This window comes from Emys orbicularis, chromosome 6, assembly GCF_028017835.1.
Source record: "Emys orbicularis isolate rEmyOrb1 chromosome 6, rEmyOrb1.hap1, whole genome shotgun sequence".
In the NCBI taxonomy this organism is placed as follows: Eukaryota; Metazoa; Chordata; order Testudines; family Emydidae; genus Emys; species Emys orbicularis.
In genome coordinates, this window is record NC_088688.1 from 24,416,703 (window position 1) to 24,560,881 (window position 144,179).

General features: G+C 41.9%; 5 protein-coding genes across 6 annotated transcripts; 2 read left to right on the plus strand and 3 right to left on the minus strand.

The window, feature by feature from the left end:
• Positions 1-2,809: 2,809 nt before the first annotated feature.
• Positions 2,810-12,907, minus strand: RAD1 (RAD1 checkpoint DNA exonuclease). Of its 2 annotated transcripts, none has more exons than XM_065406298.1 (6): positions 12,887-12,907; positions 9,910-10,182; positions 7,952-8,060; positions 5,051-5,309; positions 4,117-4,215; positions 2,810-3,760 (listed from the first exon to the last, which is right to left on the minus strand). In XM_065406298.1, the coding sequence occupies exons 2-6, from the start codon at positions 10,102-10,104 to the stop codon at positions 3,577-3,579; spliced, it is 846 nt and encodes a 281-aa protein (XP_065262370.1). In that variant the 5' UTR covers positions 10,105-10,182; positions 12,887-12,907; the 3' UTR covers positions 2,810-3,576. The 2 variants fall into 2 exon arrangements, with proteins under 2 accessions (XP_065262370.1, XP_065262369.1); XM_065406297.1 differs by lacking the exon at positions 12,887-12,907 and adding an exon at positions 12,761-12,783.
• A 115-nt stretch (positions 12,908-13,022) lies between these two features.
• BRIX1 (biogenesis of ribosomes BRX1) lies at positions 13,023-22,257 on the plus strand. Its single transcript, XM_065406580.1, has 10 exons — positions 13,023-13,172; positions 15,448-15,559; positions 16,523-16,566; positions 19,186-19,256; positions 20,163-20,212; positions 20,307-20,380; positions 20,488-20,538; positions 20,830-20,931; positions 21,245-21,373; positions 21,809-22,257. Exons 1-10 carry the CDS (start codon positions 13,023-13,025, stop codon positions 22,070-22,072), a joined length of 1,047 nt encoding a protein of 348 aa, XP_065262652.1. The 3' UTR covers positions 22,073-22,257.
• Positions 22,258-27,772: 5,515 nt separating this feature from the next.
• On the plus strand, positions 27,773-45,088 carry DNAJC21 (DnaJ heat shock protein family (Hsp40) member C21). The gene is made up of 12 exons (XM_065406487.1): positions 27,773-27,939; positions 29,427-29,520; positions 30,225-30,348; positions 31,180-31,302; positions 35,245-35,549; positions 37,184-37,338; positions 37,737-37,824; positions 38,135-38,293; positions 39,059-39,098; positions 40,608-40,801; positions 43,260-43,335; positions 44,627-45,088. Exons 1-12 carry the CDS (start codon positions 27,843-27,845, stop codon positions 44,792-44,794), a joined length of 1,623 nt encoding a protein of 540 aa, XP_065262559.1. The 5' UTR covers positions 27,773-27,842; the 3' UTR covers positions 44,795-45,088.
• A 1,413-nt stretch (positions 45,089-46,501) lies between these two features.
• Positions 46,502-74,474, minus strand: AGXT2 (alanine--glyoxylate aminotransferase 2). Its single transcript, XM_065406687.1, has 14 exons — positions 74,309-74,474; positions 73,484-73,569; positions 71,420-71,604; positions 70,991-71,114; positions 64,631-64,725; positions 63,379-63,472; positions 60,697-60,790; positions 57,545-57,645; positions 54,998-55,090; positions 51,942-52,074; positions 51,086-51,174; positions 49,325-49,474; positions 48,912-49,010; positions 46,502-46,612 (listed from the first exon to the last, which is right to left on the minus strand). Exons 1-14 carry the CDS (start codon positions 74,472-74,474, stop codon positions 46,502-46,504), a joined length of 1,620 nt encoding a protein of 539 aa, XP_065262759.1.
• Positions 74,475-90,721: 16,247 nt separating this feature from the next.
• On the minus strand, positions 90,722-117,801 carry PRLR (prolactin receptor). The gene is made up of 12 exons (XM_065406286.1): positions 117,732-117,801; positions 116,800-116,932; positions 112,288-112,457; positions 110,078-110,244; positions 109,204-109,345; positions 107,268-107,397; positions 98,968-99,137; positions 96,634-96,803; positions 95,217-95,358; positions 94,227-94,326; positions 92,532-92,601; positions 90,722-91,744 (listed from the first exon to the last, which is right to left on the minus strand). The coding sequence occupies exons 1-12, from the start codon at positions 117,799-117,801 to the stop codon at positions 90,722-90,724; spliced, it is 2,487 nt and encodes an 828-aa protein (XP_065262358.1).
• Positions 117,802-144,179: the final 26,378 nt, after the last annotated feature.

Below are 144,179 nucleotides of genomic sequence, written 5' to 3' on the forward strand. Positions count from 1 at the left end.
TGTTCTACTGAGTATTAAAAAAATGGGCATAAGTTACAAAAGTCTTGCATGAATGACTCCCTTTGGAAAAGATATAGGAATACACGTTTACACATATTTAAAAGTATTTCTTTTGAAGACATTCCACTAGTACTTTGGTGAATGAATGCAAAATATACCCAATGGAGAAACACAGATTGGATTATTTCCCCCCCCTCCCCCCGCTATTGGTACACTGGCCTTTTTATAATCTAAAAAAACAAAACAAAACAAAAAACCCAATGTGTTAAATTTAGCCTGCTTTTAGCCCTTCAGCTAAGGTTGAATACCTTCTTTTGATGTGAAATTCCTCTTTAATGCTTTGCCTTCACTACATAATCTTAATGGTAGAATACACCTATGAAGAGTTGAGCTTGCTAGTACAATGCAGACCACAACTATGCACTCAATGTTAGACAGTGTTGTAATCAGGATTCAGAAGCCTAAGCCACTTTTGAAAATGGGTCTTAAGCACTTTTGAAAATTTGGCCCAAACACAAGTCACATTTAGCATTATGGAACTTTGTCATTAAACCCAGAATTCAGCTTGAGGCATGGGTGCATGTCTGAGCCAAGAAGGGTTGGGGCCAACATTCACTACATTCCAGTGATCTTATTAGCATAATAGCCACTAGCCAATTGTTACAAAGACCATATCCCCCTCCAAGGGTTTCCCCATGTTTGTGGAATCCTCCACTATTAATTTAGAGGAGCTGAGGTCTGTGCTCCATAGTGGCACAGAGACCTTAGCATAGGCCAGGCCCCTAGGATGCAAAGAGAACACTACATAATGCAGACAGTTCTGAATGTTAATAAAACTGTTTCATTACAAATGACTGTTTAATCATTAGTGGCTCCTAGTACTGTACAGATTGTTTTAATTTGTTTGGGTCTTCTTTCCAAGCTCACTATTGGTATAAAACAGACTGTTATACATATACAAATGAAAATAGTATATTTAGTGGCCTTTAGGCTTATGTTCAAAAGTAATGTTAAGCCACAGCTATGTCCTTGAACACACCAGGTAATTCAAATCAGAAATAAGTTAAATTTAGTAAGTCATGCGCTCTGTTTCATTACATTAGTCACTGGGACTAGATGCAAGTCATTCTTACCACCTGTTCAGCTCTTCATATTCCAAGGCATCATACACATAGTTACTGAAGTCTCCAGGTAAATATTAATCTCTCTCCTTTGTTGAAGGGAAAACTACTAGAGACAATCTAAAGGGAAAAGTAAAGTGATTTCTAATATGGTCTTAAATTAAAATTCATTTATCTGACTATGTAAGTTAAACATGAAAATGACAAAGCAATAACTAGAGACCCAACACTGCTCCAAAATCTTTTTTATGAATGTGGCAGCTGTGAAATTCAAGAGGGCTGCTTTTTTAAAAAAAACTGTATTAAAAAAATCCCACAATGTCTGATCGGATGTATCAAAAGAGAAATATCAGAGCTGCTGGAAACTCCCATTGCTCTGAATGGATAAGTAATGTATGCACTAGATGAACAGTTGTCATTAATAGCATCTTTGAGTTCTGCAATAGCCAGGTGATGTCAGTCCCTGTGTCATCTTATTATTATTAACCTTACCTCTTTCCCCACTTCTTTCCTATTCTTGTTTCAAGTTAGATTGTAAATTCTGTGGGGCAGGGACCATCTTTGTACAATTGCTACAACAATAGGGGCCTGATGGTGACTGCTGCTTTTGGGTCTTGCTAGGGTATAAAAAATTAACTATACACACAGAACTTATCTGAACAGAGAGATAGAGGTCTCCCACTGATCTTTGGGTCTCTAGCTGCAACTCTGATCTTCCTATTTTGATGTGACATCAAGCTGGTAGCATGCCTGTTGCATTATTTGCGGCGGCTGTGCCTGGTCAGATTGCAAAAGATCAGACTATTTACCACACAGACAGGGTTGATCATGTCTGGAACTGGTGGGTACATTTATGACAGATCATGTCTGAAGAGAACAAATGCAATTTCTGACTGAACTGCAGCTAATTTACTGCTGGAAACATGTTTTAATCCTGAAACTTGAATTCATGGCTTGTAAAATTGAACAGGGAAGTACTGGGGGTTCACTTGTCAATATTAACTCATTAATTCAGAAGGCAAGTACTGTACCAGCTTCCCTCAAATGAGTGGCTGTTAAGCCTTGTGCAAGAAACCATCTCTTGCACTGGTGATCTTACCAATTAGTGGCCTGGCTCTGATCCTCCCGTTTTGAAAAAGGTTGAAAAGATGGAGAAGTAATTTCAGTAAGTGGGCACAGAATGCAAGTCACTGAAAGTTTGTCTCCTTATCAATATTTTGTGTATCCACCATATCTTGAACCACTATCTCTCATTCTTCCTGATTCAGTGTGACATTGAAAGAGCGGTTAGGAATAATCAAAATCTGTCAATATTATATCACAACATTTTATTTCCAGGAAACGATTCATTCACTTTGCTATTATTTTATTAAAAAAATACAAAAGCATTTCTAAATGCAGCAAAATATTAATGTGGTACATATGTATAGGTTTGTTACCATTAAAGGCAACTCCCAATTGTGACAAGCGATAATGTTTTATTTTATAAAAATCAATAACATTCCTTGGGATTTTTTCTTCTCCAAAACAATACTCCAATACTCTTTTTCCTTAAAACTGAAATAAATAAGTGTTTTTGATCTGGAAGGCAGTGGTGAATGGATGGGGTTGGGGTAGAACACGTAAAAAAACACATTTCAATAGCAAGGGTTGTATTGGTAATTTTTTTTTTTTTTTTAATTTGAAAAGTTAAAATCAAAATGACACTGCCCAAGTACTTAAAAGTGATTTACGTTGGGTTCTATGCTAACTTACCAGTACAGCACAAGCACACTGCTGTGGAAAATGGGCATCACCAATGAAATTCCAGGGAATTCAATAGTTACAGCAGGCTTGAATCTAGCTGAGGATGAGCAAATTTACAAATTTTCTGTTGTTGAGAAGTCAGTTCCAATTTTCACTCTCCACTTGTAGTCTCACAAAAAGGTTTTTTTTTAAATCATTTGAACAACCCACTGTCTAACACAAGCCAGCACTCAGACATTCACCACCTGTAATTGCTTCATCCATGCTCAGAGCAAACCACGGCCAAAAACTGGTGGATTAACATACTGTTATTGTCACAGATTTACCGCATTGCTTGTGTTTGCAATTATTCTGACAATAGTGACAGAATACTCAAGGGGCTGTTTGGTGATCATTACAAGCTTGCAGTGGACAAGTGTGCACATCACAAAACCACCACCATCACAGCACCCTTCTCAGCCTCAGCACAGAGGCCAAGGATTAAGCTACCTTTTCACTTTTATAGATGGTCCATTCAGGTCAAGAGTGAGAAACACTCGCAAAGTAATAGGGGAGATGCTTCATTGTAGCTGCTTTTTCTGCTCCTTTCTGTGGATAAACAGGGCGTCCATTTTCTGGGCTATCAATCTGGCAACTTTCAATTTTTTTTAATTAAATATTTCATCATTCTGAATGTCCATAAATGAAAAGCACAGTCCACATCATAGAGCTATAGTTCTGATTCAGTAATATCCTCATCAGGGCAACAATAGTACTCCACAAAACAGATCTGTCCATCTTCATTCCTAATCATATACTGCAGTGAAAGGAATCCCCGATTATCTGTCCGAATAGACACTTTACAAGATAAAGCCAGTGCCTTAGTAGATGGTTTGAGCAAAGAGATCTTATACCTGCAGGTAAAGAAAAGCTATTTTAAAGTATATAAAATGTAACAATGGCTGACCCTTATTCTCAAGTAATGGACCAAAACTGACAAAACCAATTAGCAACATATCCAACCACAGTAGTAGTTTTACAGTATGGTTTAATTTTTCCCTGTTACTGCATCAACAGCATACATTTTATACTCTAATTTTTATTACTGAACTTTTTGACAGAAGTTGTTCCTCTGGTTAAGGGAAATTTTTAAATACTACTCTATGTTCTAGGGAAAGTCAGACATTTCAATAGCTGATGAAACCACTTTTTCACCTTCTTTGTAAGAATGTGTCATCAGACTACTACTGTTACTGTCCTGATCACTGACCTGTTTGTCTGGGTCTGGCTGCAATGAAATGCTTCCATCAAATCAGAGTCTTTGGGATAGTCAAGATGAGCACTTCCTGCATTGCCAAAGGTGGATAATCTAAAAGACAAAATGCACCAACTTAGCAAAGCTTTTGATATTGACATCATCAAATCTGAAAAGTGGAAACAACAAAGTGATGTTATACATTGGGACAATTCTCAAAGCATTAGATTTCAACAAGCTACCTAGTCTTCATAAGAAATGAGGTAGCACAGCCAACATTATCTGTGGCACTCCAAACTGAGTTCCCCTGATAGCAGCTGACTGTGGTTTCAAAGAAAGCTGACTTTCACTAATGAAAGACTGATCATCATATTCCAGTAGCACCTAGAGGCCACAATCTGCTGCCATACCAGAAACTGAAAGAAACCTGCTCTGCAGCACCTCGTGGAGCTGCCAGGAAAGTGGAAAACTGCTGAGTTCCCCTATGCACTGCAGCATACAACTCCTGATTTTTCAGCCCTGATCAGTCACCCCTACCAAGGCCATGCAGACCTTGGAACTTATTCTTCATAACCAAAAATACTAAATGAATGGATTAAAAAAACAGCCTGGAATTTGTTTAACAAGGTGTACAAAATACAAGATAAAAGGAGTTGTATCTGCTTATGCCAAGGCTGAAGCTGGCCCCTAACCTTAAAATGATGATATATTCTATTGCCAAAAGCATCAGGTTGAAAATTTTGGAATATTGAGAAATAAGGAACGAACAGTTGCCTGGTACCTTGTCTGAATAATTAAAGTCTTCATATGTGATGCAGCAGACCATTATAACAGAAGGCAGAATTAAACCTGTATGATGTTGAATAAGCAGCAACAATAATTCCAAACATCAAAGAGCAACTAAGTTGCTAAACATGAACCTTTGAAATGGACATGTAGTTTCTGATACCTGAAATAAGGCTTGTCTGGAGACATGGTGATCTGCAGGACCTCACTGGTCATATCTAATTCAGCAAATGCTTCTCTTAACCCTTCTGACTGCAGGATAATTTTATTAACCACATTTGTACTGCAGAAATCAAAATCTAGTGTCTCTTCAGGTTCTTCAGTGTTAATTTTACACACAGTTACCACACCTCCTTCTTCTAGAAATAGGGTCAAGGGGTAGCCATAACCACGGTAACACATTCGAAGTGCTGTTGAAGTACCTGAAATGATGATAAAATTAGCACTCTTTAAGAGCTAGATCGTGTAAGGGAGGGGGGAGGGATAGCTCAGTGGTTTGAGCATTAGCCTCAGTGGTTTGAGCATTGGCCTGCTAAACCCAGGGTTGTGAGTTCAATCCTTAAGGGGGCCATTTAGGGAACAGGGGTAAAAATCTGTCTGGGGATTGGTCCTGCTTTGAGCAAGGGGTTGGACTAGATGACCTCCTGAGGTCCCTTCCAACCCTGATATTCTATTATTCTAAGCTTTGGAGACCTGGATTCTAGCCATGCTTAAATCACAGATTAAATTGGTTTATTATGCTCAGTCTAGTCTCAGACCTTTACTGAATTCTGTCTCAATCACAAAATCATCATACAATTTCGGATGATTGACACTCTTTTCAAAAAGGCCCAGGATAGGAATAGCCAGGATATTAGAACAGGAGTACTTGTGGCACCTTAGAGACTAACATTTATTTGAGCATAAGCTTTCGTGGGCTAAAACCCACTCCGGTGAAGTGGGTTTTAGCCCACGAAAGCTTATGTTCAAATAAATTTGTTAGTCTCTAAGGTGCCACAAGTACTCCTGTTCTTTTTTTGGATACAGACTAACACGGCTGCTACTCTGAAACAGGATATTAGAGTTCATACAAATGTGCAATGGCAGAATTGTCTGAGAAAGCTTGCACTGTATCTATCTGCAATGTGTGACTCTAGTCTACCCTCATTCATAAGTAACGCCTAAGAGAACATTTCTGGAAGAACTATTTTCAAGCAGGAAGACAGTTCAACTTCTAATATGTAAAATCACAGATAAGAACTGGATGTTTGACAATGGAATATTAATAATTCACAGTTCATATAAATAGAGCAATATTTCATTTTGAAATAGCATTTGAGGGAAAAAAGGCATTTTTTAAGTGATCCACTGGAAAACTAACTACATATGAAATAAGACAGAGGCTGCCCTGAATTATTCAAACAACACAACAAGCTGTGAGGCTATACAAAATACCTTGTGGGTGTATGGTGCACCCAAGACATAAGGCGAAAAGTCAGGGGCTTTCTACTAACTGAGGAATGTGAGTAGAGGAAGGAGGATCATGTGCTTAAGGTACTGAAATTCTACTCAGGCTATCTTGGTTTAGTTCCCAGCTCTGCCACAGACTTCCTGTTGTCCAGACTTGGACAACAGTCGCTCTCTGTTTCAGTTCCCCATCTGTAAAATGGGGATAATACTTAGACATGTTGTGAAGATCAATTAATTGTTTTTGAGGTGCTCAGATGCAATAATGTAATGGAGGCCAAAGACGTACAGTAGAACCTCAGAGTTACGAACACTTTAGGAATAAAGGTTGTTCATAGCACTGAACATAACGTTATGGTTCTTTCAAAAGTTTACAACTGAACATTGACTTGATACAGCATTGAACCTTTACTATGCAGAAGACAAATGCTGCGTTCCCTTTATTATTTTAGTAATTTACATTTAACACAGTACTGTACTGTATTTGCTTTTTTCCCCATCTCTGCTGCTGCCTGATTGCGTACTTGCAGTTCCAAATGAGGTGTGTGGTTGATCAGTTTGTAACTCTGAGATTCTACCATACCTAGAAAGAGTGTAAAGTCATTATCAAGTTATACAAATGTTTTATAACAGTTTAGGGTAGCTGAAGTCTAATGGATTGATGCCAAGGCTGGGCTGCAGGGTTCCTGTCTAAAGTCTATCACTGACTCATAGGGTGAGCTTAAAACAGGTCACTTAACCTGTCTGCGTACCTAGCTTTATAATAGCTGTCTGAAAGCTACAGCGAGGAAGGACCATAAGCACCAAGCATGTGGTTGGCTTTTATTTATCAGAACCACTTGCAGCATTGATGGATTTCCTTCTACTTGCAACAATTGGCCCCTCTCTGGGCTTGTTTGTACTTAGGCTAGATCAGCACTGCTGCGATTGATGCAGCAGTGTTGATTTAGTGGGTCTAGTGAAGACCCGCTAAATCAATGACACAGCACTCTCCAGTCAACTCTGGTACTCTGCCTCTCCAAGAAGAGTAAGGGAAGTCGATGGGAGAGCATCTCCCGTCGACACAGCGCAGTGCAGACACCACGGCAAGTTGACATAAGCTACGTCGACTCCAGCTACATTATTCACATAACTGGAATAGCGTAACTTGGGTCAACTTACCACGGTAGTTATAGACAAGGCCTAGGCCTTTACATTTCCTAAATCTGTGTATAGTCACAAGATTCCTCTGCCACTTCTCTTACAAATCTTATATTTATGAACACATTTGTCTTCCAAACTCAAGACTTCTCACTGGGTAGACTTTCACGGCCCCTTTACTTATAACTCTGTTCACTGCCACCTTTTCCGTCAGTGTCTGAATTCAGTTGAGTACCTACCTTCCTGGCCACTCGAGCAATTATCACAGCATACAGTTGCAGCAACTTAAGAAGCTAGCGTATGGCCTAATCAATCAACAGTAGCTGCTCTTCAGAGGGGGGGTCTTACTATGGGAAGGTTAGGGAATCTTTCAGTGACAGGAAAGATCACTTTCATAAAGCCACTTGGGAGGTGGCTAGAAGCACAGGTTTCAGTCTGATTACTGAGGGCATCAGATCAGGACATGCACGCACAATACCTGGCAAAGAATTTGTACCAAAAATGGTCAAACAGTCTAAAAGAACAGCCAAATTGATTCGAAACATCACAGACTCTTCCTGTACAATAAATTCTTGAAAAATCCCTGCCTGTAAAAAAAAAAAAGAGAGAGAAAAAGTGTGTGTATGGAAGAAGTGCAACAACATTTGTTTCCCTTTCTGCAGTAGCAGTGACTTAATCATCTCTATAAATCCGTAATTTTCACCTTCAGAGCGCAACACGATACAAAATAAAGCCAATGAACATATAGTCAGGATCCTTTAAAAATTAGCACATAGCTTAGACAAAGGAAAACCAGATAAGTACAACATTTGAGCAGTGGCCTTTTACAGTGTAATAATAAGCGATAAATGTTGAAGTATAAAGATCTCCCCACCAAACAGCAGATGTTCAGTGTGCTGTACAACTTAAATAAAACCAAGACTTGTCATTTATTTCCAGTACACCTATTGTGATAAGTGCTTCCAAAAACAGAAGGCAGCACAATTTCTGCCCTGAGGAGTTCACAATCTAAAGATAGTCAAGTAAGCAAACAGCAGCAGGTGGAAGGGAACACATTAAATAAAACATGACTTCTTAAAATTCAAAGAAATAAAACCAAGCAAGGAGGTCAAAATATAAGACTAGAGAAAGGGGCTAATTTTCTCTCTCTGCCCCCTTCCTTCCCTTTCCTATTGTGTTCTTTTTTTATTCTCCCTCCACCTTATTTTTTGGGGGGGGAGAAATCAATGAAATATAAATGAAATGAAAAATTACTAGAGATAGCAGAAAAGGGTAACATAGGGTCAACAGTAATCATACTAAACACATGTTGAGAAAAAATGATTTACAGGGTTATTCAGAGGTGAGGAAAGATGCAATGAGATGGACATCAAAGGGAGTGAACTTAGTCCTGTAGGGCTCACCATAATAATTGCTTGATGACCTAAGACACAAACGTGAACTCCCTAAAAGATGGATGGAATCTGAATGCAGAACTCTTTGAGATCATGAAATGGAAGATGATGTATAAATACAAACTATTACTACTATTATTTGGAGAGATGATCAACAAGATATTTCAAAAGGAAAAATAATGAACTCTTTCACTGACGATGGAGAGGAAATGTTTACTGTCATGCAAGAGGGTATAACTGGAAGTAATGGGATGGCATTAGGGAAAGAGAAGTAAGGCTGAATATTAGTAAAAAGCTTCCCCAGAGTGAGCTCTGTTCAATTGTAGAACTGTCTTCCATTAGGGAAGTGGTGGGATCTTTATCATGAGTCATCTGTAAATACATCAGACAATCAGTGGCGTATATACCCATAGTGAACAATCCTACGCTGGCCTCAGAGGATGTGCTGAATGACCTACAAGGTCTTTTCCCATCTCTAACTTTAATATCCAGCAGTATTGCAGGGCACTCGCTGGGTCAGATTCTCCACATTATGCCTACGATTTTGACAATTCTTCTCTATCCCCTAAGATAAACTGCATGCATTTCTGTATTCTCTCGAACAGTCCTTCCATCACATACTTTGTTTCCATTCTTAGGTACTTCTAGTCTCTCTAATACTTCCCTGGCTCATTTAATGCGCTCATATCTCACAGTGGCTTCATACCATGTGCTTATACAAGACTCAATGCGAAAATAATGGTGATCCTCTCATATGCTATAGTAACAATAAAATAGGAGAACAATTTCCTCTCTGCTACATCAAGAATTTAACTCCAGCATTTCTGAATAGTATCAACATCTGCACTTTTGCAAGTCTAGAATTGAGATATCTAACGCCTTGGACCCACTGGTGTCATCTTTTGTTTTTTGTTTGACTGGATTATGTCCATTGGGAAAGTCACTGACAAATGCAAGAGAAAGGAAAAAAACTGCCATTTTAAACATGTGAAAGACTGATCACAGATATACTGATGGTCTTATGATGTGCTAGGCTCCTTACCTGAATAAAGGCATTTGCCTGCAGACACTTTGCATTTTCCACTGTAACCTTGATTCCATTTGTAGTTGCAAAACATGTTGCATGGTCTTTAAAATGAATGGCTTTTAGGATATTTGAAAGGTTTCTGACATTGTCGAGATTGGCGACTAAAACATACTGATCATCACCAGTTTCAGGTTGAGTGGAGAGGGGCATTATCTAGTTTGCATTCACCACTCCAGTCTTTCCTGTGACAGTATAAGTGAGGGATTAAGATGCAGTTTCAAAGAAAACCTAAAAAAAGGCAACATACTTGTGTTAATCTGAATTGCTGTGGATGAAAATTGAAAAAAAAAAAGCTTCACAAAGCTGTGATGATGTACTGGCAGCAATGCTTTGGTATAATTAAATATTTAATGAATAGATCAGGAATATATATAAAGAATCCAAAAAAAATAGTAGCTATTTCTACTCCCTGAGAGAGATGTTCAGGTCCAATACTATTAAAATAGCAAAGTAACAGGATGCACAAGTGTATTCCTATATCTGTGTACCACTGACCCCTGCTGGATAGATCATGAGACCAGTTCATTTTATATATATATATACATATACACACTATATATATTCATTGTATATATATATATATATATATATATATATATATATATATATATATATATATATATATATATACACACACACACATATACATATATACACATATACATACACACACAAATATTTCCCTCCATTTGAGCTTTAGCTCACAAAGTAGAGGCCTGTGTTTCTGAAACTGCAAGAGAAGACTGCTGATATTTCATCCTTCTATTCTCTCCTCATTCTATCCAGCTTGCAAGGAAATATATTTACATCTTTATGTTTTAAGTAGCATCTCCCTCTTTGTACAGGGTCATATTATAGGCAAAGTGCAAAACAAGCTAATACAGAAATTGTAGCCATGTCCTTTATTGATGCCTTAGGCTGGTAAATACAGATTAATATGTTTTTTCCCCCTGCTTTTTTATTACATTACAAATATTAGGACCCAACTTGCCTTGTTTTTCGGGAGGACTCTTTGGAAGACTACACACTTCACACTAGGGGGAAAGCTGAGTTACAGCTTTCCCATTCCCAGGTGTCAGCTGAAAGGGTGAAGAATGCTGAGTGTCAACTGAGATTTCAGCCTAGTGTGATGCCCCTATCCTACTCCACTTCTTCAGTCTTCCAGGAAAAAAGTCAGATCTAGTATTTCTATTGTAAACAAACAAAAATAGAAAGATGACATTACATCCATCTTCATAAAGAAATAAAGGCTACAATCATATTTTTCCTTTACAATTCTCTTTTAATAGCAGATGGGCACTACTGACATGATGAGCACATGTACAGGTGTCATACAAGCAGACCCTGTCAGGGAGATTTTCAATGACATGAAGGGCAGTTAGTTGCCCAAAACCTTTTGGTAGTGAATGGTGAAAATCTCCGCAAAGCTCCTCCTAAGGCTGAACATTACCATGAAGCAGCACAATAGTTTTAATTGAACCACTAATTTTTTCCTGCTGTTGATAAGAAAAAAAGGCTGTATTCCACTTTGTGAACAGAAATAAGTTAGTGCCATTAACACACTTTACAATCTGTTCTTCTGATTTAAATTTAACAGAAAGCCTTCCACTTCCTTTCACAAAGCTCTAGGTTACAGCAGCTGCTTCCTTTTGGCCATTATACTCATTGTTTTTTGTGCCACTGTAGTTTTTGTTTCCCAGTGTGTAGCATCGGTTTTATGCATATTCTTCCAGGGATGAGGTTGCAACATCCTCATCCATCTCCCAAATTGTCAGCAGCCTCTCAGCAGGGTGAACAGGATTCCTGGCACTCTCATCCTCATCACTGCAATGCAGGACCAATGTGAATCCTACCTCATGTTGTGTCTGATCATTAGCATTAAATCAGTTACAAGTCTGCAGAACCATTACATCCCGCACAGGTCTACTTCACACACACACACACACACACCGAAGTTTGTGCTCCATGGGCCAAACTCTTTTTCATCTTCAATACGCTTCCCAAGCACTAATATTACAGTATGCTGTGACAACAGCTAGAGCAGTGGCACCAAACCTATTTACCATTGTGTGCAGCATCTGCAGCTCTTTATGTGGGCTGCATCCACACACTAGCTATAAAAACAACGAGGAGTCCGGTGGCATATTAAAGACTAACAGATTTATTTGGGCATAAGCTTTCGTAGATAAAAAACCACTTTCCCTCTCTTGGTATTGACACCTCCTTCTCAATTATTGGGAGTGGACTACATCCACCCTGATCTAATTGGCCCTGTCAACACTGGTTCTCCACTTGTAAGGTAACTCCCTTCTCTTCATGTATAATAATGCCTGCATCTGTAACTTTCACTCCATGCATCTGAAGAAGTGGGGGTTTTACCCACGAAAGCTTATGCCCAAATAAATCTGTTAATCTTTAATATGCCACCGGACTCCTCGTTGCTTTTATAGCTACTGTGTGGATGCAGCCCACATAAAGAGCTGCAGATGCTGCACACAATGGTAAATAGGTTTGGTCTTTGTGGATACAGACTAACACGGCTACCCCCCTCCCCCCATACTTGACACTAGCTATATTACCTGACGGCCCGGAGGCTGTCACTGGGTCACAGCTCTGCGCTGATGGGCCACACGCGGCCCTCAGGTTGAGACCCAGGGAGCTAGAGGAATCAGGCCGGAGGCCCCTTTGCACTAGGCACTCAGCAGCGGACACAGACCAAGGGCCCCTGGACCCGCCCCCGCTGCAGGACCCCGGCCCGCCCTGGGGAACCAGCGGCCCAGGGACAGCGCTGAACTGGGAACCTCACCCCAGGCTCGGGTCGGGGGTCCGCCCGCTCAGCCCAGTGACGTGGCTCCGGGGACGCGCCGCGCCGCCGCCTAACACCGTCACACGCGATGCGGATCCTCTCCCCCCAGCGCGGCTAGCTGCTCACCCCGTGCTTTACGGCTGTCGTAAAACGAGATCCGCCAGAGCAGGGCAGCACGCCGGCTGCCAGGACCATAGAGTGAGGAGCGGAAGACCATGGCGAGGGAGCGCAGCTTCCGGTGAGAGGGTCACGTGTAGGCAAGATGGCGGCGGCCAAGAGGAAGCGTGGAGGTGCTGCGACCCGGCCGAGGAAACGAGCCAGAGGGGCTCCGAATGGGACCGGGCCGCCGGCCAAGCCAAGCCCGCAGGGAGAGGAGCGGGAGGAGCACAGCATCCCGGCTCCCATCTCTAAGGTAAAGAGAGAGGCTGATCCCGCTCCTGCCCGAGGCGTCTGCCCCTTTCCCTCCTCCACCCCCCCGGAGTATGTGGCTGGCCCGGACGGTCTCCGCCGGTCTCTCTATGGCGCGGAGGGTAAGAGGTCGGGGTGGCCTAGGCTGTGTCCTCCCTGTTGGTGGTAGGAGCTCTGGAATGGTCCCTCGTGTTCGCCATCCCCTCTGCGGGACGGGGAGGGCCTGCCCTGTTGGGGAAAGGCTGTCTCTCCTCAGGGGAAGCTTCCCACGGGCCGGAGATTATCCGTCTCCAGCCCCAGACCTTTTAGAGACATTGCCTCTCATTAGAGAAGCAGCTCTCTTCCCTCTGAGTTCTCAGTATTCTTGCAGGGCCGCCCCCTGCTTGGTGTGGAAGGGAGCAAATCGCTGGTTGCAGTCTCTTCACAAAAACAAGGGGTCTGGTGGCACCTTAAAGGCTAAACTTATGCCCAAATAGATCTGTTAGTCTTTAAGGTGCCACCGGACCCCTTGTTGTTTTTGTGGATACAGACTAACACGACTAATCCCTGATATTAGTCTCTCCACAGAGACATGTGCTGCCTTGATCTGTGTGGTCGCCCAAACTCCTCATATGAGTGTGCAAAGCAAGGTTATGTTTCACTGTCATGATCTGCACAGATATCTTGAATACACTAGGAACAAGGAGATACCACGTCTAAGCACCTGAAGTGCCGCCCTGAACACAGAGGTGCTCCGATCAAACTGAGGCACTGCATGGTGCTCTGGGGGTCCGTTTTTTCTGCTTCCATGAAGATGGGCCACGTTGGGTGCTGTAGTTTTGGGCAGGCTGAGGCCAGTAATCAGTCTGGAATCTCTTCCCACACTTAACTCCACGATCCAAACTCTAGCCAGTACTTGACTATTCCTAATTATTGGGTTCTTGAGCTTGTTGGTCTGAGATGGCAGTGTCCATAATAAGCAAAAATGAGCAGTTTCTCATATATTGGGGGGGGGGGGTGCCATTCTAGAGCAATAGCTTTTCACAATATTGGTCCCCCTTATTATGAACTCGTTATTTGGTGTTATGATTTTTATATGAAATGGTGAGTATTCTGGATCATATAACGCAATTGTGATATAGCAATACTAACACCCTAAAATATTATCAGAGTTAAAAACAAATAAAGCATTGTACAAGGACTTGGTAGCTAGTTTTAGTGACTATTTTATTTAGGGAGCATCCCAAATGACACGGTTCAGTAGATGTACATTTGACAGCTTTTCAGTTTTTTTAAATAACTTGCATATTGAAATTGGAAATGCTATAGTCCATAGAAGCTACCCAGGCCTTCTGTGCTGAGTTAACAGAGGATTCATTTGCAGCAGACCCTTTTATCCTGTGTTGCTTTACAACTCTCTGGCTCTCAGTTCACTTTGTAGAGAAAGCAACAGATCAGCCTTTTCTTGTGACTGAGATGACCTACTGTGCTTCTAATATTCTTGGCTTTCTGCACAGCTCAAAATGCTGCAGATCCATTTGTCAATGTCCAGGGGAGGGAGGAGTTTCACCAAAGCCCCTCAGTGTTCTGTTGCTGACTCAAAGGGAGGATTAGGATGAATTCCCTGGGGATATTGCCATTTTCTTCCTGTCAGAGACAACTATTCCTAGAGCTCATGAAAATATTTTAGAAGAAGCAGCTCTTGCCTCTGGAATGGACTGAATGGCTGGGATTTTCAAAGTGCTTTCTTGAATGAATGGCACTGCACTCCTCTCTAAGTTCTTAAGTCTTCCTTCACCTTAAAATTACACAAGATAAACACTTCTGTACTATCACTATATGCAGTTCAACTTTTATGCACTTAATGTCATTTTGCTGTATTTAGTTGCGTATTCCTGTACCATCCCTGACCCTCATGGTTATTGTTTAAATGGGAAAACAAATAGATTTCATGGCTACTTACCCCTCCTGTCTGCACCCTGATACATGAAGTTTATCACAGCCTAAGAGGGGAAATTTTATGTGAGCAGCCTCAAATATCGATAGTGTATCACTGAAAACATTGAGTTGATTAGGATTCTTTGTGTAGGAATTAAGTAGTCAAGTGTGAAAGATCAGAGTTGTCCACATAAACATTTATATCTCTGTTCCTGTTGAAAAGGCAGCACTTTGTTTTAATTGGAATCTTCTTCCAATTTTAAAAAATCTGAAATCTTAATTGATTAAATATTAACTTTGATTTTAAAAAAGTTTAAGATTAGAAACATTTTTTTCCCACCTTAACTTTGTGTTTCTTTTAGGGTAAATGGAAAAACAAAGAGCGGGTGCTTATTTTCTCTTCTAGAGGAATAAATTTCAGAACAAGACATCTAATGCAAGACTTGCGAACATTGATGCCCCACTCCAAAGCAGGTAGGGTCCTGGTATTGCTTGTGTCTAAGTTTGTCAGTGTTTTTGGCTATTCTAGTTTATTATACCACTTGCCTCCAACGGCCTGCTTTTTGAAGATGGTGCATAATTCTTATTTTATATGGCTCACTGTCTGTTGTTGACATTATTTACCCCAATTGCTGCACAGAATAAGTGTTGGATTAGAACATAAGAATGGCCGTACTGGGTCAGACCAAAGGTCCATCCAGCCCAGTATCCTGTCTACCGACAATGGCCAATGCCAGATGCCCCAGAGGGAGTGAACATAACAGGTAATGATCAAGTGATCTCTCTCCCGCCGTTCATCACCACCCTCTGACAAACAGAGGCTAGGGACACCATTCCTTACCCATCCGGGCTAATAGCCATTAATGGACTTAACCTCCATGAATTTATCGAGTTCTCTTTTATACCCTATTATAGTCCTAGCCTTCAAAACCTCCTCAGGCAAGGAGTTCCACAAGCTGACTGTGTGCTGTGTGAAGAAGAACTTCCTTTTATTTGTTTTAAACCTGTTGCCCATTAGATTGTAATTAAGATCTTTAGGAAACTAGGCCTCCATTCTGCAAACACTCAAATACATGCTTTGCTTTATGTTTCACTATTCCTTTGACTTCAGTAAAACTACTTGCATGCATAATGCTTTGTATGTGTTTCAGTATAAGCCCTATTGTGGATTGGGGCCTTAAGCTGGTATGTGCAAAAACTGTTGTTAAAAGCAACCCAAGTAATGAGTAAGAGGTGAAATAATATCAACAGTGAACATGAGTTATATGCAAACTGCTGAGAAACACAAAAACTGAGAAAATGCTTCATCTTTCTTTAGTAATAGTAGGTGAAATATTTTTAGAAAAGTGTGGGGTTTTTGTTTTTAATTGCTGGTGTCCCTTGTAATATACAAAAGCATACAAGACTGCTCAGTGGTACTTTTTTCTTTGTTTACAGACACTAAAATGGACCGTAAAGACAAGCTGTTTGTAATTAATGAGGTAATGCCATGACTAAACTAATATTTATATTTTGGCTTTTTGGAAATTGTGTGAGCAGATAGGTGATGTTGAAATGGAAGAGAATTTTGGTTTACTTCATGAAGCACAAAGAGTCTAAATCCTGCTGTTTGAATTACTTGCTAAACCACAGGAAGTAATCAGTCATTCTTCTGCATAGGAAGTAGGTTAATTCACTTTTTGAAACCAAGACTAGTAAGTAAAATATTGATGTAATTTTGCATTTGTCCTCTCTTTTGTTAGACATGATCTGATAGACATGAGAACCTGGTCCTGAAAGCACTCTGTATGCAGAACTCCTATTGAAATCAATAGAAGTTCTGTGCACAAAAGGCTTGCAGGATAGAGCCCTATGGTGGCATAGAATCATAAAATATCAGGGTTGGAAGGGACCTCAGGAGGTCATCTAGTCCAAACCCCTGCTCAAAACAGGACCAATCCCCAACTAAATCATCCCAGCCAGGGCTTTGTCAAGCCTGACCTTAAAAACCTCTAAGGAAGGAGATTCCACCAGCTCCCTAGGTAAGCCATTCCAGTGCTTCACCACCCTCCTAATAGTGGAAAAGGTTTTTCTAATATCCAACCTAAACCTCCCCCACTGCCACTTGAGACCATTACTCCTTGTTCTGTCATCTGGTACCACTGAGAACAGTCTAGATACATCCTCTTTGGAACTCCCTTTCAGGTAGTTGAAAGCAGCTATCAAATCCCCCCTCACTCTTCTCTTCTGCAGTCTAAATAACCCTCAGCCTCTCCTCATAAGTCATGTGCTCCAGTCCCCTAATCATTTTTGTTGCCCTCTGCTGGACTCTTTCCAATTTTTTCCACATCCTTGTAGTGTGGGGCCCAAAACTGGACACAGAACTCCAGATGAGGCCTCACCAATGTCAAATAGAGGGGAATGATCACATCCCTGATCTGCTGGCAATGCCCCTACTTATACAGCCCAAAAAACATTAGCCTTCTTGGCAACAAGGGCACACTGTTGACTCATATCCAGCTTCTCGTCCAGTGTAACCCCATGGTCCTTTTCTGCAGAACTGCTGCCTAGCCATTTGGTCCCTAGTCTGTAGCAGTGCATGGGATTCTTCCGTCCTAAGTGCAGGACTCTGCACTTGTCCTTGTTGAACCTCATCAGATTTCTTTTGGCCCAATCCTCTAATTTGTCTAGGCCCCTCTGTATCCTATCCCTACCCTCCAGCGTATCTACCACTCCTCCCAGTTTAGTGTCATCTGCAAACTTGCTGATGGTGCAGTCCATGTCATCCTCCAGATCATTAATGAAGATATTGAACAAAACCAGCCCCAGGACCAACCCTTGGAGCACTCCGCTTGATACCGGCTGCCAACTAGACATGGAGCCATTGACCACTACCCGTTGAGCCCGATGATCTAGCCAGCTTTCTATCCACCTTAGTCAATTCATCCAGCCCATACTTCTTTAACTTGCCAGCAAGAATACTGTGGGATATCTGTATCTTGGGTCTAAATACACCATGGTTGCAAAGATAATGAATAAAAAACATACAGGGTAAAAACAAAGAAGAAAAGGGCTGATGGAAGGAGGACAAGGTTACAAAGGTTAAAAACTTTGTGGTTGGTTTTTGTCAAGAACATTTGTAATTATAATCTTAAAATATTTAATTGGTAGTGGGGATGTGCTTTTTTGTGCAAGGCTGAAGGAGGCAATAAAGAGTACAGGTACATGTGGCATAGCTAGTGAATTGAACTAAGTGGCAGTATGGGTGGATCCATTAGTGGAAATGAACCAAAGAGGAATCAAAGCAGTTTAGACTTCCAGCAGATATTAGAGGGTGGAGGCGATAGAGACAGCAAGTGTCTGTGGCTTTTGTGTTGGAGTAAAGACTTCTGGGAGCTAGTGCCTTTGAATCATTACCCCTATGAAAGAACTGCTGTTGCTTTTTTTGTGATTTAGTCCCCTGGTGCCCTTTCTAGTTGAGGGAAGGGAGAAGAAGGGTAGGCTGGCAAGCCTTTTCTGGCCTTCTCTCCTCTACCCATGCTGGGGTGCTGCTGCTGGAATGTATTAACTTCATGGATTAAAATGATTGCTGTTCATGAACTTTTTTTTTTAAAATGAGGCATCTTATTTTGAAATAGGAAATTGACTATTGATAAAGAGAGACTTAATTTCAAAACCAAGAACCTATATAGAATAGAAGCATTTTGTTCCATCGCTCTGCAATCTGCCAATGAAAAGTGCTTTACAAAAGAAAGTGTTGTTTCCCTCATTTTACGTTGGCAAACCTGAGGCACAAATAGGTTAGAAGATCAGCCTGAAGAAAGCCACCCGGTGGGCCAGTGGCAGAGCTGAGACTAGGTGCCCTGACAGTCTAATGCCCTGTCCACTGGAGTGCTGGTCGTTGGTAGTTTTCTGGGAATAAAAATAATTTAAAAGCCTTTCAAGGTGGCTATTATTTAAAACTGACTTTTCTGCAGGCACCAGGTGTTGTTTATTAATGCAAGACCTTTGCATATTTTCACTTCAGGACAGAAATACTTGAGACAGATTTGGAAGGTTTGTGAAAAGATCCATGGAGCTTTGTTAATAGCTAATTTGCCATATGCCTTCTTTTTATATAGATTTGTGAAATAAAAAACTGCAATAAGTGCATATTTTTTGAAGCCAAAAAGAAACAGGATCTCTACATGTGGTGAGAAAATACACTATGCTTTATTAAATCTCCCTCTATAATCATAGTTGCTCGTATTGTGACTAGAACAGTGGTTCTCAAACTTTTGTACTGGTGACCCCTTTCACATAGTAAGCCTCTAAATGCGACCCCTCCCCCCCATAAATTAAAAACACTTTTAAAAATATATAACACCATTATAAATGCTGGGTGCAAAGCAGGGTTTGGGGTGGAGGCTGACAGCTCACGAACCCCCGTGTAATAACCTCACGACCCCTTGAGGGGTCCCGACCCCCAGTTTGAGAACCATTGGACTAGAACTCTATTTAAAACATCCTACAGTTTGAAGATTTACACCTTTAGTGATCAATACATTTCAAGAGTGACACTTTAAAAAAGTACAGTTAAACTTGCTCATATGGCAGCATGCACTTGCTTTCCCTCTGACTGTTTCTTACCAGAAGAAAAATGTTCCACTATTCCTTGTGGGGTTTAAGTATACTGATTTTTTTTTTTTTTTTTTTAAATAAATTTGTATTTGAATATACCTGAAGCTGCCACAGAATTTTAAGTCTTCCCTACAGGACTGCTGCAGAAGTTTAAGCCAAACTTCCCATAGAATACTTCAGGTCTTGGCAGTAGTAGCAAGAGTAAATGAGGCTGGCTTTATTTACAAAAATACTATTTAAAATTTTTATAAGCAGCAAAGTAATTGTAAATTAAATACTATTTTCTATGAAGCCTCATCATTTGAGGTCTGCTGATTATACCTTAAGCCATTTTTAATTAGAATATCTAAAATGAACTATCATTTATACACAACAAAAGCCAGTTTTAAAACTACTACAGTAAAAAGTCTGGTTGATATTTACTATAGAATTCTAAAGTATTTTTCTTGCCATTACTAATGGATGTCTTTTGTTTCAGGCTTTCAAATTCACCTCAAGGACCATCAGCCAAATTTTTAGTACAGAATAGTAAGTTGAGCTCTCAGATTACTTCTGCTGCTTTTATTTATTTGTTTTTCTTAGAAAACTGTTTAAAAACTAAAACTGTTCAAAATCATTGTAGTTCATACCCTGGCAGAACTGAAGATGACTGGAAACTGCCTTAGAGGCTCACGGCCTCTTCTGTCCTTTGATCCGGCAAGTACAGGATTTCAGATTGTTTTGACTTATAGTATCTCTGATTTTCTTTTTCTCTATACTGCTGTTGCCTTCTCTGTTCATAAAATTGTATTTTTCTCTTCTAGGTGTTTGATCAAGAGCCACACTATGCTCTGTTAAAAGAGTTGTTTATTCAGGTCAGTATGTGCCAACTTTGTTTTGGGATTTCTTGCAACTTACAAACTCTTTCTGCTAATATTTCAGGCTTAATACATATTGGAAGTTGCTTGTGTGTGTCTTGGTACTTAGACACTAATCCTGCAAAGACTTGCGCATGTGCTTGAAGTCAATGGGACGACTCACATATGGAAGTCTCTGCAGGATGAGGATGTTAAATAGTAAAACCAGATGAATGCAAAGGTAATTAAACTTTATATTTTGGACTCTTGATCATTTTAGATGAGAAATTGTTTTTGCCTTTGTTATAGATTTTTAGTACACCACAGTATCACCCCAAAAGCCAGCCATTTGTAGATCATGTATTCACGTTCTCCGTCACAGACAACAGGATCTGGTTTCGAAACTATCAGGTTAGTTGTTTCTCTTGACTTTTTAAAAATTGCACTAAATGTATGATTTCATATGAAATACAGTAAATTGAAAGGAAACCTTTAACTATTACCAGGATATGCTGACATCCACCCAACTTATACAAAAAAGTGAATTCAAAATGTTTTATAGTGGACTCAAACTACCTTTTTACATGCTTAACATAAATTAGCTGCATTAGATTTTGGGCTTGAACACCTGTGAATCCATCTGTGTAAAATGTTTAAAGAATAATGTGTATGTATAAGTCCAGCACAGGAATCTCAAATGAAGGTGTTTGCTGTTTTGTTACAGATCATGGAAGAAGATGCAGCTCTTGTAGAAATTGGACCTCGTTTTGTTTTAAATCTCATAAAGATTTTCCAGGGCAGCTTTGGAGGACCAACTCTGTATGAGAATCCACATTACCAGTCTCCAAACATGGTAATAGTCTTGCCTTTGGTTTTGTTTGCATTTAACGAATTCCTTAAGCCTTGATTGTGCAAGCTGTTCTATATGTGTGTACCCCTGCTCAGAAGAGATCAGCTTACAGGACCAGGAGCCACAATGTGGCAACACATGTAATAGGTTATAATTGTAGGGTAAAATAATCACTGGCATGTGAAATGAGCAGATTTATGAAACTAATAATGCTGAGTTGTTTGATCTCTCAATGAGAAGATGGCAGTATGCTGAGGAATTTGCCAGTTGAAGGGGGTGATCCTTTTAAAAAGATCACTTTCTAAGTGGAGAGCATTTTCTGTATTATAAAATGTTGTATGTGAACTTTTTGCAATATCACCTTGTTAGATGAGTTTTTTCCGTCTCTCCTTTGCCTTTCAGTGCAACTGCATTAACTTACTTTTCTTGTTTTGATAGCATCGGCGGATGACAAGATTGGCTGTAGCTGCTAAATTTAGAGAAAAACAGCAAGTGAAAGACCTGCAGAAACTTCGGAAAAAAGAAGAAAAGACAATTATTCCAGAAGATCCTACTGAAACTGTCTTTGAAACTCCAGCAGAGGAAAAGCCATTGGAAATAGAGTTGGTGAAACCAGAGCTAAAAGTCAATTTGAAAAAGAAAAAGAAATTATTTCAACGACAAAGGAAGAGGCAAAAAAATCTTTCCAGGGTGGGAGTGTAAAATGTTAAGTGGAAAAAAATTAAGAAAACTTCAAAAAGTCATCTGTTAGTCTTGCATACTTAGGTTTTTAGCTATATTTCAGAGCTATGTTGCATATGATCTTATATCTCATTTTTTAAAGTCAGCAGCTGCTTGCCACCAACTTTGAGTAATTGAAAAATCAGATGTGGATTTCTTCTGCTCTAGGACTCATCTCAGACTGTTTTTTAAATAAAATTTGTTGGTATTTTTGTTGTACATCTGTCTTCCAAAGAATAGATACATTAATGCCTTACAAGGCTCTTAGAGAAATTTGGGGGTTTCAAGGGGAAGGGGTTGCGGGGCAGCAGCAAGAGGTGAATAAGAAAGTCTGACCAAAATTTTCTTACAATTGAAAATTAGTCTTGTATGGGACAGTAATTTTGGTGGTTTTTTTTTTTGGGGGGGGGGGAAGGGGGAAGCACTACCTAAAGGAGTTTGGGTGGTTACCCCAGCCATAGTTCAGAAGTTTAGCTCCCCAGTCCTGTCCAGCAGTAGTCAAGATCTTAGTCTATATTATATTTATGATATACAAGTACCTTTCTCTTTAAAAGATGCAACATGCCTACAGTATTGGTTCACTTTTCTTGGCCGGTTACCCACCCTATCCCACGGTTCTTGGAGAAGAGAAAGGATTATGTGTTTTTTTTTTTTTTTTGATCACAGGATTTTTTTGTTCGCATTTTTAAAAATAGTGGATCTACAAAAGCATAAGGGGCTTGCCTCATAGAAAAGGGGGCAAACCATGTTTACTTTGTGTTGCTCTTGGTGTCCTGTACCAAGTGTGCTGCTGTTGCTCAAAGATACAACGGAACGTTGTCCTTTGTGGGTGCTGATGCTCCTTGATATTCCACCCTTCTCTATTATTCTAATTTCTAGTGTGGTAGGTTCTGTACAAACACAGAACAAAAAGACTGTCTCTGCCCCCCAAAGAACTAACACGCTGAAGAAACAATTGTCTTAGCTTGGGCCTTGTTTAAAGTTATTTCTAGCAAGAGCACAGTCAGGCCTGCAATTAGCTAACAGTGTATGCAATGCATGCACCAGAACTCAGTTCTGATAAATGAGATTCTGTAACAGAAAAATGAGCTCTTCCTGTTAAGTAAATGTTTACCTAAAAATGAAATGGGGGGGAAGGGGGTGTGCACTTTATTTTTTAGTACATTTTAAGCCCATGGGGCCAGGGACTGCCCTTTTGTTCTGTGAGTGCACAGCTCCTAGTACAATTAATAAATCACACACTTATAAGATACTTTCAGCATCTTTGGGAATTTTTTTTTCATCTAGTAGGAGCAGTGTTACAGGCTTTTAGTAGATACACATCAGGTTCTATTAGCTAGGTACCTGTATTGACTCTGCATAAAGCTTTTCATTAGGGAGAATGGTTGTGGTGAAGGAAATGGGAAAAACTACCCCTACCACTGGTAGGAAATAGGACCAAACAGGGGAATATGGAAGAGTAAAAGGTTAAATAGAGGAATGAGGAGCTGAATAGGCAAGATTTAGTTTTTCTATGTTGTAGTATGTAAAAGGATGGCTGCTTAGTGAGCACCCCCTTGTGGCCGGGGGTTGGTTTGCAAGCACTTCACTTGATTCAGGCCCCTTAAGCACTCCACACAGTCTTGTGTTTAACAGCACCTGCATCCAGAGTTGGTTTATTAAGATTCAGACAGTTCTCTGAGTTCCTAATAGCAAATGGCTCAAACATTAGAGTCCCCTAAATAAAGTCCATAATACAAAAGTCCATAGTTAGCTCTGGTTCTTTGTTTTTCCTATCCAGGCCCTTCAGTATGTCGTTATCCTCAACTCAAGGGCACAATTAACTCTTTTTTCATTAGTCCAAATTTTTTGCCATTCCTCTTTTAAATTTTTCTGTACTGGACTTCTGAATTCCTGTTTACTCAAGGGTAGTTTTATGTCAGTTTCCATTTCTTACAAGTTTTTTAGCTGCTTTGTTTGCCATTTCATTCTCTTATTTCAGTATGTGCTGGGATCCTAGCTAATGTATCTATCTGTACTAATTCTCTTAGAAATACAGTTTCATTGATTAAATTGCTTGACATACTGAGGCACCCTTTTTAAAATCACCATAAGGCCTGAGATTGAATCTGAAAAGTGACCATCGCTGCTGGACATATCTCCCAGATCTCAGTTAGTAGTAGCATAATGTCTACTAGTTTGGCTGTTGTGACAGCTACAAAATTGGATATTCTTTTAAATGTACTAATTCCAAATTTTGGTATATGCTGTCACTTCTCTTCCTGTTTTTTTTTTTTTTTTGGACCCATCTGTATATATTTGACAAAATCAACTCCACTTTTCATCTGTATACTGGTACAGTTCATTTTTAATAGCTACTGTCTTTTTTTTTACCCTTAAGTTTATAAAATAAATCCACATTTGGACATGCAACTTTTCATCCATAACTAATTTTCCATGACAAAGTTTTGATGTCATTTAGCTTTTCCTTTCAACTTCTGCATCCACATTGTAACTTTTAGAACTTCTGAGGGAGAATGCAGTCTATATATCAGCCTCCCCCAGGGAGCTCCTCCTGAGTGGCTGGAAGAGAGGGTAGGGTCCCACTCTACACAACAGGGCTCTTGATCCTGCACCCTTAAAGGAACAGTGTCCTGGGTTTTCTCCCTATCTAACTCTCCAGGGTGCAATCCAGTCCAGTGAAGGGTTGTCACCATCTGCCCTGAAACCTGGGGTGCCTCACTGTGCTTTGCTGCCGTAGCTCCCAACCTGGGCCACTCACAAACAGCTGCAGGTCACACCCTGCAACATGCCAGCATGTTCCAGTCACACTGGCTTCCATCAGCCTTGGTCACCACTTGCAGGGTGACTCCAACACACTCCCAGTCTAAAATTTTCCTCCAAAATGTGTGTTCTGCACTGTCCAGTCCTTTCTTGGACAGATCAGATATTTTAGGTCCATTTGCTCCATAAGGAACAATATCCAACAGTTTGCTACTTTAAATGGAGTTACCCAAACAATTCAATTTGAATGCAACACCAGATTAGTTTTGATTAAAGAATAAAACAAGTTTATTTAACTACAAAGAGAGAGAATTTAAGGGAGTTTAAGTTTTATAAGGCGTTAAAGTGAGAAACGGTTACAAAAGAAAAATAAATAAAACTCAGGTGCTAAAACTTAACAAGCTAGACTTGGTTCAAGGTAAAATCTTTACCACATATTCCAAACAACAGGGCTGACCAAACTCCAGGTCAGGCTACCTCCCAAAGTCATATGGCTGTTTATGGGTTTTGTTTGTTTGTCTTATTTGATGAAATGAGATAGGGAGAGAATACCTTGCGGTGTTTTTTGCTCATCACTTTTATAATCCAGTCACCTTTGAAATGCATCTTCCTGAGGATCATCACTAGATAAAGTTAATTCCCACTGTGAGGTTGTAGTCTTGTGGTGAAAGAGGTTCCATGCTGTTTGCTAAAGTATAGATTGATCTGTTTCAGCTCCCCTTCTTTGCCAAATTCTGGCCACTGGACAGGTGATTGCCCATCAACTTTGATGATACCTGACTAGAGGCATCAGCCTTTCCTATGTCTTTGAGAAACAGGTTTATCCACTCCTCAGGCTTGTCTGATCGCCTTACGTCAGTCATAACTTCATCTTATATTCATAACTTTATATATAATGTTGCTATTTAGATTCCACCATGACACTGTTGACCAGTGAGTTATTCATTTTCAAATGATACCTCACAAAGCATACTTTGTACAAAGATTATAATAGTATGTAGGGTGTAATTATACGGTGCATTTGATCACACCCACTCATTCCCTGGTAGCACATCTCTCTTCTGCTACCAGGCCATTTCCTGACCCTTTGTTCAGTTCAGCTCCTGGGAACAGGGTCTTGTGCCCCCCTCCACTCTTAAAGGGATAGTATGTCCCATTACATGGAGGTTGCTTGGCACTAGCCAGTGACTGCTAAACCAGTGCAAATAAAGAATCTTATAAAATAATGAATTCAATCACAGGACTGTGGGTTGTACAGGATGGGCTTGTTCTATTAGTGGAAAAATTGTTTGGAGGTGCTAAGCAACCAAAAACCAAGACATGGCAAATCTTTGAGCTAGTATTTTTAGGCAAGTGAGTAAATTTGCAGTCTGTTTGGCTGCTGCTGTCCAGTGATGCCTGGAGAATATTATGATGAGAATGCCTAACTGTAAGTAGACCTTGTCTATACTACAATCGTGAGTTTTATAATGATTGCTAAACTTGGTTATGGCTCAACTTTGTTACAAAAGAACTAAATTAACTGCATCCTTGCAGATGTAGTATAGCTCTATCTATACAAACTAGGCCACACTGTGATTCAGCCTGGTTAAGCTGTAGCGAAGTTCAATTTCAGTTGTTTACATAGTGTAGATAGGTCACAGATGTTGGAATGGAGGATTATGCCTCTCAGGTTAGTCTCATTACTTGTGACTGTACTGTTCAACAGTAACCAAAGACAGCTGCTCTCTTTAAAATCAGGTTATGCACACATGATAGTTAGGATGATTATATGTATACTTCTACCTTCCAGAGATTCATGTCAGGATGACAAAACTCTGGCACTGCAGATACAGATGAATAACCTGCTGGAGACTGAGTGACTGCTGAGGTGGTTGCGTGGGTACCGTGGAAAAGGCTGGATGCTAGAAGTGCAGTGGGAACTTGTCTCCCAATACTGGATCAGCAGGTGTTCTTAAAACCTCATTATTACAGAAGTATATTTATTCTCTCTCCTGTCTGGCAGACAATTGAGCTAACCCCTTCCTCTACACTGTTAGTTTTCTGATACCATTCTTTAAGAAAAAGGACTACAGAGCCTATTTAGTGCTGAGTATCTTTAACAGTGGCGGGCCAGTACCAGCTACCCCCAAAGAAGGTGAAAACAGACCTGCAATAGGCAATTAGGGAACACCCAGTCCATAGAAGAAGTTAATTAGAGGTGGGTGCCTGTCCTACAGCTTGGGGCTGTTTGTCACTTCCATACACATTTTGTTTTTAACCTTTTACTAATATAATGTAAGTATTTTCCCCAGCCTTTAGCTAACACAGGTGCTGTGTGTTAACAGTCTGTGCCTAAGAACTTCAAGAAGTGTCTTAAGTTAATTTTATACATATAAAAAGAAACAAAATGCCCAACACTGGTTACAAAACAGAGACAAGTCCCACCTGATTGCTTTGTGATCTCACCTCAGGGAACATGGACCCACCTCTTCTAAAGCAGCCAGGAGGATCCCACTGCCAGGCTAGGGTGACCAGATAGCAAATGTGAAAATCCAGCAGGGTGTGTGTATGTGTAAAAGGCACCTATATAAGACAAAGCCTCAAATATCAGGACTGTCCCTATAAAATCAGGACAGCTGGACTCCCTATGCCAGTGCTTAATCTCTATTAGCCAACTGCCAGGGAACTTTCTCACCCCCAACATTCCACCCTACCAAAAGACTTCCACCGGCCAAGAACCTTGGCCCTCCTAACATTCTATCCCACCAAGGGACTCCCACCCACCACGTCACATTCCGCCCCTTGTGGCCCCGCCCCTCGCCCATCTGGCCCCGCCTCCTGGGCAGCTCTCCTGGCCCCGCCTCCCCGGCCGGCAGGGGGAGGTGGCCTAGTCTCTTTATGGCCTGTGCGCGCCTTCCGGCCCCTCCCTGTGCGCTGCCGGCGGCGAGACCGGCTGGCGTCCCCCTCGCGCGGAGCCGGGCCGGCTCCTCGGGTTCCGCGCGCCGCGATGAAGTGTCACTACGAGGTGCTGGGGCTGGCGCGCGACGCCTCTGACGAGGAGCTGAAGCGGGCGTACCGGAGACTGGCGCTGCGCTGGCACCCAGGTACGCCGGGCTCGGGGCCCCGCGCCGCCCGTGGCCTGCTCCTCCATGCTGGGCTGCCCCTTTCCCCGCGCCGGGCCCGGCGTCCGCCCGCCCTGCGGGGACTGTCCCGGGCCGGCCCGCACCATCGGGGGGGGATACGGCCGCGCCAGCATTCCCCGCTCGGAAAGGGCCCTGCGCGTCCCGTCGGCCAGGCCAGGCGGGCCCATGCCAAGGGCAGGTGGGCAGCGGGCGGAGCCGCGAGGGGCTCTAGGGACTCTGCGGGGCCAGACCCTGCCCCCCGGCCTGGTTCCCGTGTCCCACTGGCTGAGCCCGGGGCTCCCATCGCCTGGCCGGGCCGGTGAAGCTGCCCCCTCCCCCCTTGAGGCATCGCTCAGGTATGTGGGTTCGGGGCGGGGCGCCCGGCGGGGTGAGACCATCTCACGGGTATTTCTCCTGGCTCATCTGCCAGCCTCGTTTCCCGTCCTCTTTGAAGAGCAGCAGGAAGTGTGCGGGCAGGGAGGACAGGGGCTTCTCAGGGCCCTTCCCCTTCATCTCTGCTTTAGAGGGCCAGCCTCACCCTGAAAGTCTCCCTAGCTTGGTACCTAGCGGGCGTACAAGTAACATCACAGAGGTTAAGGCAGGAAGGGACCCTCAGATCTAGTCTGATCTCCTGTATATCCTGGGCCACCACCATACACCTGCACACCAACCCCAGCAACCGAAATTAAACCACAGTAATACAGCCCCCAGGAGACTAAACTGTTATGTGCCACAGGCAGAGAATTAGAGGTACCGAGGTGTGCCAGTGTCCAAGGCCTCTGCAATGGCAGGGAATTGATTAAGTGAGATACATCTAGATGATATTGGCAAGCATCCCATGCTGCAGAGGAAGGCAAAACCTCCTCAAGGTCATTGCCAGTCTGACCTGTGGAGCAATTCCTTCCAGACCACACGTAGGATGACTTTTCAAAATGTCTTTTGTATTTTTCCTGTTTGCTTTGTGCGCTCAGTGTCACTTTATGTATAGTCAGTTTCCCTTGTTTGCAACCTGGAACAGGGAAGAGTACACTTTCTTTTTAAATAGGAAAACTTTATTCTAAAACCACAAAAGTTGTCAAGAAGACATTGCACCTGTCTCTGAATCTGAAACTATTTTGTAATTCTTATTGAAATGGACATTGTTCCTTTAACTGTTTCTTTACATGCAGCAGTATCACTTTAAGTTATACTTAAAGTAAATATTAATTCTCCAGACTTGTTTTTAATATGCCTGTTAATGTGGCAGAGTGATGGTGGAAGGCGAAACATTAATGAAAGATGAAGCTGGATCAGCAGTCGTATTTTAGTCAGTTGTGGTATACCGAATGCATCCAATAAGGGCCTTGAGTTGTCCTTCTGAATTGACTTTTTTCTTCATTTGTCTGATTTCCTAAATAATTACTTTGTGACATGAGCCCCAGCTGTTGCTATGATCTTTATGGTTTAAATTGTAATGACTTCTATTGCAGACAAAAATCTAGAAAATGCTGATGAAGCAGCAGAACAGTTCAAATTAATCCAAGCAGCATATGATGTACTGAGTGATCCTCAAGAAAGAGCTTGGTAAGTAATATTTGTCTGCCAGTGGAGCAGAAAAAACAATCTAACAAAGGGCTTGATTCTGCATTCGTGTCTTAGGCAGGACTCCCATTGAAATCATTTGTGATTTCCTTATGTTGGTAGTCTGGATTGAGACTTTAGCGGTTAACAGCCAGTTAAGAGGTTTCTCCCACCAGTAACAATGTATACAACTGTTAGGCCCTGAGGTTACAGCTACAGAACACATTAGTCGTATTCTTGTAACAAAGAACACTTGGAATCACCTTTTAAAAATTGTGTTCCTGGATCGATTTGTTGTGTGTTAAATAGTTTTTCTTCTGGTTCTCTCTCAAGTGTGTCTCCCAGGTTTATAGTTGCATGCACCTTTTTTTCCTCCTTGGATAACAGTGAGCTGCTTACTTCATATGTTTAGCTACTTTCTCAGGAAGCACTGTTTTCACTTTTCCATGTACTGAAAGAACGAATGGCACACACCAGCATAAAAGTGGGGAGGGCCTGGAGAATGTGTTTAGAGATCTGTAGAACCTGTAATTCACATTCTTGGAATCGTCAAGAAACATTTTATTCAAACAAGTTAGATAACTTTATCCCAAAAGAATTACAGTAATAGGTATTCCATGAACAACTGGAAGGTCCCACACTACCTTGGGTTTTCATCTCAGTGATTGTCTTAAGTTATATGTGTTCTTGATGCTGTTTTCTGCTAGGTATGATAACCACAGGGAAGCTCTGCTGAAAGGAGGGGTTGATGGAGAGTATCAAGATGATAGTTTGGATCTGCTGCGCTACTTCACTGTTAACTGTTACTCTGGATATGGTGATGATGAAGAGGTAATGAACTGACTCTCTACTGAGTCAAGTTAAAACTTCTTTAAAAAAAAAAAAAAGGCAATGGAAGTAAATTGGTGCATTAATACACAATTCTTAAAATTACCGAACATAAGTAGAAAAATGTTTACGGTAAACTTTAAAAAAGGGGGTGGGGAAGGAAAACATACATTGGATATTTAGTCAGTTTTAAATGTCCCCTTAATCGATACTGCTGTACAATTGTATAGCAACACTTTACAAGTAATACATCCCCAGGCACTTCGCTTTCACTGTGCAATCCTATTATGCTGAAATGTTTCACAAGTTGGAATGCTTTAGGATATAAAAAGCGGCATTATGCCAGTGCTCTGGGGTATGCACTTGTTGTCATTTAACTTCCAGGTGGAGTTTAAGGTGTTGATGTTGATCTAAAAAGTCCCAAATGGTTTGGAATATGCCTGCCTGAGAGATTGCCCATCTCTCTCTGATACTGCCATAGCTGCAGTGAGCTGGAACACCCTTAACTTGTAATAATGGAGCTGCTGGTAGGCAGTTCTTGTCTTTGGAATTCTCTCCTGCCTTAGTCCAACACAGCTGCCTGGGTCACAATGGGTTTTTTTGTATTAGTTGATTGTTTTTGTTTGGTTGGGTTTTTTTTGTTTTTTTAAATTAAAAATTGGAAGGGCTCCTAGAGCCTGGCATAATCACTTAATTTTGGTATACAAAGTCTTTATTTTGACTTAAAACTGTTACTGTAGAATTTAAATAATCTTTCTCTAAAGTTGATCATTTTAATTCTTTAGTTGCATAGGCATACAATTAATTTCTCAGTAACAATGGTGTATATTTCAGGGGTTCTTTGCAGTCTATCGTCAAGTTTTTGAAAATATTGCAAAGGAAGAGATGGAATATATATCTCAGGAAGATATTGAAGAATTCCCTATTTTTGGATACTCTCAGAGTGATTATGATAAGGTAAGATACATAACGTTTGGAAGTCTAAATAACTATTTTTTACACCATAATATCACTAGGAATTGGGGCTTAATCCACCTCCCTTTGAAATCAGAGGAAAGGCTCCCATTGACATTATTGAGAGTTGAATCTGGCCCAATGTGTACATAAAGCCTTCCCTGCCCAACCAAAAGCTCTTATTTAATGCCTTGTGTATACTTAAACCTTTCGCTGCTTTACCTACACCGACATAGTTAAAGTGTCAAAACCCCTAGTGTAGATGCAGCAAAGAGTCCGGTGGCACCTTATAGACTAACAGACGTATTGGAGCATGAGCTTTCATGGGTGAATACCCACTTCGTCAGATGCATGTAGTGGAAATTTCCAGAGGCAGGTATAAATATGCAAGCAAGAGTGAGTCAGGCTAGAGATAACTAGGTTAGCTCAATCAGGGAGGATGAGGCCCTCTTCTAGCAGTTGAGGTGTGAACACCAACGGAGGAGAAACTACTTTTGTAGTTGGCTAGCCATTCACAGTCTTTGTATGCAGTTATTCCAGTATAAAAGTGCTTATATCAGTATAGTTTATTCCAGTTCAGTGAAGCAAAATAGAATACACTGGTATAAAGCTCCTTATACTGGCATATTTATGTTGCCTAAAAAAAAAATCTCACCCATTACTAGCTTAGTTATGCCGTAACATTTAAAGTGTAGACCAGGCCTAAGAAATAAAAGGATAGATTTAATCCTTGATGTCTGATTGAAACCAGCCTTGCTGATGTTCTGTAGTGCTATGTATTACAGCAAGGAATACCTGAAGACGTAACTATTTATTAAGAGACTGTATTTGTGTTATATAATTTTTCCGTTTTATTAAACCACAATTACAAAAGTAAAACTTGCTCACTGCATAACACAAAATACGCGAGATAGTGGATAACCAACAATTGTGACTGCTGCTGAAATCTCTCCCGCCATCTAAGGCTTTTCATGGTGATGCCCCCACTTTATACTTCCATGATACCATCTATACTCCCAGCTGTTCTGTCATTTCTTACTTCCTCTCCCAAAGGCTGATCCTTTCATTCTGCCATGCCAACTAACAACTAAAAAATCTCCCTTTGTAAAATTCTTCCCAGAACCTACTAGCATGTTTATGCTGCCTTCAACCAGTAAGCTGGCAATCAGCTCCCTGTATAAGCACTTAAGAGCATCGGCACTAAATATATATTCTAGTCTGTTCCTTCTTGCGCTTACCTCTTCGTAATACTTCCTCCTAACATTTAAATTATATTATTCTTTTAATCAGTTGTGAGTAATTTGTACATATCAGATGGAAAACTAGTATGAAAACAGGGACAAAATATTCCAGTGAAATGTGATTTGCAGTAACACTATTTTCACTGTGTATATATTAATGTATCTTCTAGCCTGTTGAGACAAGTACTCTAAATTTCCCAAGATAATCAAAGTCCTAACACAGACTGTTAGAGAAAATTGTTTATGAAAGTCTGTAGAAGTTGGAGAAAATAGCCTGTTACAAACTGGACTGTGATAAGTTGTTTTCAAGGCTGCAAGTAAAATCATGGGTTGGCATAATGAGCTAAAAATTGTAGAAATGGGAGGAAATGTTTATGGGTGACTCACCAAAATGTTTTGATGGAATGAGGTTGACACACCATTTTTGACCTTGTTTATCTGGGGTCACTGAGTGGAAGCTGTGGGAGCCATGGATTAAAGCAAACAATTTTTAACATTGACAATGCCACCATTTCCTGGGACCCTGAGATCCACCATGACATTGTTGGGCCTTCATCATCCTGATCCTGGAAGGCATTCTGACCAGACTGGGCCAGAAAGATGGAACCAGATTATAGCTTTCAGCAGCCTTGGTTAAAGCTGGTGTGAACCTGGAGTGTGAACCTTGGGTTCCTGTTGTTACCCCCTTCCTCTGTCACTGTCCTTCTCCACCTTATTTCTCCTCTTTCCTATCTATCTCTACCTTCTGTTTTCTGAGAGTTGGACTTAGCTGGCCAGGACTGCACCTTTCTCAATACTTCTGTGAACCTGTGGCTGGAGAGGCCACCTAAAAGCAATGTCTTCAACAGCCCAAAGCTGGTATGAGTTTGGTAGGTCTCAGAGTGGCTAATAAGACCATGTGCTAGGTCTGTGTTTCTCCACCAGCAAGGTTGCAAGTGAAAATCAGCACCAGAGACCAGCTATATTTTTTATATTTGCTATTCTTTTCTCTTCCCATGTGCGCCTTTTGTCTTAAAGGAGGAAACCGCATTGGTCTTACAAAAGCAGCAGCAACAATTCAAAACCATTTAAACTAACTTCTTCTTGCTACCTCCAGAAAGGGCAGTGAATACCATCTAAGACTGTCAAGTGGGGCTTTTCCCTATAAATAGCTCTATAGAGGCAAAAGGAATATGGGATATTGCCATAATAAAAGGCTTAGTAATTTTCATTTCAAATGCTTAAACTGTCAGGTTTTTTTGCATCTCCTTAATAAATGGTTAAAAAGACTTTTTTTAATGGCAGTTGTTACAGTGGGAGTTGCTAGCAATATCTTGACAGGAAAACCTACATGATGCTTAACTGGTTGTTAATGTAACAGTGAAGAGGGGTTTCACTACCATCTTATCCCTTGTTGGGCCAAAGCTCTACCCCCTTACTGATGCCACAGGCCAATGGCAGCTTTTTTTAATTAACTTAGTGTGAACTTGGAACTTGGCTTCAGTAAAATTTTAAATCTTTTTCCACATAGTAAGAAATACCTTGGATTTCTACAAGGCATTGGATTTACAACCACATGACATCTTGATTTAAAAATTTGCATATGGAACTAACAGCATACGTTAGATGTATTAAAAATTGGCTCACTGACAGATCTCAAGATGTAGTTGTTAGTGGGCAGACCTCAATGAGTGATGCAGTTTTCTAGCAGAGTCCCTCAAGGATTGGTTCTTGGTCCAGTGCTATTCAATATTTTTATCAACAATTTAGATGTTAAATCTTTGCTGGTTACATTTGCAGATGACACAGATTGGTCGGGTAATAAGTAGTGATGAGGATTGATGACTGTTATGGAGTCATCTGAATCACCCAGTTAAATGGTCACAATCAAACAAAATACATATTAATACAGCTAAATGCAAGATAACACACCAAGGAACAAGAGTGCAGTTTACGCCAACAGAGTGGGAAACCATCTTGGACAGCAGTCACTCAGAAATGCTGAGGCTAAAAGGGCTAGTGTGATCCTTGGATATATAAAAAGGGGAATACTGTATTAAGCAGAAATAGGGAAGTAATCTTGCTTTTCTACACAGTAGTGGTGGTAAGGCCGGTACTAGGATACTATGTCCAGTGTTGGTGTCTGTGTTTCAAGAATGTGTAAATACCAGAGAGAGTTCAAAAGAGAACCACAAAAATGATCCAGGGTTTGGAGAAAAGGGTGGGGGGGAGAGAGGAGCCTTACAATGTGAAGCTTAAGGAACTCAATCTGTTTAGCTTATTGAAAAGAAGGTGAGAGGTGACTTGATCACTGTGTATAGGTATTTACACACAGAAAAGATATGTGATTAGTGGCGGCTTTTCAATAGGCATAACAAGATCCAGTGGCTGGAAGTTCAAGTTAAGCAAATTCGATCTTGAACTTAGATGCAATTTTCTACCAGCGAGGGTAATTAAACAATGGAACAGTTTACCCTGAGAGGTGGTGGATTCAGCACCGCATGGAGTCTTTAAAATGAGATTAGATATCCATCTAAAAGACATGCTTTAATCCATCTCCTGGGAAAAATTCTATGGGTTGAGTATACAAGAAGTCAAATGAGATGAGTGTAAGGGTCCCTTCTGGCTTTGGAGTTTGTATATCTATGAAAATCTAAATAGTCTTTGGTAGCTTTTTTTCAATATGATGTCTTACAACTTTTGCCAATTCCCGTTTTTTCAACAGGTAGTCCATCCTTTTTATGCTTACTGGCAGAGTTTCTGTACTCAAAAGAACTTTGCTTGGAAAGAGGAGTATGACACACGGCAGGCATCAAACCGTTGGGAGAAACGCGCTATGGAGAAAGAGAACAAGAAAACTAGAGACAAAGCAAGAAAGGAGAGGAATGAGCTGGTTCGTCAGCTAGTGGCTTTTATTCGTAAAAGAGATAAGAGAGTACAGGCACACAGAAAACTCATAGAAGAACAGAATGCAGAAAAAGCTAGGAAAGCAGAGGAGCTCCGGAGACAGCAAAAACTCAAACAAGCTAAGTATGTAAATATTGAAGGAAGCGTTTTTGGAACTGAGAAATAATCATGGGAGATTCATATTGGGTCATATTTTTACCACCTGCAGCTTACATTGTTTTAAAGAATAAATGTTGGCATTTCGAACTTTTGTCCTTAAGTCTGAGATTTGAAGACTGAGCTGCTCATGGCAGAGACAATCCTCCTTGTACCCAACACCTTGTGGGTAGTAAAGAAATATGAAATAAGTTTTAATAATCAGTATTTTTATTGTTGTCAAAGTCTTCAATGCCACATAATCCACAAAACAAAGGTGGCAGCAGGTTGGCAGAAGAATGTTGAGTATAAGTGAAGTGGGGTGGGAGTTCCTTTACTTTTTAAGGGGATCTGTCATTCCTTTATCACAGAGTATCACAGTTGAGGGACATTTTGTATCCGGAATGGCATTGGTGATTAAAAGCCTTTTTTCCATCGGTTTGATTAATGTTTGCAACCATTTTGCTTAGATTTGGACCTTGGCTGTGTAACTTGTACCTTTTCAGTAATCTAGTCTAGAATTCAGTGTGCTTTGCATGGGTCTATACTTTAAGACCACTTAAAAGCTACATTTGCCCAACTGCTTGGTAGTGTTGTTTTATGACAAATTTACTAACTACCTTACCATCATGCCAAGAATATCGCACGATATAAACTTCATACCCCAATTTGTTTCTTAAACTTTGGGAACACTTTAGAACGTGATAAATTTTTGCTGAGGAAACAATGTACAGGACTGATTAACGGTTGATTAACTTGAGAGGAAAGGTGCTTCTCATTTGGTAATAATCATATACCTCTGAAGGTGAGGAGTTTATTAGCCCATGACAATTCCTATCAACTCAGAATATCTGCACGTTAACTAAAATTTTTGATATTCATTTTAAATGAAAGGAACAAACTTGCATAAAACGATGAGCTGTTAAACTCAGACTGCTAAAAGGTAAACTTGGGGGGGGGGGGGGGGGGAAACAAGCCTTTTTGCTCTTCCTTCCCCACTCTCATCACTTTTGTCTTTCGCTCCCCACAGGTCAGAAAGAAATACTCTCCCTGGGCTAAGTGCAATATATTTTGTTTATATTTCAAGAGTGAATTAGGAGCAGGGCACTGGGATTCTCTCACTGTAAACACAAAATATATTCTTGGCACAAAAGCCTTGCCGATCTGGAAAGAGGCAGAGAAAGGAGCTTAAATATTTAATCACTCTTCTTTCCAGCAAATCCATAGGCCCACTTTCCTTGTTTCTGGATGTTTTTAGTAGAGTGGATTTTTTTTTTCCCACTGAAGGTAATGAAGCCCAAGTGATGGTTTTGCTGCGGGCAAAGAGCTTGAAAATTGAGTTCAGAAGGCAATTGGAGCGAAGATCTGAATAACTGAAGTACAACTGTTGAGGAGTAATTGTACAGTAGTTATGTAAATCAGACACTCACAACCTATCTGTTCAGTTTTCCAGTCCCTGCAAAGAAACTAGTTACTGGCGTGTGTTGGATTTGGTTGAGACAAGACAGCTTGGGGGTTTCGTTCTTTTTAAATAAGTGAACGTGACCAAATAATGACCCTTAAATAAAACAGTTACCACTAAATTCTCTGAAATATAAAAAGTTGTTGTATTCTGCTTAAAGGCTTGGGGAGCAATATAAAGAGCAGAGCTGGATAGCTATGTCTGATCTAGAGAGAGAATTGCAGCAGATGGAAGCACAGTATGAAAAGGAATTTGGAGATGGATCTGATGATGATGAGGAAAGAGAGGAACAGGAGCCAAGAGAAGGAATAGATGGTAAGGGTCTGTTAATGTATTTTTGACTTGATACCTATAAAAAGACCTTGCAGTTGCTCCATATTTGTATGTACATAATCATATAGTTGTATTCAAATCCTCAAGGCTTAAGTCCAGATTCCCTGCTGGCATATGCCACTCACTTCAGTTGTGCTATTTAAGGAAAAAGTTTAGTCCCATAGTGTTCTGTTCTCCTTTCGAACATTTATCTTCATGTTAGTAATGGATGCTTATTTGTGGTTGTGCAGGGAAGGAACAGATTATTTAGGGAGAGAGTTCTTATCACTCTGCACACTAAAGGGCTTGAATGGGCATTGTTGAAAGCATGCTATCTCTCTTTAATTACTCAGTAGCTCCTAAGAATCACTCAGCTAATTTCCTTCCCCTTCCCTTTTCAGATAAACTGAGTGATGAAGCTGAAGGCATTGAATTTTATGATGACTTGTACTGCCCTGCTTGTGACAAATCCTTAAAGACCGAGAAAGCGTAAGTTTTGTTTCTTTGAAAAGCTTGGAGACTTTCAGATTCACCTAGGTTATCTGGACGCCCAGTACCCATTAAAGTTAATCCAATGTAATGGCATTTGGACATCCACATGCCCTATGTGGCTTTGAAAGGCTTAACCCTTTTCATTCAAGTAGGTATTTTTTGTAGTAGAATTTCCTACTATGAACACTGAAAGGCATTAACCATTGTCATTGATCAGAGACCTTTTATATGTAAATGAAATAAAATGTGCTTAGAGTAACAATTGCTCATGATTCATAGTCTAGTAATTATCTACTGCTCTTCATAGAATGAAGAACCATGAAAAGTCAAAGAAGCACCGAGAGATGGTAGCGCTGTTACGGCAACAGCTGGAGGTGGAGGAGGAGGAATTTTCTGTATCTACGGATGACAAAAATGAAGTGAATACCAGAGAAGATGAAGAAATGGAAGAAACACCCAAACAGAAGTACCTTAAAAATAGATGGTTTACACTTACTATAGCATTTGTTATAGTTCGGCTACGTAATAGTGGTCTTTATGAGGCTCTGAAAAAGAGTCCTGGGATAGGCATATGATCACATCAGGACTCATTTAATTGTACTGCACAAGTTGTTAAAATATCTCTTTGCATCAATGTCCCAACACAAAAAGTAGATTTTTAATGATATCAGTGGAATGGACTGTTGTAGGATAATGGTCTCCCACTCCTTATCTTCTGGCTTTATAGAAAAATAAATGCCAAGGCAAAGCAAAGATGTTAATATTTTAAAGCAGGAGACCTTGTTACAGGCCAAGTGTTTATTGTGTAGGTACAGCATTGTTTGTCAGGCACTGAGACTAGCCTAGAAAACTTGTTTGCTTCAGTTAATTGGAAGCTAGTTTATGCAAGATGCAGCATATTTTTAAAAGCTGTACTATGCTTATGATTAAGCTGGTTTCTGAATGTCCAGTCATTAAGGATCAGGGTTTTTTATTCAGTTTGAGCAAGAAATCTACAGAGACGTCACTAAATACCATAAATAGCGCACAAAACAGGTAACTGTTTTCACTTCAGGAGTCTGACAGTGTTGTTTTTTTCTAGCCATGACTTCCTGTTGCATTTGTGATACAAGTGAGATCAGAACTATTATCATTTAAAATGTAGCATAGAATTATTGGTTTTTAACCTTTCTAAAATATAATATTGGCAATCTAAAAATTTATTCAACTCTTCACTTTTACCTTTTTACAGACTCTCCAAGAAGAAGAAAAAGAAACATAAAACGATGACGGTATGGAGTTTATACAAAATCTTTGTGGCTCTATTGAAAATCTAAGGAAACTATGTAAGACTTGGTTAGCTATTTCTGTGGTCTTCTGATCTAGCTTTCCAGTAGCATCAAAAAATTGAGGGAATTAGGAATTCTAGAGACTGGAAAAAGCTGCTAAATTTATTACATCTAATCGACTGGTGTATTTCTCCAAAGACACTCTGACTCCATATCTGTTTTAACACAGGTACTTGTATAACCCCCATTATTGTAGTATCAGAGCATTTCACAATCTTCGGTGCATTTATCCTCACAACACCCACGTGAGCTAGGGCAGTGCTATTAGCCCCATTTGACAGACAGCCTCTCTGTGCTGCGGTTTTCGAAGTGGCTTGCCCATGGTTACATAGTAAGTCTGTGGCAGTGCAGGGAACTGAACTCAAATCTCGTAAATTCTAGTGTAATGCCCTAACTACCGGACCATCCTTTCTCTCAGCTAGAACAGGTTGCTGGCTTCCATTCAGGAAACTGTTGTATGCATGTTGCTCAGAAAACTATCACTCGACTCTGACAATATGGCCAACTATTGTCCAATATATAATCTTCTATTTTTGTTTAAGATTGAGAGAGGCAGTTCTGAGTGCCAGAGGTATAGCCAGAGGTGATTTGCTGCTAATCCACTGGCCCCAGGAGAAGCATAATACTGTGCACTAACCTTGCCAACAGCACTCAGTAATCCACAAAATTCAATAATCTGTACTGGGCCTTTCCCACATCCATGCAAATTAGTGATGTTCTCTTGTAGCTTTAGTTTACTTGCAATCTTGGTAAGCCTCTTTTGTCTGAGTTTACTAAAGTAACTAATGTACTGATTCTCCTTCTCTCATCTCCCAGCACCTCACTTCCACCCAACACAATTCTAATTGTTACCCTTTCAGTGTTGCTTAGAAGGTTGAGAAAATACATTATCTAGTTGCCTCAGATCTCCTTGACCCTTGTCAATCTGGGTAAGAGTTGCAGAGTTTTGGCTGAAATTTTCCTGAGGCAAACACCTGGCATGGAAAATTTCAGCCCGAACGCTTAAGTTTGGCAGTCATAAGCAACTGAAAACAAGGTCTTTTAATGGGAAGTGTTGGGCAGCTTTAATAATGGACCTCATAGAATCATCTAATACAAAATTACAAAAAAAAATGTTCGATGTTTCGATGTATAGATCATTCCATCCTCCCTTCTTTATGCCTTAACGGCTATGTGCTATGGGTTCTTGCAAAGTCTGAGCTGTGACTCTTAGACCTTTGATAAAGACTCTTTGGCTCTCTTCTCTTCAATCTTGATTCTTTCTCAAAATGCTACAGCCAAAACTTCAGTTCTCTTCACCTCACTGCGTCGCTCACAAAACATCAGTGTAAAAATAGACAAGCTAGATTTTTGTTGAGGCAAATTGTTTAATTGTTAAATCTGCAATTACTGTACACACAGTTGCCAACTAATTATCTGAGAGCGATAAATACACATTTTTTCTTTGGATAGACGTATGAAGACTCTTTCAACAACAAAACTACAGATGACGCTACAGTTGAACAAAAAGAAGCTGACAGTGCAGACCGGGAGGACAGCATAACAGAAGAATTGGAAAATGTTGGCCAAAGAAATACTGCTTCTGAAAAAACAAGTGCTGCAGAAACTGTAGATGAAGTTACTGAACCAAAAAGTGAAGCAAAAAGGTAACAGCATCACTTTGTGATGACTTGTAATATATGGCTTACTTTGTTGCATTCTTTAGTTTAATAGTCCATGTTTTAAAGGCCTGAATTTTCTCTCACCAGTGTAAACTGAAAGCTACTCCACTGAAATTGAGTTATGTCAGAGTAAAACTGGTATAAGTTAGAATTGGTTCCTAAATTGGCAGTGGCTTTAGATTGCAAATAAATACCCCACACTTAATAAACAACCAGTATCCAGACAAACCATCTTGTTAGCAAATATGCTAATCTTGTAAATAAGTTATTTGTTTTGCTGTTAATTGGATTTTATAATGTCTTACAGGGGAAACTGGCGGGGCACAAATGGGAGTTAGGCACTTAACTCATGTTTGTGCCTTTAAAAACCTCATTCTGTTAACTGTGTAGCAACTTGATGAGTGGTTCTGGGCATTAATTATAAAGATATTCTTCATAGTTATCCAAAGAGTCACCACAATTGGGCAGTAGTTCTCAGCCTTTCCAGACTACTCTACCCCTTTCAGGAATCTGATTTGGCTTGCATACCCCAAGTTTCACCTCACTTAAAAACTACTTGCTTACAAAATCGGATCTAAAAATACAAGAGAGTCACAGCACACAGTTTCTGAAAAATTGCTTACTTTCTCATTTTTACCATGTGATTATAAAATAGATTGAATTATAAATATTGTACTTACATTTCAGTGTATAATGAGGATAAACAAGTCATTGTATGTAATTTTAGTTTGTACTGACTTTGCTAGTGCTTTTTATGTAGTCTGTGGTAAAAGTAGGCAACTATCTAGGTGACTTGATGTATCCCTGAAAGACCTCTGCATACCCCCATGGTTGAGAACCACTGCAATTGGGTATAGGCAGCAATTTTGTTTATACTAAAGTACTCATTTTTGTAAAATTAGAACTCTGTTTACAGTCTTAGTTTTTGGCTAGAGCAAGTGGAACAAAAGTTTAAAATGTTTAAAAAACAAGCTGAGTGGAAAAAAATGTACAAATCATACATTTATGCATTTCAATTTAAGTGAAATATTCCATCAATAGTAACTATTTAACATAAGAATGGCCATATGGGGTTAGACTAATGGTCCATCTGTCTCCGTATCTTGTCTTCCGACAGTGGCCAGTGCCAGAGGGAATCAATGGAATAGGGCAATTATTGAGTTATCCATCTCCTGTTGTCCAGTACCAGCTTCTGGCAGTCAGAGGCTTAGGGATACCCAGGGTAGCTACAAGGACATACGGAGCCGAGTAGGGAGCCTGCCAGCCCTGCCAACCCTCCCCAGCACCAGCAGGGGTCCTGGGCTATGCGCCACTACCTGCTTTCTCCCTGTCAGCATCAATGGGGGTCCTGGGCTGCTGCCCACCTCCCACACAGCACCTCTGAGGGTCCCCAGCATCTACAACACTCCCGGGCCACCCCCCCACCCCCCCGCACCTGCAACTCCCCTGGACCACTCGCCCCAGAGCACCCGCAGCCCCCCAGCCCAAGTTTTAGTCAGGGGTATATAGTACAAGTCCTCAGCAGGTCACGGACCGTGAATTTTTGTTTACTGCCTGTGACCTGTCCATGACTTTTACTAAAAATACCCATGACTAAAATATAGCCTTAGTTATTTACTAAGCATTGTGGAATCCTTACCTCCCTTACTCTCCAGCTTTAAGGAAGTGAAGTGAATGAGACAACTGCTGCTTCACCTTCCTTACATTTTCAGTACACAGCAAAGATACGTATATTCACTTGTATAGTGCTTCCCTTCCCAGTAAACCTGTAAGGCCCTGTGCATGCACTTTTTTGTGAAAGCTCATGTTTGGCCCAAACCAAAACACACACAAAGGCATGTCTCCTCTGCGCAGGCCACTTCCAGGTCTAACTCCAGCTGTTTCAGCACTTTAACTGTTTAGATTTCTTTTAATGCTAACAGATTTGTAAAGTTCATTTTATTTCCCCCACTTGTTCTCAAACAGTTGAACCTATTTTGCTCAGACCTTGTGCCTGTGAATACAATAAAATTCACTTTTGGACAAATGCCAAGCCTGGAATATATATTTGTCCTACAGGCAAGTTTCAGAACATTACAATGGTCTGAAATGGGTTAGAATGGAGAACAGTGTGCACTTTTCACTTCCATTAGAAGTGAAGGTGGGAGGGAACCCTCCAAGTAGTGAATCACACACAAAAGGTTATTTATTAAGCAGAAATTAATGGTGACCAAAAAACTGAACTTAGGAAAGTGCCTTAAACGCTAGTTTGTGCAAAATATTTAAAAAAAAAAAAAAAAAAAAAAAGTTTAAATATCAGCCCATTTAGGTCCCAGTCCAGTACCATGAGATTTAAAAACCTTAGTAATTTAAAACTATCAGTCCTGCTGAATGTGTTCATAGAAAAACTTGGTTCAGTGTGATGACAGGTAATCTGAGATCTTAAACACTCTTGTCTTTTCAGCATCCCTAAGCCTAAAGGAAAGAGAACCAAGGATACAAAAAAATCTGTAAAGGTAACTTCAGAGCTTCAAGATAAGGTATGTGGAAAGTATTTAAAACTACAGATTCTCGATGGCTGGTAAACAGTATAATGTCCAAAAAACAAACGACTTTTGGTCTAGTAGTTTTCCAGCTCCTGACACTCTTCTCCTGTTCTCGAAAGCTCTTTTGCCTGTGTTTTTCATGTATTTGTCCATAAGACACTTTCTGTTCATGCATGTTTACCAAAATCTAAGAAGAGTGGAAACAAATTCTTTTCTTTGGAGGAAAACCATTTCTCTTTAAAGCTAAATATTTCAGCTTAATCTAGGATAGTCTTCTACATACATCGATCTTGGACTTCTAGATCCATCTAACCTTAAATCTGTCTTCTGGCCTCTATATGGAAAAAATGAGCTGTTGTCACGATATGTTTGTATGGTGCGTAGAGCAATGGGGACTCCCAGCCTAGTTACCTGTGTTAGGTACTAATGCAATTTAGTTTAAAACTAATGGCCTGGCTATCTCCTTAAACATATGTAGGCCATTACTGTGAAACTGTTTCAGTAGCATCTAGAGGCCTCAGCCGGGGTGGAGCCCCATTGTGTTACGCAACGTACAAATATAGTGACAAATCAGTTTTATAGATTATTTATTATTATACACATGCTGGTGGATGTAGATCTGGATTTTTTTTTAAATCTGTAAGTAGATCTGGAAGGATTAGATTTAACTTGGTAACTGCTTATAATCCTCTTCTCCCCAAAACAGTTTCTGTCCTTAATAGAAATTTACAGACAAGAGTTAGATAGACATGTTGATAGTTTAAAAAAAAAAAAAAGTGCCATCAGTCATATTCCTTCTCACACATGTTAATTTTCTGAAATGCCTACAGTCACTCAGCTTTAAACAAACATATTAGTCTTTTCTGCTAGTATGAAAATATTTAACAAGAAAAAAATTGGGAATATAATATGTTGAAATTTGCTTTAAAAGATGAGCCCAGGAAAAAACTAATATCATAGTTTTGCTTTAAGGGATGCTGTTTCAAATCTTAGTGTTTCTTGCAGATCTGTAGTTCATTTAGGAGCTTATTTGGCACTTAATAAGGAGTGCTGAATAGAGCTTATTTGCCATAGAACACTTTTCAAATGTTCAAAAAGAGTTGGTCACATTTTCCTGAATGAATCATTCATGCTTATTATCCATTTCAGAGGTTAGTTGTTTGTTAAAAATAAATGTTAACTGTTCAATACGCACTCTTCCTTAGCCAGTAAAACAATAAAATACGGTTATATTGTTTCCATAGTATCTACTAACATGAAGCAATGTATTTTTTTCTCTCACCAGAATGAAGATATTCCTATCCACTGTATAACTTGCAATTGTGAATTTCAGTCCCGGAATAAACTGTTTGAACACTTAAAGGCCACAGGCCATGCAAAAGCAATGCAAGCACCAGCTGTAAATGGTGCTGGGAATAGCAGAAGCAAAAAAGAGAAACGTAAAAACAGATAGGACTTCGCGCTTGTTTTGAACTGTCAGTTTTTGGATGCATATCTGAAGAAAACACTCAAAACCAAAGGACAGCAATCCAACAATCTAAATTAAATTGGGAAGCAGTTCTTGGGCCTGCAACAGTTCAGTGTGGCAAAACATTTTTATCTTGTACAAAAAATTTGTTTAATTTTTTACCAACAACTAAATTTCATCTGGTCATTCCAGGGGCTTTAAAGTCTTGAAAAAAAAACAAATATTCTTAAAGCTGGTCGTCCTAGATACCCAGTGGGACTTGTACGAATGAAAGTGTACAGGGGGAGAAAATAAATTATTTTAACACGTTGTTCTTTTTATTTTACAGAGCTCCTCTACTATGAGTTAGGATGGACAGGAGTCTGTGTCTGTCTGACCATCTGTCCATGGTAGACCACCATAACAACACCAAAAACTTATGTCTTAGATTTCTGCGTTTCTCTACTGTTCCCTACGGGACCCCAGTTCCTATCTAGGATGTGACGCAAATTAAAGCCCCACAACTATAAAACTATTTGTAGGATAAGGGTTAATCTATCCCTAAACTTGGCATACACAGCCAAAATGTAAAGAATAAAATACACAACGGCAGTGTGTGATACCTTTTATTGGACCAAGAAATTAGCTCTCATTTGTAAACTGAATTGACAATAATTAGTTGTAATTTATACTTAACAGCTGAATTGTTTAATCCTGTCTTTACCCTGAACAGGGAAAAAAGGTTATCTAACATCCATGAGCTCTCTACTGATGACAGGAGAGGAACATAGCACCTTGTGTCAGCAGCCTGGGATGGTATTGAGTGAAGAGGGAGAGCTGCTACCAGTCAAAGGAGAAAAGATCACTGTTGAGGGTGGGCAGGAGACTGGATTAGAACCCACCGATGAATGATTATACCCTACTTTTTTTAATAAGTATCTTCCTCTATAACTACTAAACAAAATCCATCCTCATGTTACAGGCTACGCATACAACTTTCCTTCGCTGGGGCCCTGCTTGAAGAGCTTTCACCAACCGCTCTGCCCTGGAGGAATTTCACTCCTTCCCCTCACTTCCTATGATGAGTGTAATAGTAGCATAGTTTTCCACTAAGTGTTTTTCAGGAGCGAAGTATTGTTTGTCCTGTGATGCGGTCTCCAGTGTTGGTTAGGAAGTGCACTAGCTACTAAGCAAATGTCACTGGAGCAAGATTACACAGAGCACTCCCTCTGTCACTGTAGAAACTACATCCAGAATTTCAGCTATTAAGAGCAAACCAGCCAGGCATAAAGAAAGGAAGAACTAACCCTGATATGATATAATTGTAAAGGCAGTAGTATTCAGCATGCCCTTTCATGTAGTGCGAGCCTTAGTACACCAGCCAATCTCACTTGCTGGTGTGACATGCAGGAAACCTAGTCTCAGACTAGGTAGATGGCACTGCCTAATTTAAAAACATGTTTGATTTGTGTTAATAGGTATTGTTTTCTTAACATTACACTAAGACTGATTTCTTGCAGGTATAGCAAACTGAGTCAAGGTAATCTTTCACATTTAAATTCTTAAGAGTTACATGTTTAGGAAAATTAGATCAATCTTATCTTCATACTATAAATTTTTTGCCAGCTGTAGTTGTAGCAAGATTTTAGGCCTTGGACGGTGAGTCTCAACTGTTACCAAACATCCTCTGTAAGGAGACAGATTATTCAGACACTAATTTGCAGCTGTTCTTTCCAAATGTCTCATTAGTGCAGCATGAAATACTTCCACTGCAAAGGCTGCATCTTGTTTAGTAATGCACATTGGAGGTTTAACTCTAAATGTCTGAGGAGAGAAAAGAGAGGTTTTTTTTAAACTGGAGGCAGAGACCAATTGATGTGCAATGACACTAATACCATCACAGCATTTTTAAAGGTTAGTAATCCTGGAAAAAGTAAGATACCAAACTAGTTGTAACAATGGTAATACCAGCCTAGCCTAAGTGCTGTGAGTTAAACCTGCCTTCGTAGAGCGCAGTAGGGAAAGTGCTGCAGTCTGTCCACACTGACAGCTGCTTGCGCACTGGCATGGCCACGTTTGCGGCACTTCCAGCGGCAGTGGAAGCAGTGCATTATGGGCAGCTATCTGAGCATGTAAGTGACTGCAATGTGCTTTTCAAATGGGAGTGGGGTGGAGTGTGACAGGAAGTGTGTTGTGTGTATGTGGGGGGAGAGTGAGTGGGGTTTTGGGGGGCTGAGAGCATGTCAGCATGCTGTCTTGTAAGTTCAGACAGCAGCAGCCCCTGCCTCTCTCTCTCTCACAGCATTCCACACTAAGGGCTTGCATGCTGGCTGTCAGAAATGGAGCTTTGAAAGGGTATTTCCACATTCCTACAGGAGTTCAAAACAATGACAAGAGTGGCCACTTGACTTAAAGAGATTATGGGATGTTTCCGGAGGCCAATCAGAGCGCAGTAACGCAACACCTCATTCACACTGATGCCCGGGCGTTGTAGCCAAGGCACAGCAAATGTTATTCCTCCCGTCGAGGTGGAGTACCAGCAGCGCTGTAGCCGCGGAGTCAGAGAGCTCTACGTGCCTTGCCAGTGTGGACGGGGAGTGAGCTAGGGTGCCCGGGGCTCCTTTATCGTGCTGTAACTCGCAAGTGTAGCCAAGCCCTAAGAGTGGCAAACTACTCCCATGCAAGAACCACACCCACACTAGCAGATGCTAGGCACGTGGTTGAGCATTTCTACATTGTGATTTAAGAAACCTCAATACTACAACTGGGCAGAAGAATTAAATAAATGGAGGGAGCCCTAACTAGTCATCCTGAGATGTGTTGCTGCAGGAGTCAAGTGTGGAAAAATAGATTAACTAGCAGAAGGAACAGCCAGTAGGTAGAAGGGGGAAAACAGTGCTATTTTCTATACTACGTGAATCTATTTTAGTAAGATGTGATTTAAATAGTGCACTTCAATCACACACACTTTTCATCGGCAAACATTTCTGCATGGTTCTATTCTGCAATGTAGTTTTAACATATGTTCCCTTACTTAATTTGGGTTTCCAACTGTTTGAATCCACCGAACTAAATCATTCCTATTTGAATTCCACTGACTTTTATGTAAACCCTCCTGGTGCCTATCACCTGTTACAATTGGGGCTGAGTTTTGACTTAAAATATTATTTACTTCCATGCTCTCCAAACATTAAACTACACATCCTAGGGCAAACTGTCTAAATCTATCATTAATATGCATACCTGGTCTGATTTTTTGAGAAGTTGAACACTTACAACTCCTGCTGTCTGCAGGTGCTCTGTCCACACACAATCAGGCTGAAATATTACTAGACCTTCAACAGGTGCAAATCTGTTCTTATCAGTTGATTGTGCAATGCAAGGATTAATTTGAGGTGGAGTATGCACATCAGCAAGTCTCCAGTGACCCCTTTCCCTACTGTAACTTATTCCCAAGGAAACTGGCTGATCTGAGGGAGCCTGGTTAAGTCCTCTGCCTGTCTATCCTGACTGAACACTGACAGCAGTAAGCTAATAAACCCTACCATTACCTTGGAGGAGGCAAATGCCAGCAATCCTTTGCTGCCTGTTAACTTATTGCACTTGAAGTGAAATAAGATCTCTCACACAATTTACTGGGTACAATATTTAATAACTCTGTGGGTCATGCCCCCATATTGATGGATTCACAAGGAAGAGATGTTCTGTCTTCTTCCCAGCTGGGTAGAATTTTATCAGCTCTCCTGATTGTATGCTGTGCCAATAAAACTGAACAACAGGCTAGAATTGATAGCCGTAGGCATTGCTGTTTTAGAGAGTATCTAAATACTAGAGATAGGGAATTCAGAACCGGCTGCTAGATGCATCAGAAATTACTATTGAGGGTCACATTTCTTGTCTGAAAGGTAGGAATCTTAACAGCAGTAAATAACATTTATACTGAATACACTATAATTGAGAGGATTAAGACAAAGCTGCTTGATCTGCTATATTCAGAAGTTAGTAAACAAGACTCACTTTTTTTTTATAATTCTTAAATGAAAAGTAATTTTTAGAAGTCAAATCCACTGCGATTTAGTCAGGACAAAAGATACATAAAAGAAGTCCACATCAGTTACTGTACCTGATTATAAATTCCACCCCTGCCAATCAATACTCCCATGTCTTTGCAATCTTCCCAGATCGGACTCATCTCTTCATCTGGAAGAGGTTGACGACTGTCCTGTGGAAGGCGGGGTAGGGGAGGGAAGAGAGAGAGACTTTTTTTTGGCTAGATGTTTAAATTATGGAAAAAGCAACAAGTGTTCCATTGCCACCACCCTCCTTGGAGAAAGATAATGATTGTCCTGCCTTTTAAGATGGGACTACTCAGAGTTTCTGATGTATTAAGCACTTTGAACGTTCTAAATTTTAGCCAGTGGAGAGTTCTGACTCCTTATTTTCAGAGAAGTAGCTGTCAGTCGGCATACAGTCATTTCACAGGAAGCTTGAATCTTAATACTGGGGTAAATAGAAGGGCATGTGCCATTTACCAACCTTATTCTTCACCATTTCTATCCCAATCATAAGGCCTTTGCCACGGACATCTCCAATGATCTCAAACTTCTCTCTCAGTTTAGCAAACTCCAATAGCATGTAAGCCCCCACTTCTTCGCTGTTCTTTTGTAGACCGTCTTCTGCAATAGCCTGGTTAAAAATGATGTACAAAGACCAATGTTGTGGGAAAGAATCAAATACAGAACTTGGCTAATCTGCACACCTATAACCGGCCTGCAATCTCATTACCCCTCAGCAAAGATTTACAACAGGCTTGTATTATTAAGCCTGTCTTAAATTTGACCTCTTCAAGTATAATAGGAAATGCTGTAAAAAAACTAAGCTACACTTGTCAAATTAACCAACATAGCTTATGTCATATTCTTTTTTTTAATGTTTACCCACCAATTAATAATTGATCTCCAGGTTCTAGGGTATATTTGAGGTTTGACTGTGCATATAAAGCTGACCATCGTAATCCGTTTAAAAATCTTTGCCAGGTTCAGTTTAGCCCTCTTTCCCTTGCCCTAGCAGTGCCAAGCTACGTGAGGTGCCTATAATTTGGCAGTAAGCCTATTACTCCTTGTAAAGCTTTCTGGGAAACACCTGAGTACATTACTAAGCTATATTTAGCAAAGCATTCACTTTAAAATGCAGTAACTTAATTTGATTTATTTCTAGCAGCCCCCAGCTCCTGGCACACAGTCTAATATCTTGACTGTGCACCAGGAGCTGGGGGCTGCTGGAAATAAAAACAAAAAGATACTACTGTATTTAATCACTGACCAATACGAACCTGCTTTTACACTGAATTGCAAAAATGAACAGAACAATATATTTTGCAATTTGAGAGTCTAAAACTGCCACATTGTCTTAATTTAATCCTGTTCAGATTTTGAGGATTGTGGATAAAACAGAACCTGGATTTGAACTACTCTGGTAACAGTTATATTAAACAAAAAATATGAGGTGTTGGATCTCCTAGGTTTTTTAATTACTATGCTGACTGTGATAGTAGAGAGTGGTGCAGAGGACCAACAGCCTATTCTGTTGGAACAAGGCCAGTAAATCAGGGTGTAATAAGGGAGCCAGATGTTCAGAACCTGGCAATACAGTTTTAAAATGAGGTTTAAGGAAGGATATTTACATGTGACCAAGTGAATGTGGCTGTTTGTTACACACTAAATTACCTCAGATCAATAGGGGCATGTGTGCAGCTCATGCTTTTCAAGGTGTTGCATGAGGATTTAAATTGACTTTTTTTTTTTTTTTTTTTTTTAAGTGGAAGCTCTGAGGGTTAAAATACATTTTAAGTGTGTACCTCAGAATAAGTGCTTTTGCTAGTTTAGAGGATTTCTATAAAGGAAAAATGATGAGAACTCCATGGGACAGAACTACTTAGAATTATGAGAGCTACGTAAGTAAATTCCATTTATACTTCTATTGACAAACAGGAAGCAAAGAATGTAAGCAAGGAAAGAAAATGATGAAGCTGTCAATCACAGTATTATCCCTAGAGTAATTTAATCCTCCTATTCCTGCTACAAGTTGAAATCAGTTATAGAAATGGGAATAGCCAGGCAATTTATTTTTTCTACAAGTGCATATTGCCCATGAATTAATAAAAATAAAAGTTTGTCTCATTTTCTGTATGTATTAGAAGTTCCACCATTGGAAAGGGAAGTAGCATGAAGCTGCCTCTTCCATAACGCATAGCAAACAATAGTGTAAGACATTATGAACATATCACTTTCTTCTTACATCAAGAACTGCAGATCCAACTACACAGGCCATAGGGTTTCCTCCAAATGTGTTAAAATGAAGGTTCTGAGCCAATGAATTTGCAATCTCTAAAAGAAAAAGAATACTCATTGATTTCCTGCCTCACAATTACCTGAAGTCTGGTGATAGTACTTATCAGTTTTAGCTTCACATTTAATAATACTATGCATCATTCTCTGTTTTACTGCAGGCAAAAGGAGAAGAAAACGGTATATTCTTGGTAACCGATTTAGGGCAAAGTTCCAGAAAATATATGATCTGTGTAGCAGATGCTAAAAGGAAGGTGAATGGATTTTTATAGATGAACATTTAAGTTTCCAACAGAGCTAGTGAATTATCCACTACAGCAATGAATAAATCCATTATTTCTCTGAGACATTAAATCCACTGAATCGTTACTATTAACTAGTCAACAATTCTAGAGTTGTCCAGAATGCTTCCTTAGTATTAAAGGTATGTCTAATGGGTAGGGCAGTGAACTCAATCAGGATTTCTGAGTTCTGTCAGTTCTGCCAACGACTCGTTTGGGCTAGATGCTGATCTCAGTTACCCCAGTATAACTCCATTGATTTTAATAGTTTTACTTTAGATTTGAACTGGTGTAATGAGGAGCACAATCTGAGTTTGATAAAAAAATTACAATCAATGCCTCAGTATTTTGTACGTGTGCAATGGGGATCATACTTACCAACCCCATAAGTCTGTTCTGAGACTAAATATATTAATATTTCTAAGGTAATCTGGTTGGACAAAAGGCTCTATGGAAACTAAGTTATTCTACAATATATTTATTATTCACCTCAACTTCATGCTTTAAAATAACAAATATTTATACCTGGTGTGGTTACGACAGCTGCCATTGGAAAGCCATTACCAATTCCTTTTGCCATAGTAACAATGTCAGGGACTACACCATGTGTTTGAAATCCCCAGAAATGGCTGCCAGTTCGTCCAAACCCTGTCTGGACCTTTCAAAAGAAAATCCAAAATTGTTTAAGTTGTTTCTTGGTTTCATATTTTGTATTTTATCTGTGCCTTTCTGTTACCAATTTGCACTTGTAGACTCTAAATGCCAACTTTATTCTAGCAGGATCCTCATTCAACTCATCCTCACACATTTTCTTTCCTATGCTAAATAGTGACTGTAGTACAAGACAGGTTCCACTATTGATTTTGTTGACAGCTCATCTTTATAGAGACACTGTACACTTGATACAAATGAAAAGTGGCATTGTATACATCCTAAGACTATCTCCCGTTATTACACAATTTAAATCTAGTATTGTTACTCAAAACATAATTGAGTTAATATAATGAACTCCATTAGAGAAACTATACTGTGATGAACCTGCTAAGCAAGAGACTACAATTCCCATCAGTCCCTCACCACTGCACATCCCCTTCCTCCTGGCCAGGTAGGAGAATGTATCCTCATCCAGGAAATGCCCAGGCAGGAGACTACATTCCCTATTATACCTTCTTTTCCCTTGGCCAGGCAGGAGAAAGGACCCTGTTCAGGAAGTGACTGGGCATTTTCAGGGAGCAGAAACTGCTATGGTAAGCCAGATACAGGGAAGAACCCCCAGGAATTGTATACAGAGCCCTGTGAGGAACAAGCTGAGACTGCCACATGTTACAACTGGTACTCCTGGGGGAATTCTGTGCCAAAAATTCCGCATATTTTATTTGTCAAAATAACACATTATAATCACACCAGTTTCAATTATTTTTGGTCATTGATTTCAAAGTACCTGTCAGCAAGTATGTCTGTAACAATACAGACAACAAAAAAGATTCAGGAAATGGTTTTTTTTGACAAATAGATTCCTTACTAGGCATATTAATACAGAACTCTGAGTAACAATTCATTTAAACTACAATAATGAACCATATTTTCTGCACCCTCAGAAGCGGTGCAAAGGCTGGGGGGAGCCAGGGGTAACGGAGGAGCTGAGGGAGAGGGAAGTAAATTGTTGGGAAGGAGCCTGGGTGTGAACTTGTGAGGGTTGTTGGGTATGGGTGGGAAAAGTATGGAACAAGTTTTTTGGGGGGGTTGGGATGGAGTGTTAGGGAGCTTCCCCCGTGCAGACCCTGGCTGACCCCCAGCCTCTCCCATTCAGTCAGGCACATCTGCCTTGTCCCCATGTGTCCCTCCACCCCCATTCAGACACCCCATCCCCCAGTGTCTGTGCCCCACTCAGCCACCCCTTCCCCCGTAGCTCTGCTGTTCTTGTGCCACAGTGCCCTCTGGTGGGCAAAAGGCAGAACTGCAGCAACATTTTGGCAGAAGCCTTTTCTGTGCAAAAAAATTAAAATATGCACATCTCATTAATTATGCACACATGCAGTAGCGCAGAATTCCCCCAAAAGTTAACTGGGTCTGTGTGGGACTGATGGGGAAGCGACAGGGCAGGGAGCCAGTGCAAAGTGACCCTAATGAGAGACTCACCACTAAGTGATCCTGTCCTTGAAATCTGTAAATTCATCTTTGCTTGAATACAAACCAGACTGGAAAGGCCACCCCAGGTACTCAAACTGAAAAGCCCTAACTCAGTTGGCTGCCCCAGGGACCCAAACAAGAACTGCTATTGCTCATTTTGAACTGCAACGGTTTAAGCCTCCGTGCCTAGGATATTCGCTAACTTCCCCATTCCTGCCAGCCCTGATAAAATACCCTTTCACTTAGCCATGTGTCTGAGTAGTTACTGGGACCCACCAGGATTAGCACCTACAAGGCCTAGTTGCTGAAGCATCTAACAGAGCTTGCTTCTGAGTTATGATACACCTGGCACATTACTGGTACCTTAATGGTTTGGTGTACTCCAGCACTGACCAGCTATAAAAATTACAATACTAAGAAAGTGGTTTTTTACAATGAGAGAGTTAACACCTTTTCTCCTAGTAAACATGGCCAGAGGGACTGGGAAGCTGTCAGTTCCACTAAAGTCAATGGGAATTGCATCTGTGTAGCACTTTTCAGAATCTCCAGTTTCAAGCTGTAATAATTCTACCACCCCTAACACCTCTAGCATCCATCATAGTCACTTAAACTGCTTCCCTAACAGAGTTAGTTAGTAGTAATTCAGATTGTCTTAACCAAGCAAATTAGATTTAAAATGTGTAACTGCCAGGGCCGGCTCCAGCTTTTTTGCTGCCCCAAGCGGCGAAGCAAAAAAAAGAAAAGAAAAAAAGATAAAGCCACGATCGGCGATACTTTGGCGGCAGCTCTACCGCGCCGCTTCATTCTTCGGTGGCAATTCGGCGGCGGAGCCTTCCCTCTGAGATGGACTGAGAGACCTGCCGCCGAATTGCCACCGAAGACCTGGACGTGCCACCCCTCTCCATTGGCCGCCCCAAGCACCTGCTTCCTTCGCTGGTGCCTGGAGCTGGCCCAGGTAACTGCAGAAGAGTTGCAGCAGGCTCCCCTCTAAAGTTACAGAGGTACTTGCCTTGTCTACACTACAATTTCACAATTTGATTAAAGATTAAAATTTTACAAATGTAAAAACTGTTTTCCTAATGCAGACATAGCCTCTCTGGATCAGGCCTCAAATGAGTAATGGTAAGAGTTAAAGAAAAAAATTTCTGCTGATGTAAACAGGTCAATGGAGCTCTACCCATTTACACAACCAGCGAGTGGGACCCTAAGAATTTGCAACATAAACTGTCAACTGAGTACTATTTGTGTTAATTTAATGCACATGAAAGTGAAGGATTAATAACTTCTGCTACTAGCTTTGTCTAGCAAAGGCTCTTGTGCTGGAATGCCGCACTTTGTTCCCCTCTTAGGCTATTTCCAGGTCTATCTTTTGCCTTCATGCAATTGCTGGATTTTGTAGTGGCCTGGCAGAAATATCTCAATCCCCAAGAAATGTATTTCTGGATACTCACTTCATCTGCAATACAGACGCCTCCTCTTTCACGCACTAGCTGAAAAGCTTCCTTTAGAAATCTTTTAGGATACTGAATGGCTCCATTAACACCCTGTCAGAAATGCACAAATATATTGTCTTCAGCACAAACGCTACAACACAAACAGGGGCAAGCCTCAGGGTGATCAGACAGTGAGAAATCTAGGCAGAACTTTAATTCACTAGATGACTTAATGACCAAAGTCCCTTTTGTGGTAGATCTGTTTAGCCGCATTGCTAAATGGGCAGAAAGTGGATCTCTTTTTAACTTGAATTCCCACTTTGTATCAATATTACATGGGCTATAAGAATAAAACAATATGAAGAGTTAGGAGACAGTGAAGAGTAAAAGATAAAACATGATGTCAGCTTTCTCTCTTTAATGCAACGTTTCCCAAACGGTGGGTCGCAACCCACCTGTTGGCTGCAGGAAGGTTCTAGGTGGGTCACAGGCCCAATGTGAAGAGGAGTTGGGGGGGGGGAGGGGAGATGAGCCCATCCCTATTCACTGCACAGCAGCAGCTTCTGTTCTGTGGGGCTGGGCCCAGTTCCCCGCTCTGGCTGTTGCAACCTAGTAGATGGGCTAAACCTGAGTGGTGCTGCGACCCCATCTGCAAGTCCTGTAGGTCCCGTCTCATTTCCCCTCACCTCTCCAATCTGGACCCTGATTGGGTCACAAAGAGAGGCAAAGTAACAGAGGGGTAGCCGTGTTAGTCTGAATCTGTAAAAAGCAACTTGCATCTGATGAAGTGGGCGTTCACCCACGAAAGCTTATGCTCCAATACTTCTGTTAGTCTTAAAGGTGCCACAGGACCCTCTGTTGCTTTTTAAAGAGAGGCAAAAAAAGTTTTGGAACCACTTGTCTAATGAACCAACACCAAATATGCTTCAGAGAATTATACTCTATATGGCGACAATATCTGGAAAGTTGTATCACTTGTAGGCATGTTATTACCAGAACAGGACAAACTGGCGAGAGTTCAAAGACCAACAGCAAACATGAACGGAGAGCTGGAGAAAATGATTAGGAGAAGACTAAAATAAATATATACACTTAGGCTAAACTGCCAAAGATGGAGGGATAACATAATAATCCGGGAGTATATAAAGGCTGCAAAACCCCAGTGGATGGAGAGAAATTAGGGGAATACGTAGGTATAATGGGATGAAACTAAGCAAGGGAAAATTTAGTCCTAATATCAGGACAAAATTCCCTTCAGTGAAACTGTTATACTCTAAAGTATATTCCCAGTGGAACAGATTGAAACCTCAGCACTAGGAAATTTAAAATTAGACTAGGTATAACACCAGAAAACATACTGTAGGGCATAACCTTGGTTTTCGAGCAAGATGGACTTGATGGCGTAACAGGCCTTTCACTTCCCTAACTTAGACTAATATCTTAAATAATGGACTATGAGGTTCATGTCATAGGGGAATGCCTAGAGCCTGTATGAATTAAATGAAACTTAACTACAGCTGCACTGCCAAAAGAGACAGAGATGAGGAGAGTCAGAAGTTAAGTGCGAGGGAGTCAGAAACTACAAAGAAAAGCAGAGGGGGAGAGAGAATTCTGTGGATTTGTTAGATAAACTCGGCATAGTGCGATTTGAAGATAAAAGTAATTCCTAAAATTAATTCTCTCTGTTATAACAATTAGGCATTTTAAAGGATAATTTACTGTACACTCACTGGGTATCTGTAACTTACAGGGTTACTTTAATACTTTTAACAGACTACTTCTACAGAACCAGTATACTGCAGAAGGGAAAACAACATGTAATTAGGAATGAAGTATTATAAATTAAGTTACAGCCTGCACATTTGTATAATTTATTAGCATTTCAATATCCTGAGAATGCAAACAAGACCTTAAAGAATAATAGTTTACAATAGAGCTCTGTACACTTTTTAATCTATCAACTGATAGCATCTATGCTATTGCTAAACACAAACCGGATAGGCAACAGTGGTTAAAATTACCTGTTTTGCTTGAGCCTGCCATATTTTATTAAATACTTGTATATTCATTAGAAATAATTTGCTAAATATTTAAAATCAATCTATGAAAGGGACATTAAGGCTTGTAAGACTAAAATTTGATTTACCAGTTTTGTTTTGTAGGAATATTGTGCAGCTCAAGTTGCCCACTGGTCTGTTATTGAGTAGACAGGATATGGAAAATATAAGAATCCTGTTCTCAGATATCAAGGGGGGAAAAAAACAAAAAACAAAAACAATACAAAGAATGAAATCCTGGCTTCACTGAAGTCAGAGGCAAAACTCCCATTTTACTTCAATGGGGCCAGGATTTCTCCAAGATGTCTGATTGACAAGTCACCCTCCTGGAAAAAAATTAAGATTTAAGTAATGTTGCAGCCCTTCCTTTTGAATGATCAAAGTGATTCGGAGAAGATTAAAATTGCTATTGTTACAGGGAAGTTACATTTAGGGCTTGTCAAACTTGTAAAAAACCCATTCAGGTTTTAGCTCTTTGTGGTTTACTTTACTATTACAAGTCACTTACTTGAATTGGCTCAGCGATAAACCCAGCTATTGCCTTTGGCACACAAGTACTCAGAGTGTCTTTGAACTGTTCAATGTACTGGTCGTTTGCTTCACAACAGCCTGTGTTGAGGAAATACTGATAAGACTAATGTACTGAAAATAATATAAAGTTAGATTAATAATGTGAAATAGCAATGTTTTAACATATGTAAATAAGAACATCTCTTTAGTGTTTTAACGTATGTAATAAGAACTATAATGTTCCCAGATTAGCATTACCAAAGGAAATTAATCATTTTGTTTCCCCACATATGTTCTGTGGCAGCAAGTCAGTCTTTTTTCTTAGTTTTCCTAGGTCACAGAAGTTACAAAAGAACCTCAGTCTGACTGTATGGCATCTTTCTCCCCTCCTACAAAAAAACCCCAAGCCACTAAGCTTTTTTAAACCATTTATTCTCTAAAAAGTTCCACAGAATCATAGCGTGCCAATAGGAAGTTGCAGCATATGAGGTTTGCCCCATCCTTCAGACCAGTGCTATAGATGCAAGGCGGGGGGCAGTTATTAGAAGAACTGAACATCAGCCCAAGGAATGAACGAGCAGTTTGCCTGAATAAGAAAACCTAACTGGTTTCAAAACTCAGCTTGAGACAATTATGGAGGGGATAGTATGATAAGATTGTCTACAGTGGCACATGGCCCACCTGTGAATGCTAGACACGGGACACTAGATGGGGAGGACTCTGAGTTACTACAGAGGAGTCTTTCCCAGCTGTCTGGTTGGTGGGTCTCACCCACATGCTCAGGGGCTAACTGAGCACAATATTTGGGGTCAGAAAGGAATTTCCCCCCAGATCAGATTGGCAGAGACACTGGGGGGCGGGGGGGGAGAGGCTCGCCTTCCTGTGCAGTATGGGGCACAGGTCACTTGCTTGTTTGAACTAGTGTAAATGGTTAATTCTCTGTAACCTGAAGTCTTTAAATCATGATTTGAGGACTTCAGTAACTCAGCTAGAGGTTATCGGTCTATTACTGGAGCGGGTGGGTGAAGTTCTGTAGCCTGAAATGTGCAGGAGGACAGACTAGATCAGGGGTCTCAAACTCCCGGCTCTCGGGCCATCTGCGGCCTGTGAGCCTCCCCAATGTGGCCTGCGGGGCTCCAGCAGTTTTGGGGCCGGGTCTCTCCCTTGGCCCCACCTGTCACCCCCAGGCGCCCCCACTCAGGGGTCTGCCTGCTTGCTCCAGTGGCTGCCAGCCCCATCCTTCGGGTAAGGGGTGGGGTGGGGCTGTGCCTCCACGCGCTGTCCCCGCCCCGAGTGCCTCTGCGGCCAATGGGATGCTGCAGGGGCGGTGCCTGGGGGCAGAAACACACGGAGGCCCCCCGCCCCGCTTTGGAGCCCCAGGTAAGCGCCTCACCCCCGACCCCCTCCCAGAGCCTGCACCCCCTTCCCACACACCCCCTCCCACCCCCAAACTCCCTTCCAGAGCCTGCACTCTGTCCCCACACCTCCCCAGCCTCCAAACTCCCTCCCAGAGCCTGCACCCGATCGCCACATTCCCTCCCGCCCCCAAACTCCCTCCCAGAGCCTGCACCCCCTTCCCACACCTCTGCAGCCCCCAAACTCCCTCCTAGAGCCTGCACCCCATCCCCACACCTCCTCAGCCCCCAAACGCTATCCCAGAGCCTGCACCCCAGACTCCCTCCCCCACCCAAACTCCCTCCCAAAACCCAACCTCTCACCCCTTCTGCACCCAAACTCCCTCCCAGAGCCTGCACCCCGATCCCCTACCCCAGAGCTCCTCCCTCACCCAAACTCTGTCCCAGAGCCTTAGGCAGGTGAGGGGCGGAGTTTTGTGGGGGAGCGGGTTCTGGGCAGCATGAGTGACATTGGCCCGCTCGGAGGATTTGAGAACTGGCACTGGCCCTAAGGTAAATTGAGTTTGAGACTAGATAATCCCTGGACTAGATAATCACAATGGCCCCTTCTGGCCTTAAAGTCTATGATATGATAAATATAAGACTAAGTACATCTTGGTCCAGCATGATTTCTAATGAAAAGGCAGATAGGAATATTATGGAAAATATGACTGTATGTGACTGGGCATCACTATGTACTGTAACAGAACACAAACCAGATGTCTTCAAGTAGTTGCAAGCTACTCCTTTTATTCACCATCAGCGACAAAGAAAGATGGCAAGAGACTGCTTTGTTGTTTATTTAGGGAAAAGTGAGTAAACAATGTTTATTGCACCTAGAAGAAAAACAATTTATTTTCTAATCGTCACTTGTAAAAGAACAGTGGAGCTTTCACATCAACTTGTGGAACTCCTTGCCTGAGGAGGTTGTGAAGGCTAGGACTATAACAGCATTTAAAAGAGAACTGGATAAATTCATGGAGGTTAAGTCCATTAATGGTTATTAGCCAGGATGGGTAAGGAATGGTGTCCCTAGCCTCTGTTTGTCAGAGGGTGGAGATGGATGGCAGGAGAGAGTTCACTTGATCATTACCTGTTAGATTCACTCCCTCTGGGGCATCTGGCATTGGCCACTGTCGGTAGACAGGATACTGGGCTAGATGGACCTTTGATCTGACCCAGTACGGCCGTTCTTATGTTCACATGGACTGGACACACTGTGCAGCATCCATAATGCCTTGTTCCATGCAAGACTTTTGCCACCCAATGTTCCAGAGTTTTTGATTTATAGTTTACGTTGATCACGTCCCTTCAAGATCAAAGATGGACAGCTACCAAAACTTTACCCAGGAGAGCAGAAAACACATTTGTTAGTATCCCTAATCTCCTGGCAACTCTAAATATTTCAGAGCAGCAGGCTACTGATTATGAGAATTGAACTTGACTCAGTCATTAGGGGCTCAATTCAGGATTTTCAAAGGATTCTACAGGAGTTAGATGCCCAGCTCCCACATATTTCTGAAAGGGAGTTGAGGATCCAATTCCTTTAAGCCCCTTTGAAAAAAATCACAGCCGAGAGGCCATATTGATGAAGACTTGCTTGCCAAAATTACAATCACCAAACTTCTCAGTAAACGGTAATATTCGTAGTAGTGTGCATTTTTAGTAGTGTATATTTGTCTATGTTGTTAAACATCCAGTTGCCTTCTCCTTTTCTTTTGCACCTACCAATGGACATTTTTTGCCACAATCTAACCTTGAGAACAGCTGCATTTCCGAATAGTTTGCACCAGAGAATCTCGGCAATGGCTTCCTCCCCAAGGACCATGAAAAACATCTGGTAACATTGTCTGCAAAGCACAACAAACAGCTGTAATTTTGCCAGTGTGAGGAATGTAAGTACTGATCAACAGAATTTTTTTTTATTTACACTGATCATTCGAAAGTCATTAAACACTTATTCCAATATTGTTGTTTTGTTTAAATAGAGCTTGTGATAAAGAGAACTTAAAAATCCGAAAACAACTTGTGAAAAAAATAAATAAGGACCATTTGCCCCCCCTCACAGATTTGAGGCCTCATGCAGAAAGTGAGGGAGAAGGCCAGAAATTAAAGTTTCTGAAGTTAGAAACATTCTGTCCTCAAGTGACTATTTTTGGGGGTATTCACTCACGGCTGACCTGTTTATTTTTTAGTTATGTTAGTTAATTATTGTTACCCAAGATTCACTACAGTTTTGTCCAAAATGGCCAGTTTAATTCCAAGCATCCCTAGAAAAAGAGCAGTAAAGTCAGAGAATTATAGGGCTGGAAGGGACCCTAAGAGATCATCTAGTCTAGCCCCATGCGCTGAGGCAGGACCAAGTATAACGCAACCATCCCTGACAGGTTTTTGTCTAACCTGTTCTTAAAAATCACCAAGGATGGGGATTCCACAATCTTGCTTGGAAGGCTGTTCCAGAGCTTAACTATCCTTATGGTCTGAAGCTTTTCCTAGTATCTAACCTGAATCTCCCTGGTGCAGATTAAATGGATTAATTCTTGTCCTACCTTCAGTGGACATGCAGAACAATTGATCCCAGTCCTCATTACAAACAGCCCTTAACATATTTGAAAACTTATCAAATACCCCCCTCAGTCGTCTTTGCTTAAGACTAAATATGACCAGGTTCTTTAACCCTTTCTCTTAGGTCAGGTTTTCTAAACCTTTTATCATTTTTATTGCTCTCCTCTGGACTCTCCCCAATTTGTCCACATCTTTCTTAAAGTGTGGCACCCAAAACTGGACACAACACTCCAGCGGAGGCCTCATCAGTGATGAGCAGAGCAGAGTGGGACAATCACCTCCAGTGTCTTACATCTGACACTCCTGTTAATACACCCCAGAAAGATATTAGCCTTTTTTGCAACTGCATCACATTGTTGACTTATATTCAATTTGTGATCCACTATAACCCCCAGATCCTTCTCAGCGGTACTAATGCCTAGCCACATATATTCCCCATTTTCCTATTTGTGCATTTGATTTTTCCTTCCCAACTGTAGTACTTTGCACTTGTTTTTATTGAATTTCATCTTGTTGATTTCACTAATTTCTCCAATTCATCAAGGTCATTTTAAATTCTAATGCTGTCCTCCGAAGTACTTGCAACCCCTCCCAGCCTAGTGTCATCTGTGAAGTTTATAAGCATATTCACTCCATTATCCAAGTCATTAGTGAAAATATTGACTAGTACCAGACTCAGGATAGACTCCTGGCAGGACATCATTTGATGTGTCCTAGACATCTGACAATGAACCACTGATAACTACTCCGAGTACTGTTTTTCATCCAGTTATCCACCTTAGAGGGACGCAGTGAAGTCTAGGGGACTCATGATAGTGGGCTGGAAGCCAGGAACTTAGGCCTGGTCCACACTAACCCCCCACTTCGAACTAAGGTACGCAAATTCAGCTACGTTAATAACGTAGCTGAATTTGAAGTACCTTAGTTCGAACTTACCGTGGGTCCAGACGCGGCAGGCAGGCTCCCCCGTCGATGCCGCGTACTCCTCTCGCCAAGCTGGAGTACTGGCGTCGACGGCGAGCACTTCCGGGATCGATCCGGGATCGATTTATCGCGTCTAGACAAGACGCGATAAATTGATCCCAGAAGATCGATTGCTTACGGCCGGACCAGGAAGTAAGTGTAGACCTGCCCTTATACACTCTAATCCTGACTCTGCCAATGACTATGTGACAATGGGCAAGTCATTTAATAAATTCTATGGGCCAGATTCTCAGCTGCACTCAAAGAAGGCTGGATGCATCGAAGAGCCAGGGGGAAGGAGCACATCACAAAGGAGCCCTTTGGGGGCCAGTTCTGTGGCTGGTCTGATTCCTGGCATAGATTACAGTAGCCAACACCAGCTGCCACAGCCTCTAGAAACCATTCCCGCAGCCATGGGTCACCAAGCTGTAGAGCTACCATGCACACCCCTTTCCCCAGACACAACCCCTATGGTGGGGACTCTGAGGGGGTGTTGTAGGAGTCACTATGTATTTCCAAAATATTTTCAGTCCAAAAGGGAATCCCCTATGGGCCATCTTTAAGCAGCTTTGCAACAGCAAACCAGGACAAACCTGCCCTAACAGACCTAAGAATAGGACCTGAAGGGCAATACACCATTGCTCTGCATCTTGTGCAGCATTTATACCAGTACAAAGCGAGAGCCAAATGGGTATAAAACACTATCATTCTCATTGCTAACATTCTTCATTTACTCTGTGTGGATACACAAGGGTGCAGTGAAATGGTGAATTAGGCTGTATATATACTACTTATCAACCTCAGAGGGCTACAGGGAGGCTTGAAGATGTAAAGCATTACATGAATGCTGTAATATTCAGACAAACAGAAGACTTGTTATTCAGCAGATATTACAAAAAGCAAACCTCACTGTTTGGCAGCCAAACCCATTGGCGACACCATTCTTATAAGAGCCAATGGACGTCAAGCCCAGTGCGTATGGACTGGCTCCGTGGTATCCTCCTCTGTGTGAACAGAACAAAGCACACAAACAACATTCATTTTCTTCTGATTACACTAGCTGCAAAAGTTTTTAGGAGGAAACAATATCAGTATTCACAGAAGGCTGGTTTCTGATGCGTATGTGGAAGACAGCAAATCATTGGAAAACATGGGTGCATCCAGTAAGGGATGCCTCTGCCCTATATGCTACTCTGTTTTGAGTGCCTACCAGCTGGGAGTTTTCATTGCAATTTAAAGCACACTTAAAAAATAATACAGGTCTGTCGCATCTTACGCGCATTTAACATGCGCGATTTCAGCTTTACGCTGTCGGCAAAACAAAAAACAAAACAAAAACAAAACAAAAAGAGAGAAAAATAACAATTTTAATACTGTACCTGTAGTGCGGGTGATTCCGCCCGCCATTACACTCAATGTAATTTTACTATATGCGATTTTCGCTTTACGCGCTGACTGCGGAACGTAACCCCAGTGTAAGATGCGACAGACCTGTACGTGAATTTAGTGCTCATGAAGGTGAAGGGCTAAGAACACTGGTTGGAGCCAACGGCAAGATTCCTCATGCAGGTCTGCCAGAATATCTGAATCCTACATGACAAACACCCCTGCTGTTTTAATCTTGGGCTCCTCTTCTCTGAAGTTGTTACTGCCACTCATGAGAAACCGGGTAGTGGTTTGGGGTTAGTTTAATAAGCAATTCAGAATTCATTCATGGGAATTAGTATATCAGGTGGATTTCAGAATCCTGTGCTCAGCAGGATGGCTGCAAGACTACCAGTTTGTTAAGGTCTGTCTTTCTAACTATTTTTAAAGGTGTCTATTACCAAGATGTCTGAGCAGAATGGACATGGTTTATAATACTAAAAAAAAAAAAAAAAAAAAAATTACACACACCTTACTTAAGGATTAAAAACAGAAGTTATAGGTCGTAGGTAAATGCATGATTTGTAAATGGAGTATTTCTAACACAAGCAGACTTGCTGAATCTTAGCTCCCAATGACTACTGTTGTTTTACTCTATTCTGGCAGACAAATGAATTTTTAGGATGTGTCTGTGGCAGAATCTGGTTAACAAGGTCTCAGCCTCTTTTTCATACAATATACAGCTATACAGATTGATTATGAAAAGGGAGTTTCATAAAGCACCCTAATATAATTACCTGAAACAGATGAGGTCAAAGTTACGAGTATAAACCCTTGCCATGAACATAGCCAAATCATTGGCTTCTGACCCACTGTTAGTCAGGTAAACCACCTAAGGAAGAATAAATAGCACAATTGTAATCTCATTATACTGAACATTTACTTTGTTTCACAATGGCAAATCTAACTAAATGTAGCTCTTTAAAGAACCAATTTTCCTGCAATTTCCCTTCAAAGAGTTTGAAATATTGAATGCATCTGTTTATTCAGTACAAGACAGATTTATTTTCATATAAAGTATCACTCAGCACTTGGAATGATATCCTGTCACTGACAAGAGGAACTCCAAACTGAAATAAACTTAGTGATGCTCATGTGCTGTCTACGAGGGCCAATGGCAGGATGTCCCATTACACTGCTCTACAGCCAAAATGCTTCTGAAATAAATGTAGTCAAACTTTACTAATTCTGGGTCACTGAGAACGAAAATGATGCTTAAAATTGTTGATTGGCTCTAGTTTTCAAGATATGCTATTGGGTCAGTATATACGACCCTTGACTTGGGAATGGCGGAGGATAAGTGAGTTATAAAGGGCAGGGCCTGCTCTAGGATTTTTGCCGCCCCAAGCAAAAACAATTTTGGCTCCCCCCCCCCGTTTTTTTCTTACCCCACCCCCGGCCCCGCCTCAACTCCGCCCCTTCCCCAAATCCCCAGCCCTGCCTCCTCCCCCCAGGCTCTCAAGCCTAGGAGGAAGGGAGGGAGAGGGAGAAGCAGCGCGCGCGCCGCGGCCACTCAGGGTCTCCCCCTCCCTCCCAGGCTCTCAAACCTGGGAGGGAGGGGGAGCAGCGGCGCGTGAATCAGCTGTTTCGCGCGCCATGGCGCGCGACCGGCAGCAGCGGAGGTGAGCTAGGGCGGCCGGGGCACATTTTTAGGGGCGGCATTCTGGCACCGGCCATGCCGCCCCTAAAAATGTGCCGCCCCAAGCACCAGCTTGTTTTGCTGGTGTCTAGAGCCGGCCCTGATAAAGGGAAGGGATCTCAATTTAAACCAGAAATGACTAAAATACATCTTTGACTGGATCTATGAATAAATCTATGACTGGGTTTGGACAGTACTTGCTTTTTAGGCAAAACAATGAATGATGCAATCTGAAGCTGGTATTGCATCATACATGATATGAATTGCATCATGTTATTCCTAGAAGTCATGGATGATGCAATCATAACGAAGCTTACATCACTCTGCTGAACAAATTGCCCTATATCAGCTCTAGAAATCATACAGTGTCGTGCTCTCTTATTTGTCAGTGTTTGATTTTGCAAAGGGACACATTTCTGTTTAGGCAAAGTGAGCAGAGATGCCTCGTACTTGTGTGAACAGTGCAGATAACTTCTGCTATGTTTGTGGTGAAGTGACTTTTGCATCACAAAAGCGCAGTATAACCACTATGGTTAAGAAAGCCTATCACCTTTATTTTGGCTGCAAAATTGGAGATCAGGACAAGAGGTGGGCCCCACACATATGCTGCAACACTTGTGCAACAAATCTTTGCCAGTGGTTGAACAGGAAAAGGAAATCTATGCCTTTTGCAGTGCCAATGATTTGGAGAGAGCCAACATATCATACCAGCAATTGTTACTTCTGCATGGTGCCTCCAGTTGGGAAAGGTGTGTCAAAGAAGAAAAAGTGGACTGTGCATTATCCAAACATTCCATCAGCTATACGCCCAGTACCCCACGGAGAAGGACTGCCGGTTCCTGATGCACCAGAATCATTCTCACTTGAGTCAGATGCGGAAGAGGAAGAGGATGAAACTTCTGGTCCTGAACCATCAATGTCACAGGACCCACATTTTCTCCCATCCTCCTCCTCTGAAGCACACCTCATAACACAAGGTGAACTGAATGACCTTGTCAGGGATTTGGAACTACCCAAGAGTAAGGCAGAGCTGTTGGGCTCCAGACTACAGCAGTGGAATCTCCTGGCAGGTGATGTTAGGGTTTCCATGTTCCGTGACCGTCAAAAGGATCTTGTCCCATTCTTCTTCATGGAAGGTGATTTTGTAGCCTGCAACAACATCGATGGTGTGATGGCAGCCCTCAACATCGTTCATGATCCAGATGAGTGGAGACTGTTCATTGATTCATCGAAGACGAGTCTTAAAGCTGTTTTACTGCATATTGGCAATGTTTTGCCATCAATTCCAGTTGGTCATGCAGTCCATATGAAGGAAACCTATGACAACATGAAACAACTTTTGAGGTGCATAAACTATGACCAACATCAGTGGCAGCTTTGTGGCGATTTGAAGGTTGTTGCTCTCTTGCTTGGTCTGCAGACTGGATACACAAAGTACTGCTGTTTTCTCTGCGAATGGGATAGTCGTGCAAGAGATTCCTACTACATCAAGAAAGACTGGCCACTCCGACAGTCATTGGAGCCTGGGAGGAAAAGTGTTCAGCATCCACCACTTGTTGAATCAAGGAAGATTTTGTTACCACCCTTACACATCAAGCTGGGTCTGATGAAGAACTTTGTCAAGGCCATTGACAAAACACAAGCAGCTTTCAAGTACCTCCGTGGAAAATTGCCAAGGTTAAGTGAAGCTAAGATAAAGGAAGGTGTCTTTGTTGGTCCTCAGATTCGTGAACTTCTTCGAGATGATGCATTTGACCATGCACTGCGTGGCAAGGAAAAGACAGCATGGAAAGCCTTCCAGTTAGTGGCAATCAATTTTCTCGGAAACAACAAGGCAGACAACTACAGGTTGTTGGTGGAAAACCTCCTCAAGGCATACAAAAGCCTTGGTTGCAACATGTCGCTAAAGATACATTTTTTGCACTCTCATCTAGATTTTTTTCCACCGAACTGCGGAGCAGTGAGCGACGAGCACGGCGAGCGATTTCACCAGGACATTGCAACAATGGAGAAACGCTATCAGGGCAAATGGAGCCCATCAATGCTTGCAGACTATTGCTGGACAGTGACAAGAGATGCTCCATTTAATGAATACAAGAGACAAGCCAAGAAGCGCCGAGTAGACACTGAATAGGACTAAACTATGTACAGAATAGTTTTTTGCCTTTTGTTTCATAATAAATTTTATTTATATAACCCTTTTGCTGATTTTTAAAGTATTACATAAACAGGACAGGTGAAATATTATCATGTAAAGCAACCATAAACACATGAAAAGACCTAGGTTTACAATTTATGATTAAAACTCTACTATCTACACAATATACATAGACATAAAATGTAAAAACTTAAATATCTTAGAAACAGTAGCCAATCAGTTGTTTTAATTGTCATATTTGAATTCAGCACATCAAAATACATAATAAATAGCACATTTTATCTCTGAAGCAGACGACTTCTCAAAAATTGTAGACCAGTGTTATAGGTTATGTCTATACTGGAGTTGGAAGGTGTAATTTCCAGGTCGAGGAGACACCTGCACTAGCTCTGATTGAGCAAGAATGCTAAAATAAGAGGTGCAGCCATGGTGTCACAAGGGGCTAGCCATCCAGAGTACAATCCCACCCGAAACCCTAGGCACGTATTCAGGTAGCTTGTGCATACTATGCTTTCAACCAGCAGTTTAAAGTAGTGTCAGGGACTACTGCTAATGAGTAAGGCTACAATTATGTCATGGAGGTCATGGAAGTCACGGCATCCATGGCTTTCAGAGACTTCTGTGACATTTTCTGCTTCAGTCCCAGGGGCTGCAGGACTGGAGTTAGCAGCCACCGGGACCCTGGCAGGGTTCCGATAGCAGCAGTGACAGGTGACAGCATCCTCAGGGGGCCTCCTGCAAGGTTCCAGCCACAGGCGACAGACTCCTGAGGGGGCCCTCCTCAGGCTTCCAGCGACGGGCCACAGCCTCACGCGCGAGGGGTGGGGTTGGGGACAGGGCCGGCTCTAACTTTTTTGCGGCCGCAGGCAAAAAAGAAGAGCACCATCCCGCCGTAACCCCCCCCCCCCCCCCCAGCGCCGCGCTGTCAACCCTCCCCCCCCAGCGCCGGGCCGGGCAAACCCCCGCTCGCTCCCCCCCCCCGAGCGCCATGCCGGGCTGCCCAACCCCCCCCCCGAGCGCCGCGCCACCCAACCCCCCGGGCCGCTCAACCCCCTCCCAGCGCCGCGCTGGGCCCCCCAAACTCCCGGAGCGCCGGGCCTCTCACCCCCCCCCCCCCGAGCGCCGCATCGCCCAAATCCCCAAGCGTCGCGCTGGGCCGCCCAAACCCCCGAAGTGCTGGGCCGCCCAAACCCCCCCTCAGCACCAGGCCGGGCCGCCGAAGCCCCCCCCCAGCGCCGCACCGCCGAAACACTCCCCGCGCTGCCCAGCCGAAACAAAAACAAAAAAACCCCCTCGAGCGCCGCTCCACCAAACAACAAAAACACCGCGAGCGCCCCCCGCCACCCCAACATTGGCTGCCCCTTCTAAGGTGCCGCCCCAAGCACATGCTGGTGTCTTTGATTCAACGATGCAGCACGTGCTGGTGCCTGGAGCCGGCCCTGGGTGGGTAACACCTCGGGCTAGCAGCTGGGGGTGTCCCATTTTCTCTTTGGGTGGCGGGGGAAAGCATGGCTTGTAGCAGCAAAAGTCACAGACAGGTTGCGGCTTCCGTGAATTTTTGTTTATTGCCCATGACCTGTCCATGACTTTAACTAAAAATAACCATGACAAAATCTTAGCCTTACTAATGAGGCCATGTCTACACTACTGGCTAAATCGGCACCACTGCAGTCGATGCAGCGGTGTTGATTTAGCGGGTCTGGTGAAGACACGCTAAGTCGATGGCAGAGTGCTCTCCTGTTGACGTCTGTACTCCACCTCCCAGAGAGGTGGAATGTTGAAGGGAGAGCATCTCCCGTCAACATAGCGTGTTGTAGACACCAATGTAAATTAATTTAAGTTACGTTGACTTCAGTTACATAACTTACATAACTGAACTAGTGTAATTTAGATTGATTTACAGCATTAGTGTAGACCAGCCGTGAGTCGTGTCATAGATTCTAGGACTGGAAGGGACCTCGAGAAGTCATCGAGTCCAGTCCCCTGCCCTCATGGCAGGACCAAATACTGTCTAGACCATCCCGGATAGACATTTATCTAACCTACTCTTAAATATCTCCAGAGATGGAGATTCCACAACCTCCCTAGGCAGTTTATTCCAGTGTTTAACCACCCTGACAATTAGGAACTTTTTCTTAATGTCCAACCTAAACCTCCCTTGCTGCAGTTTAAGCCCATTGCTTCTTGTTCTATCCTTAGAGGCTAAGGTGAACAAGTTTTCTCCCTCCTCCTTATGACACCCTTTTAGATACCTGAAAACTGCTATCATGTCCCCTCTCAGTCTTCTCTTTTCCAAACTAAACAAACCCAATTCTTTCAGCCTTCCTTCATAGGTCATGTTCTCAAGACCTTTAATCATTCTTGTTGCTCTTCTCTGGACCCTCTCCAATGTCTCCACATCTTTCTTGAAATGCGGTGCCCAGAACTGGACACAATACTCCAGTTGAGGCCTAACCAGCGCAGAGTAGAGCGGAAGAATGGCTTCTCGTGTCTTGCTCACAACACACCTGTTAATACATCCCAGAATCATGTTTGCTTTTTTTGCAACAGCATCACACTGTTGACTCATATTTAGCTTGTGGTCCACTATAACCCCTAGATCCCTTTCTGCCGTACTCCTAGACAGTCTCTTCCCATTCTGTATGTGTGAAACTGATTGTTCCTTCTTAAGTGGAGCACTTTGCATTTGTCTTTGTTAAACTTCATCCTGTTTACCTCAGACCATTTCTCCAATTTGTCGAGATCATTTTGAAATATGACCCTATCTTCCAAAGCAGTTGCAATCCCTCCCAGTTTGGTATCATCTGCCAGGGACTACTGCTACTGAGTCCCCCAGCTATCTTGTGTTTTACAATCAGTTTATATGTACTACATAAACAAACTGGATTAAAAAATGTTTCCTCTCCCAAAGTCTCCTTTCCATGTAAAACTTAAGTGCTAATTGTAACAATAGCATGCAAAACATTTTTCAACTTATGAGTGATTTTTAAATTGACAGTGCCCCTTTAAGAGGAAATTTGAAGAGAAAGTGACTCAGACAGTAGGGATCCAAGCAGTAGGGCAACAGTTTAGGGTTTTATTCATGTGTGGCTCTGAGCTCACTGTAAAGATCAGCATTGTCCTGAGAACTGTAATTTTTTTCTCTTTACCTGAAGCTTTGTACTCCCTTTGGGGTTTTTAAATAAGGATATGAGTTTGATATCACAATACTTTGTCTCCAAATATCGTAGCACTCTCCATTATCTATTGAAATAAAATTATTTTAATTAACAGGCATCCATCCTGCTGGGATTTAGGTACCTTAAGTGGATCAGGGAGAAGTGCTGTTAGTTTTTCCACATATTCCTGGATTGATGGATGCACGTAGACGTTGGTTGTATGCCACAGACGACCAAGCTGTTTTTGGGCAGCTGCAGTTACCTTCCTGTGTGCAGTAAGAAAGACTAATTTAATCCAACATACATACAATTTTTTTCTGACTCTGCTATTAATTCTTAAAATTCTGGCATTTTCCTGACTACCGGATGAACAAATGAATGAATAAAGAAAAAGAGGAATGAGCTAATTTGCCAAAAGATCACTGCAGCTGGTTTGAATCTAAGAATCTGATCCCAGATACACCAAAACACAGCGTGCCATATTCTGCCTTGGGATATATGGGGCCACAAACAAAAAAGCAAAAGTATATTTCTATATTAGTCAGTGTAACTCATACAATAACATACTTACGGGTGACAGTGACCAACACTGACAGTAACAATTCCAGCAAAGAGATCAAGGTACCTTCGTCCCTCATAATCAAACAGCCACTGCATATGTCCCTGATGTAGCAGCAGTGGTTTCTTGTAGTACATTTTCAGTGATGGAGACAGATTCTGTTTGCGGATCTTCAGCATACGCTCATAGGAATAGGACTGTAGGAGGGAAGAAATCATTTCTGCCCCCATTACTAAAGGTATCTACAGATTCATCATATCAACACAACATAATTTGTTCACATTGGAATCCAAGTTAACTAAATAACTACAATTTTAAAATAAATACTAACCTACAATTAGGCTATATAAACCTCTGAAATCTCATAATTTAAACGAGAGTGCTATATTGCACTGATCTCTTATGAAAGATTATGAAATCCACAACCTATTACAAATTAAGCAGATTTAACATGGGCATGTGACTTGCTCATGTGACCCCAAACTCCATCTTGTTACCTGTAATTTTCCTCAAACGAGAACAATAGGTTTCTTTCCACATGGTAGAAATTATAAATGGCCCTGGAAACATCTCCATGTTGCTTCTTACCTGCTCTAACCTCTGGACTATGAACTTTTACTAATGGGAGCATTCTAACCAAGGAATTGAGGACCTTCCAAATCATTTGGAAGCAACCAGAAACTTGACTTAAGCCAGCAGTTTATTCCATCACTGCGATAAGCCTGATCCAAGAACTTTGCAATGAATGTATGTATTTGATTCCTTTAACCAATTTTAACTCTCACCTTTCTTTGTTTTTATAAATAAGCCTTTAGATGCTAAAGGATTGGCAACAGTGTAATTATTGAGTAAGATTCTGAGTTATATATTGACTTGGTATGTGGCTGGTCCTTTGGGATCAGAATAACTTTGTGTGATGAAATTGGTTTTAAATAACCACTCATCATTAAGTCTAGTGTCGGGTGTTAAAACCAGGACTAAAAGAACAGGAGTACTTGTGGCACCTTAGAGACTAACAAATTTATTAGAGCATAAGCTTTCGCGGGCTACAACCCACTTCTTCGGATGTAGCCCACGAAAGCTTATGCTCTAATAAATTTGTTAGTCTCTAAGGTGCCACAAGTACTCCTGTTCTTTTTGCGGATACAGACTAACACGGCTGCTACTCTAAAACCAGGACTAGACTACCTAAGGAGACTGCTTTTCTGACTTCTTGTTAGCCAGTGTGGTGAAACAGAAGTTTACTTTTGTTTCTGGTCTGGTATATCTTATGGGAGAATAACCACCAGCTTTTGGTGTTTCTGCCCTATTTCTCAGCAGCTTCTCCTGAATTTGGTACTCTCAGTTGTGATCCAATGAGGCAGGGTGACAACAGGATACAGAGCTATCTTGGCAACTGATCCACAACCACAGAATCACAGAAGATATCTGGACCATCATAAATCTTGTCACCATCAGATGAAAATGTAAACACATTTCTGTAACCGTAAATTGGCACAGTAACAGAACACCTACTCAACAGTGTTTAATTCATGATATCGAAGTCATACATTTATCTTTCATGTGATTGTTGCTTGAAAATACACCTTTTTAACTGATCGGATACTTATTAGTTCCTTGCTGGACACAGGCCATGGGGCATTAGACAGCAAATAAGAGTAGTTCCTTAAAAATCAAACATTTCCCCTTCCCTCTCTACCCCTATTGCACTCCCCCAAAAAACTAACTTGGCATACATTTTGGTGGAGGGGTTAAAACATTTTATAGAACTCCTCAAATTAGGTATTAAAAATCAGTGAGAGGGAAACAAATAATAGAAAAATGGTTCATTGCTACCTTTCCTTGGGTTAAGATTGTTCTTCTACTGTATTCTAATCAGCACCACAGAGGCCCTGTTTAACTCTGATCTCCAAAGGATCTCAGAGAAGGATAAAAGCCATGATCTAAACTTCTGATGCCACTGAAGAATATTCATAATAAGCTAGTGAACAGAACAATTACGGCATACAGCAGAATGGTGATCTTAGCAATGAGATCTAGTCTAGACCCAAGTACAGTGCCCTGTGCATGACTTACCTCATATTCTTCAGGTGAAAAGTCACAAGGAGGCATTTTTGCTTGCATGGAGAAAGAGCTTTTCAATTCCTGCTGTGTAAGTGTATCTAATAAAATACAGTGGATTAGGAGGATTATCACAACATCTCAAAGCACACATCTGAAACAAACTTTCTTTGAAAATTTGTTTTTGCAACAATATAAGTGAGGACCAAGGTAGTTATATTTCCTCCAAGAGATTTCATTCAAGGAGAAAATGCATTAAACATTTGTGTTTTTTGTAAAGCTGAAATATAGATTTACTAAACTTATATGTTTCCCCTTAGTATTTATCTTCTAAAACACGTAACTCCTCCAGACAGTCACGTCTTGCACCCCAGGAACGTCTTTTGGCACATTTCAGGCCAGCGGATTCCTTAGCCACTCCTGAAACAGACAGAGCCCCTCCGGACTGACTGCGGGCTCACGCAGATTGGGTTCACACACGGATAGCTCCTGAACCCGCAGACCCAGCCCAGCGTGGTTGCCCCCGTGTGAATGTGGAGCCCACGCACCGGAGAGCGGACTGCGGCCCAGGGCTGTGAACCGGCTGCACGCTGGGGGTCTCTTGCCACGCTCAGCTCTGCGGCTGCCGGAGGCGGCCCCGGACGGGGTTTGTGAGGGGCAGAGCCCGCCCCAGCGCCCCGCTCGCTCAGGCAGGAGCAGCCCGGCCCAGGGGCGCAGCGGCTCCCCGCTAGGCGCCGGGCCGGGGCAGGCAGGGCGGCCGCACTACCCCGGCCGGGTGGGGGCGGATTGGGGCCAGGGCTAGTTGCTCCCAACGCCCACCCTGGGGGCGCCCCCCCTTACCGCTCCCGGGGTGTCGCCTCCTGCCCCCGGCCCAGAGCGGGCCGAACCGCCCGAGCGCCCTGGCCATGCTCGGGGTAGTGAACTTTGCTGTGGGAAGGGATGGGATGGGCCGTGGCCGAGCCCACCAATGCGGGGAGCGGAGGCGCCTGCTTAATTTCCGACCCATCTTCACTCACTCCGCCCCTGCCCACCTCCCTCTCTGCCTGCCTCTTGCACTTTTATCCCCAATGGCCTCATTTCCTAGCTCCTCTGTCCCCACCACCAGCCCGTTTCCTCCACCTACCTGGCCCTCTGCCCTCGCCCCCACTTCATAGATCTTCAACCCACCTCCTGCCCCTCTGTCTCACCCATCTGCTCCCTGCCTCCTTTCCTTTCCCCACCCCACTGCCCACTCCTTCACTCCTCTTGTCTTCCCCATTACAATCTCTCTGAACCCGCTCCCACACCACTCCATCCCTCTCCCCTCACTGCCCACTGTTAGAGGGCTTTCCCTCAACCCTCCCGCTTCCCTGGTTCCTGTCACGCAGACAGCAAGCAGCAAAAGACCAGCAATCCGAAGCACAGATAATGCAATGTTTATTGGGGTTAGTTTCCAAGCAAGCATATTTCAAAGCCCTTCACACCAGTCGAGCTTATCTCTATACGCCAATAGAGTCTGTTCCCCAAGGTCCCCCTTCCCAGCTCCGAGGCCGCAGAGCGTTCACCCCGCGTCCCCCTTCCCAGCTCCGACGCCGCAGAGCCTTTACCCCGCATCCCCCTTCCCAGCTCCGAGGCCGCAGAGCGTTCACCCCGCGTCCCCCTTCCCAGCTCCGACGCCGCAGAGCCTTTACCCCGCGTCCCCCTTCCCAGCTCCGAGGCCGCAGAGCCTTTACCCCGCGTCCCCCTTCCCAGCTCAGAGGCCGCAGAGCCTTTACCCCGCGTCCCCCTTCCCAGCTCCGAGGCCGCAGAGCCTTTACCCCGCGTCCCCCTTCCCAGCTCCGACGCCGCAGAGCATTTAACCTCGCGTGCCCCTTCCCAGCTCTGACGCCGCAGAGCATTTAACCTTGCGTCCCCCTTCCCAGCTTTGAGGCCGCAGAGCCTTGCCTGTGTCCCTGTTTCCTATTTCCTGTTCCCATTTCTCCCCCCTCCCCTTAGCAAACATGATTCCAATTTCCCCCTCTTCCTGTTTGACCCCAGTTTATATAGTAATATTCTCAGCTATACGTTAACCAATCATTTTACTGAAATTTAACTAACCAATCCTAACATATTGTAACACAATTCTCTAACCAATTATATCCCACTACCCTAATTAATTTACACCTAGCAAAATTAATTATACAGCAGACAGAAACAATTAGAGAACCAGACAGATTAACAATAGAAAAGTGGGGGCCATAAAGATAAAACATACAGAAATGAGGGTTTCACAACCACAACCATTGATAGTGATTTCTTGCCAGACAGGATGTAACCATCTTAAGATCTGTTTCTTTATCTGGTGGTGATAGGAAGACGATCCTGTCCTGATACTGCCCAACAGCCCAATACCACCTTATTTCAATGTGACTGGTTTGGAATGTGAGGATGTGACCATACACTTCCCACCTTATGGCTGCCCCTGCTGCTTAGCCAAAGGCCTTAGCCTAAGAACAAGACCTCAGACTATCCTAGTGAGAGACGGCCCATACACAGGCAGACTGTGATTTTGATTCTTTGTTTTATACCTCTATAACTAGCTAAGTGATAAAAATACACCTGAGTTCTTAAAGTATAGGCCTTTACAGGCAGGCCTGAATATCTGTATTCTAACACCCACTCCATGGTCCCTGCCCTCGTCTCCCCAGCCATGGGTGCCAGGTTTGTATAATTTTTGGTGGTACCCAGAATGGTAGTACAGACCGGGGCAACCACCCCATGCCCCGTGCTTCAGGGGGATGCAGGGTCCAGGACGGCCTGGGGGAAAGAGGTGGGGTGGGGGCATGGGGGAAGGAGTGGAGTGGGAGTGTGGGTGGGGGCGGAGCAGAGGTGGGCAGAGAGGGGCGGGCTGGGGCCAAATTGCTTGCTGCTGCCAGTGCCAGGCCCCCCATTAGCTCCCCAGGCTGCCCTGGACCCCATGTCCCCCTGAAGCGCAGGGCCCCCCATAGCACGGGGCCCCCCAAAGCGTGGGGCCTGGGGTGGTTGCCCCAGTCCATCCTATGGACGGGACAGCTATGAAAATATAGGCACAAACATTGGTGGAGCCGGGCCTATGTTCCTGAATATTGGTGGAGCACGGGCACCACGGGCCCATATAACTCGCCGTCTATGTCCCCTGCCCCTTCTAGAGGTCGGCAAACTACTCACAACAATGTTCAGAAATGCTCCCAGCACTCCGGTAAGATATGGTGCCCGGTTTGGGGTGAGCATTCTGCCCTACAGTGGTAATTTCCAGTCAAAGTTGGTTCCACAGTGAAAACATGTAGAGACCACACACATCTTTGCAGCAGAAGTACTGTTTTTGCAAAATAGGCCAAGTGTATGAAAATAGACAAAAGGAAATAAAGGGAGATGTTACAAAGTGCAGCAGGCAGCCCCAACCCATTCCCACTAATCTCCCTCCTGTATTCTAACTTTTCCAAAATATGTGCAGGTCAGGCCTCCCTCTTCTGTTCCCTCCCTGAGCTGGGGAATGACTTGTGGAGGGGATTGAAGAACAGGGCTGGGTGGCATTAATAACCTAGTTGGGTTAGTAAGCCAGTGTTGCCAATTTTCATGATTTTTGGCGCTTTTCTTTAAGCCCCCGCTCTCTGAATCATGTGATTACATGAGAATCTCACCTCTCATGTTTTTAAAAGCATGCTTCTAGCCCTTGTCACAGAGAAAAGCTTAAAATGCAAACCTTAAAGGCTTGAAAGCCACAAGGCAAATAAAAACAACAAGGAGTCCGGTGGCACCTTAAAGACTAACAGATTTATTTGGGCATAAGCTTTCATGGGCAAAAAACCTCACTTCTTCAGATGCATGGAGTGAAAGTTACAGATGCAGGCATTATATAATGATACGTGTCATAAATATAAAGGGAAGGGTAACCACCTTCTGTATACAGTACTATAAAATGCCTCCTGGCCAGAGGCACAAAATCCTTTTACATGTAAAGGGTTAAGAAGCTCAGGTAACCTAGCTGGCACCTGACCAAAAGGACCAATAAGGGGACAAGATACTTTCAAATCTGGGGAGGGGAAAAAGGCTTTGTTTTGTCTGGCTGTTCTGTGTGCTTGCTGGAGACAGATCAAGAAAGCAAGCTATCCAACTCCATTAGTAAGTACTAGCGAAGAAAGGTATTAGATTACTTTTATTTTGGCTTGTGATTTTCCTTGTCTAGAGGGAGGTTTATCCCTGGATTTGTAACTTTAAGGTTTTTCCTAGAGGGGAGATCCTCCATGTTCTTGAGTCTTTTGTTATTCTGTAAAGAACTTACCATCCCAATTTTACAGAGGTAATTCTTTTACCTTTTCTTTAATTAAAATTCTTCTTTTAAGAACCTGATTGATTTTTTATCGTTTTAAGATCCAAGGGTTTGGGTCTGTGTTCACCTGTACCAAACTGTGAGGATATTATTCTCAAGCCTCCCCAGGAAAGGGGATGTAGGGGCTTGGGGGATTATTCTCAAGCCTGCCCAGGAAAAGGGGTGTAGGGGCTTGGGGGGATATTTGGGGAAGGTAGGGCTCCAAGTGGCCCTCCCTAAATGTTTGTTTAAATCACTTGGTGGTGGCAGTATTACTTAATCCAAGGAATAGGGGAGTTTTTAACCTAAGCTGGTAGAAATAAGTTTAGGGGGTCTTTCATGCGGGTCCCCACATCTGTACCCCAGAGTTCAGAGTGGGGAGGGAACCCTGACAACATGAAGAGAAGAGAGTACCTCACAAGTGGAGAACCAGTGTGGAGAACTACACTGGTTCTCCACTTATGAGGTACTCCCTTCTCTTCATGTGCCATTATATAATGCCTGCATCTGTAACATTCACTCCATGCATCTGAAGAAGTGAGGTTTTTTACCCACGAAAGCTTATGCCCAAATAAATCTGTTAGTCTTTAAGGTGCCACCTGACTCCTTGTTGTTTTTGTGGATACAGACTAACACGGCTACACTTTACTTGACACCAAGGCAAATAAAGACTCCCAAATGTATAACTTTGTAAAATTTGAACAACAGTCTCATGATTTTTGCGTGGCCCTGACTCATGATTTTTTTGAATGTTTCTGTTGGGTAATACTGGGTACACCTGTATAAATAACAGAATGCTACGAGCTGCAGCACTGTTTGCACAAATGTTGAAAGGAATTATCCCTTAAAGTAGGGCACAATCTTACAAGCTGTTGAGTGCTTCTGGCTAAGAGAAGGAGCTGAAGGCATACAGGACCTCACAGGATTGGGTTTGGCATACTAAATTTTAACATATTTTAGTGAAAAAAAACCCTTATTATACTCTTTGATTAGACAAAGATTTGACTGGACAGTCTAGTTAGTGCAGATAGGCTAGCTTTTGTGAAGGAAAAGCTCTCTTTTTTTTCAACTCAGACAAATGTACAAGCTGCTTGGTTTTTAATGTTTCTCAGAAGGATCTGTTGCAGTGCAACCACTACTCCCCATGTACTCCCATATCCACTTCACACAGACAAGATCTTAGCATAATACAGCTGAATGGTTTTTTTTTAAAGTTACCTGAACACAATATACATTATGTATTTAATGCTGTGAAGTGTTTTGTAGTGCATAATTTTTTTGAAAGAAGCTATTCACACTACAGTTGTATTACACAACCCTTTATTCCAAGAATTCTAACAACAATAGAAACAACCATACACAAATTAAAGCAAGAAATACTTTTATCCTGTAATCATGTACTGGGTTAAAAAAAATCATAGATTTTAACATAGCAAAACATGAATAAGTGTAGCTCTTTGTTCCCAGTGTTTTAGTATTGATCTTTACTTTCATTTGGTTGTAAATTGCTCAAACCCGACACAGCATAGAATCATAGGCTACGTCTACACTACAGGGGGGGATCGATTTCAGATACGCAAATTCAGCTACGGGAATAGCGTAGCTGAATTCGACGTATCTGATCCGACTTACCCCGCTGTGAGGACAGCGGCAAATTGACCGCCGCGGCTCCCCCGTCGACGGCGCTTACTCCTACCTGGGCTGGTGGAGTACGTGTGTCGATTCGGGGATCGATTATCGTGTCCCGACGAGACGCGATAAATTGATCCCCGAGAGATCGATTTCTACCTGCTGATCCGGGCGGTTAGTGAAGACAAGCCCATAGACTTGTATGACTGGAAGGGACCACAAGAGGTCATCTAGTCCAGTCCCCTGCTCTCATGGCAGGACTAAGTATTATCTAGACCATCCCTGACAGGTGTTTATCTATATGTCACTCTGACCCTGACAGTTATTTTCTGACCAAACTTGTTTTGGCCAAGAACATTTGGGGTCACCATGATTAAGTACAAGGGGACTTTTGTTTGTTATAAAATACAGGTTAGTTTTATATATATCTGAAATAGCTACAAAGTGTATCCCAAAACATTTGACAGTGACAGGAAAAAAGTTTTACAGAATTGGGTTCAGTGATTTGTATGTAACACCTTGTGGTGATGGAGCAGAAAAAAATGAGGACACTGTAAAGAAAAGAAAGATGACATCTTTACAAACAGTAAGGTGGAAGATACTTTCAAGCCTATTTAGTTATAGTAAGGGAGACTGGACAGGGATAATAATAGGGAGCAGAATCTTTAAGGTCAAATTCTGGTCCTCACTGCTCCCTGGTTGGCTTGTGGGGGAGGCAGGGGTGGGAATACCAGCACAATCTTTTGCATAGGTGTGTGTAGAAGCTAGTTATGGCAGGAGCATGGTATCTGAGAAGTGGAGAGTGAGTGCATAGAAGGGGGGAAGGGGAGATACACACTAAAATACTGTATATGGAATAAGCAACAGAGGGTCCTGTGGCACCTCTAAGACTAATAGAAGTATTGGAGCATAAGCTTTCGTGGGTGAATGCCCACTTCATCAGACGCAACCCTGCTCTATAGTGATCAGGAGTCATAGAGTTGCTTGGAGGACAGGTTCCCTGTTCCTCTGTGCAGCCGTTCATATATCTTTATGTTAGCTGCTTGTTATGAATGTGGGATTTACTCTATACTCAAGACTGCAGTGACTCCTAAATGGATCCAGCATGGGGTAGGCAGGAGAAAAGGAGATCGGAATGGATTCTTCAGCCTTATAACATTGTATTTGTCTTGTAAAAAGAAGGATACTGGAGGGAATTGTTAAGGGGACTCCCTCCCTCGCTCTGAACACCAGGGATGATCTTCCAGTCAATGTGCTGATAACTTGGAGATGTCAGTCAGGAGATTGTCTTTGGGTGACAAGGTCCCATTTAGTTATTTCCCCAGTATCATGATCAGTGGAACTGGAATCAGAGATCCTATGTTCCCTGGAGGTATTTTTATTGACAGGACACCAGTGGAACAGGAAACCCAGGAGTTATGCTGGAAGGGAAGCAATTCAGCCACCAGGACAGAGTAGTGCATAGGTTTAATAAAGTTCCACTTGTTCAACTTAACTTGCATTCAGCTTCACTCTTTGAGAACAAAATTGAAAGGCCCCTGCCCATGCCATGGGCATGTTGGAGAGGAGCTGTGCACATGCAATGCCTGCTCCAATGTTACGGTCCAACACTGCATTGCCGTATACTGTAGGGCAACTGGCATGGCTGTAGTCTGTGACAACCCCAGGAAGAGGGGAAAGTGGCATACGTGTTATCTGTCTGCCTCTGAAAAAATGTGCTTTGTCCTCAGGATGTGTGAATACCTCTGTAGCTATGGGGGCTGGCCAGGCCACAGAGCACCTGTGGGCTCACTCTGTCTAGTCTATCTAGTATTTCTATTACACTTATTGTTTTGGTGTTGTGCTGAGAGCTGTCCAAATTGAATGCTGCTGGAACCAGTATTTGATCCTTCTGTTATAACCAGAGACTGTGTAGTCTCATGTTGCAAAGTTAAGAAATGCTACTTTTGTTAAGGCTGTGTTTTTGTGTGACTCTTCCTCTTTGCCACTCCTCCTTTCTGTTGGGCCAATGTAGCAGTACACCAAAGTAGAAGAAGCGAGGCTGGATTCTCATTTTCCCAGCTACTTTTACACGGCTCCAGGCTCTTCTTTGCAGTGATGAACTTGGACACCTATAGAAGTAGCTGGATTAAAGGAGGAGGAGCCAACACAATGTGATCAGCCAGCTCTTCCCAGACCACCAACAAATGTTCCACTGACTACCAATGGTAGATTGACCACAGTTTGGGAACCTCTGCTCTAGACCATGTTGCTTCCCTACATTCTATCTAATTTATGATACTTTTTTTTTGTTCAAACTGGATTCACCATAGAATATTCTAAATGTTTTGGAGTATGGTTTTCATAGTATGAGGCCTGATATTGTGCTGATTTTGCACAAAACCCACCATTTATCATATTGGGTTTTGGCTGTGTAGCATTGCATGACTGGGCCCTTGATTTGCAGGGTGTACCAGTAGTAAAAAAAAGCCTTGAATTTTTGGAAAGGACAAAATGTATAATTTTTTCTTCTCTTTTGTTATTCAGCTCATGTTGGGATTCCTAAAAGAAGAGTAAAAAATCCTCTCCAAAAAACCCCCAAAGCCAACACCTTCTATTTGAAATCTCTAAATCATTTGAGGAAAGCTAGATGATTGCACCTGTAAATTTTGCTAAAAAGCATTTACACTGAAAAAAGATTGAAAAGTCCATCATAAAGCGATAGACTTTAGTAACAATATTGATCACAAGTGAAATTACTGGCAGATGTTATTAAAACTAACATTTTAAATTTTAATAACTTAATTAGAACAAACTTATTGTTACCTTCAAAACACTGTCTACCAAATACACTTATAAATAATGAAGGATTCCTGAGCACGTATTTTTATACCAGAGGTGTCCAATCAATGTACATTCTGTACATTACATTATTTTATTTGTGTACTATATCCTTTAATTTAAAAATATTTGGATCCATTTAATAAAAATAAGTTTTCTGTGCTTCAAAAAATATTATAGTGACAAAATGACTTGGATATGCAAAATGGAATGCAGAATCTAAAGAATATTTCTAAAGAAAAATGGCTAGCTTACATTTACTGCAAGCTTGTAGTGGGTTGTCTTACACAAATGGATGAGTAGAGTTCTGCTTTAAGCATAGGGATATCCCTTTTTTCTTCTGTGTGTGCATGTTATTCAGAATATGCAATTTAATTCATAAATATGTTTCTTAAAGAGACCTGTTGATGTGACGCATCAATCAGGAATTGGGCAAGAAAATGTCCAGATATTCTGCAGCCTCCTTCTGTCCTGCACCCAAACAATGGCATGTGAGAAGCTTGAGAAAATAGACATTTTTAGCTACCATAAAGTTTATTAGTTACTTTTTATGGACAGTATTTATTCACACTGGCATTCACAGTATTGCTACATTTTAAACATGGTCTCAAAACTAAATCTATGAAGTACCAAGTAGGAAGTTTCAGAATCCCAAATACACGTCATTGAGTATCTCTGAGGCCTTGTCTACACTAAAGGGAAAAGTCGATCTAAGCTACGCAATTTGAGTTACGTGAATAGCGTAACTCAAATAGACGTAGTTTAGATCTACTTACCGCGGAGTCCACATTATGCAATGCTGATGGGAGAGCAAGCCCCTTACTTTTCTCGAACCGGTGGAGTACAGGAGTCGACGGGAGAGCGATCAGCAGTTGATTTAGCGGGTCTTCACTAGACCCGCTAAATCGACCGCCGGAAGCTCTGCTAAATCGACTGCCTATGCATTGATCGCCGCAGCGTCGATCCTCTGGTAAGTGTAGACAAGCCCTGAGCAATGTAACTCATATATGGGATGGATGTGGCTGTTAACCACAACAAAAAATGGCATTTGTAGTCATGCTGGAAAGACTGTTTTCCAAGATGGAAAATGAGCAGCAATAGCAAGAATGTCAATCTGGGTATATCTGACCCTAAGAGGGGTGATTTTCCTTTCCCTTTGGAGTGAAGGAGAATGAATTAGTAGCCAAAGCACCATAACATCATCATTAAGAATATGGCCCAATATCATTCTACTCTGTGCATGTTTACTAATTCTAGTAAAGGGTGGATGCATCCATGTGGGGCTTTACAAAAGGGTCAGACTGTTCCCAGACATGTGTTATCTTCTGTGATCCATATGGGATATTTTCTAGAAATGATTTCTACAAGGATTTCCAGCATCCTGTAAAAATCAGTCAATGCCACTGGTCTTCCTGGTTTAGCTTAGGGAATTCACTACTATAGGATACTTGCCTGGAAGTTTCTGAGAGCCCTTGATTCCTATTGACTTCAGTGAGAGTTGGGGGTTCTCAGGATCGGGAAGGCCTCAGAGCAGCAGCATCCATCAATAAAGAAGGCCCATTTAAATAAAGACCTAGTCTCTGAGAAAGGAGAAAGTGAAAGGCTAGTAGCATCACAGGTAGTTATCTGGGCTTTCACCCTGGAGGGAAAAAAAAGGAAGAAGGGGAGAAAACAGTCTTTCCCTTCTCCCTTGCCATCTTCAACATGCAACAATGCAGTGAATATTGTAAGCCTAGCTTTTAGCATATCATTGTTTCCATTAGGCCCCACCACAAGTTTGGGTATAGGAATTTTTATAGGAATGACTCTGCTGAATGGGAATAAAATTGTATTTCCGTCACATATCTCTCAACTCTGAAAATTTACCTGCAAGATGAAGCTTTTCTGCTTCAGAAGATACCTGATTTGTATATTGTCACAGGCAAAAATCAAATGATTCCTATAAATTTCAATGGCCTGTTTAGTGGAATCATCAGTCTTTCACTGCTTGAGGCTGAGAAGATGCCACATACTTTGACTGATAAAAAGGAAGATAACTTAAGAGAAACAGGAATGTTAGAGTTAAAATAGTGTGTGTGGTTTAAATGATGCAAATGAGTAAAGTACAAAAATTGGCCCACTATATTTCCCTTGCATTTTTCTTATTCAGAACATAGGAACTCCCAGACTGGATAAAACCAGTGGTCCAGCGCTTCCCATATCCTGTTTCTGACAGTGGCCAGTGTCAGATGCTTCAGGGGAAAGTGCAAGAAACCCCAGAGAGGATAATTATGAAATAACCAACCCAGAGGGAAAGTTTCCTCATAAATCTGACTGGTTATTGTTATACTAGGCACTGAAACATGAGGGCTTCAATCCCATATATATTTTTATACTATCTAATGTAGCTGTGGATATTCTCATTATCCATAGCAATGTCTAATCCCTTCTCTTCCCTTTTCTTTGTCACTTTTTATTTTATTTTATTTTATTTTATGTTTTGGTGTCTCTTTTCCAGTGAGATTTTGTCAGTTTTCTAACATCTAATTTCTTAATAATGTTTAATAATCCCCTCTTTTCATTATTCCTGTTCCATTCTTTCTTTCCCTGTATTTCTCCTCCTTCCACAATGTTGTCTTTCAAACTCTTTTAGTAGTGTTCCCTCTTCTCATTCTTCCCTTGTCCTCTTCTGCCTCCATTTTTCACCTCTCATCCACTTTCCAACCTTTCCTGAGTCACTCTCACCATTATCCTACTCATTCACTCTCTCTCTCTCATGGGTATGTCTGTGCTGGAGCAGGAAGTTGTAATTTCCAGCTCGAGGAGACATACCTGTGCTAGCCTTGATGGAGCTACACTAAAAATAGCATAGCTGTCACAGCACGAATGACAGCAGGGACTAGCCACCCTGAGGATGCACCCATCCAAGACGGTAGGTACGTACTCAGGCAGCTAGCCCCTCCTGCCTAATTTGAGCAGAGTAGTGCAGGAATGCCTCCTTGAGCTGAACTTTACATCTCTATCTCGAAGTGTAGACATACCCCCTCTCTAGTATATCCTACCCTTTCAGTCATCCACTCATGCACTTCCTCATCACCCAGCACTCATTGTATCTGCACTCTTCTCTCATTCTACTCATTTGCAACAACTCTTATGCATCACTTATTTCTAACCCCTACCCATCATTTATTCATTGCATCCTGCAGATACCTGGCCTAGAGAAAAAGGAGGGAAGAGATGCAGCTGTTGATACCACAAGAGTCTTGAGACTCTTGGGAGCCACAGCAGCAGGAATTTCTACCTCAATCTAGGAAATACAGTCCCTCTTTCTCACCTCCATAGGTATGGGAGTCAGAAGGGAGCCAAGGACCTTGCTTTTTAATCGGTGGTGTTGGTGGAGGAGATGCGAGTTTACAGTTGGGAAAGGGGTAGCTAATCTCCATTACCACAGAGTGAGGAAAGGGCTGAAGAGGTTCAACCTAGCAGCAGCTTAAATACCAACGTGTGTCTGAGCACAGCAAACACTATGACAAATGCTCAGTTCAATTTGGCTGACCTAGAACCTGAATACCTATAGCCACTCAGCTCACTCACCCTTGATGAGCTGGGCACCAGTAAGGGAGCAGCAGTGACTAGCTAACTGGCCACACAGCCCAGGAAAGAGACTGACACGCCAGGAACATGGCAGATGCCCAACACACCAGTCTGGGCCTGACAATGAACTGAAAAGACATGTAATTTTTCACACAAAAATATCCCACCTCACTATGCATCTATAATAACCCATTTTAATGTTCTAATGCAACACAAATGGTTCCTCCATGACAGGCTGTCATACAACAAAAGCAATTGTAACATACGATTTTTTTGTGTATTTGCTATAATAATTATTTCCAATTTGACACTTCAAGTAAAATGCTTCTGTTTGCCTTTTTAAAGGGAGGGAAAAAAACAGAGGTAGTGATTCCTTTGAAAATATGGAGCCGAATAACATGATGTGCTTGATTTCAATATGACTTTATGGCTTTAGAAAGGACACATGTTATCCATTAACTGGCCCAGGTTACTTTGGTTTCCCTGTATAACTCTTTCAAGTTGTTTAAAGTTAATGAAAAATGACTGAGCACATTAGCTGGCTTCATAATGTGAACTCCACATGCACAGTGCTTTAGAGGTCAGAAAGTAAAAGCTGAATATTCACTTTTAATTAACTGCTGTTACTGTACTTTAAATATTTGAATAATATTTTAGAGCTACAGTGCATTTGTAGTTCAAGCGATCTAGACTGACATACATCAAAACATTTACATAGCATTCACTGCTTCAACACAAATCCATTATGATTACAGGTTTGTTATTCAGTTTTGTTCTATAGACACATACTTTCCCATATTAGTACTGTATATGGACAGATATGTACATTTGTATGTAATATGACTGCAAAGGATTATTTCATCATAAAGAGCACTCTTCAGAGATCATGTTTCATGTGACAGGTAGTTTTGGGACCACATGTCCTAAATTCACTAAAGCACATAGACAACTACTTAAAAGCACCAAACATTACACAGAAAATAAGGGTATCATACATCAAATATGTGTCTGCTAAAACAAAAACAGCCTAATTAGAAAATTTAAACGTATGAGACGTCATCTTTTTCAATACTGAAGGAAAGTATATCTTTTATTTATAAAACTGTTTTTAACCCGAAGGGGAGGTAGTTAATTTTAAAAAAATTTAAAAGTAATTTAGTGTATTTTAAAAAACAAATTAGCATTTTCCAGTGGAGGCTTTATGCTTACATTTTAGAGCTTATACTTTATTTAAAAAGTAATGCACTATTGATCTAACATATTCACAAACCTGACATAGAAAAAGTGTGGAGCCTATTTGAACATCTTTCCCAAGTGAGAGATTTGAATAGCAAAGCAACTGCTGGAGGGCTATTTACTGGGAAGAATTCTGGTAGGTAATGTCCCTGGACTTGCTTTAGGCTGCATTGCAACCCTTCCACAGGTGCTCTGCCAACTGATGCATGGAATAGCAGTTATGGTCCTTCTGCTCCCTTTGGGTTTGGGCCATTGGGTCTGTTTATCTGTATATTAGATCTCCCACAGAGAGAGAGATTGGGCTCCTTGTTTGCATGACAACAAATATTTTAGACCAAATGTTCAAAGGGGCCTCCATTTTATGTGTGTAGAAACCCGTATTTGCAGGCAAAAATGCCCATTTTCTCCTCATGGCAATTTGGAGTTTGCATGTGTTGAGTTTCTGAAAATACGTCTCTTAATGCCTTATCATCTGATGTTCTTCAAATTAATAGTGGGATGTTGGCACTAGAATGGACCTATCCCAGAAAATCATAATGATCCAGATTCGCTGGTCCAGCCAGGCAATGCTCAGTACAGAAACAGAGGTGAGCAGGCAAAGGTAGTATAAAATCCTGATCCTTGGGATATGGACTGACTGAACCCCTAATGAAATGTCGAGATGGCTAAAGATTGCTCTAAGTTGTGACTGCTTGCCTCTGTCCTAAGAAGTCATTGTATCCGGACACATCACTTTTTCCCTGCCTGTACTCCCTATGCTATCTAACTGTATGTAACTCCAAAGATTTCCCCTACGCAAGGGGAATCTATAGGTGGCTGAGTAACCTGCCTTTTTACTATGAGACACGTAGGGCCTAGAGTGAGCCTGAAAATCTGGCCCTAATATACTTAATAATAATTTTTTTTGGCTTAGGTATGACTATCAGTAATAACAAAAGGAGTGTGTCTGATCTGAACTGACTGTACCAGTCCACAGTTAGGAAACTGAAGTCCCAATGAAGAACTTTCAAACAGAGAGACAGATAGGGTCACTGTGTATTAACTCAGTGTGCACCCCCCAATTTTTTTTTCCTTTTGATAACTAGATAATTTCACTGCAATAATCATGGCATTCCCTATACAATGCCCAGAAAATACTGCAAACACTGCACTAAAGTTATCTAGTTATCCAGAATAAAGTAAAATATTTTAAGGGTGATCACTGTGTAGACAGATAGACAAACAGACAGACACACACACACAGAGTGTATTTTATATCTACATAATATAGTGTTCTTTTAAAAATTAATGCCTCTCCAAAGTCTTACTGTGTCAAAGTTAAGCGGATAGGTGAACAGAGAGGGGCTTTCCTCTGGCCTGAAGGTAGTATGTGTGGGCCCTACTAGATGGGCCCTTCTGTATGTTGGCTAAGCAGCTGGCTCGGTGCACAAGGCCAAAAAGGTGACTACTGGAAAACTCCAGAGCTGTTGAGGGGAAGGGGTGGGATAGGGAAGGTGAGTGCATGTCCTGTAAATATATTTCCCATCACTTGCACAACACAATGCTCTATCCTCAGCCTGACCCTCTTCCCCATGCCACTGGGCCACTATACCTATGGATGTTACTCAGCTAAGTATATTCTGTACTTAGCCCAATTGCAATGGAGACAAATAAATCATTATTTGACTGTATTTTCCTTTAGAAAATTAAGGTTTTCTTTGGGTGGGGGGTAGGGCCAGAAAAGGAGTGCCATTATTTCCAGTTGTCATTTTGGGGTGATTGGGGTGCTTCCTGCCAGCCTCAGTTACTAGCAATGGCAGAAGGCTCTATTGGTCCATTTTCATTATGGAGGAACTGCCCCAGATCAAATGTGTGACCCCCTCCTCCTTCTTAATTTTAGCAGAGTAGAGGCTCTTTGACATCAGGGGTCATGGCTCTTCATCCTATTGAGCTTGGACAGGGAGACATCGATTTTGGCAAACATAACTTCTTTAAAATGTCCTCCCTGGCTCAGGGAAAAGTCTATCTTTTACGATGTAGGGGGATGTCATTCCATCACAGATTGACTTTACACAGTTACTTCTATGAAACAGTCCACAGGCCAGCAGGGAGACAGCAATTTAGGGAGGGACAAAGCCCCCCAAACCTAGCATTCCACTTAGTTTTACAGGAATAGTTGATAAAATAAATGGACTACATAATTCTCAATTCATTGTATTACATCTACAGTCTATTAGAAATATAAATTCAAAAGTTACTTCATATCCTTCATTATTCTACAGGTCTCCTTTAGTTATTTTGGTGTTTCACTATTGAAATGATAGCTTCACTTCTTATCACCTCTTCCTGCATCAGCAGAAAAAATCAGTGAAGTTGCCAGGTAGGTAAATAGTTCTGGGAAGTTAGAAAATATTTTATTTTTACTTTAGAAAAATAGTCTTCAAAAATACATTGTTGAACTCATGGGCTTTTACTAAAGTAGATTTTTATATTATGTACAATAAGGCAGTCTATCAAATAGTGTTCTTTTCTTTCAATAAAAGTGAACATTGTTCAGTTCTATTTGGCTAAGAGATGGGTGGGATGTAGTTTATTCATCATATTGAAAGGAAGCAGGAAAATATGTTGAGAATGATTTACTACTTTGCTACAATTACTTTAATATATTATTTTTTATATATGAAATCGTCAACATCCAAAAAACTAACTTTTTTTTTTTAGGATTGAGAAAAATATATAATAGAAAAACCTATACCAGTGTTTAGAATTCATTAAGAAAAAATACACTGTATGCCATAGTAGTTCATCAGCAGTATACATGGTCTAAGAACTGTATGAACAATCATGGGTAAGACTACGATTTTGTCATGGAGGTTGCGGAAGTCACGGAATCCTGGACTTCCAGAGACCTCTATGACTTCAGCCCACAGCGGCTGGGAGTTGCAGGGTCCCTCTGCCCCCCAACGGTGGTGAGGGTACCCCGCAGCTTGGGGCCCCTGGGAGTTCTGATCCGCCGCAGGCAGTGGGGCCCCGGGAGCTCTGAGCTGCCCAGCCACGTGGATGGTGTCGGGACTCCACAGCTCCCCATTTTGTCACGGATATTTTTAGTAAAAGCCATGGACAGGTCACGGGCTTCTGTGAATTTTTCTTTATTGTCCAGGACCTGTCCATGACTTTTACTAAAAATATCCGTGACAAAATCTTAGCCTTAATCATGGTATACTGACCAACCTCCCCCAATTTTGTATCTTTGTTGAACCTGCAATATTTGGCTAGTTTTCATCAAATAATAGAAGAAATGCAAAGTTCAACAATTTGTTTACATTGTAGTTTTCCATGGCACATAATATCCACTTCCTTGTCCTTTCTTCCTAAATTGAAAATCTATTTTAATGATCTGAGGTTTATTTATTCTATTACATCAACCTACAAATCCCTTTTTTCTCTTTATTATAGACCCTTTCCAAGAAACCATGTCACATACTTTTGTTTTACTGTATATAACTATTAACAAAAGTAAATCTATAAATCACAATTAGAAAATGAAATAATTTGTTCTGCAATCAGCTAGTAGAAAACATAGAAAGGTGTGAGCTACAACTGAGCTTTAGTAGTGTAATTCTATGTAATCCACATACTAGAACATTCCATTTTAATTGCATTTAATTTACTCTGTAGTGTTACCTGAAGAAGGATAATCGAACTTTCAGTTAATTAAAGGAGCACATAAAGGAAGTTGGATCCAGGTAATCTAATCCACCAGTGTCTATTTTGCACTCACTTGGAGTTGTAAAACAATAGCTCATATTTTTCTCTGTTTGACTCTGTTGAAGGTTCTGAACAGATTCCTTTGGAGGTTCTTGAAACATAGGTGTGGTCTGAACTCTTGAAACTGGTATTATTACTAGAATGCTGTTGTCCACAACTCTTGAGACCTTTGCATATTCCTTGCTGGTTCCAGGGACAGTACAGTTTTCAGTTTTGCCACCATTTTCTTTCTGTTTCGGCAATACAGCTAACGCCCCGTCTTGGTTGACTTTGTGAATTTCTACATAATCCATTAGTTTAGCAGACAAAAAAGGTGACTTCTCATTGGGCAGCAATTGCATTCTGTCTTGGTCAGCTTTGGAATGCGAGCTCTCCACTTCTCCTTGCTTGTCCAGTTTTTCCTCACTGATAGTTTCAGTGGGTTTAGAATATTGTGACTGTTGATTTTCTTCATTTCCCCCCAAAATTGATGTAACATTCACATTCATGGTGCCAAGGGCTATCTTACAAACATCCGTAATGTTGTGGTAGGAGCATTTAGGAGTCTGATTGTTAGATAGCTGAGCTCCAGGCCACGTAGATAACTTTGTACTACCAATGCTAAAATAAGGTATTTTCCCTTTTAGGTCTGTGCTCTGAATTTCGCAGCTGCTTTTTCTTGCATTATTTTCTGAAATTTCACTGATATCTGGTGTTTGAAATGCTGATGGAGGGATTCTGGGCTCTCTGCTCCTGTCAGAGAGTAGGAAAGGGCTGTCACAGCTCCCTCTCCCTGAGTCGCTGTCTGTTTCCTTGTGTGTTGACTTCATATTTTTACTGGGATGACCTTTTTCATGACTTGGCATTAGTTGCTGATCCTCACTGTCATCTACCTCCAGAAATTCTACCAGTAGGTCCTCACAGTCTGATGTTGGAGGGAAGTCTTGGCAACCCAGAGCGCTCAAAAACTCGTCGGACCTCCCTGTCTGAGGGGATAACAACAATATACATTACAATCATATTTGTGGCTAACTGTAAGATTTATCTGTTGTTAGTATTTCTCTCCCACCCTGACTGAGACCGCAGTGATTAGTCTACGCCTATAACATGGAAAACGTGCTTGAATGCTGCAGTTGCTGTAATGTGTGCAGTTATACGGGTAAGGCTACACTAAACCTAACCTTGTTTTGGTGCAAAACATAGTGGGAGTCTACAAGCACCCATGTGAACCCCTTGTTCAGGGGCCAGATAGTCCCAAAACTTGTGCTTACGGCACACCAGGACCAGGGGAATCTAGTGATGACAATGGTACTAGGCAGCCAATGGGGTGGGGAGGGACAGGATGATGGAAGACTATGGCCCAGGCACCTCTTCTCCTCTGGACAGCAGAGCGTTGTGGGGAGCACATACTTTATCCTATTAAAAAAAGAGTTGACAAGAGTCACTCAGGCTTTAAGTGGCCCTGGTGCACCAGGAGGCATTATGATAGCTTCAGATACAATGCCTCTGAGAGTAACTGCTGGTACAAAACCCCTCTTCAAATACACTCTTCCCCCCCCAGTGAAGGCACTAGCTTAAAGGCATGTCCTGTCCATATTATCAACCTGGCCATTTTACTTATTCTTCAAACAAATTCAAGCTATAAAGTACCTAGGTAGGGTAAAGGCTTGTTCCAGTATTAAATGCAAATGCCATCCTTGTTGCGTTCATTATTACAAAAGCTTGGCAAAGTATGTAGCACGGAATTCCACTATATTCTTTAGTAATACCCACCTCTAGCAGATGTGTATCGAGTCCCTTTATCTTGGGCCCGGGGACTGGTGGTAAGATGCAGGCTACCATACTGAAAAAAACAAAGGCAGAGAACATAAGAAGTGAAGGCACAGACCCTATTGCCCCAATTGGTAGCCCATTTCGATACCAGTTCAGTTCAAACATTTCTAATGTATTTGATACCTTTCTTATTAGACCCAAGCCCACTGTGTGACGCCTTCCCAGGACAGTGTCAGCCAGGTATAGCTCAGTAAACATTTTTAAGTGCCTTACATATCTATACAGGAAAGGGAATAGTGCAAATACTGTGGTGAAGTTAATTACGGTACTTATAAACTGTAAGTGATATACATTGTCAGAATCACTTATTTCTATTATTACTAATATTTGGAATAGTACAGCACCTAACATCATTTTGGTGCTGAAATGCATCTATCTCAAGTGTGGAACACAGCAGCTGCAAACACCGTACAGCAACACTACACAACATTTTGGTGATGAAACTGAAGAAAAATGCACTATTCAACTGAAACTGAATGGAGTAATTAACATTCACTCTCATTGTAATCAGTGATTTTGGCAGAAGTCTTAAACTTCAAATAGTACGTCCAGGCCTCAGGCTAGTGTGCTTTTTCAATTGCTAAACTGTTCCTGTTCACAGGAGAATATTCTGAGGGCTTGTCTACACTTACAGCACAACTGTAGCACTTAGTGAAGACACACTACCTATGCTGATGAGAGAGCTTCTCCCATTGGTGTAGGTACTCCACCTGCCCGAGAGGCATTAGCTATGTCGACAGGCGAAGCCCTCCCAGTAACATAGCGCTGTCTACACCAGGAGTTCGGTCAGTATAACTGCCACACTTTGAGTGACATAGTTAAAGCGACATGCGTTTTTAGTGTAGACCAGGGCTCAGGCTCTAATGGCTAGCTAGTGTCTGAGCGGGTGGGAGGACATGGAGGGGGGCACAAGGAGCTTTCCCCCATGCAAGAGCCTGTCACAATCACAATTGCAATCTCTGTCTGTAGTTGGGGGAGCTCAAGGAATGCTTCCTTCAAACGCCCCCATAGTGCCCCAAAGGGAACAGGGAGGGATAGAAGGAGACAACCGCCAGGCACTTGCCCAAAGTTTATCACAGCACAACTCCCCCTGGGACAATGTGGTTCTGCAAAGCCCCGGCACAGGCACTGATAGGCACAATTGGTTCTAAATATCTATTCAAACAAAAAAGACTCCATGGTGAAAACAAACAACCAAACAACAAAAAAAGCGCCACCATTTCACTATGTCTCACTAGAAAAATAATATAAGTTACGCAGATCGCTTTGCTGCAGCACCTAACCAGCCAACACTATTTCCAGCACTGGGCACTTCACACTACTATGGTACCATGCGAAAAATAAACTAAAAGCCACAACAGAAGGCATACAGAAGTAGGAATACTCCATAACACGTTTGCCAAATGAACTAGGAAAAACTAAACAGGAAGCTCAAGGCTAGATTCTCAGTCAATGTAAATAGGCATAGCTCCAGTGACGTTAAATTTACTTCAGTTCAGGATCTAATCATTTCTTGATAAACTTCTAATAGACCATAAAAACAATGAAAAATTAAAACAAATATTAAAAGCTTATTTTTAAAGGTAATTAACTAAATCCTTTAGATTTAATACAAACAGTAAGGCAGTGACTTACCTAAAGCCTTTCAAAGCCATCATCCAGATAATGATTAAGCAAATGACAGATGATAATACAGCCACAAAGATCCAGACAATCACATCCTTCAACTCTATGTCTAGAAAATACAAGCAGGAATGCTTTAATTGCATACAGTGTAGCAGCTAAAAAGCGGGTGATAAAAATGTTGCAAATGGCACCTATCTTTAAAATGGGCCTAACCCCCAAACTCAGTTTTGTGGCTCGAGACCATCTCTAGTACATACTGATCTACTGCATCATATTAGTGCTTGATATTTAGGTGTTCTTCACCTGATGGCACAGCACAGGAAATAAAATGCCTAGGAGAAAAACCCTATCAGAGTAAAAAGTACACGAGGAGGGTAAATTTTGCCACAGCCAGATACACCAACACAGGACAGAAAAGCAAGGGCAGCATCTATGCCATGCATAAATCTATTTTTGTGAATAATTTAGCCATTTCATTGTCAAGTCCTGTATAATATAATTAATGAAATTATAGGGAGAGGGCAACTACTGGATGGCTTTGAGAATTTCTAATAGTACACGAAGCCTTATTCCTTTAGGCCAGTTCAAATACATCCCCTGTAGGCAGTGACTAAGAACTATTACCATCTGATGTTAATGGCTGTTTGGTGTCTTAGACAGTAATCTCAGTGCAGTTCGCAATGGACAAGTATCCACACATCAAAATCACTATATTAAAAGGCACTAAACAGCACCCTTGCTGGCAGATTCAGTGGAGTGGCCAATGCTTAAATGGGTAAGGAGAATGAACCACCTTCTTACTCAGAAGTAATCAAGGCTGAGGCAAATTGAGAACATGGTGTAGGGAAGCTGCCATTTCTGCTACCTTAGCAATGTTTTATCTGTCCTGTGGGTAATACAGGATTTCAGTCTTCAGGTCTGCTAGCGGGGCAGCTAACTAACGTACTAAATTCACTTCCATTTAAAAATAATTAATAAAAGGAGGATCAAATAACTCACCACTGGGGATTTGAATATAACTTTCTGAGCTCCATTCACTCCATTCTCCATGGTCCGGTTTGCAGTGTACCTGTGCAAGGTATTTCTTTCCTGGATTTAAACTAAACAACTTGTATTGTGTTTGTTGTCCAACAAAAATTGTCTGAAGAATAAAGAACACAAAACCCATAAAAATTGAGAACATAATAACGGCCAGACTGGGTCAGACCAATGGTCCATCTAGCCAATATCCTGTCTTCCAACAGTGGCCAATGCCAGGTGCTTCAGAGGAAATGCACATAACAAGGCAATTATTGAACAATTCATCCCCTGTCATCCAGTCCCAGTATTTGGTAGTCAGAGGTTTAGGGACATCCAGAGCATGGGGTTTCATCCCTGAGGCATTTTGCTATAAAAATTTTAGGCTATTTAGAAAGTTGACAAAGTAATGGGAGTGTAAAATGAACAGTACTGAAACTAGATAGCAACATAAGAATTTGCAATATGGGAACTGAATAATGGTCTATCTATTATATAGCCATTCTCAGTTTTCTAATATAATGCTGTGAGAAAGAATTTTAGCTCTAGTGCAATGTTTAAGTGAAACTATTGTGAAAACACACCAGGACTGGATCTCCCTTTTTCCCAAGTTTTATTTATTTTGGTTTATGAATGCGAAAAACAAGGAAGGATCCAGCAGATGATGAAGGTGATGGGGAAGCGGACGTCCTTTAGTGATGCGAGGTACTCAGTTAAAAAAAAATCATTCTGAATCGTTAATTTTGAAAATGTTAAACTTGAAAGGGTTTAGAGGATATTGAAAAGAGCAGCACAAGCCAACAGAGAGAGACAGCATTTTGGAGGAGCAATAGCTGACGGAGCACCAAAGATGGAACTCTGAGCGGAGCTCAAGTGAGTAGTGAAGGCAGAAGAAAGAGTTGTGAGCTTGGAACCCAAAGAAAATGTCCCCAGTTTTAAGGACAGGGAGAGGTAAAGGCTTGTGCATACATTGTCATTATATAGCCTGCCAATAGAATCTAATGATTATTTGCATGGATGGAAATAGTTTCAGATAATTTTACCACCGATTGTTACTGAGCTTTCTGTTAGCAATTTTATGTCTGTGGTTTAGAATAGATTACCATGGTGAACAACAACAATCAAACCCATATCTAGAACATGGTTAAACTAGGACTGACAATTTAAAGAGTATGGTAATACTACAGTTAATATACAGTCAAATATTTTTGCCACTGGTTACCACACAGAGGTATCTGAGATACCACTTTATTTTTTTCTCTAGGTGTGGGAAAATACTGTGATCTCTCATACAGCACTGTAGGGCAACTTTTGGTAATGCTGAATTTTTGATGGTGTCTGGTGTGTTACATTCATGGATATAATATAATTGAAAAGAGACCAACTAGCAAAATCTTACCTCCCATTCGTCCCCTTCTTCAGGTTTTAGTCGCAACTTATATTCAAGAGTAAGCCACCCAGATTTGACATCAGCCAGTGGAGGTGGATGCCATTTCAACAACAGATACGGTTTTCCATCTACTTGTTTTTTTACTTCTAGAGATAGGTTCACAGGAGGGTCTGGCTGAACTGTAAAAAGGGATAAAGGGTTTAAATCACCTTCGCTTTGCACCTTGGGAAGTCATTTACACTTCTGCAGAGTGGGTGTAAAATGCTATCAATTGGTGTAAGAAAAGTGAGTAGAGAATTCTAAATTGGTAGTGTTTTATATTCATCTGCTACATGCAACTGTCAAATTTTTTATATAACTCTTTCTGGTATTGTGAGAAAGGAGATTAATAATCTTTTGGAAATGCATGGTAGCACAAATTCGAAGCAATCAGAGTAGTTTATACATTGAGTTCATTTTGAGATTTGTAATATTATGAACTGATAACAATTAAAACTGAAAATTATTTTTTGCTGCATTATTGTTTGCTGTGTTACTGTTACCTCTCTCCCTCATAACCCTGAAGAGACAACATAGCTAGTGGGAGTACAATATAGTAAAAATCTATTGTCATGAAAGTCAGCAGATATATCTCTGAATGCACAAAAGTAGCAGATTTAAGTGATTAAGTAGGTAACATTTTACATAGTCACATCTCTCATAAAATTCAGAAAAAACAAGACCACAGTCTCCATGTGCATATGTAGTATTTAAAAATAATACATGAGTTGTTGGCCAGTGTCAACATTAAGGCATGTCTACACTAGAAAGAACTGAATCCAGATTCCAGCAAAAATCAGCAGCATTGCAGCTGCAGCATTTCAAACTGCTAGTGTAGACAGATTCAGGCATTTTTACCAATATGCCACAAAAACCTGCACTGAGTAAGTATTCATGACATGGTGGTAAAAATACCGTAGCCATGTCTACAGTAGTAGTACTTACACGCTTTCTAGCACCCAGGCAGCTACACCACTGCTGGCAAACTGGTACTAAATTTTTCTAGTATAGATGTACTCTTAAACACTCTTTCCCATGAAATAAACTGAATACTTGCCCAGAGTTACTTCTCTCAGCAAAAGCCGGAGAAGAGAATGATCCTCACACCATGACCCAAAGAGCAACTGACTCAGGCTCTATTGGACCTGATGGGAAAACAAATTCCAGAGTAGAGGACACTCTCTATTGATAACACCATACCCCCAGACATTCAAATCTAGGGACTGTTAGTGGGAGTATCAACTTGACCTCAGCTTCTGTAGTGGCAGAATTGAAATGGTGTTTCCCAGGGTTGTATTTGGTACATGTACGTGTGATATATGGTATGTGCGTTGACACGCAAATAATATCAAATGCCATTTCTGTCCTGTTTTCCACTTCTGGGGCATTCAGGAAATATAGCAGGTAACAGAAAATTAAAAATGGTCAAAGACTTGCATGGAATGTAACCACACAACTAGAGCTATCTGAATAACCAATTTTCTGTTCAATTACCAAATGAAAAATTGGAAAAAAAAGAGTTGTTATGGGTCAACTCAAAATGAAAATGGTTTGAATTTTTTGGTGAAATGAAATGTTGAAAAAAGTTTTGTTTCGGGTTGACCAAAATGTTTTAATCAACCCAAAACTAAATGTTTTATTTCAATGTTGAGGTTTTAAAAAAATATTTAATTTTTTTTCAAAATAAAATTGAGGGAAATTCAGAAATGTAACATCTTTCAGAAACTAAAAGTCAAAACATTTCATTTTGGAAATGCTGAAACAAACAATTTTGATATATCCAAGCTTTTTTTAAATATTTTTTCCAACCAAAACAATTTGCAGAAATTGACCTGAATTTGCAAATTGTTTTGGTCAACCCAAATCTGCATTTTTGGGTGAAAAATGGGAAAAAAAGGAATCTCCATCCTTAGAGGTTTTTAAGGCCCGGCTTGACAAAGCCCTGGCTAGGATGATTTAGTTAGAGTTGGTCCTGTTTTGAGCAGGGGGTTGGACAAGATGACCTCCTGAGGTCTCTTCCAACCCTAATCTTCTATGGTTCTATCAAAAAAGGTTTAGTATGAAAAAGTCATCCAGCTCTTAAAATAACATCGATTAAAATCAGTGCAATTTTAAAAATTTGTTATTTCTGCACACTGGAAGGAGGCCATATGCATTTGTCAGCAGTTTTACCTTAGATGCCACATTGCATGGGTATATATTTTTTACACATTAACTGGGTCCTGAACACTGGATCTGAAAGCCCATGCACTTTGGATCAGTTTGCCTCTGGCTCCACTGTTTAAAAAAGTCTTAATGTCTTACCTATGTAAGTCACATCCACATATTGAGGTTCAGAGATGTTACTTCCCATCTTATTGGTTGCCTTTATGGTGATATTATAGATTGCCCAGAGTGAGGTGTGCTTTTTATCAAAGTAACAGGAATTGGGGCCTGCAGTTCTGTAATCTGGACATTCATTGATTGATTTGTCTCTGAAATTAAAGAAACGTAGTGATCAGGAAATATACAGAATAAAGCACATGAATTTTACTACTATCAGTACTACTTACTTAGGACTGGATATCACCCACTCATGCTCTGGGGAACAGGAAGAAGGCATAAAATGCTGATCCAGCTCAGGGGAGCAATAAGGCAGGATTCATCCCCAGTGTTCAAAAATGTGCAGTAGGCCCTAGATACTGAGATGATCTGCACACCATGGCCCCCAAAGAGTGTGTTCTATCAGCTGTGTGTGGGAGTGTTCAGCTGGGTAAACACTGCAGGGGGTTAGCTGGTTTTCTTTCAGAACAGCAGCAAAGTGAGTCCCACTGCATGCCACCTGCCTCTGCCAAGTGCCAGGTACTAGGTGGCCTTGGAAAAATCTTTTAACAAGCCTACTAAATACTAAATAATTCAAACATTCATTTCCCCCCCAAATTCATTTTATATCTCTGATATACCTTCAACATCTGTTTTGTGCATCTCTCCCCCATACCCAAAACCTATTATGTGTCTTTCACCCTCTGCCCCTCAAAAATCCAGTTTGTGCCTCTCTTTATTTCCCCAGTAATATATTTATTACTATTCCCAGACTGAGGGTATGTCCACACTAGAGCTGGAAGGTGTAAATTCCAGCTCCAGGAGATGTACCTGTGGCTAGCTAGTGTGACAGATTTATGTTACCAATCTGCCTGAGGCGTTAGGTGATTAGCCTGAGGCCGCAGGATTGTTAGGGGAGGAGATGAAGGAGCACACCAAGTGACTAAATTTTAAAGCTTTATTAATAAAATAACAGCGGTGAGTGACGGGTTTACCTCCATGTTACTTAGAAGAAGGAAAAAAGTGTTAGTGCCCGAGCCCTAACCCATTTTTATACTTACACACGCACAACCCAAGGCTGGCCAAGCCTGGGTGTAATGGAAGAAGAAGAGGGGGAAGGGTAGATGAGAGTTTTGTTTTGTGCACAGGCCGTTTAGGGTTTGCTGTTAATTTTTAATTTGCTTTAGCTTTTAGGAAGGTTTTAAGTTTGGGCTTTTTTGGGGGGCATTTTGTTTAGGGACCTTTGTTTCCCGTGCTTTTTGTACCAGTTTAAACCGGCCTTTTGTGGCTTTTTAAGCTTTTTTAAAACACACCAGCTTTAAGGACGCGAAACTGTTGGTTTTTTTTTTTTTTGCTGGCCTTTACTGTTTTACTAGTTTTTGCAGCCCCTGCAGTTTTGTTTAGCTGAATTTTTTTTTTTTTTTTTATGGCTGGTTGGGGTTGGAATTTAGGCCCCCGTTTTTTTTGGCAGGCAGCCGAGAGTTGGTTGTGTGCCATGGCCTTGGGCTGGAGATAGAGTTTTATTTTTGGAGCTAGCTGGAGCATCGAGTTAACCTATTCCCTTCTTCCTTCCTTCCTTTATGGCCTTTTGTAACCTGCAAAGGAACCTCTCACTCCACACTCACACCTTTCCCTTTCCGAAATACCTTGCAATACCTGCAACAGCGTTAGCAACATACAATGCTGATTTGCCTCCCCAGGGGACCCCCTGAGGGAGGGGGCCATTGGGTTGTGACAGTCCCCCCCTTGGCCCCTAATCAACATTTTGTTCTGAGGGATCACCACTTAGGTTTTTACCCTTTCTCTGACACGGTGGCTAGGGTTACCGTTGGCCTTTTACATAAACAGCAATATAGCACAAATAAAATTGTTAGGGTGGCAACAATTGCATGCACTAGCCAGTAGTGGCTTTTGGCTTTATTAGAAACATAGCATAACACTTTTTTTTGTTGGCATAGATGCCCCATTTGGATGGCTGTGGCAAAGGCAGCTTTTTTTAGATTAAAAAAAGTGCTGTAACACTGTAAAGGAGGAGGCATTTGTCTGGAACGTGGTTAGTTGTTTTTGGGTGTGCATTAACGGCAGGAAAACATTGGGTGTGATTTATGAAAAATTAAACACAACATAGTTAGAAACATTAACAATACTTTGAATAACAGCGGGCCAATGCACTAAAAATGTTTGCGTTTTAGATTGTAACAGCAAGTTGAGAGGCACTTTGGGCTTGGTGTTTTTTTAAACACACGCTGAGGTATTGGTAAACAGATGTGCCTTAGTGGGGGCATATTTTGATGCCTTTCCTTTTTAGCAGCTGTGTTGACCCACCTTGTAAAAGTGGCTTGGCATTGCCCTTGTTTTACACATTATTTGAGGGGGTTTTATAGGTTATAGCTGCCAGGTGTTGCCCTTTGCAATTTATATGTGCTGATAGTTGGGGGCTGTAGTTAGCACATACAGCTTAGCCGTGTTATTGGGCGGAGCCACCTTTTACACATTGCGATGGACTACGGTTTTAGAGGCAGCCTTTTTAAAGGCCTGGTTGGATTTTTATACTGGGGCCCACCCTTTTTTTATGGGGCCAACGGCCGTGAAGAAGCAGGCTATGCCTGTGCACTTTTAATTAGTGAGTTTTTAGGAGTAGCGAAAAGGCTATTGTTTTGGGGGAATTTTTGAGTGGGAATGGATTTTTTTGGGCCAGGCTTTATGGAGCAAATTTTTTTGGATGCTATGAATTTACTGGGTTAAATATTGTTGGATTTGGGAGCACACAGAATTTTAAGCTAGTTGGTTTTTGGCCTTAATTATGGTTTTAATTAATTTTTGCAAGGTGTTTTGCATGTGGAGGGCCAATTTGGCACTATGTTTGAGGGTGGAGGTGGCCACTGTAAGGTGGGTAAGATTTGCACTTGTGACCAGCCCCATGACCTTTTAAAATTGTTTTAACCGCTTGTTTTTTATGGCCCGCTGCTGAATATTTTAAATATTGACTGCCGAATTAGCCCCATTCCACAAGGAGCTTACTAGGGTTTGCCTTTTTTGGGGGGACAATATTTGGGTAAGGAGGGCAAGTTGGAGGGTGACCCCCCCCCCCGGTACAATTGGGAAGGAAGGCTGGGACTTGGAAGCGTTTTAGAGGCAAATAAATGTTTAAAGCTTTTAAAGTGGCATTATGGAGGATTTACCGTTGAGTGGCTGCCTTTTATTTGGTGGCTGGTAAAATTTGCCACCACTGCTGGTGGGGGTGTGGGGGTGAGGAGAGACGTGGAGGTGCTTTTTTAGTACCATTTTTTGCAGACTGGGGGCTAAGCGGAGGAGGATTATATTGCAATGAAGGATTTTGCAGGCCTGAAGCAGCAAGAACGGTTTTACCACTTTTGTTTGGGATGTTTTGGGGCTTTTGCTATTACTCCAGGTTTTGTTAACAAAGCCAAAGGGAAAGAAAAGGGACAACATAAATGCACCTATTTGGGGAAATTGAGGCACATGTGAAAACCATTTAAATTATTAGTTATTTTGTTACATCCCTTTTTAATTTTTGTTGTGGATGTTGTTTGCCTGGTTTAGGAGGTTACAACAACAATATTGCGTTTAGGGATTAGGGATTGCTATTACTTGTTAAAGGGTTTTTTATTTTGCTTTAGGCCATAATAGGAGGAACAGGGTTTGTTTTTATTGGATTTAGGGTTTGGGGTAGCCAGAAGGATTTTATGTGCAATATGGGGAGTGGGCTAACTTTTTATATTTTTGCTTTTAGAGCCTGTTGGTGTGCAATTTTGATAACAATTTTTTTAATTAAAAGGTTTGGCCTTACTATGCTAGAAACATACTGCATTTATTTGTACTGATAAGTATTAAACAGTGATTTTTTTTTGCTTTAGCAAGTGTATTAAAATCTTAGTGTTTTTTAGTATTACCCAAAACATTTTGTGTTTTAAGGTGGACAAAGCAAGTATTTGCCTTTTAGTACATTTTATGTGAAATAGCAGTATGATTTTTTATTTTTATTTGTTTTTGTATTAGGCTGTTTTGTAGCTGGGACAGGGAGCTTAATTTATTTTTAATTATCTTTAGGTTTATAGTATTTATAATTTTTGCTTTAAAACCAATTTTTTTTAATATGGTGTGTGCTACCTGAGGATGTTTTTTGCAGCATTTGATACACAACAGTGCTAGCAACAAGACAAACAACACAAGACAAAACATAGAACACAAAATACAATTTTTATTATGACAGTAGATTTATGGTATTTTGGGTTGCTTTTTAGCTGGTATTAGCTTTTTTTGGGTTTTTTTGAAAGACCAAAAAAAAAAAAAAAAACCCCAAAAAACCCAACCGTATTTTTACCCCTTTGGGGGTGTCAGATTATTGCTTAAAATATATATATATTTTTACAAATACCCTTGCTGATTGCAGGCATTACAGAGGAATTACCCGCTTATTTCTTTGTGTTTGTTTTATAGGCAGGCCAGGTTTTAATGGCTTTTACCTTCATTAGTTAGGTAATTTGCATTAATACAGACACTTTTTGGCTTGCTTTTGGATTTAAAGCCATTAGCAGCTTAGAGACTTTGTTTTAAAAGGGACACAATTAACTTTTACCAGAGTTCTGATTACTTTTAACTTTTTAATTTTTGCTTTTAAAACATTTGAAAAAGAAAACACAACCTATTGTGGCTTTTTTTGGAGCCCTAATAGGATTTTAATTAAGTAGTATGGTATGTTTTTGCATTTTTTAACCCCTTTTATAATATACATTGCACATGTTTTGGGGAAAATGCATTTTTTATAATTTAATTTTTAGAACATTAGGCATATTAATTTTTATATAAGGTGTAATTGGTTTTTTTTTGTGCTTACAGAAATTTTATGTACCTTTAGCAAAGTGACAGTTTGATTACACAGAGCTACTTTAAGGCTTAGTGTGGGGCACTGTTTTTTTTTTGTTTTTGTTTACTACAGCTTTTATTTGCCATTTTGTTACCAAAAAAAAAAAAATTTAGATTTTTATTTTTATTTTTTTTGGCTTTGACTGCCCTGCTGCAGCCATGACTTTGGTTTTTATTTAAAAACATTTTAAATGTTCAGAGGGGTAGCCGTGTTAGTCTGGATCTGTAAAAAGCGACAAAGATACGTCTATTAGTCTATAAGGTGCCACAGGACTGTTCGTCATTTTAAATTTTGTAAAGCATTAAGTTAACCCCTTAAGGGTTAAATGTTAAATACCAAAGCCAAACAACACTTTAGTTATTTGTGTTTGGCCAAAACCATTTTTTGGTTTTGCAACTTTGAATGAAAGATTTAAATGGATTTTAGTGGTATTATTTAAAAACAAAACCAATTTATTTTATTTTTTAAACACCCCTTGCACTGCTTTAATTTTTATATAGCTGTACAGAGATTACATGTATATACATTTGGGGGCAGTTAAGTTTTAATAGACACCCCTTAAGTTTTTTTTAGCAAATTTGACTAAATTGTTTATACATTAGTGATTTAAATTAGATTGTTTTTTTGCCTGGCTTATTTATAGAATTTTTTTTGGAAAAGGACCCATTTTTTTTTAGAATGGGTGCAAAGAAACCAAAAAAAAATTTTTGAACATTTTTACAATCTTTAATTGTTTAGGTTTTTTTTAGCATTTATAGAGTTAACTTTTTTAATTTTTTTTTAAAATTACTTACTTATTTTTTAACACGATACCTTTATTAACTTAGATTTTTCTATTTTAAGTAGTGTTTTGGGGATTTGAAATTTTGATGCCTGTATTTACTGCTTTTTTTTACTTTTGCCACTATGCCCTTAGGGCTTTTAACCCGTTTTTGACTATTTTTTATTGGTTGCCTGCCTGCTTGTTTAGGCCCGATTTTGCTTTTTTTGCTGATTTTTTTTTTTATGGGCACAGGCTTTGTTTTATTTCCAATTTAGCAAGGAGGGCGGGCTTTTTAACTAGCCCCCACCTCTTTTGGTTTTTTTTTTTTTAAACAATATTACTTACAAGGGTTACCCGAGTTATTTTTCGTGAGGCTTGCCACCTGGACAGAAAGCACGGCCAATTGGCGTTTTAATTGTTTATTTATTTTTTATGGCAGACACACTGCCGTTGCGGCGTATGCTGAGCACAAATGGTTAAATTTTTGAAGATTTTTTGAAGGACCCGTACTTGCTTAGCCAGTGCTTTTAGGCGGTGCATTTTGCTTTTTTTGCCTGGAAGTTTTGTTTTAAGACCCTGCAACTTGTTTTGGGCATGGGCTTGGGTTGCTGCCTGGTTAGTAATTTGCGCTTTTAATTGATTAATTTTTACTAGTTGTTGGGTGCACACTGATTTTTTTTTTAACCTTTTTTTTTTGTTTTGACAATGTTTGATATCACATGGCTGCTGCAGTTTATATTAATTTTACAGCTGCCCCTAGGTTTTTACCCTTTTGCTTTTTATACTTGGCATACAGGCTTAATAAATTCTGCCAAGAATGCACACTTTTTTGAAGCTTTGTGTCGGAACCCCAGGGATTGTATTTTACCTTGGTGAGAGCCCTCTCCAGCCGGGATTGGTCCTCACCCCTGTGTGAAAGAGGCAACTGAGGTTTTGTTGCCCCTTTTGTAGCTCGGGCATTAGGACCACCAACCTTTTGTGACACCAGCAGGCCGGGCAGCGGGACTTTCGTGTTCGCGCTGCCTATTGCCCGTGCGTTCAGCCCTGACCCCACCGTGAATGCCGCCGTTGTCCACGACTGCGGGACACCCAAGTCCGCAGTTGAACCCTTTTGTTTTTTAAGCATGTTGTTACAACTTGTTGGTATTGCTTTTACAATTTTTTTACTTACTTAAGATTTTATGCTGCCCAAGCGGGCACCAGGGCTTACAATGTTACCCCACTGGGCCAGAGGGAGGGACGCTAAGTCTTTTTTTGTTACCACCGAGGGTTTATACACCCCATGCAAAAACCCCTCCCAGGGGCAAAGCGAGAAACCCTACGTTTTTTTTTATGTGCAGTTATGCTACGGTTGAGGATATATGCACCGAGGATTTTACCGGCGTGGAGAGAGGATTGCTAAGCTTTTTTTTATTGCCATTGGGTTGTAACACTAGTGTGCTAAAAATAGAAGTGTAGACACAGCAGCGCAAGCAGTGGGAGGAGCTAGCTGCCCCACATACGTACTTAAAGTATTGATGGGATCATACTTGGGGCAACTAGCTCCTCCTACCATTCGTGCCACCATGGATGCACTTCTATTTTTAGTGCGCTAGCTCGATCAGAGCTAGCATGAGTATGTCTCCTTAAGTTGGAATTTACCCCTTCCAGCTCTAGTGTAGACATACCCTAATTAGGGGTGGGGGAGGAGGTCCGTGACTGCAGGAAGTGTGTTCGTTTCCCAGCTCCCTCTAAGAAGCAGGAAGATGAGCATGTGGGCTCCACGCTTTGTCTCTCACTGTTTGACCTGGTGTCTGCACACTTCCTGAATGAGCCTGCTCTCAGCAGACAGCTACACACTCCAACATTAAGTTAGCTCATTGCTCAAGCATGAGCAATGCTGGGACAAGCCAAAAGTAGCTCGCTCCTCAGAACTAAACAAACATATTGAATAACTTTTTATTCATAAATTTTTGAAGATTGACTCTGGTGCCAGACACTTGTATCTCTGGATTGCCCTTACCATGATCATATTTTGTGTCGCTCTACCCTACCATTGTCTATAGATCTCTGTGCGAAAGGCTCGATATAAAGATGGTAATTTTAAAAACAGGTAATTTTGGGTGGCCTTGTGTCTCAGGAGCCCCTTCGCCAAAGGACCCCAAATTTGTACCACAAACTGTAGCCCGGGCCTTATAGTGGCATAGCAGTTTTCAAGGCAATCTGGCGAAGACTGTCAGAATATCCCAGACAGACAAGGTGGATGAGGTAATATCTTTTATTGGACCAATTTCTATTGGTGAGAGAGACAAGCTTTTGAGCGTACACAGAGCTCTTCTTGTCTCTCTCACCAACAGAAGTTGGTCCAATAAAAGATATTACATCACCCACCTTGTCTCGCTAATATTCTGGGACCAACATGGCTACAACAACACTGCATAGAATATTTCAGTGCATTTTGAAAGAGTGGCTTTAAACAGAAACCCTGCTGCAATCTCAATTATGAAGTTGCTACTGCTGCTTCCTAATACAATTAATTTTTACAAAAATCTTAAATTACTTTTTACTCTCCAGATAATTAACTACAATTTAAGAACAAATGAGAACTCAGGTTCTGTAAACGTACATAAGATAAAATAATAAGCCACAGAATAACTATCCACAGCTTCTTACCCCTCCTTGCTGTAGAGCAGAGTGTAGTTGGTAGGAAGTCCTCCATCTGAGCCGGGCTTCCACCAGCAAGTAAAAGTTTCCTTTTCTGGAGAACGACACCTCAGTAGCTCAGGCTTTCCAGGGGGCTGCCCTGTAGAAATGCATAAATTATTTAGTTAATAAACTTAACTGTTATACAGTACACTGAATAATATCAATCCTGAATTTATAAATTATTGAGAGGTACCCAGGGCCGGCTCCAGCATTTCTGCCGCCCCAAGCAAAAAAAAAAAAAAAAAAGCCGCGATCGCGATCTCGGCGGCAATTGGGGAAAAAAAAAAAGCCGCGATCGGCGGCGGCAGTTCAGCGGCAGGTCCTTCGCTCCTAGACGCAGTGAGGGACCTGCCGCCCCCGAATTGCCGCAGGTGCCGCCCCTCTCCCTTGGCTGCCCCAAGCACCTGCTTGTTAAGCTGGTGCCTGGAGCCGGCCCTGGAGGTACAGGACAGTCAGACTTAGGTATATTTACTGTACAAGAAAAAACATGTTTTCACTTCTACATCAGTAGAGAAGGAAGGAAGGTCCAGTGGTTAGCGCACTAGACTAGGCCTTGGGAAATCTGGGTTGATGTCTGTGTGGTGCAGGGACATGGTGTGTGACTTTGGGCAAGTCACTTAGTCAATCTGTGCTTCAGTTCCTTGTACGTAAAAATGGGGATAACAGCACTGCCCTCCCTCGCAGGGATGTTGTAAGGATAAATACATTAAAGTTTGTGAGGGGCTCAGATACTGTGGTAATGGGGAACATCTGAGTTCCTAAGGTACATACACTCTAGATATGTTTGTCTATCTTCAGATTATTCTATATAAACCACTTTAAAAAAGGACACTTTAGTTCTCTACTCATCATCCCAAAACTCTGTTAAGAAAAACAAAAAACAAATCAGCAAAAGAAGTCTAGCTGATTAAGCTGCATTTTCCTTCCAAGTGTTTGCCCATGTGTGTCTTCTCGCCAGTGTTGTCCTTTCTCTCCTGCAGCCCCAGACCAGGCTGAGTTGCCTTTAAGGGATAAGAAAAAGGAAGCACTTATGTGTTCCTTGCTTAGTGACCTCATACATGGTACTTAGAGACCTAAGCTACTTGTCTGATCACAGCCAAAGAAGATTTATTGTGACCTGTTTGGTGTCTCACTGATGTTATTAGAGACTCAAACAAAAAACTTACAGCAGGACAAAGGTTAACACATCAAGTAGCATGATGCTGATTGAAACACTGCACTAAGTAAGGCTGTTGTGATTGTGCACGTGAGGTGAATAATGGTCTCAAGCTATTGAGAATCTTTGTTTTTCAATTCTTGAGATTGGGACCTTTAATTTTCAATGCTCCAAAGTGCCTAAAAGTCAGTTCTGAAAATAGGACTTACTTAGGCTCCTTAGTCACATGTGAAAATTTTAATCATTGCCAACACGTTCCATGTCAAGACATGAAAAATATAATTAATAAAACAGCAGAGGTGACTAGCAGCAACAACATGGCTAAGGAGTTTGGTAACAAGATCTGAGGTCTATCATATTTAGGCCACCAACAAAAACCCACACCAGGTTGGTAAAAAATTACCATATTATGGTGAATGCAGTTTCGTGCCCTGTCTGAAATGAGCTGATGATTTCAGTCCAGTTCCCAGTTAACAAATGGCCAAAGCCTGCCATCACAATGTCATTAAATAGCACCTGTAGTTGTCAGTCTCAACAATGAGGCCAAGGACTAATGGACCAGGAAGACTGAACAACCGTGTCATACCTGGATATTATCAGGGTTGCACTGCTGCTCTCTCTTGTACTGTACATTTCCTGTGTATAGAGGACATTAGTATTCAGGGCTGCTACATGGGAACATTTCACAAACACTGGAATCACCGAAATTTTAAAAGGAAATTAACAGAAGGATTGTCAGCCACTCACCATTGGGGATCTGAATGTAACTTTCTGAGCTCCATTCACTCCATTCTCCATGGTCTAGCATGCAGTGAACCTGTACAATGTATTTCAATCCAGGATGTAATTTAAACGCCTTATAATGTGCTTGCTGTCCAACAAAAATAGTCTGGAGAGGAATCAAAAATATAGAAACCATAAGGAACTGGGGCATTTTTCTATACAAATCATGAAGTGAAATCCTGGTTTCATTAAGTCAATGTGAGTTTTGCCATTGACTTCAGTGGGAGCGGGATTTCACCCACAGACTTTAAAGAATGGGCACTACAAAGAAGTAAGAGTGAAATCCTGACCCATGGAAGTCAATGGCAAATCTCCCTTCAATGAGACCAAGATTTCTTCAGGAGTCTAGAACATATGGCTTATTTTGGATTTCTGAGGACCAGTTTAGTTTTCACTCATTCCAATATTAGCAACTCCACTTCAGATGTCAGAGCAAGAGAAATATAGCCCTGCTGCTCACTGAGCCAGCTTTTCACCAAATCTGACTCCATGATGTAAGGAACATATGAAGTGTGATATTTTCCCTAGTATCTCTGAGATAGACACGTTCAGGATAGCCACTGCAAGGAAAATCTACTGTACTCTCAGTCTTGTAGTCAGTTTCTCTCTCTTGTATGTAGTTCTTAGGACAACAATGTACATATCTGGAATTCTTACTTTCTCTCCCTCCAAACCACAGAAATACTCTCCTCTTTTTAATGGTCATATTTGGATAGCCTTACTTGATTACCCTGACCCTGGTCAGACACCACAGTGTATATAATATCAAGATATAAAGTTCAGATATATGAACTAGAGAAAAGAGAACATTCACTATGAAAGTTTGCCATTTCCTTACCTCCCACTCTTCCCTTTCTTCAGACTTTAGGCGTAATTCATAATGAAGTATAAGCCAACCAGATCTGACATCAACCAATGGAGGTGGAGACCACTTTGCCCAAAGATACAATATCCCAGCTGACTGTATTACTTGCAGAGACAGGTTTATAGGAGGATCTGGCTGAACTGTACAAATGAAAGATCAAAAACTGAAATCACCAAAGAAGCCTCCTATTATCGTCTAGTATTTTAACTTATTTGCTTCAGGAAGCATCCATTTACATTAAATAAGAAAAGCCAATCAAAAAGACAACAGGGGTTTGGAATAGTCCAGTAGCTCTCTGGCTTCCTTTCTCTCTTTTTGAGTATGTTTGAACTGGCTGTTGACTTGCCACAGTATTGCTCATGTTCCTCTTACACTTTCTGCTGAATCTGTCAGGCAACAGAAACGTATACTTGCATAAAACTATACATGTTTTCATAGAATGAAACCGTCTGGCCTGATAATAGACTGAGTATCTTTATATCAATATAATATGTACATTCGGTAACACACTGAAAGCAGGATGATGTTAGGAGTGTGGGTCGGAGCCCCTACCGCTTTGAATGTAATATTTAAGGTATGAGTGTAAAATAAACTAAAGAGCAGGGCTCGCAATTCTCTAATATGGGTCTAATTCAAAATACTGTACTAGTAACACTTCCGACGGGGCTTAAGGAGCCACCAGGAACCTCTGTACCTAGAAAAGTAAGGTCTGTCCCTCGCTAGTATGTTTCAGAAGAAGGTGCCTAGGGTTACCTCATGGCAGCAGTGGGCAATAATTCCTGTGTTGTGAAAGAGACATTGATCTTTGAGACTTTGAGCCAGGACATGTGACTGGGACTAAAAAAAAAAAATTCAGCTCTCTTGCAAATCATACCTTTAATACAGTAACTAACAGAAACATTTACCCCACAGAGACATAGTACTAGTTATGAAACACAAGTCAGGAAGAACATGATTTAGCTTTCAAAATTCTGACTGAGTTTTCGGGGCTAGCAGCTAGAAAAATATCTTTACATTTGTAAATGGAGCAAAATTTGATCAGAAGACACTGAGATAAAATAACCTAGTCTGATATATTTAGAATCTGAATTGTTATGGAATTGCATTAACTGTCAGCAAACCATTGGGAAAACATGAGCTAATTTTAATTAAACCTGGTGCCAATTTATCAGTCAAAATTAATACGATTTATTTATTTATAAATAATACACACATCATATGGTTTTCAGACACATACATATTTAAAATGAATGCACATGATCTGCTGATCAATGCCATTCTTACAAGGCTCCCTCACCATCAAATTAAGACGTTTCACAATCAGCAGTTTCAGGCTAAAGTTTCAGAAACAAGATGGCATAGTTCGGAACTTTAAGTGTTAAGTACTACATTTAAGAAGGAAAAATCAAATGCAGAAAATGGGGAATAACTAGCTAAGCAGCTGTACTTCAGAAAAGGATCTGGCGGTTATAGTGGATTGCACACTGAATATGAGCCAACAGTGTGATGCAGTTGCGAAAAAGACAAATCGCATTTTCTGGTGTGTATTAACAGAAGTGTCGTATGTAAGTCATGGGAGGAAATTGTGCCATTCTACTCAGCGCTGGTGGGGCTTCAGCTGGAGTACTCTGTCCAATTTTGGGCACCACACTTTAAGAAGGCTATGAACACACTGGAGAGAGTCCAGAGAAGAGCAACAAAATTGATAAGAGCTTTAGAAAAACATGTCCTATGAGGAAAAGTTGAAAGCAATGGGCACTTTTAGTCTAGTGACAAGAAGGTTTAAGTGGGACATGATAGCAATCTTCAAATATGTAAAAGATTGTGATAAAGAAGACGGCTCTGTGTGTCCACCGAGGGTAGGACAAGAAGTAATTGGCTTAGTTTGACGCAAGGGAAATTTAGGATGGATGTTAGGAACATTTTTTTCTAAGGATCGTTGAGAACTTGAACAGATTACCAAGGAGGTTGTGGAATCCCCATTTTTGGAGGTTTTTAAGAACAGGCTAGACAAACATCTGTCGGGATGGTCTATGTATACTTGGCCTTGCCTCAGCACAGAAAGATGGATTAGATGACCTCTCAAGATCCCTTCCAACCCTACCTTTCTATGATTTCTCTGATTCTATGATTCCCAGCTCCTGCCTATCTCCACTTTATTTTCTGTTTCCCCCCCCTCTTACCTATGGAAGTCACGTCCACATAATGAGGGTTAGAGATGTTACTTCCCACCTCATTAGTTGCCTTTACAGAAATGTTATAAGATGTCCAGAGATTGGTGTGCTTTTTGTCAAAGTAACAGGAATTGGGACCTGCAGTTCTGTAATCTGGACATTCATAAATTTGTTCTTTTCTGAAATTAAAAAATGAAAAATGATCAGTCATCAGGAAATTAAGTAAAGCATCTGATTTACTAATAGTGGCCACAGTTCAGCAAAACACTTTAACAGACACTTAACTTTAAGCATGTATGCACTCCTGTCACAGCACAGCACTTAAGTACATGCTCAAGTCCCATTAATTTAACTACTTTGCTGAACTGGAGCTATCTTTACTAGAACTATGCAGGGCTAGAACTTGTCCTCTGTTCTTTTAGAACTAGTAATTATATAGGTCATAACTAAATGTATGCTATTAAAATGGAGGAGGAGATGGTTTGCCTGACATGGAGCCATAAAACAGAATATTATAGAGGACACCAAAACACTTCTAAAATGTTTAAGAACAAGAAGTTAGAGGCAAATCAAAGACAGTCACTTGGTTTAAAGCAGAGGTGAAAGTAAGCCGGTCCGGTCTGGCGTACCAGCAAGAGCCAGTACGCCGTGCCAGACCGGACTGGCTTCCCCAGGCTCGCGATTTAAAGGGCCCGGGGCTCCCTGAAGTGGCCGGATCCCAGGGCCCTTTAAATTGCCTCCCAAGCCCCACTGCTGGAGCCCCGGGGTAGTGACATCGGCAATTTAAAGGGCCCGGAGCTCTGCTGCGGTAGCGGTGGCCAGAGCCCTGGGCCCTTTAAATCACCCCTGAGCCCCGGGGCTCCCAGCCGCCTCTGCAGCTGGTAGCTCGGGGGTGATTTAAAGGCCCTGCCTCTTCCGGTTGAGGCCACGCCCCTTCTGGTTGAGGCCACGCCCCTGCTCAGGACTCCGGCATACCGGTAAATCCTTTAACTTACTTTCACCCCTGGTTTGAAGACAGCATGTTGTCAAATATTTTCTTTACATATTTCCACCTGAAAGTCTAATTACTTAGCATTATGATAGAGGAGAATTTTTTATTACTTTAATCAGGTCAGTTCTGCCTGCAGACAAGAAGATGCCTTGTCTAATTTTTAATGTTATAATCTCATTAAAATAAAAAATTATCAGTTCATTATACCTAACTCTCCTATTTCTTATAGGTGCTTTTGGCAATTGCATTATTTTGCATTCATTTAGTGCTAGATTGTGTGACTGACATACAGACTGGTACAAGAGGCCATAGAAAGCTGCACCAATGTCTAGAGGAACACTGGTTGAGATGATGACCCAGGAGGCAAATCTCTCCCATAGCTGTGCCATGGGGCATATTGGTTCCCCTGGTGTGCTGCCTTGCTCCATGGACCAATGATGGGAAGGAGCAGGGCTATGGCCCTGTAACCTCCCCACCCCTATCCAGTTGGGAACCAGTTCCTGCTGCTCACAGGGAAGGATTGAGATCTGCCCTCACGCAGTAGCTGGGAAGGGTTCTTGTGTTCCCCATGGTCTTACATAAGCACAGATCAGTGTTGGGCCCTTAGTCAGTATATAATCAAAAGTGTCTGAGAGATGTGTGTAAAAGCAAAAAAGAGCATGACCTTCATTCCATATTATAAGAGTGAATTTTAGTGCTTGTGAAAGTGGTGCAGGATTGAGAGCCCCAGAGAATGAAGCCCACTTTTTATGTACAGATCAGGTACAACACGGGGAACAGCAGTGAAAGCAATTACTCTCACTACTCTGTCAAACTGCCTCTATGGTCTCTCTGCAAAGACTACCAATATGTCTACCATTCAGTGACAACTGAGATGGTGGTTTCTGTGACACAGTCACTTGCCCATTACTATTATTACTGGTCAATCTCATTCCCCCACCTGTACAAGTAATTTAGGATCTTCACACAAGTATGTCCAAAGAAAGAACCCTTAAATGGAGACCTGACAGACAGCATGAATATACTGAGCCACTGAAGCGAAATGTAAATGACAGAAATGTGAATTTAGAACACATTCTCTTTATGTAAACTAACTTCAGATTCTGTCTTTATTAATCAGAAAAGATTCTGCTTTCAGTGAAGTTACCAACATCAGTAGTGACTTGGGAGTGACTACAGCTCCTCTTGCACATAGGGAACATGCATTTGCACATCTCGTGCTTTTATTTTCACAAGCACAGATGTCTAATTCATGCTTAAAATAAACCTCACTTTTACATAGTTCTTAAATAATATCTGTTACAACCTAGACCAGTTCTGCTTTTGGAATGGACAACACTGTCTGCGTGACCGGATCCAACCCATTGAATCCCATGTGGTGCTAAGTTCTCTGGGTAGTGACTGGACACTGTTCCTAACTCTGGGTCTCAGGTGCATTCCCTGATGCAGACCCCATGTCTGACACCCTTCTTGGACAGTAGGACCCTGCAGTCCAGCTGCCTAGAACCTGGAACTGGTGCCTGAGCCCCCCCAGTTATTTAGACATGTTCCCCTCAGAGACCACCTGGCTGTGGGAGCTCTGGTTTCAAGTTCGCCCTCTCAGGGACAATGTCAGTGCTTATTTTGTGCCAGGGCTTGCCACATCAGTTATGAAAGTACAAAAAATTCCTTGAGCCCTGGCACCTAGTTGCTTGAGCCTCAGCACCTCTTTCATTGCAAATTAAGCACTGGACAATGTGGCAGTAAAGCAAAGGAATTCTTACACATGCACACACAGATCTATGGAAAACAAACTTCTCATTTCATCCCCTTTTGTGAGTCCCTGGGTTTGGTCCAAGTCCTTTAGTGAAGGCACTCCCACTGGCTGTGTCTTCTGTTCCTGGCAGTGAAATTACTCCCTTTGCTTAGAGAAACACCCTTTTAAAAAACAGATTCTGTCTCTCTTTGGTCAGGTGGACTAACTACAGCTCTCCCAGCCATGTGCGTAGACCAGGGGAATGTCAGCCCTCTCCCCACAGACAGATTTATGTGTAGAGAGTTCATTCAAAGTCAATGACACAGCTGAAGCAACCTCATTGTTTCTCCAGGGTAGAGCTATTTAATGTTGATGGGTTTGTAACAGCTTTCCAAATACAGGTTCCCCACTAATTGTCAATTTCCAGCTACCAAAAGGAACACTCAAAGCCATACTAAAGATTACATTCAAAACAGAGTTTGAAATACAAGTATTCATAAAACAAAAATGAAATCCACAAATCGACATGGACATATTCCCCTTGTAGTGAGGCGACCTGGCTCCCAGACGCCCCAGAGAGGGACGAGCCCCTCTGGTTGCCAAAGTGGGCGGAGCCACTGGAGCCTGCGCCCGCCCCCCAAAGGTCAAAGCGCAGAACCGGAAGTATAAAAGCCGCATCCCAGGGCTCAGAAGCTGCCTGGCCGCCGGAGAAGCCAGATGCTGGGGAGACTCCTGCAGCCTGTGACCGACCCGAGGACTGGCCATACCAGTCAAGGCCTGATGGCAACCAGACCCCAGAGAAGCTGTTAACCCTACTGGAGAGAAGTGACCCAGAGGAGCTGCCAAGCCTACCGCTCGCCGAGTACTCTGAGGAGCCCATGGTCCTTGATTCCCTGGAGGACACCGACCAGATGCAGGTACTGCTAGAGGGGGAGGTAGGAAGTAGCCCGGGGGCAGCCGACCCTAGTCTGGCTGCGGCACACCCAGAGCCCATGTCAGTGTATTGTGGCCAGGATCCCCACTGACACAGCAGCAGGCTGCCTGCTGCTGTTAGGGCCCTGGGCTGGGACGCAGTGGAGTGGGTGGGCCTGCGTCCCCCCTGCCACCCCACTTACGGGTGGCAGTCTCCCCCTTGCCCCAGATGCTCAGAACCAAGAGTCTGGGTTTTTGATTCCTGAACTAATTGCTCAGCCCCTGCCTGAGGGCCTGAGCTCCAGATTGTGTGTTGCCCCACCCTGACCCAGGGCCTGGGCTTATTCCTGAACTAGTTGCTCAGCCCCTGCCTGAGGGCCTGAGCTCCTGTTTGTTTGCTGCCCCGCCCTGACCCAGGGCCTGATACTGAACTATTTTGCTCAGCCCCTGCCTGAGGGCCTGAGCTCCAGCTTGTGTGTTGCCCCGCCCTGACCCAGGGACTGGGCTTATTCCTGAACTAGTTGCTCAGCCCCTGCCTGAGGGCCTGAGCTCCAGATTGTGTGTTGCCCCGCCCTGACCCAGGGCCTGGGGCCTGATATTGAACTATTTGCTCAGCCCCTGCCTGAGGGCCTGAGCCCTTGACTATTTCCTGTCTCACCCGGCTAGTTCCCTGACTCAGCAGACCTCAGTAGTGAGGCAGCCTGGCTCCCAGCTGCCCCAGAGAGGGGTGACCCTAACAAAACCCCTCTACACCCCTATTCTGTCACAACACCTTCGTCATCTGATAATTACCTGCAATTTAAAGACAAGTGAGAGTTTGGGGTCTGTAAATATATATGAAGCAAAGTAATAATCTACAGAATAATTATCCACAGCTTCTCACCCTTCCTTGTTGTAGAGCAGACTGTAGTTGGTAGGAAGTCCTCCATCTGAGCCAGGCTTCCACCAGCAAGTAAAGGTTTCCATTTCTGGAGAACGACACTTCAAAACCTCAGGCTTTCCAGGAGGTGATTGCTCTGGGGAAGTGCAGAAATCAGCCTAGTTAATAAGCTTTACAAATATCATACATTACACATTTAGGTAGTACTGACGGTGAGGTGTAAGGAGATGATCGATTCCATGGATTGGATACAGTACACAGTGTAAAGGCAAACCTGAATGTGTGAATTACTACTACATAGAATCCAATAGTATTTAAAAACAAGTCTTTTTAAAATAAAGAACACATTGGTCAATAATCTCTAAGAAAAAAGTGTATTCAAATTTGCATACATGTGCCTTCTCCTTCTAAGCTTATTTATTACTTTAGTAAAGTTCCAGGCCACTTTTTCATTAATGTTGTTATTCACATTTTCATGGTGACAAGTCCTAAGAAGAATGAAGGGGAAGGGACAGGTGTCTGTCAATACTATCTCTAAGGGTATGTCCACTCAGCAACTAGACTCCTTGGGCTCTAGGACTCTGCAAGGTGGGAGGGTCCCAGAGCTCAGGCTCCACCCCGAGCCTGGAAGTCTACACAGCAATGTGAAACAGCCGCACAGCCCGAGCCCCATGAACCCAAAGCAGCTGGCATGGGCCAACCACAGGTTTTTCTTTGCTGTATAGACATCCCTAAGTTATCACTTACTGACCCTAAAACTTTCACAAGAGTAAATCAAGCCATTTTCAAAATCTCTGTACAGGAGTTCTTAAGAGAATTGATCATTTGAAGTTGTATAGGTTCCAATGAGGATCAGGATAGCCAGGATTTATCGTCAGAATTTTCTAAACAAACTGCTTTCGGGAAAATAATGTGCTGTATAGTTTTCTACTTACCATTCAAACACTCTATGTTCAGAAAAAGCAGCAAAATAAATCTAACTGATGATGCCAAGTTTTGCTTCATGTTGTTTACCTACTCCTCCTCCAGTGGGGAAAGTAGGATCAGAGGATAGCTGAAAAATATGACAATGTGCAACATTTAATAATCGTATTTGGCATGTGTGTGTATCATTATGTGTTCAAAACACTTTGCAAACTTGAACTAATTAATCCTCACCACACCTCTGTAATCCAATAAGAGTTATAGTCCCTAATTTTCCAGATAGGGAAGATGAATCACAGAAAGGCTAAGTATCCTACTCAAGGTCATTCAGCCAATCGTTAGCAGCACCACAATTAGAATTCACAGCATGGTCTATTCTTGTGATTTGATCGTGTGTCTGATATTTGGTGCCTTTTTAAAGCTCCAGCTCTCAGATTCATGCAATTACATGTGAATCTCCGCTTCACTTGAAAAGTAATTAAGTTGTGGTTGCAGAGAACAGCTTGAGAACATGACCCAACTGAACCCTAAAGGCTCAAAAACTGGAAGGCAAATAAAAAAACCCCATCATTATTTTTTTTTAAAACTCGCATGACTTTTGAGCCAATCTCATGATTCTGAGGGGACTAACTCATGATTATTGAGCTGTTGGGTTTGGCAATACTGAATTCAGTTGTCCCTCAGTTGCCATCCACCAAATGATGCTGCCATGTCAGTGCGTGTAACTCACTCTTTCTGTTGCATTCAATTTTGCATCTAAATGACAAAGCAAGACTGACGTTTCACTCCATATTCTTTATTAAAATATGCTTATGATATGAATGACATAACTGAGATGTACTTTACACAAGATGGGTCTTGTAAGATATCATTGGAAAGGTTATAATTTACTGAATGTGATTATCCAATTTGTATGCCTGTATCATTTCTGTATCTGAAGTTAGGAATATTGACTATGTATCTGTATTTCAACTATGCTACCACTGCTAACACTTCAGGTACAACAATGGAAAAGCCAGACAGGACTGATGACCCATCAGCAAGGACAAGGTACTGTGAAAAGGCTTGGCCTTCCTGCGGACCCTCCATACTGCCACTAACTCATGGACACTGTGATACTACAGAGTCAGGTGGTCTTGGCACCTGATACTGAACATTACCTGGGATTTTTTGTAATTTTCCACTGGAACGGAAGTGGGGGGTCAAGTTTGGGAAACAAAGGATTCCCACCTTATATAAATCCTATTTAAGGGTGGGGAGGAAGGCAAATGGGACTCCTCTTCTCCATGGCCTGTCTGCCCAAGAAGAAAGACTGCTAAAGCCACCTGAAGGGAAGGCAAGGGGGGGGGGGGGGGAGTCCAGACTGAGACAGGGGTCCAGTCTGAAAAGGAAAATAACTGGAACTCTGAACCACAGAAACTTTGCAACCTGCCTAAAATAACATTTAGGGTGAGAATTTACATTTTGTAACCTGTTTCTTAAGTATATCAAGCTTAGCTTGCGTATTTTGCTTTATTTGGTCAGTAATCTGCTTTGTTCTGTCAGTTATATCTTATATTCACTTAAAATTCACCTTTTGTAGTTAATAAACTTATTGCTTGTTTATAATATAACCCAGTTTATGTAATTTCTAACTGGGGGGGGAGAGGCAAGAAGTTGTGCAGATCTCCCTCCACATTGAGGGAGGGGGAGAATTTCATAAAACCTTTGGGTTTGTCCCCTTTAAAGGAAGTGGGCACCAGAGTGTTGGGGAGAGCCCCTAAGGTTGAATCTTTCCAGAGCAGATCTCTGTCTCTCTGTGCAGCTGGATGTGGCCCTGCCTGTGTGCTTGGCTGGAAGAGGCTTGTGAGCCTAGCCCAGCAAGGCCAGGTAAAGGGAACCCAGGCTGGCAGAATCGGCTGATTGAGCAGGGGAGGCTCAGTTAAACCCCAGCATAGCAGGTGACACCCCAAAGGGCCCAAGCCCCTCACAAAGACAAAAGAAACAATGGAAAATATAATACAGCTTCATGGTTAACTTACCAGATGCAAATGATAGATGGGGGCTGATTCTCCTCTTGTTTACACCAGTGTATATGAGGAGCAACCTCACTAAAATCAGCAGAATTACACTGGTATAAGTAGGAGGACAACCAGCCTCATAGCTCTGAAGGAATAGTTCCTATTTGTGAAGTGCATTCATACCACTACGTAGCCTCAAAACGCAGGTTACAGTGCACATAGATTGGGAATCACTGGTACTGTTAAATCTACTTGCTTAAACTGTAACTTTCATGAGGAAAAGAGAAAGAGGAACCTCAACTAAACCTCCTGTTCCTCCTGATATAATTGGCTCATAACATGAGATGTTGCTTGGAGTAGGATTTCCAGGCTCCACCTGCTGGCCGACTGTACCCCCAACTATCATCCAAAGGGAGATCGGCGATGTCTCCTCAGCCTCACCTCCCCACTTCTGCTGAGTAGATCTGGAAGGAAATTGGGCTCTCATGACCCCCATCCATGTCTCACAACAAAGGAGATGATTTGGCTTGTTGTTTGCACAGGAAATATACTTGTTGTTTAACAGATTATTCCATTTCTACTATGTAATTACTTTCCATATCAAGAAACACGTTACAAATTACAGATACGTAAATCCTCTTAAATGCATATTTAAATTAAAAATCAGTTATATCCATAATGACTTTAGCATGTGTTTACTAGCAACGCATACTATGTACTGCCCCAAAGCAAATTTTCGTCTACATTTTCAGAAAATGTTTTAGCTGCCGCCTGTGAATTTGCATGCCCAGTTTCATGCACACAACCAAATGAGCCTGCAAAATTGGGTGCATGCTGGTTTTAGTCACATAAACAGTATTTGTACACAAAAACTTATCAGCTGGGCACTAAGTTTACATATAAACACAAGTTTTGTGCATGCAGAATGGATGTATGCCCAATTCTTTGGCTGCAATCAGTTGCAGGCACATATTTTGGTATACAATTTTGGAATCAGCTGAAAACTTGCTCTAACATAATGCAGAACATCAGCTTCCTGGGAAAAGGCAATAGGTTTAGTAAACACGTTAAAAATAACAAACTATAAAAAATAACTATAACATTTATATAATACCCCAAAATATTAACATGATACCTAAACCTAGTTAGAGGACATCACAATTAATTAATTAATATAACACTTTCTATCTGAGAATCACACTATGCTAAGAACATAAGAATGGCCATATTGGGTCAGACCAATAGTCCATTTAGCCCAGAATCCTGTCTTCGGACAGTGGCCAATGCAGATGCTTCAGAGGGAATGAACAGAACATGGCAATCATTGAGTGCTCCATTCCCTGTCATCCCGCCCCAGCATCTGGCAGTCAGAGGCCTAGGGAAACCCAGAGCCTGGGGTTGCATCCCTGACCACATAGGCACAGACTTTTATTTTTCCCCAGGAGTGCCCCACCCTCGCTCGGCCCCGAGGCCCTGCCCCCACTCCACCCCTTCCCCCAAGGCGCCACCTTCGCTCTGCCTCTTCCCGCCCTTGCTCTGCCCCTCCCCTGAGGCCCCCCTCACTCTGCCCCCCCCAAGGCCCTGACCTCGCTCTGCCTCTTCCTGCCCACACTCCGGCCCCTGCCCACCGGCCGCTCGCTGGTCTCCACCTTTCCCCAAGCCCCTCTCAAGCTGCCAAACAAACCTTTTCAAATTCAAATATATCTTTTTTGAGATGGTTGACCAGAACTGCACACAGTATTCAAGGTGTGGGTGTATCATGGATTGTGGCATTGTGATATTTATTTATCCCTTTCCTAATTGTTCCTAACATTCTGTTAGCTTGTTTGACTGCTGCTGCACATAGAACAGATGTTTTCAGAAAACTATCCACGATGATTCCAAAATCTTTTTCTTGAAGGTGAACAGATAATTTAGACCCCACCATTTTGTATGCATAATTGGGGTTATGTTTTCCAATGTGCATTACTTTGCACTTATCAGCACTGCATTTCATCTGCCATTCTGTTGCCTAGTCACACAGTTTTGTGAGATCCCCTTATATCTTTTCATAGTCTACTTTGGATTTTACTATCTTGAGTAATTTTATATCATCTGCAGTCTTCACTTCACTGTTTACCCCTTCTTCCAGATCATTTATGATAAGTTGAACAGCACTGGTCCCAGTACAGATCTTTGGGGGACCCCACTATTTACCTCTCTCCATTCTGAAAACTGACCATTTATTCCTCCCTTTGTTTCCTGTCTTTTAACCAGTTACTGATCCATGAGAGGACCTTCCCTCTTATACCATGACTACCTACTTTGCTTAAGAGCCTTTGGTGATGGACCTTGTCAAACGCTTTCTGAAAGTCCAAGTACACTATATCCACTGGATCACCCTTGTCCACCTGTTTGTTTACTCTGTCAAAGAATCCTAATAGATTGGTGAGGCATGATTTCCTTTTACAAAAACTGTGATTCTTCTCCAACAATCTGTGTTGATTTATATGTCTAATAATTCTGTTCTTTATTATAGTTTCTACGAATTTGCCTCATGCTGAAGTTAGGTTTACCAACCTGTAATTGCCAGAATCGCGTCTGGAGCCTTTTTTAGAAAGCAGTGTTACATTAGCTATCCTGTAGTAGTCATCTGGTGCAGAGGCTGATTTAAGTGATAGGTTACATACCACCATTAATAGTGCTGCAGTTTCATGTCTGAGTTCCTTCAGAACACTTGGGTGAATACCATCTGGTCCTGGTGACTTATTATTGTTTAAAATTTCAATTTGTTCCAAAACCTCTTCTATCAACAGCTCAATCTGAGAAGGTTCCTCAGATATATCACTAAAAAAAGATTGTCTCAGGTGTGGGAATCTCTCTGTACAGTGAAGACCAATGCAAATAATTCATTTAGTTTCTCCACAATGGCCTCGTCTTTGCTGAGTGTTCCTTTAGCACTTCGATCATCCAGTGGCTCCAATCACTGTTTGGCTGATGTTCTTAAAATGTTTCTTGCTGTTAGTTTTTGTGTCTTTTGCTAGTTGCTCTTCACATTCTTTTTTGGCCTGCCTAATTATACTTTTACACATGACTTGCCAGAGTTTATGCTCCTTTTTATTTTCCTCAGTAGATTTGCTTTGCAAACAAGTTAATGTTGGCTCACAATTCCCTTTTGTGCAGGTGGTTCTACCACCATTTTGCTGTTTCTCTCTCCCCTGTTGTGTGAAAAACGGGCAAACAGTAGGTGAGGCTGACTATAGTGAAGCAGAGAGACTAGTCAAGGAAGTGCTGTCAAAAACAACAGCTACAAACATAGGTGCTGACTTTTGGTTTTGCCAGAGGGTGCCCTGCCTCCATACTGGCCCTGCCCCCACTCTGCCCCTGGGGCCCTGCCCCCCTCCACCTCTTCCTGTCCTTGCTCCGCCCCTTCCCAGAGACCTGCTCCCCTGAGTGCCTACCACCTGCTGCTTCTTTCTGCCCCCTCTGCCTGAAAGGCAGTGAGGTGGGAGGAGGGGGCACAGAGGAGTGAATGGCAGGGCAGCCCCGCTCAACAGCTAGCTGGTGGCTGAACAGCTGATTGATTGCCAGCCCCAGGGCTGCCAGAGCAGCAGTCCTGGCCAGCCCTCTGGGTGCGAGCACCCCCTATTTTTTCTCGGTAGGTGTTTGAGCCCCTGAGCACCCACGGAGTCGGCGTCTATGGCTACAAATCAGCTAAACTTGAAATCCACTTGAAAACACGCTTCCATTTGAAATATTTTTACTTACCTTTGTTACAGTAAAACCTAAGGTTGATACAACTAAGAACCTTTTCCCTGATCATACTGAGGAATAGTCTCTTCACAGTTTATGAAGCCAGGATGAGCAATATATATAAATATCCATGATATGCTATAAACCTGGGGTTATCCTGCCTTCACACCCCTGTAACAGGGTTGCCACTCACCACTAGTGCGCCTCCTTGTGTCTAGGTCTGGGAAAGTAGCTCACGCTGCATCTGTGCCCCCATCTACTGGACTACATGCTCTGCAATAATTTCTCTTCTGGTAACTTGACCCTCTAACCAGGTCACCATTTAGTGTCCACCCCAGGGTTACTAGTACAACAGGACCTCTATCCAAATGCCATCTCCAAACGGTGTTCAACTCCAACTCAGGCGTCAATATATTGGTGTCAACATACCAGTGGCTGGCAGGGGAACCCGGGCACACCTGCTACACTGGGTTCCAGCCCAGGAATCCTATAACCAGCAACCAAAGTATGCTCAGTCCCTGTCCCTGTATCTGTTTCCCTGGATTCCTTCCTACCCGACCTCTCCATCTTCTCTTGCCTGCTTCTGGGTTTACCGCTGGAGCTTATTCTACTCCCCATGACTACAGACTCCTTCCCCAGCAAGCCCTTTCTTTCTTTTTTCTTTTCTTTTTATGGTGAAGCAGATTTACCTGAATAGTCTATAGCTACCACCAACTATAATTCCTCAATACTTAGCAATTCATATTCTCTTGCTCTGCCCTGTGTCTTTCAGGTAGTGTAACAACACCTTTTTAATAATGCTCCATTTCCCCGATGTCTGTACTAAATAACAATGTAATGTTTGTTACCTTAAGATGTTTGAATTCCACAGAAAGCTTTTCCCTTTCTTTATCTAAGCCCTTACATGTCCATAAAAGGTTACCAATTGTTTCTTTCACCTTACAGAGTGCACATAGTCTATCTTTGTGTCTATATGTTTGAAAAAGATTTTTGTCGAAGCCACAAACATGAGTTAATACTTTAAACAAAATTACTTCATTTTTCCTATCCAGGCCCTTAAGTATGTCATTATCCTCAAATCTAGTGCATAGTTCAAAAAAATCTTCTTCCTCTTTTTCATTAATGCAAATTTTTTGCCATTTCTCTTTTAAATTTTTCTGTGCTAGGCTTTTGAATTCCCGTTTACTCAAGAGTATTTCTATGTCAATTAGGGTTGCTGACAGTCCCTTATTACAAGAGACGTCCCTTTTTTTTCATCTCTATACAACAAGATCAGAAATTGCTGAGTGTTGCAAAAAATCATCAAGAAATACCCCTGGTGAATGTAGGTGAGTACTGCTTAGTATTATTCATACTAATGATGATATTATTTTTATTAATAATATTGGGAGGAAGGATGGGGTGGAGGTGCTAAGAAAACAGAAGTGCAATGTTGGCAACCCTAATGTCAAGCCTTCCATTTCTTACAGCTTTTTTATGTACTTTGTCTGGCATTTAGTTCCCTGTTATCCCAATATGCTCTGGGATCCAAGCTAATGCTACAAATATCCCTATCTGTACTAATTCTGTTATTAGAAATATATTGTCATTGATTAAATCACATATCCATACGAAGACACCCCTTTTTAATCATCATAAGGCCTGAGATTGAATTCGAAAAAATGATCGCAGCTGCTGGGCATATATCTCAGATCCAATTTAATACTAGCATTATTTCTACTAGTTTGGCTGTCATGACAACTATATAATCAGATATTCTTTTCTATGTACTGTTTGTCAATGTTTGTATACAGTATACTATCTCCACTCTTCCTGTTTTTAATTTTTTTGGACCTTTCTGTATATATTTGACAAAATCAACACTACTTTTCATCTGTATGCTGGTACACTTCATTTTTACCTTTACGTTTATAAAATTTCCATTTCCATCCATAACTAATTTTCCCATGACTAAAAGTTTTGACTTTGTTAAGCTTTTCCTCGTCTTTCAGCTCCTGCACCCACACTTTAACTTGAATGGCATGTAAAGTTCTAACACCGTGTGCTATAGTTCACCTCAAATTCCCAACAATCCTCTTATATTTGTTTGGTGCTTTGATCATTGCATTTCCCATTAACTTGGACCAGAAAGTTAGGTTCATTCACAGTGTAACTGGCATTTCACCAGACGCTATCTGTAGCACGCATAGAGGTATTGTAATAAATGCACCGCACGCAATTCATAGTGCCTGGGCTTGTATTAAATTTACTTTTTTAAGTTCTGATTTTGATGCTGGCCAAAAAGCTTGGCAGCCATAACCAATAATTGGTCTGATTAAGGCTCTGTATACCATCAGTAGTGTTTTCTAATCCGCACTCCAATTAGTCCCAGCAGGACTTTTAAGCAGATTAACCCTTCCTGTACTTTTATCTTTAACAATAGTTTAAATGATCTTTCCAAAGTAATTTAGTATCACTTATTACCCATAAGAATTTGAACCTTTTAATTATATCTATTTGTTCTCCAGACACAGTTTACATTCCTTTGTAACTTTCCTTTTTGTAAGGATCAATCCTTTGGTTTTAGCAATGGAGAACTTGAAACCCCATGCATTTCCCTAGTCAGAGGTCTCTCCTAATGCTTTGTTGCTTCTCTTTTCTACCACCTCAATATTCCTGCTCCTAACCCATAGATTAAAATCATCTGTGAATAGAGTGACACCTACCCCAGCACTTATTTCTTTTTGGGAGATCATTTATCATAATATTTAATAAGGTTGGGCTGATAAACTTCCCTGCGTTGTACCATTTTTAAGATTATATATATTTGACATAAATTTCCCAACTCCGACCTGCGTGGCCCCTCAACTCAAAAATTCTCTAATCCACCCCTGTATTTCCCCCCTTATGCCTAATGCAATTACTTTGTACAATAAGCCTCCCACCATACCATGTCATACTCCTTTTCAATATCTAGAAAAGCATAGCTATCGTGAGACCCTTGTGCCTCATACTTTTTTGTATTTCAGTTTCTAATTTAACAATGTGAGTGATGGTGCATCTTCCTCTCCTAAAACCACTCTGCACCTTATCGTTTTCCAAATAGACAACCAGTCCTTCACTTACAATTCTCTCCATAATTTTGCCCAGACAGGACATAAGGGCAATTGGGTCTATAGGCATCCACTTCTGTGGATAGTTTGCCTGGCTTTCATATTTGAATTACTACTGGGTGCTTCTACCCAACCAGTATCACTCCCTTTCCCCCATAGTGTTGTATAATTCCAAGAGAACCCTCAAACTGCTGTCAAAGAGATATTTACACATTATGGGGATGTATTCTCATTCATCTCAATAGCGTTCTCAAATTGCCACATACAAAACCATTAATTTAGTATAATATCTTCATGTTTACCCCAGCTGCATAATAGATCACAACTCTCTTCAATGAATTGTCCTTTAATTTGGTGGAAATATGCACTTTGATTTTCATTACGCACCGATCAGAAAGTTTCTGCTAAAACTTCTGCTTTCTCATTATCAGAACTTCTAACTGTCATCAGTTCCAATAAAACCTGGGATGTAGCTACTCTTAGGGCACGTCTTCACTACCCACCCGGATCGGCGGGTAGAAATCGATCTCTCGGGGATCGATTTATCACGTCTCATCTAGACGTGATAAATCGATCCCCGAATCGACGCGTGTACTCCACCTCGTCAGGAGGAGTAAGCGGCGTCGACAGGGCTGGTGCTACCATTTAGGCCAACTAGGCGGTTGCCTAAAGCGCCAAGATTTGGGGGCGCCAAAAAGCGGCGCCCCCAATTTTTTTTTTACAGTGGCCGCTGCGCTGGGAGGGAGAGGGAGTCTGAGCCGCCGGCCGGCAGCACACGGGTTCCCCTGGGTCAGCGCACCGCTGGCAGCCCAGGGGAACCCCTGGGTCAGAGCTGCCGCACGGATCCCCGGGCCGGGGGGTGGGGAGCTGCTGCGGGGGGGTGCCTCAGGGCCGGGGGGGAGCTGCCGCACAGCTCCCCAGGCTGGGGGGGGGGGAGCTGCCGCGGGGGGGGCGCCTCAGGGTGGAGGGGGGCGGGGAGCTGCCGCAGGGCTGGGGGGGGCAGGGCGCAAGTTGGAAGTTTCGCCTAGGGCGCAAACTTCCTTGCGCCGGCCCTGGGCGTCGATGGGGGAGCCGCGGCGGTCGATTTGCCGCCGTCCTCACAGTGGGGTAAGTCGAATAGGATACATCGACTTCAGCCACGCTATTCGCGTAGCTGAAGTTTGCGTATCTTACATCGACACCCCCCCCAGTGTAGACCAGCCCTTAGTCTCAATTCCATTCATTCTTCTAATTTGCCTGTGTATTTCTGATGTCTTGGTATCTTTATTCATCCAACCGCAGTACTTCCTCCAACTCTCTTTGATTTTTTTATTTTTTGTGTGCTATTGCCTTACTTCTTTTATACTTCATTAGGTCTTCACTATTCATTGTATTTTTCACTTTTTATAGGCTTTGTTCCCTTCTTTAACTGTCATTTTGCACTCTTCATTCCACCATCGAAGTGAGTTTTTATTTTTGGGGTACTTCAATATCCTAGCTATGGATACAATAGTTGCTGCTATTAATTCCTTTATTACATTATCATTGAAATTCTCTCTGTCAGCACTTACACAATGATTATTCACAAAGTCAGCACATTCACTTGCAAATAGCTCCCAATTAGCTTTCTTAAAATTCCAGGTGGGTAATTTCCCATGACCTTCAACCTTACTTTGCCCTTGAAAGTAATAAGTATAGGGAAATGATCATTCCCCATTTGCATTTACTTGCAATATCTTACTTACAGGTCTAACCAGGAAAAACTACCATCAGCTGCATTAAATCTGGTTGGGGTACCATCATTTAAAACCACTAGATTGTTTTCATCAACAAACTTTTCTAAGCATGCACCATTTTTATCAGTTTTCTTACTTCCCTGCAATTTATGATGACTATTTAAGTCACTGCATATAATACATGGTCTTTTAGCATTCCTCACTTTTTCTTATAGCTCTTAACTTTCTAATTTCCCATGCGGGTTATAGATACTATAAATCTTTAAAGAAATACTTCTCTTCTTCATTGGGATCTAGGCTTGCTTCTTCGTTCTCTACTGCTGTGTAGTTTAATCTTTCCCTAAAGAAAGTACAAACACCTCCTCCTCTTCCTAGTTTTCAGTCTTGCCTAAAGGCAATATCCCTGGAATTTTAAAAGCAAGCTTTTCAACTCACCATGTTTTCTGGATTCCTATCATATTTGATTTAGTTTTCATTTCCAGGATATTTTCTTTCAGTCCTTGAGCATGTGCTATCAGACTGTGTGCAGTCCAACAAAAGATTGAGATCCCCATGCTAGTCATATTTCACCATTAACCTCATTCAAAATTCCATGAATATGGTCCATTGACAGATTGCTAACATACAAGTATTTTTCCACTGCCCTTGCTATAATTCATTGTTTTCTCATTTTTTCAATTTGTGACGTACAATTTATCATGTCTATCATAAATGTAATATACCTTTATTTGTTCATTATGAGTATATAATTGCTTATTCTTTCTGCAGTGTTTATCATATTCTTTATAGAATGAGTCTGTGCCTACAGTTCCCCTTTTCATGTGCTGATTGCCTCTTCCTTCTCCTCTTGATTTGAGAGTCTCCTCAAAGCTTTCACATTAGATATGTTATTAACCATTTTTGTCTTCTGTCTCTTTAGCTTTTCTTGCCACAATACACCCTCTCTATGCTGGACTGCGATTACCATCACAGTTACGACATTTGACCTCTGTCCCTTCTATACAATTTTCAGAGGAATGCTCGCTCCCACATATCATTTTCCCTTTACAAACAGTTGCTACAGCTCCACATCACTGGCACTTATAACACCTTAGGGCAGGAGGCGGCAACCTTTCAGAAGTGGTGTGCCGAGTCTTCATTTATTCACTCTAATTTAAGGTTTTGCATTTTAAAATTTTTATAAGGTCTCTTTCTATAAGTCTATAATAAATAACTAAACTATTGTTGTTTGTAAAGTAAATAAGGTTTTAAAAATGTTTAAGAAGCTTCATTTAAAATTAAATTAAAATGCAGAGCCCCCCGGACCAGTAGCCAGGCCCTGGGCAGTGTGAGTGCCACTGAAAATCAGCTCGCGTGCTGCCTTTGGCACATGTGCCATAGGTTGCCTACCCCTGCCTTAGGGGAAGGAATATGTGCTAACTACTGATGCTAAACAATCTGTTCCAGCTTGCATTTAGCTGTGACACTCAAAGTGCTTTTTTCAGACCAGAAGAAGAGCTCTGTGTGGCTCAAAAGCTCGTCTTTCTTACCAACAGAAGTTGGTCCAATAAAATATATTCCCTCACCCACCTTGTCTCCCTAATATCCTGGGACTGACACGACTACAACTACATTGCATACATTTGACTTTCCCCAGCATTTTAGTTTTTAGCAGTTTATCAGCTTGCTCTTTGTTTTTACAGTCGACTGAAAGATCACCAACTCACAGCCTCCTGGCTCTTACAATATCCCCTATGTTGTTTTTTTAAAAATCCAGTCAGATACTTTCACAGAGTTAATATCACATAGTCTTATTTCTTTGGCTAGGGATCTTACAATTATACATTTTGGTTTATTTTTTTCCTCAGCTTTACCTTTTTGCTGATATCATCATAATCTACTCTTTTCTCTCTCCCTAACCCCCCATTTGGTATCCATTCTCCCTCACTAATAGACTCTTCTTCAGTTTTCAGAGTGAATTCATTTGGGGTCAGAAAATCCTCCATCTACCTCTAGCCCTATCATACACCCCATTTGTACTGGTGTCCTGGACTGGTGGAAATCTCTTCCTTATAGACATCTATACAGCTGATTCTCTTGCGTTATTTAAATGTACAGTTAACAGGGCACATTTTTAAAGAAAGATGGGAATCCATGTGCACTCACATTTGTGGGGTCAGTTACCACTGCAAGGACACCAGGAAATTACACGTACAAGTTGGCAGTTAGGTATCTAACTAACAATTTGCACATGGAATTACTCTAGTTTTGTGGAACTGGAATAACCATGTGTGCAGGTGCTAGTGCACCTGGACCTGTGCCACTAGACCTCTACCTTCAAAACATTTGTCACCAAATGTTTTCGCCAAATTATTTTTATAGTTAATTTTTGGACAATACCTTGATTCTATATATTGTTTCTCCCACAACTGACAACTCTTTGCCTCTTACATCCCTGGCATAACTAAGCAGGGCTGCTCAGAATCTGGCCCTAAAAAAAAACTTTCAAAGAAAAAAAAAAAAAAAAAGGTAGAACAAGACGCAGGTTCTGCTTCATAGTTCAGTCATTCCACATTTCATAGCTTCCCAACCCCATCCTCCCATTTATTTGGATGCTGCCAATTGTTTATCTTGACATCTCCAAAATTTCCATCTCTTCTGCCAAAATCCCTCTCTCAGACTTTGATTAGTGCAGCCTCCACCACTGGCATGCCTCAACAGTTACCTCAACCCCCCCCCCCCTTAATCCCTCAAATGTGTGGTGCAAAACTCATCTGCCTTTCCCAATATACTAAGATCAAATTCAGCCCTTCCTTAAATCCCTTCACTGGCTCACTATTACCTCATTCATCAAATTCAACACTCCTTGTTTTTACCTTCCAGGCCCCTTACAGCTTAGAACCCTCTTCCCTCAGTTCTCATCTCCTTTCACTCCCTCTTCTCCTACACTGCTCAGAATGTCCCCTGAAAGTACTTTTTTCTATCTATCTCCGTGCCTTCTTTCACAGTCCTTTCATGCTCACCTATTACCTGCCCACTCCTGACTCCATCCTCTCCTCCTCTGAGACCCTTGTGGTTAAGGGACTGAATTAGGACTCAGAAGATTTGGGTTCAGTTCCCAACTCTGCTGCAGAATTACTGTGTAACCTTAAGAAGTCACATAGGTTGAGATTTTCAGAGCAGTCTAAAAGCTTTACCACATTCCTTATTAGAATGAATGGTGGCTAAATCTCTAAATTCCTCAGACTGCTTTGAAAAATCTTAACCTTCATCTCGCTATGCTTCAGTTCCACAACTATAAAAGAGAGATGATGATTCTTTCTACTAACCTTTCTCTGTCTTGTCTATTTAGACCATAAGCTTCTAAAGGCAGGGACTATCTATACCAGGGGTTCCCAAACTTTTTCCCTGCATGACCCCATTTTTAGACTGTTTCCTGTGACCCCAGACAGTAACAAAGCAACATAGCGACCAAGGAATTTACACACTAGATATGCTATTTAATGCTCTCTAATATGATACATGGGCTTGTGTGTTGTGATACAGCTTCTTGAAGTCTGGTAGCATGGTAGAAATTGCACATTTAATTTCCTAAGTGACATCAACAGTAGATTGATACCAAGACTTGATGGACACAAGTGCGCTGAATCCAGCTTCACAGTTCACACAAATATGTGCTCACAAATGGCACCATCAAAGAGAGTGTTGAGAGTGCAGGATATTCATTCTTGACAGTGAAACAGAACCCAAGAGAGAAAGTTGGGTACATGTTCCTTGAAATAATCAACCTCAAGAAATGTCAATGAGCTGTTTGATTTAATCTGCTGGCAAATCCATGACATCAGCCTTGCACTGAAAGGGATTTTGCACCCAATCGTACTTTGTCACGTCCATGTCAGGGAAAAAACAATGCAAATTATTTCTCTATCTGGCTGAGATACTGAGCCATCACCTCTGTGGGAGGCTGAATAATTTCACTGTCAGCCAGGAATTTGCAAAGCTGCAGGAAGGATTCATAAGTTTGTCTTCACTAGATTATTCTTCCAGAAAACAATGTTCTTTGTGAATCCTGTGATTCGATCACTCAGCTGAAGGATGTGGGTGTTCTTTTCTTGCAGACCTGTATTCAATTCATTCCGTTTCCCAGATACACCTGTGGCACAGGCAAGAAGGCACATCTTCCTCTGGTCACAGAAAGTTAACAAATTCACTCTTTTTGCCATTCATTGCATAGGCACACAGCTCATCTCTCAGTTCAAAAAATCATCTTAGTACTTTTCCTCTTGAGAGCCAATGAGCTTCCATGTGGAATAACACCGTGTTATGATTGGACCCTATGTCTTCAGACAAAGGCTGAGTCTTGATGTAGTTCCCTATAGATGAGGCCTGCTACAAGCGCTGAACTCAGAGCTTTAGATGCCAGTTGTTCACTGTGAATCATGCAATGAGTCCTCACAGCAGATGGAACAACTATCTTTACCAATGCATGCAGACCTGCTTTGTGGCCTGCCACAGACGGAGCTGCATCTGTGCTCACCATGTGATTACATGTGATATTTTTGTTTTAGGTGCAGCCACGTAGCACATCAAACATTCCTTGTGCTGTCTCGTGTCCAGAAAGAGGGAGATAGACCAGAATGTCTTTGAGAATTGCACTCTCCTATGTTTTCTTGGCTTTTGTGAAAAAATATGCATCACGACCCACAGTGCTCACATCAACTTGAAGAGCAAAACCATCCGTGTTTTTCAAACACTCTACCAGTGTGTTTTCCTGATCTGCTCCTATCGCCTCACTCCTTTGCTTCATGTGTTGTTAAAGAGTATATGGCTTTACATTTGTTTGCCTTGGTTTCCCCACACATTTTCTCCAAACAAAATTAAAGTCTTTCCAATTGTGTGAGGCTTCTTGGCCTGTGTGATGTGGTAACACCTCACGTGATGCCTTTTGAGCTCAGTCAGAGATGGACATGGCTCTCTTGAATTGCATTTGTTGACATGAAAGTTCTTTGTTCTGATGCGAGAAAAATGACCTTCATTTTCCTACGTGTTCCTTTTGAAGGGTTCCCAAGTGTTATTTAAGTTTATTAGGCTTCATGCTTTAACTAGATAACACTGTGTGAGATAGCAGGCACTTTCTTTGCTCTTGACCAAAACACTGGTGAAGCCATACTCAAAGGAAGTCTAATCAATCTGTGAGTAGGTTTCTTGCACTCTTGTGTTTCATTCATTACTTCCTCACTAGACTCACTGCTGCAGGATGCAGTAGATACTCTGCATAAAAATGAGTAAAATGTGCCTCTTCTCACAAATTAGAAAGAGGAATTCACAGTTGAGCAAATGAGACCATGACTTAGGAAGACCTGTGTGGTGAACATAAGAACGGCCATACTGGGTCAGACTAAAGGTCCATCTAGCCCAATATCCTATCTTCCGACAATGGCCAATGTCAGGTGCCCCAGAGGGAATGAACAGAACAGGTGATCATCAAGTGATCCATTCCCTGTCGCCCATTTCCAGCTTCTACTAGGGGAGCACAGAGACAGTGACTTACAGTGATTCTTTATCCTTGAATGCCAACAGTGTACTCAGGGTGGCATAAAAGAAGATATGGGCCCTACCTTAAGGAGCTTACAAGTCACAGCAGATTCCCATCTCAGAAAAGGCTAGCACAGGCTCCTACCAGCTCAAGGAGTGAGGATGCTCTGTTGATAAGGCTGTTGCCCACAGATAAGGATCATCTGGATTCAAATCCTTCAGTGGGATGTTTGCACAGAAGGATGGTGCAAATGGCCAAACTGGTATCCACACAGCAACCTCCGCACAGCCAATGTGTCCGGACCTGCTCCACAAATGTTGCGCCAAGAAGCTGCCATTTTATAAAATAGCAGCCTCCACACACATGAACTGGCACACACCGTATGTGAGAAGTCTCGCTGTGCAGAGGCTGCCATTTTGTAGATCAAAATGTTTGCATTAGCTTCTTCCATTCCTGCTTGTTTGCTTCATTTTCGCCAGATTTGTAGTCAAAAACTTGGTCTAGTGTGTAAGATATTTAGTTTTCTGTTCTGAATGCTAAACTGTTGATGAAATCATGAACATATCATTAGCAGGGGTGGCATGTTTGTAGAAATTTTGGTGGTGCCCAGAACCCGCCCCTGCCCAAACTCCGGCCCCCACCTGCCCAAGGCTCTGGGAGGGAGTTTGGGTGAGGGAGGAGGTCTGGAGTGCAGGTCCTAGGCTGGAGCAGGGGATTGGGGTGCAGGGTGCAGGCTCTGGGAGGGAGTTTTGGGATAGGAGGGGTGCAGAGGGATGAGGTGCAGGGGTGAGGGCTGTGGGGTGTGGCTGCAGATGAGGGGTTTGGAGTGTGGGAGGGGCTCAGGGCGAGAGTAGGGTGTAGGGGGTGAGGGCTCTGAGGCTGGCAATGGGGGGGTTGGGGTGTGGGAGGGGCTCAGGGCAAGAGTAGGAGTGTGGTGGATGAGGGTTCTGGCTGGGACTGGGGATGAGGTGTTTGGGGTGCTGGAGGGGCTCAGGGCTCGGGCAGAGGGTCAGGGTGTGGGGGGGATGAGGGCTCTGGCTGGCACTGGGGATAAGGTGTTTGGGGTGCTGGAGGGGCTCAGGGCTCGGGCAGAGGGTTGAGGGTGCAGTGGGGGGATGAAAGCTCTGGCTGGGGGTGTGGGCTCTGGGGTGGGGCAGGGTTGAGGATGAGTTTGGGGTGCTCTGGGACAGGGGCCAGAGAGGAGGACTCCCCCCAGCTCTTTCCCTGCCAGCAGCAGCAAGCTCTGAGGGACGAGCCCCCCTTTCCCACCCACCCCCAGCAGCACACTCACCCCCACCACTGTCACTGCATGTGCTCCTAGGGCCCAGGAATCTCCCTCGCCTCCCCCGTGGTGGGTGCCGGGGGGTGCTGCGTGCACCTCCTCTCCTGCTGTTGCCCCTGACTGTAGCCTCACTGGGGGTGAGGGATGGGGCTGCCCCTTGCCCAGCGTGGGGCAGGAGCAGTGACTGCGGGCGGGGGCCCCCCCTGTGTTGCTGGAGGATCCCATTGGAAAATGAAAGGGTCTGAGGGGGAAGGGCAGGCTCAGAGTCAGTCTGCCCTGGCAGTCGAGATAGGGGGCACTAGGACCCTGCGGCAGCATGGACCCGCACACGGAAGAGACAGGGACACTGCTCCGGGGCCGTGAAAGGCGAGTGGGGGGCGGGGGCAGCAAGTCGGGGCCAGGGGACACTCGGGGAAGGCGTGGGGGGGAAACCCGGCCCCAAGTATTGCTGGAGCTGGACCCCTGGCTCTGAATATTGCTGGTGCCCGAGCACCACGTGGGTATGGAACTCGCCGCCTATGATCATTAGTAAACACTAGGTCACACAAGTGACTAACTGGAAGTATTCATTTTACTATTTCTTCTGAGAAGACTAAAAAGAGAGAGAGAAGAAAGGAAAATACACTTTTCTTCTTCAGACTCGTGATCTCAAAGGCCTCAATTCAGCAAAGCACTTAAAACGTGCTCAAATCCCATTAAGTTCATCTGTTAAAAACCCAATAGCCTTACATGTGGTTAATATTTCCCTCCCCACTTCAACCTACAAAACCACTCCAGATATTCGTTACAATTTGCTACATACATAGATCAAAATAAGTATTATTCAGTCTACATTACTTTTACTTCGGATTAAGGAAAAACATAGAAAGGGTAAAAATCCTGGCCCAACTGAAGTAAATAGAAATTTTGCAATTGACTTCAGTGTGGCTAGTATTTCACTCTGTCTTCCTGAGAAACAATACATAGTGACTCTAACATTCTGCATCAGAACTGAAACACAAAGTGGAAGCTGCTCCTGAAACACACAGTGTCACCTCTATATTTAAAGCTGTGCTGTACACAGAAGAACATAAGAACGGCCATACTGGGTCAGATCAAAGGTCCATCTAGCTCAGTATCCTGTCTTCCAACAGTGGCCAATGCCAGATGCTTCAGAGGGAATGAACAGAACAGGTAATCATCAAGTGATCCATTCCCAGTCGCTCATTCCCAGCTTTTGGCAAACAGAGGCTAGGGACACCATCCCTGCCCATCCTGGCTAATAGCCATTGATGGACATACTCTCCATGAATTTATCTAGTTCTTTTTTGAATCCTGTTATAGTCTTGGCCTTCACAACATCCTCTGGCAAAGAGTTCCACAGGTTGACTGTGCATTTGTGTGAAGAAATACTTCCTTTTATTTGTTTTAAATCTGCTACTTATTAATTTCATTTGGTGGCTGAAGGGTTAAAATCCATGTGCATTTTATATAACAACCAGGTATTTGGATTGTGCCAGCTCTGTTTCAGACCCAATGTCCAGAGTTTGGTCAAGAGACCAGAGGCCTTAGCAAATAGTGATTAGCTAAGAGAAAAGCAGAATAAACAAGATAACATTGCCTTTGCTAAAGATATGCTTGGTCAGTAGAAATGCCAGATGTTGAAGCAATAACTGAATAATTATGTTTCAAATTGAACAAAGAATCCCTGTTCCTATTGTGTTAGTTTCTTCTGTAGGGAGACGTTCTTCCCACAGATCCAACCTTGAGTTTATGAAAAGTTGGCACATGTCATTATAAGATATGGCATCCTCCCACCTCCCCTTCCAAGGGACCAATGCTTGCCTTAAGACATAAAGGAGACAATCTTTATTGCCATATACTTTCACTGTTTTTTCGTTTTAACCCCTAGGAATGTATCTGCTGGACAATCAGAGGAGCTACCCATTCCAATGGACCCCATATCAGAATTCAACATATATATTTTATACTAATAACATTTTATCAAAGTATTAATTAAATGTTAACTTGCTAACTTGAGACCATGGGCGGAGACATTATGTAACCTGTTAACCATTGGCTACTGTGCTATCGTGTCTTGCTGCAAAACCTATCCCAGGGTGTGGAACTGCCTATCCTGTCACTTTCCCCCGCCCATGGAAAAATCTATATATTCTATTGTAATCAATTGATTGACAGTGTCTCTGAGCCTAATAAGCAAGGTGACACTCCGCCAGCGCTGTGTGTAATAAACTCCTATGCTTGACCTCTACATGGTGTGGATTTATGTCCTTCATGGCCCCTAGTTCTTGTGTTATGGGAAGAAGTAAATAGCACTTCCTTATTTACTTCCTCTACACCAGTCATGATTTTATAGACCTCTATCATATCCCCCCTTAGTCGTCTCTTTTCCAAGCTGAAAAGTCCCAATTTTATTAATCTCTCCTCATATGGAAGTTGTTCCATACTCCTAATAATTTTTGTTGCCCTTTTCGGATCCCTTTCCAATTTCAATATATCTTTTTTGATACGGGGTGACCACATCTGCATGCAGTATTCAAGATGTGGGTGTACCATGGATTTATATAGAGGCAATATGATATTTTCTGTCTTAATGATTCCCAACATTCTGTTCACTTTTTTGACTGCCGCTGCACATTGAGTGGATGTTTTCAGAGAACTATCCATAATGACTCCAAGATCTCTTTCTTGAGTGGTAACAACTAATTTAGACATTTTATATGTATAGTTGGGATTATGTTTTCAAATGTGCATTACTTTGCATTTATCAACATTAAATTTCATCTGAAATTTTGTTGCCCAGTCACCCAGTTTTGAGAGATCCTTTTGTAGCTCTTCGCAGTCTGCTTGGGACTTAACTATCTTGAGTAGTTTGTATCATCTGCAAATTTTGCCACCTCACTGTTTACCCCTTTTTCCAGATCATTTATGAATATGTTGAATAGGACTTGTCCCAGTACAGACCCCTGGGGGACACCACTATTTACTTCTCTCCATTCTGAAAACTGACCATATATACCTACCTTTTGTTTTCTATCTTTTAACCAGTTACCAGTCCATGAGAGGACCTTCCCTCTTATCCCATGACAGCTTACTTTGCTTATGAGCCTTTGATGAGGGACCTTGTCAAAGGCTTTCTGAAAATCTAAGTACACTATAGTCACTGGATCCCCCTTGTCCACATGCTTGTTGACTCCCTCAAAGAATTCTAGTAGATTGGTGAGGCATGATTTCCCTTTACAAAAACCATGTTGACTCTTCCCCAACAAATTATGTTCATCTATATGTCTGACAATATTGTTCTTTACTATAGTTTCAACCAGTTTTCCCGGTACCGAAGTCAGGCTTACTGGCCTGTAATTGCTGGGATCACCTCCGGAGCCCTTTTTAAAAATTGGTGTCACATTAGCTATCCTCCAGTCATTTGGTACAGAAGCTGATTTAAATGATAGGTTACAAACTACAGTTAGTAGTTCAGCAATTTCACATTTGAGTTCCTTCAGAACTCTTGGGTGAATACCATCTGGTCCTGGTAACTTATTACTGTTTAATTTATCAATTTGTTCCGAAACCTCCTCTAATTACACCTCAGTCTGGGACAGTTCCTCAGATATGTCACCTACAAAGAATGGCTCAGGTTTGGGAATCTCCCTCACATGCTCCGCCATGAAGACTGATGCAAAGAATTCACAATGGCTTTAGCTCCTTTAGCATCTCAATCGTCCAGTGGCCCCACTGGTTGTTTAGCAGACTTCCTGCTTCTGATGTACTTAAAAAAAATTTTTCTATTACTTTTTGAGTCTTTGGCTAGCTGTTCTTCAAATTCTTTTTTGGCCTTCCTAATTATACTTTTACACTTCATTTGCCAGAGTTCTGGCTCCTTTCTATTTTCCTAGGATTTAACTTCCACTTTTTAAAGGATGCCATTTTGCCTCTCACTGCTTCTTTTACTTTGTTGGCACTTTTTTTGGTTCTCTTATTATGGTTTTTAATTTGGGGTATACATTTAAGTTGAGCCTCTATTATGGTGTATTTAAAAAGTTTCCATGCAACTTGCAGAGATTTCACTTTTGGGACTGTACCTTTTAATTTCTGTTTAACTAACCTCCTCATTTTTGTGTAGTTCCCCTTTCTGAAATTAAATGCTACAGTGTTGGGCTGCTGTGATGTTTTTCCCACCACCGGGATGTTAAATTTAATTATATTATGGTCACTATTACCAAGCGGTCCAGCTATATTCACCTCTTGGACCAGATCCTGTGCTCCACTTAGGACTAAATCAAGAATTGGCTCTCCTCTGGCGGGTTCCAGGACCAGTTGCTCCAAGAAGCAGTCATTTAAGGTGTCTAGAAACTTTATCTCTGCATCCATCCTGAGGTGACATGTACCCAGTCAAAATGGGGATAGTTGAAATCCCCCATTATTATTGAGTTTTTTATTTTAATAGCCTCTCTAATCTCCCTGAGCATTTCACAGTCACTATCACCATCCTAGTCAGGTGGTCAGTAATATATCCCTACTGCTATATTCTTATTATTAGAGCATGGTATTATTATCCATAGAGATTCTACGGTACAGTTTGGTTCATTTAAGATTTTTACTTCATTTGATTCTACACTTTCTTTCACATATAGTGCCACTCCCCCACCAGCACAACCTGTTCTGTCCTTCCGATATATTTTGTACCCTGGTATTACTGTGTCCCATTGATTATCCTCATTCTACCAAGTTTCTGTGATGCCTATTATAGCACTATGCCCATTTAATATGAGGCACTCTAGTTCACCCATCTTATTATTTAGACTTCTAGCATTGGTATATAAGCACTTTAAAAACTTGTCACTTTTTAGCTGTCTGACATTACATGACGTAATTGAACAGGACTCTTTAATTTGACTGTTTCTGATCAGATCCTACCTGTATTTTATCATTTTCCTTACTAGGACATAGAGAATCTCCATTAATAGATCCTCCCCTTAGGGATGTCTTTATCCGAACAGACAGACATCTCTTTTTAGTTACATAGCTATAAATACCACAATGTACTTTTTTTATAGGGCAGGTTTCTGGGGGAAATAATCAAGGGAGAAGTTAACAGCTTTAACATTATTACTACAGTTGACAATTTGTCCCAAACTTTTCCTGTCGCACCCCGCCCTTACCAGTAATGGAATCTGTCCATGTCACCCCCCCCTATTCCTGCACAGGTGGCTCATCAGAGGCATCTGGGTTGAAAGTGGAGCTGGGGGTAGAACTGGGGATGGGGGAGGAGCTGGGGCAAGAGGCAGAGTTGGTTTGGTGGCGAAGAGGGAATGAAGGCAGAGCTGGGCTGGGGGCGGAGCAGGGACTGGGGCTGGGAGCAGGGCCACAGTTGGGAGCCGGGGCCACAGTCAGGAGAGGAGCTGGGAGTGGAGCCTCAGCCAGGGCCAGAGCTGTGGCTGGCATAGGTGCAGGAACTAGGAGTATGGGGGGGTGCTGCAGCACCCTCTGACTTGAAGTGGTTCCCATCACATACAGGGTTTACAGTTTGGTTCAATGGCACTCAGCACCCCCCACTATAAAAATTGTTCCAGCGCCCCTGAGGGTGGGGCCAGGATGGCACTCCTTCCCTGGCCCCTGTGGGGGCTGGCCTAGGCCCCACTGCACCCCCTGAACATTCCTCTGCACCCCCGTAGGGGTGTGTGTGCCACAGTGTGGGGACCACTGACATATGAGGTCAAATTTCAATATTGGGCATCTAAGTTGTGCCTGCAAAATGTGTACAAGTAAACATAAACGGGTAGGTGTATATTCAAAATACACATTTGCATGGGCAAAAAGAGTATGCCATGCAAAAATACTCATCTGTGCATGCAATTACTTTATTTGCATATGAACATATGTATCTCGTGAGCACATATATTTTGCAGTTACAGTTTACCATAAAGGTTGTATTTCTGAAATGTTTGCCCTTTCCGGCTTGCAAAAGACAATTTCTTTATCTGTGACAAAGTTTTTTTGTGTCTGATGAATCACAGGAATAGATTTTAGAGTCTGAAAAATGTTTACTGTATCTAAATTTAAGTCTTTTTAATTAGTAATGGTGCCAGCCTCAGAATTTCACAGTGCACAATTTTCATGAGAATAGACAGGGTAAAACTGTCTATTAAGGAGTTGTGGAAGGTTGTTTTAGTCACTGGTGTTGCATTAGCTTTCCGCTATGCTAATCTGACTTTTCAATTCCTTTTCTCCTGGGCTGCACTTACAGTATTATCTCCTTTTTATTTCAGTACTTTGTATGTTATTCTTTCATCTACTAATTGTTTCTTTACTTTTGGGATCCCTTTATGATGTACCTGCCTTGCCTCCACTCTGACATTTTAATTTCCTAGCCACCTAATGAATGCCTTCCACTTCCTCTATTTACGGTCTCATCAATCTCTCTTTATTTTGCCTATTTTATTGCATTGCTTGGTTAAATAAGACCGTGTGGCCAAAACATAGGGGCCAATACATTCTGTTTGCAAAATATTTTTTCTTTAAAATAACATGTCTATAGAAATGAGGCAGAAGAAGGATGTATTAATGCACAGAGGGAATAATGCAACTTAGAATCTGAGGAAGCTTTCCGCTCACTGATGGTAGGCAGACCCAGTGTATTCTACCTTTCCCTAACAAATTTCCATTACTATGGACATTGTTAGTTCACTTGGACAACTCAGGATATTATTTCCCAGTATTTGCAATGTAGCTTGCTTCATTTCTCAGGCAGGTTACTGTGCAGAGACAGAATTTCTTGGGTGCCACCCACCTGCCTCAACTGGTGGGGGAAGTTGATGGGGGCAGTGGTGAAAGGGGACAATCCCAGCAGGGAGGGATGCACTTGCAAAGGGACTCTAAGTAGCTTCTCTCCCCGGAAGTCTTTGGGTTCCATTGGCCAGCTGGAGGGAAGGGGTGCTGATTGGCCAGCATTCTCCAGCTCTCAGGATTTGACCTGATGCCTCTACAGTGGCTGGGAAGGGTCCTGTGTTCCTGGGTAGCCCTGCCAGGGTGGGGAAGTTGCCTCAGCCATCCCACCCCTTCCACTATTCTCTGGGGAGGGGGACGGGGCGGGGGTCATGTGGTGCTGCTACCAGGTGGCCCTGTGGGAGATGGGTCTGTTGCTTTGGCCCCCACCCCTCTCACTGCACATGGGAGGAGAGGCCATGGGCGTACTGTGGCTGCCAGGGGAGTGCAGTGCTCCTTGTGTCATGCTACACCACCCCCATTTCTGGGGGGGGTGGGAGGACTGGGGGCTCGCAAGTCTTTGGCCAAGGGTACAGGTGGACTGCAGGTGCCTGCTCCAGGAGTTGCTCTGCAGGAGCCAGGCAGAATGCCTGGTCCCTTCCCCCCACCCTCCCCTTGGGGCAAAGCAGCAGGCATAGGTAGTGGGGGTACCCTCCCGCAGGAACCCAGCCCTGTCCTAATGGAGGCACTGAGAGTGGTGGCCTCAGAGGTGGGTGAGGGTTCACCCAGGCAGCTTTGCCAGGGAATTGTGGGCCTGGGATCGCAGCCCCGTGGGGAAAGTTGTGCTCCGTCTTTGCAGGAATGGAGTTCGGGTGAGGACCAATGGCCTGCCACAGGCGCCAAAGAGAATCACACACTGAGGGGAGCAGCTGGGCAGGACGTGGGACCTTGACAGGGACAGTTCTTTTTTCAGGATAGTGGAACCGGAAGAATGCCTGGGATGGGATCGTGAACCCCTCATACAGGAGGTCCATAGGATGGATTCAGGGTCTGAGTTCAAGGTTAGCGAGGGTCCAAGCCTCACTGAGGTGGACGAGGATGCCAAAGAGTGGATGAGTCACCCTGGACCTGCGCCTCACTTCCATAACCTGCCAAGAGTTCAACAGGCATCATCAGGATGCAGCGGGGCATGGGGGGAGGTGAGAGTTCGCCAGCAGGTTGCAGATAATGAAGGAGGGGATTGCAAACCTTGGCACTTGGGGAAGGGTGGTGGCCCAGGTCCCTCTTCCCTCAGAATGCACCGCCTAAAGGATATGGGGTGACCTGGCAAAGTCATTGGCATTGGTGGCCCATAAGTTGGATAGTCTGCCTGACAAGAGTGGGCTCCTCTCAGATGAGGAAGTAACACTGTCAAAGTTTAGGGGTGGGACTCAAATCCCACACAGGAATATGGAGCAATTAGAGAGGGACCTCACTCTGGCTCCAGAGGGCATGATTCCTAATGAAACACGGGCAGGAGACAAGGCAGCTAATGCCTATAGAGCTTATGCGGGATCCAATCACTTACTCAAGAATCATCTATCTAAAGGGGCTAAGGAAAAGATTTGGAAAAGGGAATTTGTGGATTTATTTACCTTGTTGTTTGGGGACGAGCAGACAGAAGAAAGGGGCAAAATGCACAAAAATGAGGACAAACCCCATAGACCTAAGATGCCTCCAACTCTTGAGAACTTGTCTGCAGCCTTTTGCATTTATGTGAGTATAATTTGTGTGAGCAACCCACGAGGCGTATTTCCTTATTCCAGTATAGAACTTAATAGTGAGGGTTTGTGCTACATGGTTGGACTGCATGGTTAAGATATGACCAAGAATTTAGACAAAGGGCAGCAAAGGAACCTGGGGTAAAACAGACCGGGAATTTTGGCTGGAGCATATGACTTTTTATCACCCCGTCCAGCTGGCATTTACAGACAGCAGGTGGACAATGCCAAAGCCTTGTTATCAAAAGGTGGCTATAAAAGCCAATGTGTGCTTTTGCATTTAATGATGAGAAAGGTTTTCGATCCCAGTGCAGGTACAAATACCGCTGTATGAGGTGTGGGGGTCAGCAGAGTGCACTCTTCTGTTGTGGGGGGAAAGGCGGCTCCAACAGTGCAGTAGGAAAGGGGGTCCGCAAAGTTAGTGTTTCAGGAGATGCTACAGGCAGAGGCAGTAATCATGGAAAAGCTCCTTCTCCAGTCAAGATACAGGTTTATGGGGGGAAAAAAGATGCAGCTTATTTATGGAACAGATTTTCAGGTGGTTTTCAAAGCCCAGGTGAGGGTGCCACTCTTAGGCAGAGAGCTTGAAATCAGAATGCCAAACCCATGAAAAAAACACAGAAATTGGGCTTGTTTTTGGCTTAATTGGCTTGTGAGT

What these genes read in the sequence shown, in the direction of transcription:
- RAD1 (XM_065406298.1), bottom strand. Translation starts at nt 10,104, where the DNA reads ATGCCCCTCTCCACTCAACCTGAAACTGGTGATGATCAGTATGTTTTA. An exon ending in TGGTACAAATTCTTTGCCAG is followed by an intron (nt 5,310 to 7,951) that starts GTATTGTGCGTG and finishes TCATCATTTCAG; the next exon opens with GTACTTCAACAGCACTTCGA. An exon ending in CCAGACAAGCCTTATTTCAG is followed by an intron (nt 4,216 to 5,050) that starts GTATCAGAAACT and finishes TTTGTCTTTTAG; the next exon opens with ATTATCCACCTTTGGCAATG.
- BRIX1 (XM_065406580.1), top strand. Translation starts at nt 13,023, where the DNA reads ATGGCGGCGGCCAAGAGGAAGCGTGGAGGTGCTGCGACCCGGCCGAGG. An exon ending in AGCTGTTTGTAATTAATGAG is followed by an intron (nt 16,567 to 19,185) that starts GTAATGCCATGA and finishes CTTTTTATATAG; the next exon opens with ATTTGTGAAATAAAAAACTG. An exon ending in TAAAAGAGTTGTTTATTCAG is followed by an intron (nt 20,539 to 20,829) that starts GTCAGTATGTGC and finishes CCTTTGTTATAG; the next exon opens with ATTTTTAGTACACCACAGTA.
- DNAJC21 (XM_065406487.1), top strand. Translation starts at nt 27,843, where the DNA reads ATGAAGTGTCACTACGAGGTGCTGGGGCTGGCGCGCGACGCCTCTGAC. An exon ending in CTCAGAGTGATTATGATAAG is followed by an intron (nt 31,303 to 35,244) that starts GTAAGATACATA and finishes TTTTTTCAACAG; the next exon opens with GTAGTCCATCCTTTTTATGC. An exon ending in CTTCAGAGCTTCAAGATAAG is followed by an intron (nt 43,336 to 44,626) that starts GTATGTGGAAAG and finishes TTCTCTCACCAG; the next exon opens with AATGAAGATATTCCTATCCA.
- AGXT2 (XM_065406687.1), bottom strand. Translation starts at nt 74,474, where the DNA reads ATGGGTCGGAAATTAAGCAGGCGCCTCCGCTCCCCGCATTGGTGGGCT. An exon ending in AGTGTTGGTCACTGTCACCC is followed by an intron (nt 71,115 to 71,419) that starts GTAAGTATGTTA and finishes TACTGCACACAG; the next exon opens with GAAGGTAACTGCAGCTGCCC. An exon ending in GAAATGCAGCTGTTCTCAAG is followed by an intron (nt 57,646 to 60,696) that starts GTTAGATTGTGG and finishes TCCTCAACACAG; the next exon opens with GCTGTTGTGAAGCAAACGAC.
- PRLR (XM_065406286.1), bottom strand. Translation starts at nt 117,801, where the DNA reads ATGAAGCAAAACTTGGCATCATCAGTTAGATTTATTTTGCTGCTTTTT. An exon ending in CTGCTCTACAACAAGGAAGG is followed by an intron (nt 112,458 to 116,799) that starts GTGAGAAGCTGT and finishes TTTTAATTTCAG; the next exon opens with AAAAGAACAAATTTATGAAT. An exon ending in AAGAAAGGGAAGAGTGGGAG is followed by an intron (nt 109,346 to 110,077) that starts GTAAGGAAATGG and finishes ATTCCTCTCCAG; the next exon opens with ACTATTTTTGTTGGACAGCA.